Source organism: Salvelinus fontinalis, chromosome 23 (genome assembly GCF_029448725.1).
Source record: "Salvelinus fontinalis isolate EN_2023a chromosome 23, ASM2944872v1, whole genome shotgun sequence".
NCBI classification, from domain to species: Eukaryota; Metazoa; Chordata; class Actinopteri; order Salmoniformes; family Salmonidae; genus Salvelinus; species Salvelinus fontinalis.
Genome location: NC_074687.1, coordinates 11,612,368 through 11,743,374, shown reverse-complemented (window position 1 = coordinate 11,743,374; position 131,007 = coordinate 11,612,368). Strand labels below are relative to the sequence as shown.

The following is a 131,007-nucleotide window of genomic DNA, read 5'->3' as shown; positions in this document are numbered from 1 at the left end:
CCTAGTTGCTGTGGATAAGAGTGTCTGTTTAAATGTCACAGAAATCCTGGTTAATATACTCCAGGAATACGCAGGAAATCTGGAATACTCCAACCAGGATGTTTGGGAAAGTTACTGGAATTTTGCAACCCTAGCTTGGACCATAACCAAAAAATGTCTAACAATCAATTCAAATTTACATTCTACAGTAATACCCCAAAAATATATTTAAGTGATCAAACATGTTTGACATTTAAAAGTGGCAGTCACCAGAAGTTATTTTGCATCCAAATGCATTTTATATCGAGCTATGTCTAGCGATAAGAGGAATACATGTATTTCAGTTTATTTGTTGACAACGATAGGGGAGAGTGGGGTAAGTTGAGCCAAATGGGTAAGTTGAGCCACCCTTGTTTGTAGGAAACAATACACAAAGTGAATCATTTGACCAAATATTTAGGAAGAGGTCATCATTTCATGGAGTCTCTGAAGGAAGAAACCACATTGGAAAAAGTGGTGAACAACAATAAACCTAGCATGAAAGTGCATACTTGTAGCTGTGATTGTTAATATAGTGAAAATGTTTGCCTTGGGGTAAGTTGAGCCAATGGCCATGGGGTAAGTTGAGCCAATGGCAAGTTGAGCAAATTAAAGTGTTTTCTTCCTAGGCATAATGCAAGAAATTATCGCTGGGATATGAAGTAACAACAGGGGCTGCACAATGTTAAAAGTGTTTTAACAAGTACAAAGTGATTTTTAGGTGTTAAGCCTGTGTTAAAAGAAAATTAAATGAATTAAAAGACAAAAAGCGATTGTGATTGTGTTGAATTGTGTTTGGGAAATTAAGACAGACATGGCTTTAAAAAGGTGGTGGCAATATTTAATTCAGTAGGCGGCTTATTTATCCTGTCCCGTGGCTCAACTTACCCCATACATGGGGTAAGTTTTGCTAAAACACTTTTTCTGAACAAGCTATGCTTTCAAAACTGTAATGTTTACATGAATTTTGATTATTTCCAGGGATACACAACATCCTGAAATATATATAGGTATTTTTGTTAGAAATAATACTATATATTCCTTGATGGAGTGATGCTGAATGTAAAAAATGGCTTAACTTACCCCACTGGGACCTCAACTTACCCCACTGTCCCCTCAACTTACCCCAATGTCAACTCAACTTACCCCAATGCCAACTCAACTTACCCCACTCTCCCCCACCGTGAATACTTATTTCATCACTCTAAAGGATATGAAAATAGGGAAATTGAGGATTGAGGATTCCAAACTGGAAAAATAAGTGTCTATATGCAGGTATAATACCAAATGTCTTATAACTTTTTCACAATGCAGTAGTTACATATCTGCAATAATTTAACATATTTAACATACGGCCATGGTTATTTACATAGTCTATGCAATATATATATATATAAGAAAGTGACATCATATTCGTTGACCTGTTCCTGTCAATCAGTGCAAAGTCATAAAAACAAAAACAGAAGAAGAATTACATCCTCAAATACTTGTATAAAAATAGACAATTATTGAAAATTATAAACTGTACCACCCCAAATATCTCTTACGAAGTATAGATTATGCATTTATCTTTTAAAAACATGGTTTAGCCATATAGCTGATGATGATGCAAACAGAAGCCAGTTGAGCATCTCACTTTTAAAATTGCAACAAGCATACATAAACTGCATATTTACATAGTTGTTGGCACAGAGATTGGATAACTTTAAAAAAAAAAAAAACGTTTCTCAAAGCGAGACTGTAATTGATCCAGAATAAACAAGCTAACGGAATACCTATTGCTTTTACGCTGTTAAGGGAAGCCTTTGCATGTCTGTATAGTTTCAAAAGATAGATCCACACATTTTTTTCCAATATGAGCACAGCTTGCCCCAATGCGACAAGCAATTACTCAACCAGTCAAGGAAGAAAATCAAGTCATTCAAAACTGGGTGAACGTTGTACGTTTCTCAAGAACTTCAAGGTAGTCGGGATCACTATGAAGCTTGGCTTTCAGTTCCCAGTACTCACTTATGTTCGGTTCAACATAAACAGCACTCGGTGCTGTGCAATACAATATTGTCTGCTGTATGCTTTCTGGGTGCGTGTATTGATGTCTGACATTAAAGTCTGAGTTATACTGATTTGATGAATGGGCAGTATGCCTGCATGGTAAAGTATTGCTGTAGGGTGACGGCTTGTCTGGGTCTAGGACATCGTCTTGTAAAGGGGAGTGTTTGTTGAGTGGAGTACTAACGCCGTACTCAGAGCTTATTGCGTTACTACCCACCTCTTCTTCCGAGGGATTATTCAGAAACGCCACATTCAACTGATCAAAGTCTCTGTACCCATCCACTGATTTGTTCTCCATTGGCCTATACACCGTGGGGCTATAGACTGTGTTTCTGCACGTTTGTTCAGTGGGAGAGGGGATGTACTCATACACATGCCCTGCAGACGTCCTGACTTTTGGAATAGATCCCTTTTTGTAAAGCCCGTACTCCATGTTCAGGGAACTAATGCACGCATTCATGGAGTTATTCTGCTCATTTAGAGTCTTTTGACGTCTCTTCTTCACAGCCGCAAACAGTCCTGCAGCGACAAACACCGAAACGATGAACATCAGGAGCAAGGCAAGGATCGTAACAGACAGAGGAACACTGTTGATCTGTGTGTCGTAATCTAATGATGTTTCTATGGTGATGGTGCTGCCGGGAACAGATTCTTCTGAAGGTGGGATCATGGACGCAAGGATATCAGAGTTGTTAAGGCAGAAATGAGTTGTCTTAATGTATCGCATATCCTCCCCGAACAGCCTCTTAGGGGAGCCACAGATGACGTTGTCCACAACCGTGCCGCTGCTGAGCTGTTCCAGCCACATCTTCATCTTCACGACGGAGCAGCCGCAATCCCAGGGGTTCTCGAACAAGTCTACCTGCACCAGTGATGTCAGTTGACCCAACACGCCACTGACAGGCAGACTGCGCAGGTGATTATTACGAAGATTTAGTCTGGCCAATGTCAACCCATTAAAGATTCCCTGGGGTAAGGTCTTCAGGAGGTTATTATTCAGGAAGAGCAGCTGAATGTTGGGGACGTGCTGAAAGGTGTCTGAAACAATTTCTCTAATGACATTGTATTCTAAATATAGGAACTGCAGACTCTCTAATCCAAAGAACATATCGACTGTGAGACGGTCTATCAAATTCCCATTCAAGTACAGCCTGCGTAAGTGTGTTAAATCCCCAAAGGCTCTGTCATGGATGTGAGCGATCCGATTGTTGCCAAGGTGAAGCAAATCTAATCCAATCAATTCAACGAAATCTGATCTCCGCACCACGGGGATAAAATTCCCTGTGAGATACATCTTTTTGGGATGGTAGGGTTTGGGATTTAAGTCAGAGATGTGCTCAATCTTTCTCTCTTGGCAGTTAACGTTCAGACCGAGGTCTGAAATTTGGAGATTGCAAGTACAGGCAGTAGGACAGTCCAAAGGCATTGGGGATTTGGTTTGATATGAAACGATTTGACCGTAGTTTTGCGGTTTATTGGAGGGAATGCGAGATGTGGGTTTTGACTTTAACTTGCCTGACTGGCGAGGTCCCTTGGTGGGCTTTGACCGGGATGTGAACGAGGCTGTGACTGAGGCTGGTGTGGTCCTAAAGTACGCATCAGTGGTCTGATGTGCCCGGGGACGCATCTCATACTCTGCAATAGCTCTCCTGGGGCACAGTTCCTGTTTAGAGACTTCATCAAGATCTCTCCCATGAAGCCGGAATGGAAACTCACAGACCACATCACCCACTAAAGCGGTGTAGGATATGCTCTCGAGCCAGGCCTTCAGCGCAATCAACTCACAAGAGCAGTTCCATGGGTTCTCCTCTAGTTGTAATTCCATAATGCTGTCCATGTTCTCCAAAAGACCCGAATAAGGGAACAGTTTCAGTTGATTCCCCCTCAGGTCAAGGTGAGTCAAAGGAACGTGTTGGAAAATGTCAGTGGGAAGAGTAGAAATGATGTTGTCGTTTAAAATCAGGACCTCCAGACGACGCAGTTTGCTGAAGGCTTTTCGCTCGACATGGGCGATGGAATTGTAGTCTAGCTGAAGATATTCCAGACTTTCAAGGCCAATGAAAAGATCTTCCGTCAAGGCATTAATTTTGTTATTGTTGAGATGTAATCTTTTTAATCCCTGAAGTCCATTAAAAGCTCCTGATTCAACTGTGGATATGTCATTGTTGCCCAGATGCAATATTGTAAGCCCATTGTATTCAACAAAGTCATTGGTGGAGAGCCTCTTCAAAAGGTTCCCTGTGAGCAGTAAATGATACGTTGTGAAGTACACAGGGCTAACTTCAGAGAGATCGACTATTCCTCTACTTTCACAGCCCACAGTCAGTATCCCCTCTTTCTCCTCACAGGCACACAATCTTCGACATATCTCTCCATAATTGTCAAACATCTCAACGATGCCGACTGATGTAGTCACCAACAATAGGATTACAATCCAGTGATGCATTATCTCTGTGTTGATGGCTAAACTCACACTGTTGTGCTGCCGAAGTAATCTAGAAGAAGAAGACAAAGAGGTCATCTGACTAAACATGCTTTAACTTCATACTCATGAGTCCTCAAACAGCCTGTAATTAGGAAGAGCACCTGCCCAAAGGTGACTTCTGGTTGCCACAGAATGACCCAAACTAACTGAAGGAGAAAAAGAATAGGACTCTTAATGAAAAACCTTGACATTAATTAAACTCCACTAACACCAGTCAGTACCATATCATGTCAATGAATAGTGAACAAGGGCCCACCAATAGTTCATACTCCAGCCCAGTGTAAAAACATTAACTATTCAATTATTATCATATTATTATTATTATCAAAATAAGGAAAACATGTCATAGGCAACCAAATAGCATTGATGTTCAAAACCAACAATCAAAACAATGTATACACTTATTTGGAAAAAGATGCCACATGAACGTAGCATCAGCATACAATGCAAACAGTCCCATGTCACATCTACATAGTATAATCATATTTAGAAATTCTTACCTCACTCACTGGTAAATATGAACGTTCCTTGTTCGGTATGACAACGTATGCTCCATTGTACGACTTACTAATGTTATACGACGCCTGTTTATTATGGACACGTTTGCCTCCTCTAATGCACCAAAGAGGATGAAAAGAAATGCTGATCAACCAGAACTGCCAAATGCCTTTCTCTTTTCATTACGCGTTGCGCCGGGGAGGACAAAGATATGCCTGGTAACAAAGTTGCTTATTCGGTCTCCCTGGATGAATTGCTCTGTCTCTCTCTCTCTCTCTCTCTCTCTCTTCCCCCCCCCCTCTCTCTCTCTCTCTCTCCCCCCCTCTCTCTCTCTCTCTCTCTCCCCCCTCTCTCTCTCTCTCTCTCTCTCTCTCTCTCTCTCTCTCTCTCTCTCTCTCTCTCTCCCTCTCTCTCTTTCTCTCTCTCTCTCTCTCTCTCTCTCTCTCTCTCTCTCTCTCTCCCTCTCTCTCTCTCTCTCTCTCCCTCTCTCTCTCCCTCTCACTCACCATCTTTCTCTCTGTCTTTCACATACAAACAAGAATCCTGTAAAAATCATTGATCGCACCTGCAATGACTGCCGTTTGTAGGGTGTTACCCTGACTACTAAATGTTTCATGAACATAAAAAGGAATCATCGGTTGACCTGTCACTACGCTCAACTTTTATACTGCACACAGATCCACCTCCCTGGCATTTCTTAGCAAATAGCCTGCAATTTGCTGCCTTCAACCAATGAGCTACTATCAAGGAGCGTAGGATACGACCATATGACGATAAACTGTGAAATGAAATGTCACGTAATTTACGTAATGCAATACAGACGCAAAGATACACAATTAAATGGACGTCTTAACCAGTTACACCTCCAAAAGGCGTTACACTGCATGGGTACGGATACTGTCCAAACGTGGTCAGTAATTCATTAGTGTTACCATGTGAACGCGTTACCATGTTTCACACCCTGAGCGGTTAAAACTGAGGACCGTCATTCGTTTATTCAATGAGACTAGCAGGGAAACCGTGATTTACTGTTCCTCCGTTTTGTTGGAGAAGCAGCTGTAACGACATAATGCCACCAGCACACTGAAAAATGTGGCTCCATTTAACTTTTCACATGAAAATAATCACATAGTGTACATTCCTCTGAGGTACCTACCCCTCTTCTCCACACCCAAATACCAAAACGTGAGAAAGAATAAGCCCCGTCAGGCTCCACTACTATACAAATGGTATGACGTGCACTGCAATGTATTCACATTTCACAAATGCTATTTTGGGCATCTCACCTTGAACAAGTGTTGACCATGTGATATAGTGATTCACAACTCAGCATTATTAGGCCCTTTGCTTTGTGTTAATGTAGCCTAATATTACAAGGACAGTGTTTAAATAGCTTAGTTAATACAGTCCAAAGCATACAACTGTGTCCCTCCCTGCTGTTGACAACCAGCCCTGAAATGTCACTATTTCCTTTCCTCACTATATTCATCCAGTTTGAGCAGTGAACTAGATTATGCAGTCTTTCCTTCACGTTCATATTACCATCCTGTGCATGAAATATACAATTTCCCCCATGTCATGCATGGGATATATACTGAGAGATGAGAATTGAGGTCTACAAACTCAACTGTTGTAGCATCCAGCCAAATAACTGATAGAAATGGCTCGGAATGAAATGGGGGATGTTTTGATAGTCTGCCTTTACAGCTTTGTCTGTTTATTAGTTTGTACCCCCACACATTAGATGTGCCTAGTCATCTTCCCTGGGGCAGCATACTGTTTACATATTAAACATTATTGATAAAGATATCAAAGCCAACAACTATTTTTGTACAAAAATGGCACCGGAGAGGATGGCTGACGTCTTACGTTTGTTTTGTTACATTGTTTGTAACTTATTTTTTAAAACTTATTTTGTACATAATGTTGCTGCTACCATCTCTTATGACCGAAAATTACTTCTGGACATCACAACAGCGATTGCTCACCTCGAAACTGGAAGAAGCTTTTTCCTTTAACAAGTCCGACGAGTCTGACGCGAAGGATATACTGCTTTCCCGGGAACAGACCCAAATCCCTGTCATTTGCTGAAGAAAAGATGGAGAAAAAGGAGTTGGAGGTCGGGCTGCCTTCTGAGAATTTGTAGGCGAGCGAGTACTCTCACTGTCATCCGTTCTATTGGCCAACATGCAATCATTGGAAAATAATTATCCATAAAAAACCTGCCATTTCCAGATACAATAGTCATTTACAACATTACACAACATGTCTACACTGTATTTCGGATCAATTTGATGTTGTTTAAATGGACCGAAAATTTGCTTTTCTTTCAAAAACCAGGACATTACTAAGTGACCCCAAACTTTTGAATGGTCGTGTACAGCCTGGAAGAACTATTGGATATCAGAGAGACGTCAACTTACCAGCACAACCAGCACTACGACCAGGAATACGACTTTCCCAAAGCGGATCCTTTGTCTGCACCTCCCAGGGCATTTGAACAGATTCCAGAGGCCGACCCAAAACAACACCGTCTGAAGAGAGGGTGCCGGAGCGGTCTTCTAGTGAGGCTTCGGAAGCACTGACACCACCCACCGCTTCCGAGTGTATTACTCGCTAATGTCCAGTCACTAGTTAACAAAGTTGACGAAATTAGGGCAAGAGTTGCTTTCCAAAGAGATATCCGGGATTGTAACATGCTCTGTTTCACAGCGACATGGCCAGCTGTGGACATGCTGTCGGAGTCCGTACAGCCAACGGGATTTTCAGTGCATTTCGCCGACAGGAACAAACTTCTCTCTGGTAAGAAGAAGGGGCGGGGTGTATGTTTCATGATTAATGACTCAAGGTGTAATTGTAACAACATTCAAGACCTCAAGTCCTTTTGTTCACCTGACCTAGAATTCATCACAATCAAATGTATTATCTCCCAAGGGAAGTCTCCTCGGTTATTGTCACAGCCGTGTGTATCCCCCCGCAAGCGGATTGCCAGCAGCATACCACCCTGCATCCCACCACTGGCTTGCTTCTGAAGCTAAGCAGGGTTGGTCCTGGTCAGTTCCTGGATGGGAGACCAGATGCTGCTGGAAGTGGTGTTGGAGGGCCAGTAGGAGGCACTCTTTCCTCTGGTCTAAAATAAATATCCCAATGCCCCAGGGCAGTGATTGGGGACACTGCCCTGTGTAGGGTGCTGTCTTTCGGATGGGACGTTAAACGGGTGTCCTGACTCTCTGAGGTCATTAAAAATCCCATGGCACTTATCGTAAGAGTAGGGGTGTTAACCCCGGTGTCCTGGCTAAATTCCCAATCTGGCCCTCAAACCATCATGGTCACCTAATAATCCCCAGTTTACAATTGGCTAATTCATCCCCCTCCTCTCCCCTGTAACTATTCCCCAGGTCGTTGCTGCAAATGAGAACGTGTTCTCAGTCAACTTACCTGGTAAAATAGCGGTAAAATAAAATAAATAAATAAATAAATAAAAAATACCAAGACGGCCGTCAAGGAACTTCACTGGATGTTATGCAAACTGGAAACCATATATCCTGAGCCTGCATTTATTGTAGCTGGGGATTTTAACAAAGCTAATCTGAGAAAAAGGCTACCTAAATACTATCAGCATATCGATTGCAGTACACGAGCGAGTAACACACTCGACCACTGCTACTATAACTTCCGCGATGCATACAAGGCCCTCCCCCACCCTCCCTTTGGCAAATCTTACCATGACTCCATCTTGTTGCTCCCCTCCTATAGGCAGAAACTAAAACAGGAAGCGCCCGTGCAATACTAGTCTGATCAATCGGATTCCACGCTTCAAAATTGCTTCGATCACGTGGACTAGGAAATATGTTACGGGTAGCCTCAGACAGTAACATTGACATATACGCTGACTCGGAGAGCGAGTTTATATGGAAGTGTATAGGAGTTGTTGTACCCACTGTGACTATTAACACCTTCCCTAACCAGAAACCGTGGATTAATGGCAGTATTCGCGCTAAACTGAAAGCACGTACCGTTGCATTTAATCATGGCAAGGCGACTGGAAACATGACTGAATACAAACAGTGTAGTTATTCCCTTCGTAAGGCAATCAAACAAGCAAAGCGTCACTATAGAGACAAAGTGGAGTCGCAATTCAACGCCTCAAACACAAGACATATGTGGCAGGGTCTACAGACAATCACGGATTACAAAAAAGAAAACCAGCCCTGTCGCGGACATGGACGACTTCCTCCTAGACAAATTAAACAACTTCTTTGCTCGCTTTGAGGACATTACAGTGCCACTGACACGGCCCTCTACCAACGACTGTGGGCTCTCCTTCTCTGTGGCCGACGTGAGTAAAACATTTAAATGTTTTAACCCTCTTTTAACCCTCAGACTGCATCCCTAGCCGCATCCTCAGAGCATGCGCAGACCAGCTGGCTTGTGTGTTTACGGACATATTCAATCAATCCCTATCCCAGTCTGCTATCCCAACATGCTTCAAGAGGGCCACCATTATTCCTGTTCCCAAGAAAGCTAAGCTAACTGAACTAAATGACTATTACCCCATAGCACTCATTATGAAGTGCTTTGAGAGACTAGGATCATATCAAGGACCATATCACTTCCACCCTACCTGTTACCCTAGACCCACCCAATTTGCATACCGCCCCAATAGGTCCACAGACGATGCAATCGCCATCACACTGCACACTGCCCTATCCCATCTGGACAAGAGGAATACCTACAGTATGTAAGAATGCTGTTCATTGACTACACTTCAGCTCCCAGCTGTGCCCTGGACACCATATGTGAATTGATCGCTCCCATCTATCTTCAGAGTTCGTTCAGTTAGGTGACCTAAACTGGGATATGCTTAACACCCCGGCCGTCCTACAATCTAAACTAGATGCCATCAATCTCACACAAATTATCAAGGAACCCACCAGGTACAACCCTAAATCTGTAAACATGGGCACCCTCATAGATATTATCCTGACCAACTTGCCCGCCAAATACACCTCTGCTATTTTCAGTCAGGATCTCAGAGATCACTGCCTCATTGCCTGCATCCGTTATGGGTCCGTGGTCAAACGACCACCCCTCATCACTGTCAAACGCTCCCTAAAACACTTCTGCGAGCTGGCCTTTCTAATCAACCTGGCCCAGGTATCCTGGAAGGATACTGATCTCATCCCGTCAGTAGAGGATGCCTGGTTGTTCTTTAAAAGTAATTTCTTCACCATCTTAAATAAGCATTCCCCTTTAAAAAAAAATAGAACTAAGAACAGATATAGCCTTGGTTCACTCCAGACCTAACTGCCCTCAACCAGCACAAAAACATCCTGTGGCATACTGCACTAGCATCGAATTGTCCCCGCGATATGCAACTTTTCAGGGAAGTCAGGAACCAATACACACAGTCAGTTAGGAAAGCAAAGCTTAGCTTTTTCAAACAGAAATTTGCATCCTGTAGCTCTAACTCCAAAAAGTTCTGGGACACTGTAAAGTCCATGGAGAATAAGATTACCTCCTCTCAGTTGCCCAATGCACTGAGGCTAGGAAACACTGTCACCACTGATAAATCCACGATAATTGAGAATTTCAATAAGCATTTCTCTACGGCTGGCCATGCTTTCCACCTGGCTACCCCAACCCCAGTCAACAGCTCCGCACCCCCCGCAGTGATTTGCCTAAGCCTTCCCAGCTTCTCCTTCACCCAAATCCAGATAGCTGATGTTCTGAAAGAGCTGCAAAACCTGGACCCGTACAAATCAGCTGGGCTAGACAATCTGGACCCTCTCTTTCTAAAATGATCTGCCGCCATTGTTGCAACCCCTATTACTAGTCTGTTCAACCTCTCTTTCGTATCGTCTGAGATTCCTAAAGATTGGAAAGCTGCCGCGGTCATCCCCCTCTTCAAAGGGGGTGACACTAGACCCAAACTGTTACAGACCTATATCCATCCTGCCCTGCCTTTCTAAAGTTTTCAAAAGCCAAGTTAACAAACAGTTTCTGACCATTTCAAATCCAACCGTACCTTCTCCGCTGTGCACTCCGGTTTCTGAGCTGGTCACGGGTACACCTCAGCCACGTTCAAGGTACTAAACGATATCATAACCGCCATCGATAAAATACAGTACTGTGCAGCCGTCTTCATCGACCTGGCCAAGGATTTCGACTCTGTCAATCAACGTATTCTTATCGGCAGACTCAACAACCTTTGTTTCTCAAATGACTGTCTTGCCTGGTTCACCAACTACTTCTCAGACAAAGTTCAGTGTGTCAAATTGGAGGGCCTGTTGTCTGGACCTCTGGCAGTCTCTATGGGGATACCACAGGGTTCAATTCTCGGGCCGACTCTTTTCTCTGTATATATCAATGATGTCGCTCTTGCTGCAGGTGATTCCTTGATCCACCTCTACGCAGACGACACCATCCTGTATACATCTGGCCCTTCTTTGGACACTGTCTTAACAAACCTCCAAATGAGCTTCAATGCCATACAACACTCCTTCCGTGGCCTCCAACTGCTCTTAAACGCTAGTAAAACTAAATGCATGCTCTTCAACTGATCGCTGCCCCCACCCACCCGCCCAACTAGCATCACTACTCTGGACTGTTCTGACTTAGAATATGTGGAAAACTACAAATACCTTGGTGTCTGGCTAGACTGTAAACTCTCCTTCCAGACTCACATTAAACATCTCCAATCCAAAATTAAATCTAGAATCGGCTTCCTATTTTGCAACAAAGCCTCCTTCAATCACGTTGCCAAACATACCCTCGTAAAACTGACTATCCTACCGATCCTCGACTTCGGCGATGTCATTTACAAAATAGCCTCCAACACTCTACTCAGCAAACTGGATGCAGTCTATCACAGTGCCATCCGTTTTGTCACCAAAGCCCCATATAGCACCCACCACTGCGACCTGTATGCTCTCGTCGGCTGGCCCTCGCTATATATTCGTCATCAGACCCACTGGCTCCAGGTCATTTATAACTCTTTGCTAGGTAAAGCTCCGTCTTATCTCACCTCACTGGTCACCATAACAACACCCATCCGTAGCACGCGTTCCAGCAGGTATATCTCACTGGTCATCCCCAAAGCCAACACCTCCTTTGGCCGCCTCTCCTTCCAGTTCTCTTCTGCCAATGACTGCAACTAATTGCAACAATTGCTGAAGTTGGAGACTTATATCTCCCTCACTAACTTTAAGCATCAGCTATCTGAGCAGCTTACCGATCGCTGCAGCTGTACACAGCACATCTGTAGATAGTCCATCCAACTACTTCATCCCCATACTGTTTTTATTAACTTTTTTTCCTCTTTTGCACACCAGTATTTCTACATGCACTTCTATCATTCCAATGTTAATTTGCTAAATTGTAATTACTTCGCTACTATTGGCCTATTTATTGCCTTACCTCCTTACTCCATTTGCACACACTGTATATAGATGTTCCTGTTGTGTTATTGACTCTACTTTTGTTTATCCCATGTGTTACTCTGTGTTGTTGTTTTTTGTCGCACTACTTTGCTTTATTTTGGCCAGGTCGCAGTTGTAAATGAAAACTTGTTCTTAACTGGTCTACCTGGTTAAATAAAGGTTAAATAATAAAACATTCAACACCATAGTACCCTCCAAACTCATCATTAAGCTTGAGACCCTGGGTCTCGAACCCGTCCTGTGCAACTGTGTCCTGGACTTCCTGACGGGCCGCCCCCAGGTGGTGAAGTTGAAAACAACATCTCCACTCCGCTGATCCTCAACACTAGGGCCCCGCAAGGGTGCGTTCTCAGCCCTCTCCTGTACTCCCTGTTCACCCACGGTTGTTTGGCCATACACGCTTCTAACTCATTAATCAAGTTTTCAGACAACACTACACAGACAGTGTGGTGAAGAAGGCGCAACAGCGCCTCCTCAATTTCAGGAGGCTGCAAAAATTGGGTTTGTCACCGAAAACTCTCACTAACCTTTACAGATGCACAATTGAGAACATGCTGTCGGGCTGTTTCACCGCCTGGTACGGCAACTGCACCGCCCACAACCGCACGGCTCTCCAGAGGGTAGTGAGGTCTGCACAAATCATCACCGGGAGCGAACTACCTGCCCTCCAGGATACCTACAACACCCGATGTCACAGGAAGGCAAAAAAGATCATCAAGGACAATAACCACACGAGCCACTACCTGTTCACTCCACTTCAATCCAGAAGGCGAGGTCAGTACAGTTGCATTAGAGCTGGGACAGAGAGATTGAAAAACAGCTTCTATCTATCTCAAGGTCATCAGATTGTTAAACAGCCACTACTAGCACAGAGAGGCGGCTGCCTACCTACAGACTTGATATCATTGGCCACTTTAATAAATGGAACACTATTCACTTTAATAATTCCGCTTTCAGAATGTTTACATATCTCGCATTACTCATCTCATGTGTATATAATGTATACTGTGTCCTTCACTATCTATTCTTTACTATCTATTGCATCTTAGCCGCTCTGTTACTGCTCATCCATATATTTTATACTTATATATTCTTATCCCATTCCTTTACTAGATTGTGTGTATTGGGTTTTGTTGTGGAATTGTTAGATATTACCTGTTAGATACTGCTGCACTGACAGATCTAGAAGCATTTCACTACACTCACAATAACATCTGCTAACCATGTGTGTGTGGCCAATAAAATTTGATTTGATTTGTGAAGAGGGCACGACAACACCTTTTCCCCCTCAGGACAGTGAAAAGATTTGGCATGAGTCCCCAGATCCTCAAAAAGTTATACAGCTGCACCATCGAGAGCATCCTGACCAGTTGCATCACCGCCTGGTATGGCAACTGCTCGGCATCTGATCATAAGGCGCTACAGAGGGTAGTGCGTACGGCCCAGTACATCACTGGGGCCAAGCTTGCTGCCATCCAGGAAGCTTGGTTATTGTTATTTTATTGTGTTACATTCTATAATTTTTTAAACTTTTGTTTATTTGGTTAATATTTTCTTAACTCTTCTTGAACTGCACTGTTGGTTAAGGGCTTGTAAGTAAGCATTTCACATTAAGGTCTACACATGTTGTATTCGGCGCATGTGACAAATATGATTATTTGCATGTGATTCCATTTTTGGGGGGCTGGATTATTCATAATTGGTAGTTACTACTGGTGCGGTGAACCTGCCCCATCGTCTTCATTTCACCCTAAACCGTGTTCCAGGCAACTAGAATCATTATGTGTTATACCATGTGTTATACCATGTGTTATACCATGTGTTATACCATGTGTTATACCATGTGTTATATCATGTGTTATACTATGTGTTATACCATGTGTTATACCATGTGTTATACCATGTGTTATAACATGTGTTATACCATGTGTTATACCATGTGTTATACCATGTGTTATACCATGTGTTATATAATGTGTTATAACATGTGTTTTACCATGTGTTATAACATGTGTTATACCATGTGTTATACCATGTGTTATACCATGTGTTTTACCATGTGTTATATCATGTGTTATACCATGTGTTACACCATGTGTTATACCATGTGTTATACCATGCGTTATACCATGTGTTATACCTTGTGTTATACCATGTGTTATACCATGTGTTATACCATGTGTTATATCATGTGTTATACCATGTGTTATACCATGTGTTATACCATGTGTTATATCATGTGTTATACCATGTGTTATACCAAGTGTTATATCATGTGTTATCAATCAATTTTCAATCAATTTTATTTTATATAGCCCTTCGTACATCAGATAATATCTCGAAGTGCTGTACAGAAACCCAGCCTAAACCCCAAACAGCTAGAATGCAGGTGTAGAAGCACGGTGGCTAGGAAAAACTCCCTAGAAAGGCCAAAACCTAGGAAGAAACCTAGAGAGGAACCAGGCTATGAGGGGTGGCCAGTCCTCTTCTGGCTGTGCCGGGTGGAGATTATAACAGAACTATGCCAAGATGTTCAAAAATGTTCATAAGTGACAAGCATGGTCAAATAATAATCATGAATAATTTTCAGTTGGCTTTTCATAGCTGATCATTAAGAGTTGAAAAACAACAGGTCTGGGACAGGTGGCGGTTCCATAACCGCAGGCAGAACAGCTGAAACTGGAATAGCAGCAAGGCCAGGCGGACTGGGGACAGCAAGGAGTCACCACGGGCGGCAGTCCCGACGCATGGTCCTAGGGCCCAGGTCCTCCGAGAGAAAGAAAGAGAGAAGGAGAAAATTAGAGAGAGCCAAGATTTTCAAAATGTTCATAAATGACAAGCATGGTCAAATAATAATCAGGAATAAATCTCAGTTGGCTTTTCATAGCCGATCATTAAGAGTTGAAAACAGCAGGTCTGGGACAGGTAGGGGTTCCATAACCGCAGGCAGAAGAGTTGAAACTGGAATAGCAGCAAGGCCAGGCGGACTGGGGGCAGCAAGGAGTCACCACGGCCGGTAGTCCCGACGTATGGTCCTAGGGCTCAGGTCCTCCGAGAGAAAGAGAGAAGGAGAAAATTAGAGAGAGCCAAGATTTTCAAAATGTTCATAAATGACAAGCATGGTCAAATAATAATCAGTAATAAATCTGTTGGCTTTTCATAGCCGATCATTAAGAGTTGAAAACAGCAGGTCTGGGACAGGTAGGGGTTTCGTAACCGCAGGCAGTAACAGTTGAAACTGGAATAGCAGCAAGGCCGGGCGGACTGGGGACAGCAAGGTGTCAGCATGCACGGTAGACCTGACGTATGGTCCTAGGGCTCAGGTTCTCAGAGAGAAAGAGAGAACGAGAGAATTAGAGAGAGCATACTTAAATTCACACAGGACACTGGATAAGACAGGAGAAGTACTCCAGGTATAACCAACTGACCCTAGCCCCCCGACACATAAACTACTGCAGCATAAATACTGGCGGCTGAGACAGGAGCGGTCAGGAGACACTGTGGCCCCATCCGAAGAAACCCCCGGACAGGGCCAAACAGGAAGGATATAACCCCACCCACTCTGCCAAAGCACAGCCCCCACACCACTAGAGGGATATCCTCAACCACCAACTTACAATCCTGAGACAAGGCCGAGTATAGCCCACAAAGGTCTCCACCACAGCACAACCAAGGGGGGGCGCCAACCCAGACAGGAAGTTCACGTCAGTAACTCAACCCACTCAAGTGACGCACCCCTCCTAGGGACGGCATGAAAGAGCACCAGCAAGCCAGTGACTCAGCCCCAGTAACAGGGTTAGAGGCAGAGAATCCCAGTGGAGAGAGGGGAACCGGCCCTGGAGAGACAGCAAGGGCGGTTCGTTGCTCCAGAGCCTTTCCGTTCACCTTCACTCTCCTGGGCCAGACTACACTCAATCATATGACCTACTGAAGAGATAAGTCTTCAGTAAAGACTTATCTCTGTGATATAACACATGGTATAACACATGATATATACCACGTGTTATACCATGTGTTATATCATGTGTTATACCATGTGTTATATCATGTGTTATAACATGTGTTATACCATGTGTTATATCATGTGTTATACCATGTGTTATACCATGTGTTATACCATGTGTTATACCATGTGTTATATCATGTGTTATACCATGTGTTATACCATGTGTTATACCATGTGTTATACCATGTGTTATACCATGTGTTATACCATGTGTTATATCATGTGTTATACCATGTGTTATACCATGTGTTATATCATGTGTTATAACATGTGTTATACCATGTGTTATATCATGTGTTATACCATGTGTTATACCATGTGTTATACCATGTGTTATACCATGTGTTATATCATGTGTTATACCATGTGTTATACCATGTGTTATACCATGTGTTATACCATGTGTTATATCATGTGTTATACCATGTGTTATACCATGTGTTATACCATGTGTTATACCATGTGTTATATCATGTGTTATACCATGTGTTATACCATGTGTTATACCATTTGTTATATCTTGTGTTATACCATGTGTTATACCATGTGTTATACCATGTGTTATACCATGTGTTATAACATGTGTTTTACCATGTGTTATACCAGTGTTATATCATGTGTTATACCATGTGTTATACCATGTGTTATAACATGTGTTATACCATGTGTTATACCATGTGTTATACCATGTGTTATAACATGTGTTTTACCATGTGTTATAACATGTGTTTTACCATGTGTTATATAATGTGTTATACCATGTGTTATAACATGTGTTATACCATGTGTTATAACATGTGTTTTACCATGTGTTATAACATGTGTTATACCATGTGTTATAACATGTGTTTTACCATGTGTTATAACATGTGTTATACCATGTGTTATACCATGTGTTATAACATGTGTTTTACCATGTGTTATACCATGTGTTATACCATGTGTTATAACATGTGTTTTACCATGTGTTATAACATTTCATTTACCATGTGTTATATCATGTGTTGTACCATGTGTTATAACATGTGTTATACCATGTGTTATACCATGTGTTATAACATGTTTTTTACCATGTGTTATAACATGTGTTATACCATGTGTTATAACATGTGTTTTACCATGTGTTATAACATGTGTTTTACCATGTGTTATACCATGTGTTATAACATGTGTTTTACCATGTGTTATAACATTTCATTTACCATGTGTTATATCATGTGTTGTACCATGTGTTATAACATGTGTTATACCATGTGTTATACCATGTGTTATAACATGTGTTTTACCATGTGTTATAACATGTGTTATACCATGTGTTATAACATGTGTTTTACCATGTGTTATAACATGTGTTTTACCATGTGTTATACCATGTGTTATAACATGTGTTTTACCATGTCTTATACCATGTGTTATAACATGTGTTTTACCATGTCTTATACCATGTGTTATACCATATGTTGCTATATTCCTTCCTTGTTATTCAAGTATGTAACATTTTATAACTATAATTTTATTACTACCATGTGTATGTTTTTTATTAACAAATACATATCAACAAACAAAAAGGTGAAACTTTTTGCATTGTCAGGTCTCCTAAAAAAACGAATCATATTCATTAATAATACAACACGTTTTGATTGGATTTTTGTTTTTCATTTTAGTTAAAGTAGTGCCAAATTATTCAAATGAATTTATAAAGTGAAAAAATATAGGTTTTGGTAGCTATCCATCGTTATTCACACGAGAGGAAAGTAGCCAGGCAACAACACCCGTGGCAGATTTCATGCTGCATTTTAAAACCAGTATAAAAAATACATGTATTGTGGCGCATCATAATTTGGGTCTGATTTGTAATAACATTTGTGTTTCTGTGGGCTTCAGGGATTTTTACTCAGTGCATATTGAGGGCCCTTGTCATCCCTCTACAATCTGTGAATACATTACCATTGATGTTTGTTGCAACATCATAAGCAAACCATTAGCTTGATTTACAGCATGCATTAATGTAGTGTTTACACACCATTTTTAATGACTTTGATTGAATATTCATTATTACACGTGTGTGTGTGTGTGTGTGTGTGTGTGTCCGTGTCCTTGTGCACACCTGTGTGTGTGTGTGTGTTGTTTTGTTTTTCCTTTGAGGCAGATACTACACAGATAAATCACGTACGTCCGATGGGGAATGGGAGTACGTTGCACTACCCTACATGAGGCACCATGAGGCATGGCTTGAGACAGATTTCATATATTATCAAGTCTTCCATGACCCTGAGCGCACTCTGTACCTCCGCCTGGCAACACAGCGCTGTCCACCATAAAGCAGTCACAAACAAATTACTCGGAATGTGATTGATGACTCACAATCAGGAAGAGTAGCTGCGGCTTTTGCCAAATACCAATGAGGGCTCACGCGGTCTGAGATCCACAAACCCGAGCTTCCGCGTGTCTCTGTCGCTGAGGGCTATTCTGTTAAACAAATGTTATGTACTGTTACATATAGCAGAGAATCATATAGAGCCGTAAGAGGGTGCCCAGCACTGTGTGATAATGAACGCTGTACGCCAGTGATGAAGGCTCATCTGCCATAGACTGTTCTCCTAGTAGGGTTCCTATGAGAAACATTACCAAACAGAGACCACATAGAAACCTTGCAGTAATTATGAATTTGTTCCAAACAGATGTCTGATGTTTGCTTTTTATAACAATAACATATCAACTAAATTAATATGTAGTTCAAAGGAAAACTTTGATATGAATACCAAAGGCAAAGTGTTGTATTTCTTTTGGAGTCTTTGGCAACCTCATGGTCTGTTGAATAACTCTTTCACACGTACAGGTAGCCTAGTAGTTAAAGCGTTGGGCCTGTAACTGAAAGGTTGCTAGATCAAATCCCTGAGCTGACAAGGTAAAAATATGTTGTTCTGCCCCTGAACAAGGAACCCACTGTTCCTATACTGTCATTTGAAATAAGAATTTGGTCTTAACTGACTTGCCTGGTTAAATAAAAATACAAATGGCAGTGTAAGCTGATTATTGAAATCTCAGAGGGCATACATAAGAGGTTTATTTGATTGAGGACTGTAAGTTGTGTGCAGTTTGTTACCCAACAAAGTCAGAAAAGATAACTCAGCCCACGTAAAGGAACTCCAAAGTTTTTTGGCACTGGTTCCCCCACAGCAACTTTGTAAATCTCAACTCCAAGGTTTCATATCTCACTGTGGAACAGGAAGAGCTGCCAGGGGGGGGGGGGGGGGGGGGGGGGAATTGTGCTGGTGTAATGTGACAAATGAGACATATAGGCCTATCTCCTAGTGTCTAGCCCCATGGAACAAAACAGCACAGTGCACTCATGTAACCATCAACCATCCCTTAGGGGACCTACTGGATGGCAGGACTACAGCTCTCTACATGCAGGTAAGTACCTCTATGAGGACTATGTACAAGGACTATTTTAGTTTGTTAAATAAATGAACACTGCCATGTTAACCTGAGGATGGAGAAAGCCTGTTAAATACTGCCATGTTAACCTAGATGGAAAGAGCCTGTTAAACACTGCCAGGTTAACCTGATGATGGAGAGAGCATGTTAAACACTGCCAGGTTAACCCGAGGATGGAGAGAGCATGTTAAACACTGCCAGGTTAACCTGAGGATGGAGAGAGCATGTTAAACACTGCCAGGTTACCCGAGGATGGAGAGAGCCTGTCAAACACTGCCAGGTTAACCCGAGGATGGAGAGAGCATGTTAAACACTGCCAGGTTAACATGAGGATGGAGAGAGCATGTTAAACACTGCCAAGTTAACCTGAGGATGGAGAGAGCATGTTAAACACTGCCAGGTTAACCTGATGATGGAGAGAGCATGTTAAACACTGCCAGGTTAACCTGAGGATGGAGAGAGCATGTTAAACACTGCCAGGTTAACCTGAGGATGGAGAGAGCATGTTAAACACTGCCAGGTTAACCTGATGATGGAGAGAGCATGTTAAACACTGCCAGGTTAACCCGAGGATGGAGAGAGCCTGTTAAACACTGCCAGGTTAACCTGATGATGGAGAGAGCATGTTAAACACTGCCAGGTTAACCTGATGATGGAGAGAGCCTGTTAAACACTGCCAGGTTAACCTGATGATGGAGAGAGCATGTTAAACACTGCCAGGTTAACCCGAGGATGGAGAGAGCATGTTAAACACTGCCAGGTTAACCTAAGGATGGAGAGAGCATGTTAAACACTGCCAGGTTAACCTGAGGATGGAGAGAGCATGTTAAACACTGCCAGGTTAACCTGAGGATGGAGAGAGCATGTTAAACACTGCCAGGTTAACCTGAGGATGGAGAGAGCATGTTAAACACTGGTTAGGGTTAGGGTTACATCAGCTGTGGTAGAACTAGTTATGATATACAACAGCGCCCTCTGCTGATGTGTTATTTATTGATATATACAAAGACAGACAGACAGACAGACAGACAGACAGACAGACTCAGACAGACAGGAGACAGATGGACAGACAGGCATACAGACAGATGGCCAGACAAACAGGCAGGCAGGCAGGCAGGCAGGCAGACAGACAGACAGACAGACAGATGGCCAGACAATCAGAAAGGCATATAGATAGACAAGCAGGCAGGCAGGCAGGCAGGCAGGCATATCTATCTATATGCCTTTCTGATTGTCTGGCCATCTGTCTGCCTGTCTGTCCATCTGTCTCCTGTCTGTCTGTCTGTCTGTCTACCTACCAGGCAGATGGATAAACAGACAGACAGGCAGACAGGTGGGCAGACAGACAGACGGATAAACAGACAGACAGACAGACAGACAGACAGACAGGCAGACAGACAGACTCAGACAGACAGGAGACAGATGGACAGACAGGCAGACAGACAGATGGCCAGACAAACAGGCAGGCAGGCAGGCAGGCAGACAGACAGACAGATGGCCAGACAATCAGAAAGGCATATAGATAGACAAGCAGGCAGGCAGGCAGGCAGGCATATCTATCTATATGCCTTTCTGATTGTCTGGCCATCTGTCTGCCTGTTTGTCCATCTGTCTCCTGTCTGTCTGTCTGTCTGCCTGTCTGTCTACCAGGCAGATGGATAAACAGACAGACAGGCAGAAAGGTGGGCAGACAGACAGACGGATAAACAGACAGGCAGACAGACAGCCAGACATGCCTGTCTGTCTGTCTGTCTGCCTGTCTGCCTGTAGCTAACCAACAACTGTAACAATGTAATTGACAGACATCAAGTGCTCATTGTTCAAAATTATATATCTGTTTTCAATAACGTTGGAGACGAAATAGTTTACATGTTGTCAACAATCTAACGGAAGCCGTCTGTTTTGCTTTATAGTTGCGGAAAAATCTGTTTGTTGCTAAACAACCAACCTGTCTATACCACATCAAACCACTCCTCGTCCCCCATCTTATGAAAATCCTCCCAACGACAGAACCAGATAAATCATTTTACATTATTCTGCCAAAAGCTTGAAGATATTTGGGACAAATTGTTAAAGAGGACAGGATTTAGCATAAATGGAGACAATATTGTAGTCAGTACAAGTACGATTTGTGTACAAGAGGCAGATTTCATTGCTGTTGAAGCTGCATACAAACAGATTTCAATGTAGACGATCATGAAGGACAACAACCACCCGAGCCACTGCCTGTTCACCCCGCTATCATTCAGAAGGCGAGGTCAGTACAGGTGCTTCAAAGCTGGGACCGAGAGACTGAAAAACAGCTTCTATCTCAAGGCCATCAGACTGTTAAATAGCCATCACTAGCACCTTAGAGGCTGCTGCCCGATATACACAGACTTGAAATCACTGGCCACTTTAATAATGGAACACTAGTCACTTTAATAATGTTTACATATCTTGGATTACTCATCTCATATGTATAGACTGTATTCTATTCTACTGTATCTTAGTCTATGTATTACTCCTCTCATATGTATATACTGTATTCTATTCTATTCTACTGTATCTTAGTCTATGTATTACTCCTCTCATATGTATATACTGTATTCTATTCTATTCTACTGTATCTTAGTCTATGTATTACTCCTCTCATATGTATATACTGTATTCTATTCTATTCTACTGTATCTTAGTCTATGCATTACTCATCTCATATGTATAGACTGTATTCTATTCTACTGTATTTTAGTCTATGCCGCTCTGACATTGCTCGTCCTAATATGTATATATTCTTAATTCCATTATTTTACTTTAGATTTGTGTGTATTGTGTGTATTGTTGTGACATTCTTAGATATTACTTGTTAGATATTACTGCACTGTTGGAGCTAGAAACACAAGAGTTTCGCTACACCCTGTAATAACATCTGCTAAACACGTGTATGTGACCAATAACCTTTGATTTGATTTGACAAGGGCAGTCCTGATTACCCGTGGTTGCTTTTCTAACCTCAGGGTGGCAGTGTTAATCTAGAAAACATGTTTATTCTCATGTTGCTACATACTGTTTGGCACTTTACAGAAGAAAAATCAGTATTTGTGTCTTGAGAAGTCTGAGGATTACTTATTTGATATTTGTTGACAAAATCATGATACAAAACCCCTGTTCTTTTTTTTTCTCTCTCATAAAATAATACATAAACGCATTAAAAAAAGATATGTTTTGTCTTGAATTTCTGTTCTGTTCCCTTCTTACTCCGGGCTTGTTAGTGATGTGTGAGAGAGATACAGTCACGATGTTTGCTGAAGTAATTTGCTGTGTAGCGTCTGCATGTGCAGAGATAGCAGTAGACATTCCCTTTACCTTAATTGAGTATTACAGTCATATTATCGCTGTTCACGCTGACATGACTCTAATGCCCAATGAAGACATTTTGTCTCTGGTAGAGAGATCAAAAAACTACAAAAAATAAAATAAAAAATAAATACTTTCATACATAATTTAGTAGGAAACAGTTCAAAAGATCTCCAAAACCTTGAGACTGATGTAGAGTGATATTCATCTTTATGGTTTGGATTTGAGTGTAGCCTGACACACAATTATTTACAAAACACAATTGGAACATTGTGGTACATTTAAAGAAGTAGTGACATTGTTGTTAGTAAAATATTACCTCTGAATGGAGGGATTTCAAGGAAGGCTAAACATGTCTGGTCAGAGAACGTATTGGAAGCAGATTCAATGGCTATACTACAATAGCAACTATGACAATCTGTTGCTCCTGTAGAAAATCATCACCACTCATTGTGGTGGCACTATGTACTACAGTGATATAAATGACAACTGTTGATATGTGACTCGTGAAAGAGGAGTGAGTTGGCTAGACGATGGAAAAAACTGTTGTGACCACAGTGCGCTGTGAGACTAGTTTTATTTAGCAGTGGCCCTTTAATTTCCAGAAGAGCTCTGGATGGAAGCCTTAGGGACAGCACACAACAGGCCTGTGATTACAGCCCCGGCATTCAAACGCAGGTCGACGTTGCCACGGTAACAAACATCATGTCTTTTATGACAGCGTTTGCTCACCATCTGAACCTGTGGACCCCACAATACCTCTCTTAAACACCAGCACTAATAGGAAGCTCTCAGGGAAGTTTAGACTACACCAATGGGTTACATTTAGAATTCATTGATTGTGTTTAAAAGGTGTCTGTTTTTTGTCTGTTCTGGTTTCCTTACATCTTAGACAGATAACAATTTATCTTGTTGATTTTGGTTGTTTTCTTGGCTTACCCAGAAAAGTTTATCCAGTGTGTGTGTGTGTGTGTTTACACGTGTGTGTGTATTTGGTGCAGCTTGGTGTTATGTTGTCGTCGCTCTCCGGTGATACTCAGTCACGCTCCGGTGATACTCAGTCACGCTCCGGTGATACTCAGTCACGCTCCGGTGATACTCAGTCACGCTCCGGTGATACTCAGTCAACTGACCGTCTCCTTCACCTCCTCTTGTCTACTCCCACGTGGATGTTGTTATAAAACAGGAAAACAGCCTGAGCCCACGTAAACACCATAGATATTTATTTCACGTGTATCAGACCATGCACAATCCAAGATGTTAGGGAGTTACTTTCATTTTCACACCGCGTTCTTTTTTTTAATTGTACAGCGTTAGGCATTTACCCAGAGTAATATCTTATAGCATATTACGCAGAATAATATTTTATGGCAGATTACGCAGAATAATATTTTATGGCAGAGAACTCTCAGACAGCTGAACATCAGCAGAACTGGTTATGTTTGCTCTCTACATAAAAACCTAGGAACAAGGCTCTTTTTTTGGTGGGTAATTTCACTCACCTCATTAACATGAGTTCTGGCTGCCATGGCACATTCAATATTTCAATGAAATATGTATTTATGCATGAACGTTATATTCATGTGGACCTAGAGTTCTTCTTTAGTACGTAACAGCCAGGATGAAAAAAAAAAGGCGTCTGTATAATACCTATGTTTAATGTTTATGTTTAATTGTAAATTCAAACGATAAGGGGATAATTACATCAGAGTGTCTGTGTGAAAGAGGAGACAAAAGGTTGACGAAAATAGATGATGCGTTACATTCTAGTGGGGGAGAGAATGGGAATGAAAACAGTTTAACAGGACATTATTCACTGGCAAATCAACTCGGCCTAATGTATCAGCAACTCTCTGGCACTGCCTTGTCATGTTTATTTTAATTACATTTTTATTTCAACTTTATTTAACTAGGCAAGTCAGTTAAAGAACAAATTCTTGTTTACAATGACGGCCAAACCTGGAACACGCTGGGCAAATTGTGCGCCGCCCTACGGGACTCCCAATCACGGCTGGTTGTGATACAGCCTGGGGTAGATCAGCTTTAATACTGCAGATAGATTGTGGCTTCTATCAATGTAATTATCTGCATCATTTCCAGTCCCCCATTTATTTTTTTGGTAGATATACACTACTGGTCAAAAGTTTTAGAACACCTACTCATTCAAGTTTTTTTTTTTTTTTTTTTTTTTTACAATTTTCTACATTGTAGAATAATAGTGAAGACATCAAAACTGTGAAATAACACATATGGAATCATGGTGTAAACAAAAGAAAATGTCACGCCCTGACCATAGAGAGCCCTTGTTTCTCTATGGTGTAGTAGGTCAGGGCGTGACTAGAGGGTATTCTAGTTTATAATTTCTATGTTGTTTTCTAGTTTATATTTTCTATGTTGATGTTTTGTATGATTCCCAATTAGAGGCAGCTGGTAATCGTTGTCTCTAATTGGGGATCATATTTAAGTAGCTATTTTTCCCACCTGTGTTTGTGGGATATTGTTTTGTGTTTGTTCACCACGTAGTCACGTTTAGTTGTTTGTATATTGATATATTTTGTTTAAGTTTCTCTTTGAATTAAATATGTGGAAGTCAACATCCGCTGTGCCTTGGTCCTGTTCTTACGACAGCCGTGACAGAAAATGAAATATATTTTATGTTTGAGATTCTTCAAATAGCCATCCTTTGCCTTGATGACAGCTTTATACACGCTTGGCGTTCTCTCAACCAGCTTCATGAGGTAGTCACCTGGAATGCATTTCAATTAACAGGAGTGCCTTCTTAAAAGTGAATTTGTGGAATGTCTTTCCTTAATACATTTCAGCCAATCCGTTGTGTTGTGACAAGGTAGGGGGGTATACAGAAGATAGTCCTATTTGGTAAAAGACCACGTCCATATTATGGCAAGAACAGCTCAAATAAGCAACGAGAAATGACAGTCCATCATTACTTTAAGACATGAAGGTCAGTCAATACGGAAAATTGCAGTCGCAAAAAACCATCAAGCGCTATGATGAAACTGTCTCTCATGAGGACCGCCACAGAATGGAAGACCAAGAGTTACCTCTACTGCAGAGGATAAGTTCATTAGAGTTACCAGCCTCAGAAATTGCAGCCCAAATAAATGCTTCACAGAGATCAAGTAATAGACACATCTCAACATCAACTGTTCAGAGGAGACTGTGTAAATCAGGCCTTCATGGTCGAATTGCTGCAAAGAAACCACTACTAAAGGAAACTAATAATAAGAAGAGACTTGCTTGAGCCAAGAAACATGAGCAATAGACATTAGACCAGTGGAAATGTGTCCTTTGGTCTGGAGTCCAAATTGGAGATCTTTGGTTCCAACCGCTGTGTCTTAGTGAGACACGGTGGGGGTGAATGGATGGTCTCTGCATGTGTATATCCCACCATGAACCATGGAGGAGGAGGTGTTATGGTGTGGGGGTGCTTTGCTGGTGACACTGTTTGTGATTTATTTAAAATTCAAGGCACACTTCACCAGCATGGCTACCACAGAATTCTGCAGCAATACGCCATCCCATCTGGTTTGGGCTTAGTGGGACTATCATTTGTTTTTCAAGAGGACAATGACCCAACACACCTCCAGGCTGTGCAAGGGCTATTTTACCAAGAAGGAGAGTGATGGAGTGTTGCATCAGATGACCTGGCCTCCACAATCTCACAAACTCAACCCAATTGAGATGGTTTGGGATGAGTCTGACCGCAGAGTGAAGGAAAAGCAGCCAACAAGTGCTCAGCATGTGTGGGAACTCTTTCAAGATTGTTGTAAAAGCTTTCCAGGTGAAGCTGGTTGAGAGAATGCCAAGAGTGTGCAAAGCTGTCAACAAGGCAAAGGGTGGCTATTTGAATAATCTCAAATATATTTTGATCTCTTTAACACTTTTTTGGTTACTAAATGATTCTATATGTGTTATTTCATATTTTTGATATCTTCACTATTATTCTACAATGTAGAAAATTGTAAAAATAAAGAAAAACCCTTGAATGAGTAGGTGTTCTACAACTTTTGACCGGTAGTGTATATATTTATTTCCCACTAACTCTACCACCCCTTCCCTAATTGGAGTAAACTAATAGACAACACTTAGTGTTCTACTTCCAGTTTATGCATACTATATACATTTTACGGACACAGTATATTTTACGTTAGTTATGTTGTTTTTTGGTTCTTTTTAGTCCCACCCTTCAGCTCCACTCAACCCCTCCCATCTATCTCTGAACACCATCCAGTCCCATCCTTCAGCTCCACTCAACCCCTCCCATCTATCGCTGAACACCATCCAGTCCCATCCTTCAGCTCCACTCAACCCCTCCCATCTATCTCTGAACACCATCCAGTCCCATTCTTCAGCTCCCCTCAACCCCTCCCATCTATCTCTGAACACCACCCAGTCCCATCCTTCAGCTACCCTCAACCCCTCCCATCTATCTCTGAACACCATCCAGTCCCATTCTTCAGCTCCCCTCAACCCCTCCCATCTATCTCTGAACACCATCCAGTCCCATTCTTCAGCTCCCCTCAACCCCTCCCATCTATCTCTGAAGACCATCCAGTCCCATTCTTCAGCTCCCCTCAACCCCTCCCATCTATCTCTGAACACCATCCAGTCCCATCCTTCAGCTCCCCTCAACCCCTCCCATCTATCTCTGACCACCATCCAGTCCCATCCTTCAGCTCCCCTCAACCCCTCCCATCTATCTCTGAACACCATCCAGTCCCATTCTTCAGCTCCCCTCAACCCCTCCCATCTATCTCTGAACACCATCCAGTCCCATTCTTCAGCTCCCCTCAACCCCTCCCATCTATCTCTGAACACCATCCAGTCCCATCCTTCAGCTCCCCTCAACCCCTCCCATCTATCTCTGACCACCATCCAGTCCCACCCTTCAGCTCCCCTCAACCCCTCCCATCTATCTCTGAACACCATCCAGTCCCACCCTTCAGCTCCCCTCAACCCCTCCCATCTATCTCTGAACACCATCCAGTCCCATTCTTCAGCTCCCCTCAACCCCTCCCATCTATCTCTGAACACCATCCAGTCCCATTCTTCAGCTCCCCTCAACCCCTCCCATCTATCTCTGAACACCATCCAGTCCCATCCTTCAGCTCCTCTCAACCCCTCCCATCTATCTCTGAAGACCATCCAGTCCCAGCCTTCAGCTACCCTCAACCCCTCCCATCTATCTCTGAACACCATCCAGTCCCATCCTTCAGCTCCACTCAACCCCTCCCATCTATCTCTGAACACCATCCAGTCCCATCCTTCAGCTCCACTCAACCCCTCCCATCTATTTCTGAACACCATCCTGTTTTGTTTTCTATTTGCCATATATTTTTTAACTGTGTTGTGATGTTTCACAGAATATCTGAACCGTTCTATTCACATAGTTTCTACAGATTGTAAATAAAAGATACATTTTTTTTGCTAAGAGTATTATTATATTATTTATCGATTGACTATGACTTTTCAAATCACCCAGCAGTGCTATTTGCAGAGTTAGCCTCAGGTAAATGTTGCAATTCTTCAGCCCTTCCTGACCTTGCGATCAAAAATATGGGCAGTAACAAAACAAGTGATCTAATGATTCTGTCGATTTGCAGCAAAATCTGCACAGCTGGGATGGTTGTATCCCCCATATATATAACATTCTATTGGTTGCAAGAATTTTGTAAAATCATTTAAATTGAAAAACTCTACGTTTCGAATCCAACGTCGTTTTGTACATCAGTTCATAAAACATGTGCCATGTAATCGGTATATTGAAAATCGCTTCCCAACTATTTTGCAATCTATACGGCACATCTGTCAATTTGTTGGTCCTTAAATGAAACAGGTATACTTTTTTATATATCATACTTTTCCTTAACCAGTTTTGGTCTTTAATGCAGGGCCAACAAGTTCCTTACCTTCTCCATCATTTTTTGCAGAAATGCTGCAATTAATTGGTTGTAATTTTGGATAGAGTAGACATTTCCATATATTTTTGTTATCTGCATATGTAACAACTCCACCAGTCCTATTTATGATATCATTTACATGGATTATACCGTTTAAATTTTTTTCTCTCCCTAAAATAATGATTTTTTATGAATTAGTATATTTGAGTTTAACAACAATATTTTTTCTATTTTTTCTGGTGGATTAAACTGAAATTGCAACCAACCTTTTATGACTTCTTTTAAAAATAGAATAATAATAAATGAATAATAAAATAAATATATTTTGGAGATTATTTCATTTTCAAATAACCGAAATTGAGAGGTTATCTGACTAAAGGGAAAAAGGCCATTCTTGAACATGGGGTGAGACATGCTTACTAATCTGCTAGAGAACCAGTTGGGATTTAATTATACCTTTTGTATGACTGAAGCCTTTAGTGAGAGGTCTAATGCTTTAATATTTAATCATTTCTTCCCTCTGAATTCAGGTTCATTATATAAATAGTCCCGTTTAATTTTGTCTGGTTTACCGTTCCAAATGAAATTGAATATTTTTTTGCTCATATAATTTACAAAACAAGTCGTTAGCTGTAGGCAGGGTCATAAGCAATAACTGTAGGTAAACTGGGGTATAACTAAAAAGTTCATTAGGGTGATTTTTTCCACAAATAGATAGTTATTTCCCTTTCCATGGTAGCATAATCTTATCTATTTCTGCTAACTTTCTATTAAAATCTCTTGTTGTGAGATCATTAGTTTCTTTTGGGATATGAAAAGAGTATGTTCACTTCACCCGTCACACCATTTTATTGGTAAACTACACAGTAATGTTAAAGTTGTATTTTTTAGTGATCCAATACATATTGTAGTACACTGATCATAATTTGGTTGTACTACAGAGAGGTTAGAACATGTTTCTAGATCCTCTATGAGGCTGTGGAGGGATTCAAATTGTGGATTTAAAAGAAACATGAACCATCATGTAACGCTCGTCAGATGGATGAGACCAAGGTGCAGCGTGGTACGTGTTCATGCTTCTTTATTAAAAAAAACAAACAAAAGAACAACGAACGTAACTTCGTGAAGGCTCACCAGAGCTAAAAAAAAACAAACAACATCCCACAACCTAAGGTGGCAAAGCAGGCTGCCTAAGTATGATTCCCAATCAGAGACAACGATAGACAGCTGTCCCTGATTGAGAACCATACCCGGCCAAAACATAGAAACACGAATCATAGGAATAAAGAACATAGAATGCCCACCCAAATCACACCCTGACCAAACCAAATAGAGACATAAAAAGGCTCTCTAAGGTCAGGGCGTGACACATCAGGGTAAAATGACACCTTTGTTTTTACTCTTCTTGACAGTTTAATAATGTCTGAGAAGTAACCATGACTTACTCATTTACACATAGGGTTACTATACATAACTTTAACCCATTTTAGAAGAGATTCTCCAAAATTAAAATATTCCAGGCATTTATATATAAATTCCAGTCGTACTTTATCAAAAGCCTTTTCAAAGTCAGCTATGACTACCAGGCCTGGTTTCCCAGGTTTTTCATAGTGTTCTATTGTTTCCAGTACTTGTGTTATATTATCTCCATTGTATCGTCCATGTAAAAAACCTGTCAGATTAGGATGAATAATATCCAACAATAGCTTTTTAATTCTATGCGCTATGCATTTTGCAAAATTTTTTGCATCACAACACTGAAGTAGTTCAAGGCGCCTCCAGTTTTGTTTAAATGGACTGGATCTTTATATTTACCACCTGGATCCTGTTTCAGTAATAATTGAAATCAGACCTTCTTGTTGAGTGTCTGATAATCTACCATTTAAATAGGAGTGGTTAAAACAAGCTAATCATGGTCTTCTGAGAACATCAAAAAAAGGTTTAATACACCTCAAGTGCCTTCTACTGTCAGTGCTGGTCTCTCTCTCCTGCCTTCTACTGTCAGTGCTAGTCTCTCCTGCCTTCTACTGTCATTGCTAGTCTCTCCTGCCTTCTACTGTCAGTGCTAGTCTCTCCTGCCTTCTACTGTCAGTGCTAGTCTCTCCTGCCTTCTACTGTCAGTGCTAGTCTCTCCTGCCTTCTACTGTCAGTGCTAGTCTCTCCTGCCTTCTACTGTCAGTGCTAGTCTCTCCTGCCTTCTACTGTCAGTGCTAGTCTATCCTGCCTTCTACTGTCAGCGCTGGTCTCTCCTGCCTTCTACTGTCAGTTCTGGTCTCTCTCTCCTGCCTTCTACTGTCAGTGCTAGTCTCTCCTGCCTTCTACTGTCAGTGCTAGTCTCTCCTGCCTTCTACTGTCAGTGCTAGTCTCTCCTGCCTTCTACTGTCAGTGCTAGTCTCTCCTGCCTTCTACTGTCAGCGCTGGTCTCTCCTGCCTTCTACTGTCAGTGCTAGTCCCTCTTGCCTTCTACTGTCAGTGCTAGTCTCTCCTGCCTTCTACTGTCAGTGCTAGTCTCTCCTGCCTTCTACTGTCAGTGCTAGTCTCTCTGTCCTGCTTAATGATGATTAGCCTGTGTAGTTACTTATAGCTTATAGGCCAGTATCAGGCGACAGATTTTTACAAAAGTGCTCAATTCTTTGTCCAGTTAACATGGAAACAGCTAGGGTACGCACGGCTGATAGCGCCTCCCTGAGTGATTCAATTGCAATCGATTTCTGACAAATGTCAGGAAAACCAAGAGTCTAGTGCCATTTAATCCATGTCAGATGAAAGCTGAAGGTAACAGGAGTCTGTTATCCTTCATGTGTCACCTCCGCTGCAGACTGACAAAGTGGCGCCATGTGTTTAATTGCCGTTAACACTTCTAGTGGGGAGCTACTGCCAGATTCTCAAAGTCACTGGCCAGTCAATGGGAGGGAAGCAGGAGGGAGGTTGGCGTTCAATGGGAGGGAAGCAGGAGGGAGGTTGGCGTTCAATGGGAGTGAAGAGGGAGGGAGAACTGTGTTCAATGTGAGGCAGGAGAGAGGGCAGCGCATGATTGGGGTTGAGGGAGATCAGCGTTTATTTGAGTTTGAGGGAGAGCAGCGTTTAATTGGGGTTGAGGGAAAGCAGCCATGTTTATTTGCCGGATTCAAGGAAATGAAGAGGTTTAAAGAAGTTTTAATTGTTTTACACATACCAAGGATAATTTAGCTTTTTGATTTTGAATTTTTAAGTATTCAAATATATATAAAAAAAAATGTAATACATGTTTCAATTTGGCCTTACTACTGTTAGCCCATACAAACACATGGAACAACAGATAGTCCCCCCCAAAAAATCTAAAGGACGTTTGTTCTGATGTGTCTGAGAGAAAAAAGAAAGCTCAGGATTGTTTTATTTTTTAAAACATTTATTTGACCCCTTATTTTTGGCACTAAACAATCTCCATATATATTGTACTTCCATCAAATGTTTCAAACTGGTACTGGGGACCTTCAGACGAGTCTTGTGAGGCTTGTGGGCGTCCTATAACAAAACAACCAACATGTAAACGTTCATGAGAGACTCGCCTTCCTACAGATATTAGTGTGTAGGAGTATAAGTAAAACTTCATAAGGTAAAGGGTAAAAGCTTTATAAAAGCACTTAAAAGTAGCAGTAATATGAAGTACTTCTCTAGGTGAATGAGTCATACCACGAGGGTGTATAAGGATGAGTACTACTCCATTAGAGTGATGAATGTCAAAAGGTTTTTAGTATTTAGACCAGTCATAGAGATGTGTGATTCACGTGCCATCTGTGAACACACTGCATCTACTCATTTCCCTCTTATGTTGCCACTGTCTGGTTTCATATGAATTAGATGATTGTTCTTCACGATTACCCAGATTACTTTTCAGTGAAAGACAGTCATTAAATCAAACATAGGCTTTTTCTAATTTGGGCAAAAGTCTGCCTCCCTCTTTCCTCCGCCCTCTCCCCTCCTCCATCTCCCCTCCGCCCTCTCCCCTCTGCCCTCTCCCCTCTCCATCTCCCCTCTGCCCTCTCCCCTCCGCCCTCTCCCATCCTCCATCTCCCCTCCTCCCTCTCCCCTCTCCATCTACCCTCTGCCCTCTCCCCTCTCCCCTCTCCCCTCCGCCCTCTCCCCTCCTCCCTCTCCCCTCCGCCCTCTCCCCTCCGCCCTCTCCCCTCTCCCCTCCTCCTCCCTCTCCCCTCCTCCTCCCTCTCCCCTCCGCCCTCTCCCCTCCGCCCTCTCCCCTCCGCCCTCTCCCCTCCTCCCTCTCACCTCCGCCCTCTCCCCTCCGCCCTCTCCCCTCTCCCCTCCTCCTCCCTCTCCCCTCCGCCCTCTCCCCTCCTCCGTCTCCTCTCTTCCCTTTCCCCTCCGCCCTCTCCCCTCCTCCCTCTCACCTCCGCCCTCTCCCCTCCGCCCTCTCCCCTCTCCCCTCCTCCTCCCTCTCCCCTCCGCCCTCTCCCCTCCTCCCTCTCCCCCCGCCCTCTCCCCTCCGCCCTCTTCCCTCCGCCCTCCGCCCTCTCCCCTCCTCCTCCCTCTCCCCTTCGCCCTCTCCCCTCCGCCCTCTCCCCTCCTCCCCCTCCGCCCTCTCACCTCCTCCCTTTCACCTCCGCCCTCTCCCCTCCGCCCTCTCCCCTCTCCCCTCCTCCTCCCTCTCCCCTCCGCCCTCTCCCCTCCGCCCTCTCCCCTCCTCCCTCTCCCCTCCGCCCTCTCCCCTCCTCCCTCTCCCCTCCTCCCTTTCCCCTCCGCCCTCTCCCCTCCGCCCTCCCCCCTCTCCCCTCCGCCCTCTCCCCTCTCCATCTCCCCTCTGCCCTCTCCCCTCTGCCCTCCGCCCTCTCCCCTCCTCCATCTCCTCTCCGCCCTCTCCCCTCCGCCCTCTCCCCTCCTCCACCCTCTCCCCTCTCCCCTCCTCCTCCCTCTCCCCTCCTCCTCCCTCTCCCCTCCGCCCTCTCCCCTCCTCCCTCTCCCCTCCTCCCTTTCCCCTCCGCCCTCTCCCCTCCGCCCTCTCACCTCCGCCCTCTCCCCTCCGCCCTCTCCCCTCCGCCCTCTCCCCTCCGCCCTCTCCCCTCTCCCCTCCTCCTCCCTCTCCCCTCCGCCCTCTCCCCTCCGCCCTCCCCCCTCTCCCCTTCGCCCTCTTCCCTTCGCCCTCTCCCCTCCGCCCTCTCCCCTCCTCCCCCTCCGCCCTCTCACCTCCTCCCTTTCACCTCCGCCCTCTCCCCTCCGCCCTCTCCCCTCTCCCCTCCTCCTCCCTCTCCCCTCCGCCCTCTCCCCTCCGCCCTCTCCCCTCCTCCCTCTCCCCTCCGCCCTCTCCCCTCCTCCCTCTCCCCTCCTCCCTCTCCCCTCCGCCCTCCCCCCTCTCCCCTTCGCCCTCTCCCCTTCGCCCTCTCCCCTCCCCCCTCTCCCCTCCTCCCTCTCCCCTCCGCCCTCTCCCCTCCGCCCTCTCCACTTTGCCCTCTCTCCTCCGCCTTCTCTCCTCTGCGACCCAGAAACTGATAAGTCACTGAGGAGATATAAATTCCTTAGTGGGGCGAAGCATGAAGAGTGTCCTCCTCTATCTGCCACATCCCCCTTGGAATCAGCTATTGTTTTGAGGGAGGAGAAAAAGCATTGAGACATTTAAAATAATATGCTACGTACCGTTTCATGTATATAAATATGCTAAACTAATTTGACTTGTTTTGGTCACTTTACGCCTTTATTTTGTGATCCACCCCTGTAAACGTAATTTACCTGATGACGCGCTGATGACCAAGTTCACTCTCCTCGCCGCTTCTCCTCGATTACCGTTTGACCTTTTCAAGAGGAGGCGAGAGACGATAGAGGAGAGAGGACGCAGGAATTGAACAAATCCAATTGAGAAAAGGCCTTACCCCCTAGTCAGAAAATGGCTTCACGGTAAATATCTACTTATAAGACCCTTTCATTTCAGAGCCGGAGATTTCCCGGCAATGCAATAATGCACTGACTGTCTCCACTTCAAAGTCTTTAATGATGTGTTGATTGAAATACATTCACAGAATAACATGGGACATCATGTCATATCAGGTTTTTTCAGAGAATATTGTTCTGACAGTCCAAGGTCACATGAATACGGACATGTCTTTTCGGCCCCCACCATTAAAGTGTAGTTAAAGGGTAGTTATTCACATCCCCTTTGTCAAAATGGGAGAGGAGACAAGTTCAGACTTGAAACAGAAGCAGTTTGATGGAGCACATCATTGAACTTTCCATTAAAGCGTGAACCTTCCGTCAACGTTAGAACAATGCAAAGGCGTACTGTCTGTCTTCATAATACGCCTCCTATCTTGTATCCTGTGAGAAAAGCACCTTTTATCTTACCAGGATATAGAACAATCCTAGCCCACGAAGCAGCACATCACAAGGTCCTTCTATTTAACCTGTGTCATTCTAGTCGGGCGGCCAAGCTTTGTGTTTCACTAAATAGTGTATTGATTCACTAAACTGCGTATTGATTCAAGGCTCCAGTCTTATTCTTCTAAAATACTCCAATGTATCTGTCATAGTCAAAGCAGACACGTGCACCAGAGGTGTGAGGCACCTTGGACAGAGTCTGTTGGACTACAGTACCGGTCAAAAGTTTGGACACACCTACTCATTCAAGAGTTTGTCTTTATTATTTTCACTATTTTCTACAGTGTAGAATAATAGTGAAGACATCAAAACTAGTAAATAACACATGGAATAATGTTGTAACCAAAAAAATGTTAAACAAATCAACAGATATTTTAATTTGAGATTCTTCAAATAGCCACCTTTTGCCTTGATGGCAGCTTTGCACACTCTTGGCATTCTCTCAACCAGCTTCATCTGGAAGGCTTTTCCTGTGGTCTTGAAGGAGTTCCCACATATGCTGAATACTTGTTGGCTGCTTTTCCTTCTCTTTGTGGTCCAACTCATCCCAAACCATCTCAATTGGGTTGAGGTCGGGTGATTGTGGAGGCCAGGTCATCTGATGCAACACTCCATCACTCTCCTTCTTGGTCAAATATATATCTTGGTCAAATGCCCCGTTAGAGCTCCCTTCAGACCGGTACTTTATATATTTAAGTTTGACTGTGACCTCTCCAGCTTGCTGACAATAACCCATGATTCATTTAATATTGACTTTGAGTGTCCCTTCTACTCTACTACTCTACTACTCTACTACTCTACTCTACTACTCTATTACTCTACTACTCTACTACTCTATTACTTTACTACTTTACTACTTTACTACTCTACTACTCTACTACTCTACTACTTTACTACTTTACTACTTTACTACTCTACTACTCTACTACTCTACTACTCTACTACTTTACTACTCTACTACTCTACTACTCTACTACTCTACTACTTTACTACTCTACTACTCTACTACTCTACTCTACTACTCTACTCTACTACTCTACTACTCTACTACTCTACTACTCTACTACTCTACTACTCTACTACTCTATTACTCTACTACTCTACTACTCTACTACTCTACTACTCTATTACTCTATTACTCTACTACTCTACTACTCTACTACTCTACTACTCTACTACTCTACTACTCTACTCTACTACTTTACTACTCTACTACTCTACTACTCTACTACTCTATTACTCTACTCCTCTATTACTCTACTCCTCTACTACTCTACTCCTCTACTACTCTACTCCTCTACTACTCTACTCCTCTACTACTCTACTCCTCTACTACTCTACTCCTCTACTACTCTATTACTCTACCACTCTATTACTCTACCACTCTATTACTCTACCACTCTATTACTCTACTCCTCTACTACTCTACTCTGCTACTCTACTACTCTACTACTCTACTACTCTACTACTCTACTACTCTATTACTCTACTCCTCTACTACTCTACTCTACTACTCTACTACTCTACTACTCTACTACTCTACTACTCTACTACTCTACTCTATTCCTCTACTACTCTACTACTCTATTACTCTATTACTCTACTACTCTACTACTCTACTACTCTACTACTCTACTACTCTACTCTACTACTCTACTACTCTACTACTCTACTACTCTACTACTCTATTACTCTATTACTCTATTACTCTACTACTCTACTACTCTATTACTCTATTACTCTACTACTCTACTCTACTACTCTACTACTCTACTCTACTACTCTACTACTCTACTCTACTACTCTACTACTCTATTACTCTACTACTCTATTACTCTACTACTCTACTACTCTACTACTCTATTACTCTATTACTCTATTACTCTACTACTCTACTCTACTACTCTACTCTACTACTCTACTACTCTACTCTACTACTCTACTCTACTACTCTACTACTCTACTACTCTACTACTCTACTACTCTATTACTCTACTACTCTACTACTCTACTACTCTACTCTACTACTCTTCTACTCTACTACTCTACTACTCTACTACTCTTCTACTCTACTACTCTACTACTCTACTACTCTACTCTACTACTCTACTACTCTATTACTCTACTACTCTACTACTCTACTACTCTACTCTACTACTCTACTACTCTACTACTCTACTACTCTACTACTCTACTACTCTACTACTCCACTACTCCACGTGACATCCGCAAACAATTGATGAACAGTAACTGCTTTCGGTAAGTCAATTTAAATGAATCTGTGTAAAAATGTAAAATAATTGATAACATTTTTTAATTAAGGTGAGCAACATAAAAAGGTACCCATAGTCTTATAGAGAGAAGGCTATTCAGTAGTTTTATGAAGACTAGAACGAGGGTGTAACGGTACCATGGAAAGCCTGACTGACAGCTGTCTGTAGGCATTTAGAAGAACTGTGTACGTGATCTGCAGCCACTGCAAATAACACAAGGTGTTTTTAAATACAAGGTGTTATTTATATGTATAGCAGTATACACATGGTGCATACCAAGTAACGACAATAATCATTGAAGATGCACGTGGGGTAATGGGGAGATTACCGAGTGTGTTTGGGAATAGTACTAAGTGAATGAGGATGTGAAAGTTGTGTGATTTTGAGATATGACATATTAAGCTGGAACACAAATGATAGAAATTTGGATATTAAATGCATTGAAAATAGTACTATTAAAATTGAAATTTACAGTTGAAGTCGGAAGTTTACATACACCTTAGCCAAATAAATTTCAACTCAGTTTTTCACAATTCCTGACATTTAATCCAAGTAAAAATTCTTTGTCTAAGGTCAGTTAGGATCACCACTTTATTTTAAGAATGTAAAATGTCAGAATAATAGTAGAGAGAAGGATTTATTTCAGCTTTTATTTCTTTCATCACATTCCCAGTGGGTCAGAAGTTTACTTACACTCAATTAGTATTTGGTAGCATTGCCTTTAAATTATTTAACTTGGGTCAAACATTTCGGGTAGCCTTCACAAGCTTCCCGCAATAAGTTGGGTAAATTTTGGCACATTCCTCCTGACAGAGCTGGTGTAAATGAGTCAGGTTTGTTGGCCTCCTTGCTCGCATATGCTTTTTCAGTTCTGCCCACAAATTTTCTATAGAATTGAGGTCAGGGCTTGTGATGGCCACTCCAAGACATTGACTTTGCTGTCCTTAAGCCATTTTGCCACAACTTTGGAAGTTTGCTTGCGGTCATTGTCCATTTGGAATTTTCCAAACTGTTTAACGGCACAGTCAACTTAGTGTATGTAAACTTCTGACCCACTGGACTTGTGGTACAGTGAATTTTAACTGAAATATTCTGTCTGTAAACAATTATTGGAAAAATTACTTGTGTCATGCACAAAGTAGATGTCCTAACCGACTCGCCAAAATTATAGTTTGTTAACAAGAAATTTGTGGAGTGGTTGAAAAACAAGTTTTAATGACTCCAACCTAAGTGTATGTAAACTTTCGACTTCAACTGTAGCTGAATTACTGAGTGAATGAGAGACGTCAGGGGACTAGTTCTGGTGTACAAGAGGATTACTGAGTGAATGAGAGATGTCAGGGGACTAGCTCTGGTGTACAAGAGGATTACTGAGTGAATGAGAGACGTCAGGGGACTAGTTCTGGTGTACAAGTGGATTACTGAGTGAATGAGAGATGTCAGGGGACTAGCTCTGGTGTACAAGAGGATTACTGAGTGAATGAGAGACGTCAGGGGACTAGCTCTGGTGTACAAGAGGATTACTGAGTCGAATACCACAAGCAGTTCTGTGAGCTGAGTTTTCAGATCTATAACATTATCTAGGAGGTTCTGCCCACCACCTCCCATCGATCTACAGGTAGTGAGCACTGACAGGAGAAGCCATTGAAAAGTTTGAGAGGGTAACAGTTGAGATGGGTAACGGCCGTAACAATGTATCAATAGTTTATCGATGCCCCCGGACACTGAGATTTCCTTGAGAACCCGATTTGTGTACCTCTCGGGCTGCTGCGCTGTGGTCGTTGCTGCCATGTGGACATGAATAACGATTTATAATGGGTTCTTATGATGATCTGATAAGGCAACAATAGAAAACTATAATAATGTCTAACTTGCACACCCACACGTAGACGTAGGAAAGTGGTGTAAAAACTATTCTGAGGAATGTTCAGAGTGGTCCCTTCATGCATTTGAGAAAGACAAGGTTGAGGCATTGTACGAGACTTGACTTTCCCCTAACCAATAAAACTATAAACACTTGAGATGTCTTCCACTCTGGTAATAGATTTCGAAATAAACCCCATACCCTGCTAAATAGAACCAACGATTTTCTGTATTCACCTACTCAACCGTTTAACTTGCTAGTTAGAGACTTTTCATGGACAGAGCATACCATCTACAGGGGACTGATAGACAGTGCCATCACAGTGAATACATAATGATCCCTACAAAGCATTACACATGAATCTTAAAATATAGACATTTAATAAATATTGAAGCAGAAAGTGAATATCCAACAGAGATTGGTAATAAAAAAATATAGAGTAACGTTCTGAAGATATACTAAAATGAAAACAATGCATTCCAATACGGAGAAATATATCATGTTTGTTTTGTTTTAAACCTTGCAATAGGGGGGGGGAAAGCAAAATGTTGTTTGAGAGTGATGCTCATAATGCAGTATTTTAGTAATTTGAAGATTGAGCATTGGGACTAATGTTAAATTAGAGGCCGCTCACCCTTCAAGGCCTGGTCCACTGCTCTTGTGTGTTAGTCATCTGTTGTTTGTGATAGATACGCTTCCTGTGGAACAATAGATAGCCGCCAGTACACACTGAACTCAAAAAGGCTGCAAGAGACACAGTGGGGAAATTTGGGACAGAGGTATGAATAATTGAGTAAGACACGTTTTTGACAATTTATTACAAAATTCTATAGTTTTTGGGTTGCACCAGGGATTCAAGTAAGAAGGTAATGTCATCTAAAACAGTAATCTGTTTCCATTACGTGGAACTGTGTCCAGAATTGAAGTAGATCCAAGTAAATGTTTTTAGTACAGAATATTAAGCTGATAACACATCACCAACTCTTTGAAGGTCCTAGCAAATTTGTTAAATAACAGGTTTTATATTTCAACTAAGTTCATGTCCCAGGAGACAGGTTGTACAGAATTGTATGTCAATGCTACAGGTCAAAATGACATTGATTACAAGAGAGGAGGAGCTCTGAGATTGTTTACTTTAGAAAGTGCCTAAATTCAGCTTTACGGGACACTGTATCATCTTAAAGGTACCCGGATCCAGCTGTTAAGGGAACTCCCAAATTTAGTAAGACCTGGCCATTTAGTTTGTTATTACCCTACTATTTCTACTATATACATGCCAGCACCCACACACAACCCACCTTTTAATTCATATTTGCTAGCGGTTAATACTCTGTTTGAGTTATTGTGTGGGGTCTTTTAATTTTGGTTTTAGGATGCTGTACCCAAATTACCTTTTCTGAAGTTTCTATTGTCAGAGTTTTGGGTGCACACATGTAAATTCTCTTGATTAGAAGAAATGTACTAAAAAAAACAAATGTAAACCTGATACACAAAATGTCTGAAATGTTTGAAATATCTTTAAATAATGTCTGAGGTACAGGTAAACAAACACTCACTTAATAGGGCTGACTGACCTCTGACCTCTGTTCTGACTTCCTGGTAAGGCCTCATGCCTCTCATGCCTCTCATGCCTTTTCTCTCAGGAGTGCGACATGAGTTCACGTGGTTTGAGCATGGAGAGAGAGATCCCCGTCCGAACTTGCTGGTGTACAGGTAGGAAAATGGACAAGACATAATGGACTGTAAATGTGGTGGTTCAGGTGAGAGACATTAGCAAGGGCCATCCACTTTGAACATGTGCTATTGGGAGGACAAACTGAAACACTATCTGAAGAAGAACATGAAGAAACGGCAGAAAGATGAGTGCCGGGATGGAGGGGGGTGGTTAACCATGCCCATAATTGATTTAGGCTTATCCAAAATGGTTCATTTGGGGTATCAGGTTGATTGTGGAGGTCTGCACACTGCAAAATGTATAGTAATTTAGACTAAGATTGAATTGAGATACCAATCTGTTAATACCACAAGTATTGAGAATAGTTAATACTAGAAATAATAGATGAATATACTGTATGTCAACGTAAATGTACATTCTGCCAGTGTAGGTGTGTGAGAAGTTGAGGGTCTTACATTAAAGTGATAGAACCAACGTGACGCACTAAGGACTGTCATTCTAAATCTGGGTTGGATAATTTATAAATAGTTCTAATTATGATATGAAAAGGTGAGGCTTCTAGAGAGAGAGCGATGCCGCTAAATTGTGAGGAGAGCCACTAGATTGTAGTTTGCGCTAACCTCGCCCCAATCTCATTCTTATCAAGGTTGGTGTGAAACTTTTATATCATGTGTTCTCGCTCTTCCCTGTGAAAGTCAATATGCATGTGCCCTAGAACAAATTCGGGAGATCTCTAGAGACGTAGAGAAAAAATTGGCAATGCAAAAATACTTGTGTAAATTGGCTCTGCAAAACAGAGAGGCTCTTGACTATCTTTTGGCAGGTCAAGAGTGCGATCATTGGCAAAAAAAATTTGTACTTTTGTCCCAGATCACTCATCTAATATGACTGATCTCACCGAATACATTGCCACTGTTGCTAAGAATAATTCCCCACAAACAGAGCGGACGCCTGCAACTTGGTTGGAATCCCTGTTTGCAAGATCCCAAGTTGCCAAATGGGCTGCAGCGTGTGTTATTTAATATGCTGTGTGTGTGTATTTTTAATAAATACACTCTCATTAATAGAAGTACAACCTTAATTAAGAGGATAGTACACCATACCAATTGGATAGTACAACCCAGAATGAAGGGCTTGAATTGATGAAGTGTTTGGTTTGTGTTGATTTCCCTTACTTCAATAGACAGATTGATATAGAAGTTAAACAATGCTTACCTTAAAATGTAATTACTATTATCACACAAGTCATAAAAGGATGGAATGTGAAGGACATTTTACTTAAATGTACTTACTTGACTTTAGTGTCATAAACAATCATTGGGTCCTGCCTGTGCCTGGTAAAGATATGAGGGGTCATGACCTCCTTAGACTATTTGGCAGAGGAGACGGTGCCAGATACATGCCGGAACCAACACTATGAACTATGCCTATGTAATGTGCCTGTAACCAGTATATAAGGGAATTAACGGGACTGCCCCGTTAGAGCTCCCTTCAGACCGGTACTTTATATATTTAAGTTTGACTGTGACCTCTCCAGCTTGCTGACAATAAACCATGATTCATTTAATATTGACTTTGAGTGTCCCTTCTACTCTACTACTCTACTACTCTACTACTCTAATACTCTACTCCTCTACTACTATATTACTCTATTACTCTACCACTCTATTACTCTACTACTCTACTACTCTACTCCTCTACTACTCTACTCCTCTACTACTCTACTCCTCTACTACTCTACTCTACTACTCTACTACTCTACTACTCTACTCTATTACTCTATTACTCTACTACTCTACCACCCTACTACTCTACTCCTCTACTCCTCTACTACTCTACTACTCTACTACTCTACTACTCTATTACTCTACTACTCTACTCTACTACTCTACTCCTCTACTACTCTACTCCTCTACTACTCTACTCTACTACTCTACTCCTCTACTACTCTACTCTACTCTACTACTCTACTACTCCTCTACTACTCTATTACTCTACTCCTCTACTACTCTACTCTACTACTCTACTACTCTACTACTCTACTCCTCTACTACTCTACTCCTCTACTCCTCTACTCCTCTACTACTCTACTCTACTCTACTCTACTACTCTACTCTACTCTACTACTCTACTACTCTATTACTCTACTACTCTACTACTCTACTCTACTACTCTACTACTCTACTATACTCCTCTACTCCTCTACTCCTCTACTCCTCTACTCCTCTACTCCTCTACTCCTCTACTCCTCTACTCCTCTACTCCTCTACTACTCTATTACTCTATTACTCTACTACTCTACTCCTCTACTACTCTACTCCTCTACTACTCTACTCCTCTACTACTCTACTCCTCTACTACTCTACTCTACTACTCTACTACTCTACTCCTCTACTCCTCTACTCCTCTACTCCTCTACTCTACTCTTCTCTACAGAGGACAGTAGTAAGAGAGACATTGATGTTTTGAACAATAAAGGAGCCCATCAGAAGTTCCGCTGAAACTTCCTTCTTATTCTCCATCCTGTCTTGATCTGTAACACTCACTGTTGACTGACAGGTTGGAGCTGCATTACAACCCTTCACTGTTGACTGACAGGTTGGAGCTGCATTACAACCCTTCACTGTTGATTGACAGGTTGGAGCTGCATTACAACCCTTCACTGTTGACTGACAGGTTGATTATTATTTGACCATGCTTGTCACTTATGAACATTTTTGAACATCTTGGCATAGTTCTGTTATAATCTCCACCCGGCACAGCCAGAAGAGGACTGGCCACCCCTCATAGCCTGGTTCCTCTCTAGGTTTCTTCCTAGGTTTTGGCCTTTCTAGGGAGTTTTTCCTAGCCACCGTGCTTCTTCACCTGCATTCTAGCTGTTTGGGGTTTTAGGCTGGGTCTCTGTACAGCACTTCGAGATATTAGCTGATGTACGAAGGGCTATATAAAATAAACTTGATTGATTGATTGATTGGAGCTGCATTACAACCCTTCACTGTTGATTGACAGGTTGGAGCTGCATTACAACCCTTCAATGTTGATTGACAGGTTGGAGCTGCATTACAACCCTTCACTGTTGATTGACAGGTTGGAGCTGCATTACAACCCTTCACTGTTGATTGACAGGTTGGAGCTGCATTACAACCCTTCACTGTTGATTGACAGGTTGGAGCTGCATTACAACCCTTCATTGTTGATTGACAGGTTGGAGCTCTATTACAACCCTTCACTGTTGATTGACAGGTTGGAGCTGCATTACAACCCTTCACTGTTGACTGACAGGTTGGAGCTGCATTACAACCCTTCGCTGTTGATTGACAGGTTGGAGCTCTATTACAACCCTTCACTGTTGATTGACAGGTTGGAGCTCTATTACAACCCTTCACTGTTGATTGACAGGTTGGAGCTGCATTACAACCCTTCACTGTTGATTGACAGGTTGGAGCTGCATTACAACCCTTCGCTGTTGATTGACAGGTTGGAGCTGCATTACAACCCTTCACTGTTGATTGACAGGTTGGAGCTGCATTACAACCCTTCACTGTTGACTGACAGGTTGGAGCTGCAATACAACCCTTCACTGTTGACTGACAGGTTGGAGCTGCATTACAACCCTTCACTGTTGATTGACAGGTTGGAGCTCTATTACAACCCTTCACTGTTGATTGACAGGTTGGAGCTGCATTACAACCCTTCACTGTTGATTGACAGGTTGGAGCTCTATTACAACCCTTCACTGTTGATTGACAGGTTGGAGCTGCATTACAACCCTTCACTGTTGATTGACAGGTTGGAGCTCTATTACAACTCTTCCCAGAGAGAAAAGCCATCAGTAACACAATTCTAACAAGCACTTAAAGAAAGGATGACTGTGGGCTCCAGTGTTTTTTCTCTCTCCATCTCTCTCTTGCGTTCGACAGGGTCTATAAAACGGGTGTGAATTCCCAGGGGTGAGGCTGAAAACTACATGCAGTCAACAGTGTCATGATCTTCTAAGAGAAAAAGACTGCACCACTGCTAGGTCTTTTTCTCTTGACTTTTAGAGTGCATAAAACACATCATGGATAAATACTCTCTCTCTCTCTCTGCCCTAGTGAAATTCTGAGGGTTTGCAAAAGTCTTGGAAACACTGTAAAAACACTATTTTTTAAAAGACAGTAAGTCTTTACAATACTGTTGTTTTTCTTGTCCTGTTATAGAAGCTGAAAGTTTCCTTACAACACTTTGAGATTCTTATTACAAAATTATTATATTTACACATCGTCGTCAGCAAATAAAGTATACACGTCGAAAGGAGGATTGGGAAAAAAAGCCCTTTGGGCTGACTAATGTGGACTGGTGTTTTTAACTAGATAAAGAAAGGCTCTTTGGGCTGACTAATGTTGACTGGTGTTTTTAACTAGATAAAGAAAGGCTCAATGGGCTGACTAATGTTGACTGGTGTTTTTAACTAGAAAAAGAAAAGCCCTTTGGGCTGACTAATGCTGACTGGTGTTTTTAACTAGAAAAAGAAAAGCCCTTTGGCCTGACTAATGTTGACTGGTGTTTTTAACTAGAAAAAGAAAAGCCCTTTGGCCTGACTAATGTTGACTGGTGTTTTTAACTAGAAAAAGAAAAGCCCTTTGGCCTGACTAATGTTGACTGGTGTTTTTAACTAGAAAAAGAAAAGCCCTTTGGCCTGACTAATGTTGACTGGTGTTTTTAACTTGAAGGGAAGGTGCTCTCTCAATGTTGTTTATGACACGCTCTCAGGGTTTTTCCCCACCAACAGCTTTCAACCAAGTGGAAGCATTTCCCACAGCATTTGGTGGAGGTAAAGACAAACTCTTATCGCCTATGTGTTATTGAATTAAAAGCGTATGTGCTCAGGGTAAGCATGTCAACTGAATGGTCCTATTTCATCGGAATAAATAATTGGTGTAAAATGGTGAAGAATGTGGGGGGGGGGGGTAGTACATTGATCGCTGTCATTGTCTGTAATTCCTATTCATTCTGACTGTAATCATTGTGAGAGACAAGTCATGTTCATCCATCCCACAGTGTGTGCTATGCCTGTCCATAATCTGCATTCAGCGGTCCTCAACACCACTTAGTTTTTTTTATGTCAAGTCATTGTCACACCATGTTAATTAAAGGAGTGTTTTCTTCAAAGAACATATTTTGCATAATTTGCCGCTGACTTGGGAGTTTAACCTGTAGCCATTTGTTGAGAGTAAGGGATATCTTAAAGGATCTCAGGGGTAAATGTGATGAAATTGCCTGAGTACTTTCAGATTGACATTCAGCTGTCACCTGTTTTTGCTTTGAAGTGGTTTAACATTCTGGGGAATAAAGTAGAGGACGAGAGATGTGATGTTAGTTCCTGGCATTTCAACGGGAATTTGTTGCGGTGACCAACGCAATTTCCCCCTCAAAAGAATATTTAAATTTATGCAGATGAGCTCATCAGAGCTGCCTGCTGAGCGGCAACATCTCGGTCTGGAATTGTGTCAATACTCGCAACGGAAACAAATACCAATCGAAATCAAAATGAATATGTTTTCCCCCTGAGGAGGTAACATGACAGGATCCTGTTAACCAGGAAACCAGCACTGTGCCGTTCTCGGTGAGATGACACACAGAAGTCACGCGTCTACAGATAAGAGACAGCGGAAAATAGAAACACCAATTCGTGGGGATCATTTGGCTATTGTGAAACACAGCCTTTTTTAGAGGCTGCTGACGCGTACGGTGATCTAACTAGATATCAATGCGTCATAATAATAAAAGGAGCAGTAGAGTAGCCTACCGTATAAGAGCCAGATGAGCTGCAAGGGATTCAAGTTTTTCTATGAGTATTCTGACCTGAAATGAAAATAGCTTGCTATTCACTCGCTATTAGTTTGAGATCGATTAAATTAAGGTGGAGGAGGTGTGTCTACAGATCGAATAAATTAAGGTGTAGCGGAGGTGTGTCTACAGATTGAATAAATTAAGGTGTAGCGGAGGTGTGTCTACAGATCAAATAAATTAAGGTGTAGCGGAGGTGTGTCTACAGATCAAATAAATTAAGGTGTAGCGGAGGTGTGTCTACAGATTGAATAAATTAAGGTGGAGGAGGTGTGTCTAACGATCAAATAAATTAAGGTGTAGCGGAGGTGTGTCTACAGATCAAATAAATTAAGGTGTAGCGAAGGTGTGTCTACAGATCAAATAAATTAAGGTGTAGCGGAGTTGTGTCTACAGATCGATTAAATTAAGGTGTAGCGGAGGTGTGTCTACAGATTGAATAAATTAAGGTGTAGCGGAGGTGTGTCTACAGATTGAATAAATTAAGGTGGAGGAAGTGTGTCTACAGATTTAATGAATTAAGGTGTAGGAAGTGTGTCTACAGATCGAATAAATTAAGGTGGAGGAAGTGTGTCTACAGATTTAATAAATTAAGGTGGAGGAAGTGTGTCTACAGATTTAATAAATTAAGGTGGAGGAAGTGTGTCTACAGATTTAATAAATTAAGGTGGAGGAAGTGTGTCTACAGATTTAATAAATTAAGGTGGAGGAAGTGTGTCTACAGATTTAATAAATTAAGGTGGAGGAAGTGTGTCTACAGATACACCGTATTCTGACTTTGACTTAATTCCCTAATAATTCCCTAATAATTCCCTATTAATTTCACCAACTGTACATGAGAAAAAAACATGAATAAGGTCCAGCGAACCTCATTTGCTTCCTCTGTAAAACGCTGTCAAGGCCATGTGGTTGTTGCTGAGGATCATTATATACAGTTGATAATATACACTGCTCAAAAAAATAAAGGGAACACTTAAACAACACAATGTAACTCCAAGTCAATCACACTTCTGTGAAATCAAACTGTCCACTTAGGAAGCACCACTGATTGACAATACATTTCACATGCTGTTGTGCAAATGGAATAGACAAAAGGTGGAAATTATAGGCAATTAGTAAGACACCCCCAAAAAAGGAATGGTTCTGCAGGTGGTGACCACACAGCACTTTTCAGTTCCTATGCTTCCTGGCTGATGTTTTGGTCACTTTTGAATGATGGCGGTGCTCTCACTCTAGTGGTAGCATGAGACGGAGTCTACAACCCACACAAGTGGCTCAGGTAGTACAGCTCATCCAGGATGGCACATCAATGCGAGCTGTGGCAAAAATGTTTGTTGTGTCTGTCAGCGTAGTGTCCAGAGCATGGAGGCGCTACCAGGAGACAGGCCAGTACATCAGGAGACGTGGAGGAGGCCGTAGGAGGGCAACAACCCAGCAGCAGGACCGCTACCTCCGCCTTTGTGCAAGGAGGTGCACTGCCAGAGACCTGCAAAATGACCTTCAGCAGGCCACAAATGTGCATGTGTCAGCATATGGTCTCACAAGAGGTCTGAGGATCTCATCTCGGTACCTAATTGCAGTCAGGCTACCTCTGGCGAGCAAATGGAGGGCTGTGCGGCCCCACAAAGAAATGCCACCCCACACCATGACTGACCCACCGCCAAACCGGTCATGCTGGAGGATGTTGCAGGCAGCAGAACGTTCTCCACGGCGTCTCCAGACTCTGTCACGTCTGTCACATGTGCTCATGTGCTCAGTGTGAACCTGCTTTCATCTGGGAAGAGCACAGGGCGCCAGTGGTGAATTTGCCAATCTTGGTGTTCTCTGGCAAATGCCAAACGTCCTGCACGGTGTTGGGCTGTAAGCACAACCCCCACCTGTGGACGTTGGGCCATCATACCACCCTCATGGAGTCTGTTTCTGACCATTTGAGCAGACACATGCACATTTGTGGCCTGCTGAAGGTCATTTTGCAGGGCTCTGGCAGTGCACCTCCTTGCACAAAGGCGGAAGTAGCGATCCTGCTGCTGGGTTGTTGCCCTCCTACGGCCTCCTCCACGTCTCCTGATGTACTGGTCTGTCTCCTGGTAGCGCCTCCATGCTCTGGACACTACGCTGACAGACACAACAAACCTTTTTGCCACAGCTCGCATTGATGTGCCATCCTGGATGAGCTGCACTACCTGAGCCACTTGTGTGGGTTGTAGACTCCGTCTCATGCTACCACTAGAGTGAAAGCACCGCCAGCATTCAACAGTGACCAAAACATCAGCCAGGAAGCATAGGAACTGAAAAGTGGTCTGTGGTCACCACCTGCAGAACCATTTCTTTTTTGGGGGTGTCTTACTAATTGCCTATAATTTCCACCTTTTGTCTATTCCATTTGCACAAGAGCATGTGAAATTTATTGCCAATCAGTGTTGCTTCCTAAGTGGACAGTTTGATTTCACAGAAGTGTGATTGACTTGGAGTTACATGGTGTTGTTTAAGTGTTCCCTTTATTTTTTTGAGCAGTGTATATATATATATATATATAGGCTAATTAAATCATTATGGAGCGGAGCGCATACCAAGCCATAACCGTTTGAACCCAATGCATGGCGCAATACTTGGCCGTGTCATCACACAGTTCCATGGTTAGAGTGCAGGCCAATTGAGGCTGTTCTGAGGGCAAAAGTGGGGAGTGCAACTCAATATTAGGAAGGTGTTCCAAATGTTTTGGGCTGCCATATCATTGCTGTTGTCCATCAATTTTACCTGAAGTACTTACCACTGCTGCAGATTGTAGTACACTGAGGCATTTTTCTTGTGTCTCTTGAGATTCTCTTGACAAACTGTTTCTATACTTCTCAGGGTGGTTCTTCTCAGGGTGGTTCTTCTCAGGGTGGTTCTTCTCAGGGTGGTTCTTCTCAGGGTGGTTTCTTCTCAGGGTGGTTCTTCTCAGGGTGGTTCTTCTCAGGGTGGTTTCTTCTCAGGGTGGTTCTTCTCAGGGTGGTTCTTCTCAGGTTGGTTCTTCTCAAGGTGGTTCTCCTCAGGGTGGTTCTTCTCAGGGTGATTCTCCTCAGGGTGATTTCTCCTCAGGGTGATTCTCCTCAGGGTGGTTCTCCTCAGGGTGATTTCTCCTCAGGGTGATTTCTCCTCAGGGTGGTTTCTCCTCAGGGCGGTTCTCCTCAGGGTGGGTCTCCTCAGGGTGGTTCTCCTCAGGGTGATTTCTCCTCAGGGTGATTTCTCCTCAGGGTGATTTCTTCTCAGGGTGATTTCTCCTCAGGGTGGTTCTTCTCAGGGTGGTTCTTCTCAGGGTGGTTCTCAGGGTGGTTCTTCTCAAGGTGGTTCTCCTCAGGGTGTTGCAGAGGTAGAGGAACATTGATTCAGCTGGCCTTAAATTCAGGCACACTAGTGCTACTACATCAACAAATGTCCTTGTACCATACATACATTGGAGTCTTGTTTAAAGTAACTGACCATTGTTTCAAGATTTATATGGAATATAACCTATAATTACTTACAGTACAATATGAGTGAAATAGTTTTCCTTCAAAAAAATAAGGTAATTAGGTATGCTAAAAAGCAGCTTTTCTGTGTTGGAATGATGTGGGCGTATCCCAACAACAGAATGTTGTGGGTGTATACTCATTACAAATATTCACGCAAGTAGACTGCTGATTGGCCAGCTTATCCTCCTCAGGGAGATGACATCATGTTCTATGAGAAAATAGCAAGCATTTTTTAAACGTTCTGTTTGAAATACAACTTTAAGCTTTAAGTGTTTTTTTCTCCAATTTATGCTTTTGCCACAAATTCGTGTATAGGAGGAGTCAACAACATTATTTGGAGTTAACAGAATATGAACTTTTTAAAGTGAGATTTTCATTTGGCAGTTACTTTAATGCTTGAGCAGCATAGAAGCAGCATAGACTTGGCTGATTTGCTGTGTAATGAGGTACACTAGCTGAGGTCGACACACCTTGAATAAACTAAACCACTTCACATGGTCTGATTTAATTTATGTGCTGTTAAAGATAATTAGTTGGTGTTAAAGATAATTAGTTGCTGTTAAAGATAATTAGTTGGTGTTAAAAAGAAAGGTGACTGTGGTAAGAGTCATGATCGCATAATGAGTATGATAATATCAAGTTAACTAGAGTGGGGTCGCGACCGCTATTGTAAATAGTCACGGCTCGTTTTGGTGTGTTTGTGGGGTTGCAGCCTTTTCTGACAGTTGATTAAGCAAGATAAATCATGTCGGCCCTTGAACCACACCTTGGAGAGATAATTATGATCCTCAGGCAGAATAAAGCTTGATAGCTTTAGAGGCACCATTTGTCAAAAAATAATTACATTCTGTGTTCCGCTGTAACACGTGTGTATACAAATTTAATACAATACACAAGTACAGTAGCTCATATTCACTTGAAAGCTCAGCTTTTTTTTGCACATAAACCGACAATAAAATTACAAATACATTTGTAAAAAAACGGCTTGATTTTTCAGCAACCTCAAATGGTTTTATGAAAAGGGACATTCCCTGGTTTACCAGAGCAGAGTCGCATCTAAACGTTCATAAGACACTTCACGTTGTATTTCCAAGCGGATGTTTTTCATACACTACAGTAAGTGAAGACGAAAGCAAAATCACTTAACAAAAGCAGACAGGACTCAATACCTTAACAGCAGCAATTCGTTCAACAGCCTCACAAAATTGGAGCTTGAATTGTGTAAAACACGGACATCTAAATTGAACAGTACAGCATGAAAACACATAATAGCATGAAAGCAATGATTTTCTTCCCCTTCTGCTCACAGCAGTCAGAACCATGGACATATATGTTTTTCTTTACTTTTAACAACAAACCACAGAATAAAAAAAGACAGTTAATGTCTGATGGTTTTTGGTTATACAGTACAATGTCTGGAACCTTCCTGGGTGAACATAAATTACCCTTCAGTCATTCATCTGTGACCTCATCACACGGCACCCAGATGAGAGCAAGGCCCAGACCCTGACCTTTCAGTCCCCAGAGTCCTGCTGGTTTGGACGGACACACTCCAACCCCCCACACTCCTGGCTGATGATCCCAGATCTGATCTCAGAGCTGTGGATAAGGCTGTTCGACAGGGACTTGGGCCTGAGGTCGCAAGCCATGTATGACGGCTCCTCCAATTCCGTATGGGGCGGTGAACATTGGCCGTCTGGGGGTCCATAGGCACTGCTGTCTGAGCCCCCCTCCCCGTCCCTCCCCACCTCCTCCCTAGGCCCTTTGGTGTGGGAGTCCAGGGGTGTGTTCCCTTTGGTGGGGCTGCTGGACGCAGAGGAGCACTCCTGCAACTGGGGACTGCGGGCACGCTGCGACTTGAAGTAGGGTTTGATGTTGGCCACTAGGATGGTGCTGTCCCGCTGCTCCTTGCCGAACGTGCTGAGGGTTTTTCTGGCTGCGCTGCGGTTGAGGCTGCCATAAATCTCTGTCTCCACCATGGCCTCCATTCCCACTGGGATGAAAAGGTCGGTGCGATTATCGCTGCTGTCTGCTTGGCCTCCTACCCGTAACTTTGGCATCCAGCATCTGTCAGAATGGCCCAGCGCACGACATTCATCTGTGCAGTGAACAGATCTGCCTTGTCCTAAGGAAAGAGTTAAAAAAGTTGCTATTAAATTACAACCACTTTACAAAGGGATGGGTGCATTTGAGGTATTATCAAATATTCAAGTTAAATAATAAAATGTAATTCAGAGCCAGCTCAATCTCAGCACTAGAGACCTATATGTCCGCCCAAACCAACTCAAATAAAAACTATAGAAGAATGAATAAATGATTTCTAGGGAATTAGTACAACCACTCCAATTTCCAGTCTGTCAGGACTACGATCAAGAGAAAATGTGAATTCAAAATGCATATTAAATCAAAAGAAACAGTTCGATTTGGCAAAACTGCAACATGGATCCCACACATTACAATCCCTGTGCTTTTGAAGGCATATCCAGCAAGGCAGACTAACCACAGATTACAGTCAATCTAGCTAGCGCATAAAAAAATTCTGAGAACCATCCTAGCTAGCACATAGTGTTCTGAGAACCATCCCAGCTAGCACATAGTGTTCTGAGAACCATCCTAGCTAGCACATAGTGTTCTGAGAACCATCCTAGCTAGCACATAGTGTTCTGAGAACCATCCTAGCTAGCACATAGTGTTCTGAGAACCATCCTAGCTAGCACATAGTGTTCTGAGAACCATCCCAGCTAGCACATAGTGTTCTGAGACCCATCCTAGCTAGCACATAGTGTTCTGAGAACCATCCTAGCTAGCACATAGTGTTCTGAGAACCATCCTAGCTAGCACGTAGTGTTCTAAAAACCATCCTAGCTAGCACATAGTGTTCTAAAAACCATCCTAGCTAGCACATAGTGTTCTGAGAACCATCCTAGCTAGCACGTAGTGTTCTAAAAACCATCCTAGCTAGCACATAGTGTTCTGAGAACCATCCTAGCTAGCACATAGTGTTCTGAGAACCATCCTAGCTAGCACGTAGTGTTCTAAAAACCATCCTAGCTAGCACATAGTGTTCTAAAAACCATCCTAGCTAGCACATAGTGTTCTGAGAACCATCCTAGCTAGCACGTAGTGTTCTAAAAACCATCCTAGCTAGCACATAGTGTTCTGAGAACCATCCTAGCTAGCACATAGTGTTCTGAGAACCATCCTAGCTAGCACATAGTGTTCTGAGAACCATCCTAGCTAGCACATAGTGTTCTGACAAGCATCCCAGCTAGCGCATCACGTTCTGAGAACCATATGTTTCTTAGAGCTTGGTGAGAGCGTGGTTGTACTATGGTTATTTAGCAAACAACCTTCCCGCAACTTTCTGGGAATGTTGCAGGATAGTTGCTTGGCTTTGGAATAATCTCAGCACATTTAAGGAACTTGACAAAAAAACTTTTATTCTTGGTATTTCATTTCTTTAACAGAACATTTTCCTAAAACTTCAAACATGGTTAGATTTCATTTAAATGTTGGCAATGTTCTAGGAATGTTCTCTAACTGGTTTGACATTGGGAATGTTATCAAATAGTTCAGAGAATGTTAAGAAACAACAATCTTCTGTGGGAATTTCCGTACTTCAGCATAACGTTTCCTTCAGGTGTCCTCATGGTTCTATTCATGGTTATTTAAAAACATATACATTCCATTCTCAGCATCAACAAAACTCTCTCTAACCTCTATCTTGTTAAGTGTGTTTAGGTGTGTTGGCCTCGCCCACTAATTGGTCACACCGGATCTTAATGAGTGTTTGTTTCTTTGAAATGAGGTCTGTTAGAATAGACTAAAATGAACAGCTTTGTAAGGTTAAAAAACATGTCATCCTAGCTCCATCCAGGTGGCACAGTGAACTAATTCCATGGACAGGGAACCCAAGATTATAGGTTTGAATCTCACAGATGTTTTTGGATGATTAATGCCTAAGGAAATGAATTTCCATCTGTGCTTGGAGCTCAAAAGAGTTAACCCCAAAAATAATCTAGCATTGTTATTAAAAGTCTTCATTCTGTGAATGTTTTAAGAAAGTTATAAAAAAAACTCCAAATGGCCTCCTGATTGGTGCAGCGGTCTAAGGCACTGCATTGCAGTGCTGAGGCGCCACTACAACCTTGGGTTTGATCCAAGGCTGTGTCACAGCTGGACGTGACCGAGAGCCCCATAGGGGGACGCACAATTGGCCCAACATTAGGGGAGGGTTTGGCTCATTGTGCTCTAGTGACTCCTTGTGGCAGGCCGGAGGCATGCAAGCTGACCTCCGGTTGACAGTTGGATGGTGTTTCCTCCAACAAATTGGTGCGACTGGCTTCTGAGTAAAGCGAGCAGTGTGTTAAGAAACAGTGCGGCTTGGCATGTCATGTTTTGGAGGACGCATGACTCTCAACCTTCGCCTCTCCCAAGTCCGTTGGGGAGTTGCAGTGATGAGACAAGATCGTAACTAGCAATTGGATATCATGAAAAAGGGTGAGTAAAACTTCAAACCTCAAAACAACCAATATTTCTAATCTCAAGAGTATTAATAAAACTTTCAACGGACCAGAGTAAAACGTTCTCAGAACCTCCCTGCAACCTAAAATAAACGTTCCCAGAACAGGCAAGTTTCACTTCCGTTCACAGAATGTAAAAAAAAAAAGTACAGTTTTACTGGTCAGGAAATATATGGCTTCGTTACCAGAACCAATAGGAAACTAAAAACTTCTAAGGAACCAAATATGCTGCCTGGGAAGTGCATTTGTTTTTGTCTGTTTTTCATCTCCAGTCAGAGGAAAACCCCCAGCAGTTTTACATATCTATACATACAGTGCATTCGGAAAGTATTCAGACCCCTTGACTTTTTAAAAACATTTTGTTACGCTATAGCCTTATTCTAAAATGGATGAAATAAATAAATATCCTCATCAATCTACACACAATACCCCATAATGACAAAGAAAAAATGTTTTTTAGAAATATTGGCAAATTTATAAAATAAAAAAAACTGAAATACCCTATTTACATAAGTATTCAGAACCTTTGCTATGAGACTCGAAATTCAGCTCAGGTGCATCCTGTTTCCATGAAATCATCGTTGAGATGTTTCTACAACTTGATTGGAGTCCACCTGTGGTCAATTCAACTGATTGGACGTGATTTGGAAAGGCACACACCTGTTATATAAGGTCCCCCAGTTGACAGTGCATGTCAGAGCAAAAACCAAGCCATGAGGTCGAATTGTCCGTAGAGCTCTGGGACAGGATTGTGTCGAGGCATAGATCTGGGGAAGGGTACCAAAACATTTCCGCAGCATTGAAGGTCCCCAAAAACACAGTGGCCTCCATCATTCTTAAATGGAAGAAATTTGGAAGCACCAAGACTCTTCCTAGAGCTGGCTGCCCAGCCAAACTGAGCAAATGGGGAAGAAGGATCTTAGTCTGGGAGGTGACCAAGAACCCGATGGTCACTCTGACATAGCTCTAGAGTTCCTCTGTGAAGATGGGAGAACCATCCAGGAGGACAATCATCTATGCAGCACTCCACCAATCAGGCCTTTATGGTAGAGTGACCAGACGGAAGCCAGCGGCAGGGACTGGGAGACTAGTCAGGATCGAGGAAAAGATGAATGGAGCAAAGTACAGAGAGATCCTTGATGAAAACCTGCTCCAGAGGGCTCAGGACCTCAGACTGGGGCGAAGGTTCACCTTCCAACAGGACAACGACACTAAGCACACATTAAAGACAATGCAGGAATGGCTTCAGGACAAGTCTCTGAATGTCCTTGAGTGGCCCAGCCAGAGCCCGGACTTGAACCCAATCGAACATCTCTGGAGAGACCTGAAAAAAAAATCTGACACAGCTTGAGAGAATCTCCAGAGAAAAATGGGAGAAACTCCCAAAATACAAGTGCCAAGCTTGTAGCGTCATACCCATAAAGACTAGAGGCTGTAAAGCTTCAACAAAGTACTGAGTAAAGGGTCGGAAAACTTATGTAAATTTTAAAAAATACATAAATTAGCAAAACATTCTAAAAACTGTTTTTGCTTTGTCATTATGGGGTATTGTGATGTCATTATGGGGTATTGTGATGTCATTATGGGGTATTGTGATGTCATTATGGGGTATTGTGTGCAGATTGATGAGGGAAAACAACTATTTAATACATTTTTTAATAAGGCTGTAACGTAACAAAATTTGGAAAAAGTAAAGAGGTCTGAATACCTTCCAAAGGCACTGTATAACAACCACAACATAGGCAGTACGACCAGGAAAGAGACTAATTTAAATGTATTTTTAAAGGTAGCTATCCCCACTGTAAAGAAACTAGCCGTTGACAATGAAGTAGAGAGAGAGGTCTGTATATTGAAAAGGTTCATGGAAGCATTTGCACAGTTGATATTTTGGACTACAGTTTTTATGACTGTGGTAACTAAAAATCCAGTGTTACATTGCCTTCTCACTATGTGCGTTGAATTCAAATGAGTTCAGACAATTAAGAATTGATATATGGGTTGAGCACCTGTTGAGAGAGGTGCCAACAAGGCATTTTATGTTTATTTTGCAATGCATATGGAAAGTGGTTAAATATAGGAAACTATCATACATTGACTCACAGTGATAGTTTATTTTCACAGCTTACAGGCAAAGACTCATTTAGCCCAAAACAATAGTTCTTCGTTATCAAAGTTAGTGTGTTTGTGTTAAACGAGTTGCACACCCCGTGCCAAGATACATCTCTCAGTGGTGGATGGTCTGCGGATTTGCCATGTCTCACACAACACAGACCAACCACACGTTAGGAACTTCCCTTTGTACATACAGATGTAGGATCTTCATTTGACCAGTTTCTCACAGCAGGAAAAGAATCCTGCAGTAACAGGAAATGTTCATTATTATGTGGATTATAATTAATGGACATTTTTTTAGGGGTTGATACATTTTTCGTTAGTGCAAATTAAGTCTGAAATTGTGGAAATTCAAAACTTTAGAAGCATTTTTATAACTCAAATACACGTTAGCATTTCCTGTGACGCAGGATTTATTTTAGCGACAACAGAGTGGTCAAATTAAGAGAGAACAGCTGTACTGTAGCTATTTCTAAAGACATTGTGGGGGATCTTACAAAACATAGCCAGAGTAGACATCTGGCTGTGTCTTGCCATGTACCTGCCAGAGTCAGTGTAATTAAAATCTCTTAAAGTACCATAGAGTTCCAAGACTAATCATCTTTAATGGGTCTACAATTGCAGGCGTGTGCCTTGTGGACGCTTGTTAAAAGCCAGGGACACAAAGAAGCCATTTAAAAGGGATCACACGGGTGGTATTACGGCTAAGCTGGGGGGGGGGGGGGTTCAAAGACAAAGAACCTGCCTGGTCGTGGTAAATAGAAAAAGCCTAGTAACAGAGACGCCCGGTACGTACGCAGCTAGAGGCTCCTGGAGACATTTCGAGGGGGACAGCTATTGGTGCATTCAAAGCTGAGAGGAGTCTATGATAAAGGTGAAAATACAACGAAACACAACACTCAATCTATCCTATTGTTAGGGCTTGTGGTGACTTTGTACTAAGTCTAAACTATTATTCCAGGCCATATGATCCTGTCCAGGTAAAGAACACATCCACCTACACCTCACTACGTGGGCAATTTGGGCCTATAGAGCAAATACATCATACCACAAACCGCTTGCCCCAGAGGATCAACTGTCTGCAAACTGCATGTCAATTCAATATAAAACTGACCAACCCTTACAGTAACCATTGTAACAATTAGTTTAGATTTAAAACAACATTTTGTCCAACCAAAGACACAACTCTGAGTACATCAGAAAAAAATCCATAACACAAGCTATTCATATTAAATGAATTGCCCCTGTTCTTTGCACTTATCTTATCTCACAAAATGCAGGTCTAAAAAATGTATTGACATTACAGTCAAGTAAGCATCTGTGCTGTGTGTCAATTCCGTTTGAATATATGAAACATTTCTTTCAATATCTTTCCATTTGATTGGTCTTTGGACAGGGTCTGGAGAATAACATTCAGAAATATGTGCTCCAGAAAGGTGGGATTGAATTTACACATCCCACAGAGTCTGGCCCTGCCGTTTCCCCTGACAACACACACACACACACACACACACACACACACACACACACACACACACACACACACACACACACACACACACACACACACACACACACACACACACACACACACACACACACACACACACACACACACACACACACACACACAGTCCCACACATCCCCCTGGCAACCATTTTTGTCCTCCAGAACATACCACAAACACACAGCTCATAGCAATGGAGTGGAAAGCAGCCCACCTGATGACAACAGTACTGTCCAGGGACATGATGACAACAGTACTGTCCAGGGACATGATGACAACAGTACTGTCCACCTGATGACAACAGTACTGTCCAGGGACATGATGACAACAGTACTGTCCACCTGATGACAACAGTACTGTCCAGGGACATGATGACAACAGTACTGTCCACCTGATGACAACAGTACTGTCCACCTGATGACAACAGTAATGTCCAGGGACATGATGACAACAGTACTGTCCAGGGACATGATGACAACAGTACTGTCCAGGGACATGATGACAACAGTACTGTCCAGGGACATGATGACAACAGTACTGTCCACCTGATGACAACAGTACTGTCCAGGGACATGATGACAACAGTACTGTCCAGGGACATGATGACAACAGTACTGTCCAGGGACATGATGACAATAGTACTGTCCACCTGATGACAACAGTACTGTCCAGGGACATGATGACAACAGTACTGTCCAGGGACATGATGACAACAGTATTGTCCAGGGACATGATGACAACAGTATTGTCCAGGGACATGATGACAACAGTACTGTCCACCTGATGACAACAGTACTGTCCAGGGACATGATGACAACAGTACTGTCCACCTGATGACAACAGTACTGTCCAGGGACATGATGACAACAGTACTGTCCACCTGATGACAACAGTACTGTCCACCTGATGACAACAGTAATGTCCAGGGACATGATGACAACAGTACTGTCCAGGGACATGATGACAACAGTACTGTCCAGGGACATGATGACAACAGTACTGTCCAGGGACATGATGACAACAGTACTGTCCACCTGATGACAACAGTACTGTCCAGGGACATGATGACAACAGTACTGTCCAGGGACATGATGACAACAGTACTGTCCAGGGACATGATGACAACAGTACTGTCCACCTGATGACAACAGTACTGTCCAGGGACATGATGACAACAGTACTGTCCAGGGACATGATGACAACAGTACTGTCCACCTGATGACAACAGTACTGTCCAGGGACATGATGACAACAGTATTGTCCAGGGACATGATGACAACAGTACTGTCCACCTGATGACAACAGTACTGTCCACCTGATGACAACAGTACTGTCCAGGGACAGAATGACCACAGTACTGTCCAGGGACATGATGACAACAGTATTGTCCAGGGACATGATGACAACAGTACTGTCCAGAGACATGATGACAACAGTACTGTCCAGAGACATGATGACAACAGTACTGTCCAGTGACAAGATGACAACAGTACTGTCCAGAGACATGATGACAACAGTACTGTCCAGGGACATGATGACAACAGTATTGTCCAGGGACATGATGACAACAGTACTGTCCAGAGACATGATGACAACAGTACTGTCCAGAGACATGATGACAACAGTACTGTCCAGAGACATGATGACAACAGTATTGTCCAGGGACATGATGACAACAGTACTGTCCAGAGACATGATGACAACAGTACTGTCCAGAGACATGATGACAACAGTACTGTCCAGAGACATGATGACAACAGTACTGTCCAGGGACATGATGACAACAGTATTGTCCAGGGACATGATGACAACAGTACTGTCCAGGGACATGATGACAACAGTATTGTCCAGGGACATGATGACAACAGTACTGTCCAGAGACATGATGACAACAGTATTGTCCAGAGACATGATGACAACAGTACTGTCCAGAGACATGATGACAACAGTACTGTCCAGAGACATGATGACAACAGTACTGTCCAGGGACATGATGACAACAGTACTGTCCAGAGACATGATGACAACAGTACTGTCCAGGGACATGATGACAACAGTATTGTCCAGGGACATGATGACAACAGTACTGTCCAGAGACATGATGACAACAGTATTGTCCAGAGACATGATGACAACAGTACTGTCCAGAGACATGATGACAACAGTACTGTCCAGAGACATGATGACAACAGTACTGTCCAGAGACATGATGACAACAGTACTGTCCAGGGACATGATGACAACAGTATTGTCCAGGGACATGATGACAACAGTACTGTCCAGGGACATGATGACAACAGTATTGTCCAGGGACATGATGACAACAGTACTGTCCAGAGACATGATGACAACAGTACTGTCCAGAGACATGATGACAACAGTACTGTCCACCTGATGACAACATTACTGTCCAGGGACAAGATGACAACAGTACTGTCCAGAGACATAATGACAACAGTACTGTCCAGGGACATGATGACAACAGTACTGTCCACCTGATGACAACAGTACTGTCCAGGGACAAGATGACAACAGTACTGTCCAGGGACATGATGACAACAGTACTGTCCACATGATGACAACAGTACTGTTCAGGGACAAGATGACAACAGTACTGTCCAGAGACATAATGACAACAGTACTGTCCAGGGACATGATGACAACAGTACTGTCCAGGGACATGATGACAACAGTACTGTCCAGGGACATGATGACAACAGTACTGTCCAGGGACATGATGACAACAGTACTGTCCAGGGACATGATGACAACAGTACTGTCCAGGGACATGATGACAACAGTACTGTCCAGGGACATGATGACAACAGTATTGTCGACATGATGATAACAGTATTGTCCAGGGACATGATGGCAACAGTACTGTCCACCTGATGACAACAGACCTGTCCACCTGATGACAACAGCACTGTCCAGGGACATGATGACAACAGTACTGTCCACATGATGACAACAGCACTGTCCAGGGACATGATGACAACAGACCTGTCCACCTGATGACAACAGCACTGTCCAGGGACATGATGACAACAGACCTGTCCACCTGATGACAACAGCACTGTCCAGGGACATGATGACAACAGTACTGTCCACCTGATGGCAACAGTACTGTCCACCTGATGACAACAGTACTGTCCACCTGATGACAACAGTACTGTCCACCTGATGACAACAGTACTGTAAACATGATGGCAACAGTACTGTCCAGGGACATGATGACAACAGTACTGTCCAGAGACATGATGACAACAGTACTGTCCAGAGACATGATGACAACAGTACTGTCCACCTGATGACAACAGTACTGTCCATCTGATGACCAAAATACTGTCCAGGGACATGATGACAACAGTACTGTCCACATGATGACAACAGTATTGTCCAGGGACATGATGACAACATTACTGTCCACATGATGACAACAGTACTGTCCACATGATGACAACAGTACTGTCCACATGATGACAACAGTACTGTCCACATGATGACATCAGTACTGTCCACATGATGACAACAGTACTGTCCACATGATGACAACAGTACTGTCCACATGATGACAACATTACTGTCCAGGGACATGATGACAACAGTATTGTCCAGGGACATGATGACAACAGTACTGTCCACCTGATGACAACAGTACTGTCCAGGGACCTGATGACAACAGTACTGTCAACCTGATGACAACAGTACTGTCCACCTGATGACAACAGTACTGTCCACCTGATGACAACAGTACTGTAAACCTGATGACAACAGTACTGTCCAGGGACATGATGACAACACTACTGTCCAGAGACATGATGGCAACAGTACTGTCCACCTGATGACCACAGTACTGTCCATCTGATGACCAAAATACTGTCCAGGGACATGATGACAACAGTACTGTCCACATGATGACAACAGTATTGTCCAGGGACATGATGACCACAGTACTGTCCAGGGACATAATGACAACATTACTGTCCAGGGACATGATGACAATAGTACTGTCCAGGGACATGATGACAAAAGTACTGTCCACCTGATGACAACAGTACTGTCCACCTGATGGCAACAGTACTGTCCAGGGACCTGATGACAACAGTACTGTCAACCTGTTGACAACAGTACTGTCCACCTGATGACAACAGTACTGTCCACCTGATGACAACAGTACTGTCCAGAGACCTGATGACAACAGTACTGTCCAGGGACCTGATGACAACAGTACTGTCAACCCGATGACAACAGTACTGTCCAGAGACCTGATGACAACAGTACTGTCCAGGGACATGATGACAACAGTACTGTCCAACTGATGATAACTGTACTGTCCAGGGACCTGATGACAACAGTACTGTCCACCTGATGACAACAGTACTGTCCAGGGACCTGATGACAACAGTACTGTCCACCTGATGACAACAGTACTGTCCAGGGACCTGATGACAACAGTACTGTCCAGGGACAAGATGACAACAGTACTGTCCAGTGACAAGATGACAACAGTACTGTCCACCTGATGACAACAGTACTGTCCAGGGACTTGATGACAACAGTACTGTCCACCTGATGACAACAGTACTGTCCAGGGACCTGATGACAACAGTACTGTCCACCTGATGACAACAGTACTGTCCAGGGACATAATGACAACAGTACTGTCCAGGGACATGATGACAACAGTACTGTCCAGGGACATGATGACAACAGTACTGTCCACCTGATGACAACAGTACTGTCCAGGGACCTGATGACAACAGTACTGTCCAGTGACAAGATGACAACAGTACTGTCCACCTGATGACAACAGTACTGTCCAGGGACCTGATGACAACAGTACTGTCCAGTGACAAGATGACAACAGTACTGTCCAGGGACAAGATGACAACAGTACTGTCCACCTTATGACAACAGTACTGTCCACCTGATGACAACAGTACTGTCCACCTGATGACAACAGTACTGTCCAGGGACATGATGACAACAGTACTGTCCACCTGATGACAACAGTACTGTCCACCTGATAACAACAGTACTGTCCACCTGATGACAACAGTCCTGTCCAGGGACATGATGACAACAGTACTGTCCACCTGATGACAACAGTACTGTCCACCTGATGACAACGGTCCTGTCCAGGTACATGATGACAACAGTACTGTAAACCTGATGACAACAGTACTGTCCAGGGACAAGATGACAACAGTACGGTCCACCTGATGGCACAGTACTGTCCACCTGATGACAACAGTACTGTCCAGGGACAAGATGACAACAGTACTGTCCACTTGATGACAACAGTACTGTCCAGGGACATGATGACCACAGTACTGTCCAACTGATGACAACAGTACTGTCCAGGGACATGATGACCACAGTACTGTCCAACTGATGACAACAGTACTGTCCAGGGACATGATGACAACAGTACTGTCCAGGGACAAGATGACAACAGTACTGTCCAGGGACATGATGACAACAGTACTGTCCAGGGACAAGATGACAACAGTACTGTCCAGGGACATGATGACAACAGTATTGTCCAGGGACATGATGACAACAGTACTGTCCACCTGATGACAACAGTACTGTCCACCTGATGACAACAGTACTGTCCAGGGACATGATGACCACAGTACTGTCCACCTGATGACAACAGTACTGTCCAGGGACAAGATGACAACAGTACTGTCCAGGGACATGATGACCACAGTACTGTCCACCTGCTGACTACAATACTGTCCACATGATGACTACAGTACTGTCCAGGGACATGATGACAACAGTACTGTCCACCTGCTGACTACAGTACTGTCCAGGGACATGATGACAACAGTACTGTCCACCTGATGACTACAGTACTGTCCAGAGACATGATGACAACAGTTCTGTCCACATGATGACAACAGTACTGTCCAACTGATGACAACAGTACTGTCCACCTGATGACTACAGTACTGTCCAGGGACATGATGACAACAGTTCTGTCCACATGATGACAACAGTACTGTCCAACTGATGACAACAGTACTGTCCACCTGATGACATCAGTACTGTCCACCTGATGACAACAGTATTGTCCACCTGATGACAACAGTACTGTCCACCTGATGACAACAGTACTGTCCAGGGACAAGATGACAACAGTACTGTCCACCTGATGACAACAGTACTGTCCACCTGATGACAACAGTACTGTCCAGGGACAAGATGACAACAGTTCTGTCCACCAGAGGACAACAGTACTGTCCACCTGATGACAACAGTACTGTCCAGGGACATGATGACAACAGTACTGTCCACCTGATGACAACAGTACTGTCCACCTGATGACAACAGTACTGTCCAGGGACATGATGACAACAGTACTGTCCAGGGACAAGATGACAACAGTACTGTCCAGGAACATGATGACAACAGTACTGTCCAGGGACAAGATGACAACAGTACTGTCCAGGGACCTGATGACAACAGTACTGTCCACCTGAGGACAACAGTACTGTCCAGGGACAAGATGACAATAGCACTGTCCAGGGACATGATGACCACAGTACTGTCCACCTGATGACAACAGTACTGTCCAGGGACATGATGACAACAGTACTGTCCACATGATGATAACAGCATTGTCCAGGGACATGATGGCAACAGTACTGTCCACCTGATGACAACAGACCTGTCCACCTGATGACAACAGTACTGTCCACCTGATGACAACAGTACTGTAAACCTGATGACAACAGTACTGTCCAGGGACATGATGACAACACTACTGTCCAGAGACATGATGGCAACAGTACTGTCCACCTGATGACCACAGTACTGTCCATCTGATGACCAAAATACTGTCCAGGGACATGATGACAACAGTACTGTCCACATGATGACAACAGTATTGTCCAGGGACATGATGACCACAGTACTGTCCAGGGACATAATGACAACATTACTGTCCAGGGACATGATGACAATAGTACTGTCCAGGGACATGATGACAAAAGTACTGTCCACCTGATGACAACAGTACTGTCCACCTGATGGCAACAGTACTGTCCAGGGACCTGATGACAACAGTACTGTCAACCTGATGACAACAGTACTGTCCACCTGATGACAACAGTACTGTCCACCTGATGACAACAGTACTGTCCAGAGACCTGATGACAACAGTACTGTCCAGGGACCTGATGACAACAGTACTGTCAACCCGATGACCACAGTACTGTCCAGAGACCTGATGACAACAGTACTGTCCAGGGACATGATGACAACAGTACTGTCCAACTGATGATAACTGTACTGTCCAGGGACCTGATGACAACAGTACTGTCCACCTGATGACAACAGTACTGTCCAGGGACCTGATGACAACAGTACTGTCCACCTGATGACAACAGTACTGTCCAGGGACCTGATGACAACAGTACTGTCCAGGGACAAGATGACAACAGTACTGTCCAGTGACAAGATGACAACAGTACTGTCCACCTGATGACAACAGTACTGTCCAGGGACCTGATGACAACAGTACTGTCCACCTGATGACAACAGTACTGTCCAGGGACATAATGACAACAGTACTGTCCAGGGACATGATGACAACAGTACTGTCCAGGGACATGATGACAACAGTACTGTCCACCTGATGACAACAGTACTGTCCACCTGATGACAACAGTACTGTCCAGGGACATGATGACCACAGTACTGTCCACCTGATGACAACAGTACTGTCCAGGGACAAGATGACAACAGTACTGTCCAGGGACATGATGACCACAGTACTGTCCACCTGCTGACTACAATACTGTCCACATGATGACTACAGTACTGTCCAGGGACATGATGACAACAGTACTGTCCACCTGCTGACTACAGTACTGTCCAGGGACATGATGACAACAGTACTGTCCACCTGATGACTACAGTACTGTCCAGGGACATGATGACAACAGTTCTGTCCACATGATGACAACAGTACTGTCCAACTGATGACAACAGTACTGTCCACCTGATGACTACAGTACTGTCCAGGGACATGATGACAACAGTTCTGTCCACATGATGACAACAGTACTGTCCAACTGATGACAACAGTACTGTCCACCTGATGACAACAGTATTGTCCACCTGATGACAACAGTAATGTCCACCTGATGACAACAGTACTGTCCAGGGACAAGATGACAACAGTACTGTCCACCTGATGACAACAGTACTGTCCACCTGATGACAACAGTACTGTCCAGGGACAAGATGACAACAGTTCTGTCCACCAGAGGACAACAGTACTGTCCACCTGATGACAACAGTACTGTCCAGGGACATGATGACAACAGTACTGTCCACCTGATGACAACAGTACTGTCCACCTGATGACAACAGTACTGTCCAGGGACATGATGACAACAGTACTGTCCAGGGACAAGATGACAACAGTACTGTCCAGGAACATGATGACAACAGTACTGTCCAGGGACAAGATGACAACAGTACTGTCCAGGGACCTGATGACAACAGTACTGTCCACCTGAGGACAACAGTACTGTCCAGGGACAAGATGACAATAGCACTGTCCAGGGACATGATGACCACAGTACTGTCCACCTGATGACAACAGTACTGTCCAGGGACATGATGACAACAGTACTGTCCACATGATGATAACAGTATTGTCCAGGGACATGATGGCAACAGTACTGTCCACCTGATGACAACAGACCTGTCCACCTGATGACAACAGTACTGTCCACCTGATGACAACAGTACTGTAAACCTGATGACAACAGTACTGTCCAGGGACATGATGACAACACTACTGTCCAGAGACATGATGGCAACAGTACTGTCCACCTGATGACCACAGTACTGTCCATCTGATGACCAAAATACTGTCCAGGGACATGATGACAACAGTACTGTCCACATGATGACAACAGTATTGTCCAGGGACATGATGACCACAGTACTGTCCAGGGACATAATGACAACATTACTGTCCAGGGACATGATGAATATAGTACTGTCCAGGGGCATGATGACAAAAGTACTGTCCACCTGATGACAACAGTACTGTCCACCTGATGGCAACAGTACTGTCCAGGGACCTGATGACAACAGTACTGTCAACCTGATGACAACAGTACTGTCCACCTGATGACAACAGTACTGTCCAGAGACCTGATGACAACAGTACTGTCCAGGGACCTGATGACAACAGTACTGTCAACCCGATGACAACAGTACTGTCCAGAGACCTGATGACAACAGTACTGTCCAGGGACATGATGACAACAGTACTGTCCAACTGATGATAACTGTACTGTCCAGGGACCTGATGACAACAGTACTGTCCACCTGATGACAACAGTACTGTCCAGGGACCTGATGACAACAGTACTGTCCACCTGATGACAACAGTACTGTCCAGGGACCTGATGACAACAGTACTGTCCAGGGACAAGATGACAACAGTACTGTCCAGTGACAAGATGACAACAGTACTGTCCACCTGATGACAACAGTACTGTCCAGGGACCTGATGACAACAGTACTGTCCACCTGATGACAACAGTACTGTCCAGGGACCTGATGACAACAGTACTGTCCACCTGATGACAACAGTACTGTCCAGGGACATAATGACAACAGTACTGTCCAGGGACATGATGACAACAGTACTGTCCAGGGACATGATGACAACAGTACTGTCCACCTGATGACAACAGTACTGTCCAGGGACCTGATGACAACAGTACTGTCCACCTGATGACAACAGTACTGTCCAGGGACCTGATGACAACAGTACTGTCCACCTGATGACAACAGTACTGTCCAGGGACATAATGACAACAGTACTGTCCAGGGACATGATGACAACAGTACTGTCCAGAGACATGATGGCAACAGTACTGTCCACCTGATGACAACAGTACTGTCCACCTGATGACAACAGTACTGTCCAGGGACATAATGACAACAGTACTGTCCAGGGACATGATGACAACAGTACTGTCCAGAGACATGATGGCAACAGTACTGTCCACCTGATGACCACAGTACTGTCCATCTGATGACCAAAATACTGTCCAGGGACATGATGACAACAGTACTGTCCACATGATGACAACAGTATTGTCCAGGGACATGATGACCACAGTACTGTCCAGGGACATGATGACAATAGTACTGTCCAGGGGCATGATGACAAAAGTACTGTCCACCTGATGACAACAGTACTGTCCACCTGATGGCAACAGTACTGTCCAGGGACCTGATGACAACAGTACTGTCAACCTGATGACAACAGTACTGTCCACCTGATGACAACAGTACTGTCCAGAGACCTGATGACAACAGTACTGTCCAGGGACCTGATGACAACAGTACTGTCAACCCGATGACAACAGTACTGTCCAGAGACCTGATGACAACAGTACTGTCCAGGGACATGATGACAACAGTACTGTCCAACTGATGATAACTGTACTGTCCAGGGACCTGATGACAACAGTACTGTCCACCTGATGACAACAGTACTGTCCAGGGACCTGATGACAACAGTACTGTCCACCTGATGACAACAGTACTGTCCAGGGACCTGATGACAACAGTACTGTCCAGGGACAAGATGACAACAGTACTGTCCAGTGACAAGATGACAACAGTACTGTCCACCTGATGACAACAGTACTGTCCAGGGACCTGATGACAACAGTACTGTCCACCTGATGACAACAGTACTGTCCAGGGACCTGATGACAACAGTAGTGTCCACCTGATGACAACAGTACTGTCCAGGGACATAATGACAACAGTACTGTCCAGGGACATGATGACAACAGTACTGTCCAGGGACATGATGACAACAGTACTGTCCACCTGATGACAACAGTACTGTCCAGGGACCTGATGACAACAGTACTGTCCACCTGATGACAACAGTACTGTCCAGGGACCTGATGACAACAGTACTGTCCACCTGATGACAACAGTACTGTCCAGGGACATAATGACAACAGTACTGTCCAGGGACATGATGACAACAGTACTGTCCAGAGACATGATGGCAACAGTACTGTCCACCTGATGACAACAGTACTGTCCACCTGATGACAACAGTACTGTCCAGGGACATAATGACAACAGTACTGTCCAGGGACATGATGACAACAGTACTGTCCAGAGACATGATGGCAACAGTACTGTCCACCTGATGACCACAGTACTGTCCATCTGATGACCAAAATACTGTCCAGGGACATGATGACAACAGTACTGTCCACATGATGACAACAGTATTGTCCAGGGACATGATGACCACAGTACTGTCCAGGGACATAATGACAACATTACTGTCCAGGGACATGATAACAATAGTACTGTCCAGGGACATGATGACAAAAGTACTGTCCACCTGATGACAACAGTACTGTCCACCTGATGGCAACAGTACTGTCCAGGGACCTGATGACAACAGTACTGTCAACCTGATGACAACAGTACTGTCCACCTGATGACAACAGTACTGTCCACCTGATGACAACAGTACTGTCCAGAGACCTGATGACAACAGTACTGTCCAGGGACCTGATGACAACAGTACTGTCAACCCGATGACAACAGTACTGTCCAGAGACCTGATGACAACAGTACTGTCCAGGGACATGATGACAACAGTACTGTCCAACTGATGATAACTGTACTGTCCAGGGACCTGATGACAACAGTACTGTCCACCTGATGACAACAGTACTGTCCAGGGACCTGATGACAACAGTACTGTCCACCTGATGACAACAGTACTGTCCAGGGACCTGATGACAACAGTACTGTCCAGGGACAAGATGACAACAGTACTGTCCAGTGACAAGATGACAACAGTACTGTCCACCTGATGACAACAGTACTGTCCAGGGACCTGATGACAACAGTACTGTCCACCTGATGACAACAGTACTGTCCAGGGACCTGATGACAACAGTACTGTCCACCTGATGACAACAGTACTGTCCAGGGACATAATGACAACAGTACTGTCCAGGGACATGATGACAACAGTACTGTCCAGGGACATGATGACAACAGTACTGTCCACCTGATGACAACAGTACTGTCCAGGGACCTGATGACAACAGTACTGTCCAGTGACAAGATGACAACAGTACTGTCCACCTGATGACAACAGTACTGTCCAGGCACCTGATGACAACAGTACTGTCCAGTGACAAGATGACAACAGTACTGTCCAGGGACAAGATGACAACAGTACTGTCCACCTGATAACAACAGTACTGTCCACCTGATGACAACAGTCCTGTCCAGGGACATGATGACAACAGTACTGTCCACCTGATGACAACAGTACTGTCCACCTGATGACAACGGTCCTGTCCAGGTACATGATGACAACAGTACTGTAAACCTGATGACAACAGTACTGTCCAGGGACAAGATGACAACAGTACGGTCCACCTGATGGCACAGTACTGTCCACCTGATGACAACAGTACTGTCCAGGGACAAGATGACAACAGTACTGTCCACTTGATGACAACAGTACTGTCCAGGGACATGATGACCACAGTACTGTCCAACTGATGACAACAGTACTGTCCAGGGACATGATGACCACAGTACTGTCCAACTGATGACAACAGTACTGTCCAGGGACATGATGACAACAGTACTGTCCAGGGACAAGATGACAACAGTACTGTCCAGGGACATGATGACAACAGTACTGTCCAGGGACAAGATGACAACAGTACTGTCCAGGGACATGATGACAACAGTATTGTCCAGGGACATGATGACAACAGTACTGTCCACCTGATGACAACAGTACTGTCCACCTGATGACAACAGTACTGTCCAGGGACATGATGACCACAGTACTGTCCACCTGATGACAACAGTACTGTCCAGGGACAAGATGACAACAGTACTGTCCAGGGACATGATGACCACAGTACTGTCCAGGGACATGATGACAACAGTACTGTCCACATGATGACAACAGTACTGTCCACCTGATGACAACAGTACTGTCCAGGGACATGATGACAACAGTACTGTCCACCATATGACAACAGTACTGTCCAGGGACATGATGACAACAGTACTGTCCACCTGAGGACAACAGTACTGTCCACCATATGACAACAGTACTGTCCAGGGACATGATGACAACAGTACTGTCCACCTGATGACTACAGTACTGTCCAGAGACATGATGACAACCCTACTGTCCAGGGACAAGATGACAACAGTACTGTCCACCTGATGACAACAGTACTGTCCAGGGACCTGATGACAACTGTACTGTCCAGGGACAGAATGACCACACTACTGTCCACCTGATGACAATAGTACTGTCCAGGGACAAGATGACAACAGTACTGTCCACATGATGACAACAGTACTGTCAAGGGACATGATGACCACAGGTCTGTCCACCTGATGACAACAGTACTGTCCAGGGACATGATGACCACAGTACTGTCCACCTGATGACAACAGTATTGTCCAGGGACATGATGACAATAGTACTGTCCACATGATGACAACAGTATTGTCCAGGGACATGATGACAACATTACTGTCCAGGGACAAGATGACAACAGTACTGTCCAGGGACATGATGACAACAGTACTGTCCAGGGACATGATGACAACAGTACTGTCCACCTGATGACAACAGTACTGTCCACCTGATGACAACAGTACTGTCCAGGGACATGATGACCACAGTACTGTCCACCTGATGACAACAGTACTGTCCAGGGACAAGATGACAACAGTACTGTCCAGGGACATGATGACCACAGTACTGTCCACCTGCTGACTACAATACTGTCCACATGATGACTACAGTACTGTCCAGGGACATGATGACAACAGTACTGTCCACCTGCTGACTACAGTACTGTCCAGGGACATGATGACAACAGTACTGTCCACCTGATGACTACAGTACTGTCCAGGGACATGATGACAACAGTTCTGTCCACATGATGACAACAGTACTGTCCAACTGATGACAACAGTACTGTCCACCTGATGACTACAGTACTGTCCAGGGACATGATGACAACAGTTCTGTCCACATGATGACAACAGTACTGTCCAACTGATGACAACAGTACTGTCCACCTGATGACATCAGTACTGTCCACCTGATGACAACAGTATTGTCCACCTGATGACAACAGTACTGTCCACCTGATGACAACAGTACTGTCCAGGGACAAGATGACAACAGTACTGTCCACCTGATGACAACAGTACTGTCCACCTGATGACAACAGTACTGTCCAGGGACAAGATGACAACAGTTCTGTCCACCAGAGGACAACAGTACTGTCCACCTGATGACAACAGTACTGTCCAGGGACATGATGACAACAGTACTGTCCACCTGATGACAACAGTACTGTCCACCTGATGACAACAGTACTGTCCAGGGACATGATGACAACAGTACTGTCCAGGGACAAGATGACAACAGTACTGTCCAGGAACATGATGACAACAGTACTGTCCAGGGACAAGATGACAACAGTACTGTCCAGGGACCTGATGACAACAGTACTGTCCACCTGAGGACAACAGTACTGTCCAGGGACAAGATGACAATAGCACTGTCCAGGGACATGATGACCACAGTACTGTCCACCTGATGACAACAGTACTGTCCAGGGACATGATGACAACAGTACTGTCCACATGATGATAACAGTATTGTCCAGGGACATGATGGCAACAGTACTGTCCACCTGATGACAACAGACCTGTCCACCTGATGACAACAGTACTGTCCACCTGATGACAACAGTACTGTAAACCTGATGACAACAGTACTGTCCAGGGACATGATGACAACACTACTGTCCAGAGACATGATGGCAACAGTACTGTCCACCTGATGACCACAGTACTGTCCATCTGATGACCAAAATACTGTCCAGGGACATGATGACAACAGTACTGTCCACATGATGACAACAGTATTGTCCAGGGACATGATGACCACAGTACTGTCCAGGGACATAATGACAACATTACTGTCCAGGGACATGATGACAATAGTACTGTCCAGGGACATGATGACAAAAGTACTGTCCACCTGATGACAACAGTACTGTCCACCTGATGGCAACAGTACTGTCCAGGGACCTGATGACAACAGTACTGTCAACCTGATGACAACAGTACTGTCCACCTGATGACAACAGTACTGTCCACCTGATGACAACAGTACTGTCCAGAGACCTGATGACAACAGTACTGTCCAGGGACCTGATGACAACAGTACTGTCAACCCGATGACAACAGTACTGTCCAGAGACCTGATGACAACAGTACTGTCCAGGGACATGATGACAACAGTACTGTCCAACTGATGATAACTGTACTGTCCAGGGACATGATGACAACAGTACTGTCCACCTGATGACAACAGTACTGTCCAGGGACCTGATGACAACAGTACTGTCCACCTGATGACAACAGTACTGTCCAGGGACCTGATGACAACAGTACTGTCCAGGGACAAGATGACAACAGTACTGTCCAGTGACAAGATGACAACAGTACTGTCCACCTGATGACAACAGTACTGTCCAGGGACCTGATGACAACAGTACTGTCCACCTGATGACAACAGTACTGTCCAGGGACCTGATGACAACAGTACTGTCCACCTGATGACAACAGTACTGTCCAGGGACATAATGACAACAGTACTGTCCAGGGACATGATGACAACAGTACTGTCCAGGGACATGATGACAACAGTACTGTCCACCTGATGACAACAGTACTGTCCACCTGATGACAACAGTACTGTCCAGGGACATGATGACCACAGTACTGTCCACCTGATGACAACAGTACTGTCCAGGGACAAGATGACAACAGTACTGTCCAGGGACATGATGACCACAGTACTGTCCACCTGCTGACTACAATACTGTCCACATGATGACTACAGTACTGTCCAGGGACATGATGACAACAGTACTGTCCACCTGCTGACTACAGTACTGTCCAGGGACATGATGACAACAGTACTGTCCACCTGATGACTACAGTACTGTCCAGGGACATGATGACAACAGTTCTGTCCACATGATGACAACAGTACTGTCCAACTGATGACAACAGTACTGTCCACCTGATGACTACAGTACTGTCCAGGGACATGATGACAACAGTTCTGTCCACATGATGACAACAGTACTGTCCAACTGATGACAACAGTACTGTCCACCTGATGACAACAGTATTGTCCACCTGATGACAACAGTACTGTCCACCTGATGACAACAGTACTGTCCAGGGACAAGATGACAACAGTACTGTCCACCTGATGACAACAGTACTGTCCACCTGATGACAACAGTACTGTCCAGGGACAAGATGACAACAGTTCTGTCCACCAGAGGACAACAGTACTGTCCACCTGATGACAACAGTACTGTCCAGGGACATGATGACAACAGTACTGTCCACCTGATGACAACAGTACTGTCCACCTGATGACAACAGTACTGTCCAGGGACATGATGACAACAGTACTGTCCAGGGACAAGATGACAACAGTACTGTCCAGGAACATGATGACAACAGTACTGTCCAGGGACAAGATGACAAAAGTACTGTCCAGGGACCTGATGACAACAGTACTGTCCACCTGAGGACAACAGTACTGTCCAGGGACAAGATGACAATAGCACTGTCCAGGGACATGATGACCACAGTACTGTCCACCTGATGACAACAGTACTGTCCAGGGACATGATGACAACAGTACTGTCCACATGATGATAACAGTATTGTCCAGGGACATGATGGCAACAGTACTGTCCACCTGATGACAACAGACCTGTCCACCTGATGACAACAGTACTGTCCACCTGATGACAACAGTACTGTAAACCTGATGACAACAGTACTGTCCAGGGACATGATGACAACACTACTGTCCAGAGACATGATGGCAACAGTACTGTCCACCTGATGACCACAGTACTGTCCATCTGATGACCAAAATACTGTCCAGGGACATGATGACAACAGTACTGTCCACATGATGACAACAGTATTGTCCAGGGACAAGATGACCACAGTACTGTCCAGGGACATAATGACAACATTACTGTCCAGGGACATGATGACAATAGTACTGTCCAGGGGCATGATGACAAAAGTACTGTCCACCTGATGGCAACAGTACTGTCCAGGGACCTGATGACAACAGTACTGTCAACCTGATGACAACAGTACTGTCCACCTGATGACAACAGTACTGTCCAGAGACCTGATGACAACAGTACTGTCCAGGGACCTGATGACAACAGTACTGTCAACCCGATGACAACAGTACTGTCCAGAGACCTGATGACAACAGTACTGTCCAGGGACATGATGACAACAGTACTGTCCAACTGATGATAACTGTACTGTCCAGGGACCTGATGACAACAGTACTGTCCACCTGATGACAACAGTACTGTCCAGGGACCTGATGACAACAGTACTGTCCACCTGATGACAACAGTACTGTCCAGGGACCTGATGACAACAGTACTGTCCAGGGACAAGATGACAACAGTACTGTCCAGTGACAAGATGACAACAGTACTGTCCACCTGATGACAACAGTACTGTCCAGGGACCTGATGACAACAGTACTGTCCACCTGATGACAACAGTACTGTCCAGGGACCTGATGACAACAGTACTGTCCACCTGATGACAACAGTACTGTCCAGGGACAAAATGACAACAGTACTGTCCAGGGACATGATGACAACAGTACTGTCCAGGGACATGATGACAACAGTACTGTCCACCTGATGACAACAGTACTGTCCAGGGACCTGATGACAACAGTACTGTCCACCTGATGACAACAGTACTGTCCAGGGACCTGATGACAACAGTACTGTCCACCTGATGACAACAGTACTGTCCAGGGACATAATGACAACAGTACTGTCCAGGGACATGATGACAACAGTACTGTCCAGAGACATGATGGCAACAGTACTGTCCACCTGATGACAACAGTACTGTCCACCTGATGACAACAGTACTGTCCAGGGACATAATGACAACAGTACTGTCCAGGGACATGATGACAACAGTACTGTCCAGAGACATGATGGCAACAGTACTGTCCACCTGATGACCACAGTACTGTCCATCTGATGACCAAAATACTGTCCAGGGACATGATGACAACAGTACTGTCCACATGATGACAACAGTATTGTCCAGGGACATGATGACCACAGTACTGTCCAGGGACATAATGACAACATTACTGTCCAGGGACATGATAACAATAGTACTGTCCAGGGACATGATGACAAAAGTACTGTCCACCTGATGACAACAGTACTGTCCACCTGATGGCAACAGTACTGTCCAGGGACCTGATGACAACAGTACTGTCAACCTGATGACAACAGTACTGTCCACCTGATGACAACAGTACTGTCCACCTGATGACAACAGTACTGTCCAGAGACCTGATGACAACAGTACTGTCCAGGGACCTGATGACAACAGTACTGTCAACCCGATGACAACAGTACTGTCCAGAGACCTGATGACAACAGTACTGTCCAGGGACATGATGACAACAGTACTGTCCAACTGATGATAACTGTACTGTCCAGGGACCTGATGACAACAGTACTGTCCACCTGATGACAACAGTACTGTCCAGGGACCTGATGACAACAGTACTGTCCACCTGATGACAACAGTACTGTCCAGGGACCTGATGACAACAGTACTGTCCAGGGACAAGATGACAACAGTACTGTCCAGTGACAAGATGACAACAGTACTGTCCACCTGATGACAACAGTACTGTCCAGGGACCTGATGACAACAGTACTGTCCACCTGATGACAACAGTACTGTCCAGGGACCTGATGACAACAGTACTGTCCACCTGATGACAACAGTACTGTCCAGGGACATAATGACAACAGTACTGTCCAGGGACATGATGACAACAGTACTGTCCAGGGACATGATGACAACAGTACTGTCCACCTGATGACAACAGTACTGTCCAGGGACCTGATGACAACAGTACTGTCCAGTGACAAGATGACAACAGTACTGTCCACCTGATGACAACAGTACTGTCCAGGCACCTGATGACAACAGTACTGTCCAGTGACAAGATGACAACAGTACTGTCCAGGGACAAGATGACAACAGTACTGTCCACCTTATGACAACAGTACTGTCCACCTGATGACAACAGTACTGTCCACCTGATGACAACAGTACTGTCCAGGGACATGATGACAACAGTACTGTCCACCTGATGACAACAATACTGTCCAGTGACAAGATGACAACAGTACTGTCCACCTGATGACAACAGTACTGTCCACCTGATAACAACAGTACTGTCCACCTGATGACAACAGTCCTGTCCAGGGACATGATGACAACAGTACTGTCCACCTGATGACAACAGTACTGTCCACCTGATGACAACGGTCCTGTCCAGGTACATGATGACAACAGTACTGTAAACCTGATGACAACAGTACTGTCGAGGGACAAGATGACAACAGTACGGTCCACCTGATGGCACAGTACTGTCCACCTGATGACAACAGTACTGTCCAGGGACAAGATGACAACAGTACTGTCCACTTGATGACAACAGTACTGTCCAGGGACATGATGACCACAGTACTGTCCAACTGATGACAACAGTACTGTCCAGGGACATGATGACCACAGTACTGTCCAACTGATGACAACAGTACTGTCCAGGGACATGATGACAACAGTACTGTCCAGGGACAAGATGACAACAGTACTGTCCAGGGACATGATGACAACAGTACTGTCCAGGGACAAGATGACAACAGTACTGTCCAGGGACATGATGACAACAGTATTGTCCAGGGACATGATGACAACAGTACTGTCCACCTGATGACAACAGTACTGTCCACCTGATGACAACAGTACTGTCCAGGGACATGATGACCACAGTACTGTCCACCTGATGACAACAGTACTGTCCAGGGACAAGATGACAACAGTACTGTCCAGGGACATGATGACCACAGTACTGTCCAGGGACATGATGACAACAGTACTGTCCACATGATGACAACAGTACTGTCCACCTGATGACAACAGTACTGTCCAGGGACATGATGACAACAGTACTGTCCACCATATGACAACAGTACTGTCCAGGGACATGATGACAACAGTACTGTCCACCTGAGGACAACAGTACTGTCCACCATATGACAACAGTACTGTCCAGGGACATGATGACAACAGTACTGTCCACCTGATGACTACAGTACTGTCCAGAGACATGATGACAACCCTACTGTCCAGGGACAAGATGACAACAGTACTGTCCACCTGATGACAACAGTACTGTCCAGGGACCTGATGACAACTGTACTGTCCAGGGACAGAATGACCACACTACTGTCCACCTGATGACAATAGTACTGTCCAGGGACAAGATGACAACAGTACTGTCCACCTGATGACCACAGTACTGTCCACCTGATGACAACAGTACGGTCCAGGGACATGATGACAACAGTACTGTCAAGGGACATGATGACCACAGGTCTGTCCACCTGATGACAACAGTACTGTCCAGGGACATGATGACCACAGTACTGTCCACCTGATGACAACAGTATTGTCCAGGGACATGATGACAATAGTACTGTCCACATGATGACAACAGTATTGTCCAGGGACATGATGACAACATTACTGTCCAGGGACAAGATGACAACAGTACTGTCCAGGGACATGATGACAACAGTACTGTCCAGGGACATGATGACAACAGTACTGTCCAGGGACATGATGACAACAGTAATGTCCACCTGATGACAACAGTACTGTCCACCTGATGACAACAGTACTGTCCAGGGACATGATGACCACAGTACTGTCCACCTGATGACAACAGTACTGTCCAGGGACATGATGACCACAGTACTGTCCACCTGTTGACAACAGTACTGTCCAGGGACCTGATGACCACAGTACTGTCCACCTGATGACAACAGTACTGTCCAGGGACCTGATGACCACAGTACTGTCCACCTGATGACAACAGTACTGTCCAGGGACCTGATGACAACAGTACTGTCCACCTGATGACAACAGTACTGTCCAGGGACATGATGACAACTGTACTGTCCAGGGACAAGATGACAACAGTACTGTCCAGGGACATGATGACAACAGTACTGTCCACCTGATGACAACAGTGCTGTCCACCTGATGACAACAGTACTGTCCACCTGATGACAACAGTACTGTCCAGGGACAAGATGACAACAGTACTGTCCAGGGACATGATGACAACAGTACTGTCCACCTGATGACAACAGTACTGTCCAGGGACAAGATGACAACAGTACTGTCCAGGGACATGATGACCACAGTACTGTCCACCTGATGACAACAGTACTGTCCAGGGACATGATGACAACAGTACTGTCCACCTGATGACAACAGTACTGTCCACCTGATGACCACAGTACTGTCCACCTGATGACAACAGTACTGTCCAGGGACAAGATGACAAAAGTACTGTCCAGGGACATGATGACCACAGTACTGTCCACCTGATGACAACAGTACTGTCCAGGGACCTGATGACAACAGTACTGTCCACCTGATGACAACAGTACTGTCCAGGGACATGATGACAACAGTACTGTCCAGGGACAAGATGACAACAGTACTGTCCAGGGACATGATGACAACAGTACTGTCCACCTGATGACAACAGTGCTGTCCACCTGATGACAACAGTACTGTCCACCTGATGACAACAGTACTGTCCAGGGACAAGATGACAACAGTACTGTCCAGGGACATGATGACAACAGTACTGTCCAGGGACATGATGACAACAGTACTGTCCACCTGATGACAACAGTACTGTCCACCTGATGACCACAGTACTGTCCAGAGACATGATGACAACAGTACTGTTCACCTGATGACCACAGTACTGTCCAGGGACATGATGACCACAGTACTGTCCAGAGACATCATGACAACAGTACTGTCCAGGGACATGATGACAACAGTACTGTCCAGGGACATGATGACAACAGTACTGTCCACCTGATGACAACAGTACTGTCCACCTGATGACAACAGTACTGTCCAGAGACATGATGACAACAGTACTGTCCACCTGATGACCACAGTACTGTCCAGGGACATGATGACCACAGTACTGTCCAGGGACATGATGACAACAGTACTGTCCACCTGATGACCACAGTACTGTCCAGAGACATGATGACAACAGTACTGTCCACCTGATGACCACAGTACTGTCCAGAGACATGATGACAACAGTACTGTCCACCTGATGACCACAGTACTGTCCAGGGACATGATGACCACAGTACTGTCCAGAGACATCATGACAACAGTACAGAGACATGATGACAACAGTACTGTCCACCTGATGACCACAGTACTGTCCAGGGACATGATGACCACAGTACTGTCCAGGGACATGATGACAACAGTACTGTCCACCTGATGACAACAGTACTGCCCAGGGACAAGATGACAACAGTACTGTCCAGGGACATGATGACCACAGTACTGTCCAGGGACATGATGACAACAGTACTGTCCACCTGATGACAACAGTACTGCCCAGGGACAAGATGACAACAGTACTGTCCAGGGACATGATGACAACAGTACTGTCCACCTGATGACAACAGTACTGTCCAGGGACATGATGACCACAGTACTGTCCACCTGATGACAACAGTACTGTCCAGGGACAAGATGACAACAGTACTGTCCAGGGACATGATGACAACAGTACTGTCCAGGGACATGATGACAACAGTACTGTCCAGGGACATGATGACCACAGTACTGTCCACCTGATGACAACAGCACTGTCCACATGATGACAACAGTACTGTCCACCTGATGACAACAGTGCTGTCCACCTGATGACAACAGTACTGTCCACCTGATGACAACATTACTGTCCACCTGATGACAACAGTACTGTCCAGGGACATGATGACAACAGTACTGTCCAGGGACATGATGACAACAGTATTGTCCAGGGACATGATGACCACAGTACTGTCCAGGGACATGATGACAACAGTACTGTAGTACTGTCCACCTGATGACAAAAGTACTGTCCAGGGACATGATGACAACAGTACTGTCCACCTGATGACAACAGTACTGTCCACCTGATGACAACAGTACTGTCCACCTGATGACAACAGTACTGTCCACCTGATGACAACAGTACTGTCCACCTGATGACAACAGTACTGTCCAGGGACATGATGACAACAGTACTGTCCACCTGATGACAACAGTACTGTCCACCTGATGACAACAGTACTGTCCACCTGATGACAACAGTACTGTCCACCTGATGACAACAGTACTGTCCAGGGACATGATGACAACAGTACTGTCCACCTGATGACAACAGTACTGTCCACCTGATGACAACAGTACTGTCCACCTGATGACAACAGTACTGTCCACCTGATGACAACAGTACTGTCCACCTGATGACAACAGTACTGTCCACCTGATGACAACAGTACTGTCCACCTGATGACCAAAGTACTGTCCACCCGATGACAACAATACTGTCCACCTGATGACAACAGTACTGTCCACCTAATGAAAACAGTACTGTCCACCTGATGACCACAGTACTGTCCACCTAATGACAACAGTACTGTCCACCTGATGACCACAGTACTGTCCACCTGATGACAACAGTACTGTCCAGGGACATGATGACAACAGTACTGTCCAGGGACATGATGACAACAGTACTGTCCACCCGATGACAACAGTACTGTCCAGGGACATGATGACAACAGTACTGTCCAGGGACATGATGACAACAGTACTGTCCACCCGATGACAACAGTACTGTCCAGGGACATGATGACAACAGTACTGTCCAGGGACATGATGACAACAGTACTGTCCAGGGACATGATGACAACAGTAATGTCCACCTGATGACAACAGTACTGTCCACCTGATGACAACAGTACTGTCCAGGGACATGATGACCACAGTACTGTCCACCTGATGACAACAGTACTGTCCAGGGACATGATGACCACAGTACTGTCCACCTGATGACAACAGTACTGTCCAGGGACCTGATGACCAAAGTACTGTCCACCTGATGACAACTGTACTGTCCAGGGACCTGATGACCACAGTACTGTCCACCTGATGACAACAGTACTGTCCAGGGACCTGATGACAACAGTACTGTCCACCTGATGACAACAGTACTGTCCAGGGACATGATGACAACAGTACTGTCCAGGGACAAGATGACAACAGTACTGTCCAGGGACATGATGACAACAGTACTGTCCACCTGATGACAACAGTGCTGTCCACCTGATGACAACAGTACTGTCCACCTGATGACAACAGTACTGTCCAGGGACAAGATGACAACAGTACTGTCCAGGGACATGATGACAACAGTACTGTCCAGGGACATGATGACAACAGTACAGTCCACCTGATGACCACAGTACTGTCCAGAGACATGATGACAACAGTACTGTCCACCTGATGAACACAGTACTGTCCAGGGACATGATGACCACAGTACTGTCCAGAGACATCATGACAACAGTACTGTCCAGGGACATGATGACAACAGTACTGTCCAGGGACATGATGACAACAGTACTGTCCACCTGATGACAACAGTACTGTCCAGAGACATGATGACAACAGTACTGTCCACCTGATGACAACAGTACTGCCCAGGGACAAGATGACAACAGTACTGTCCAGGGACATGATGACCACAGTACTGTCCAGGGACATGATGACAACAGTACTGTCCACCTGATGACAACAGTACTGCCCAGGGACAAGATGACAACAGTACTGTCCAGGGACATGATGACCACAGTACTGTCCAGGGACATGATGACAACAGTACTGTCCACCTGATGACAACAGTACTGCCCAGGGACAAGATGACAACAGTACTGTCCAGGGACATGATGACAACAGTACTGTCCACCTGATGACAACAGTACTGTCCAGGGACATGATGACCACAGTACTGTCCACCTGATGACAACAGTACTGTCCAGGGACAAGATGACAACAGTACTGTCCAGGGACATGATGACAACAGTACTGTCCAGGGACATGATGACAACAGTACTGTCCAGGGACATGATGACAACAGTACTGTCCACCTGATGACAACAGTACTGTCCACCTGATGACAACAGTACTGTCCACATGATGACAACAGTACTGTCCACCTGATGACAACAGTGCTGTCCACCTGATGACAACAGTACTGTCCACCTGATGACAACATTACTGTCCACCTGATGACAACAGTACTGTCCAGGGACATGATGACAACATTACTGTCCAGGGACATGATGACAACAGTACTGTCCAGGGACATGATGACAACAGTACTGTCCAGGGACATGATGACAACAGTACTGTCCAGGGACATGATGACCACAGTACTGTCCACCTGATGACAACAGCACTGTCCACATGATGACAACAGTACTGTCCACCTGATGACAACAGTGCTGTCCACCTGATGACAACAGTACTGTCCACCTGATGACAACATTACTGTCCACCTGATGACAACAGTACTGTCCAGGGACATGATGACAACAGTATTGTCCAGGGACATGATGACAACAGTATTGTCCAGGGACATGATGACCACAGTACTGTCCAGGGACATGATGACAACAGTACTGTAGTACTGTCCACCTGATGACAACAGTACTGTCCAGGGACATGATGACAACAGTACTGTCCACCTGATGACAACAGTACTGTCCACCTGATGACAACAGTACTGTCCACCTGATGACAACAGTACTGTCCACCTGATGACAACAGTACTGTCCACCTGATGACAACAGTACTGTCCACCTGATGACAACAGTACTGTCCAGGGACATGATGACAACAGTACTGTCCACCTGATGACAACAGTACTGTCCACCTGATGACAACAGTACTGTCCACCTGATGACAACAGTACTGTCCACCTGATGACAACAGTACTGTCCAGGGACATGATGACAACAGTACTGTCCACCTGATGACAACAGTACTGTACACCTGATGACAACAGTACTGTCCACCTGATGACAACAGTACTGTCCACCTGATGACAACAGTACTGTCCACCTGATGACAACAGTACTGTCCACCTGATGACCACAGTACTGTCCACCCGATGACAACAATACTGTCCACCTGATGACAACAGTACTGTCCACCTAATGACAACAGTACTGTCCACCTGATGACCACAGTACTGTCCACCTAATGACAACAGTACTGTCCACCTGATGACCACAGTACTGTCCACCTGATGACAACAGTACTGTCCACCTGATGACAACAGTACTGTCTACCTGATGACAACAGTACTGTCCAGGGACATGATGACAACAGTACTGTCCACCTGATGACAACAGTACTGTCCACCTGATGACAACAGTACTGTCTACCTGATGACAACAGTACTGTCCAGGGACATGATGACAACAGTACTGTCCACCCGATGACAACAGTACTGTCCACCTAATGACAACAGTACTGTCCAGGGACCTGATGACAACAGTACTGTCCACCTGATGACAACAGTACTGTCCAGGGACATGATGACAACAGTACTGTCCAGGGACATGATGACAATAGTACTGTCCACCTCATGACAACAGTACTGTCCAGGGACATGATGACAACAGTACTGTCCACCTGATGACAACAGTACTGTCCACATGATGACAACAGTACTGTCCAGGGACATGATGACAACAGTATTGTCCAGGGACATGATGACAACAGTACTGTCCAGGGACATGATGACAACAGTACTGTCCACCTGATGACAACAGTACTGTCCAGAGACATGATGACAACAGTACTGTCCAGAGACCTGATGACAACAGTACTGTCCAGGGACATGATGACAACAGTACTGTCCACCTGATGACAACAGTACTGTCCAGGGACCTGATGACAACAGTACTGTCCAGGGACATGATGACAACAGTACTGTCCACCTGATGCCAACAGTACTGTCCAGAGACATGATGACAACAGTACTGTCCAGAGACATGATGACAACAGTACTGTCCAGGGACATGATGACAACAGTACTGTCCACCTGATGACAACAGTATTGTCCAGGGACATGATGACAACAGTACTGTCCACCCGATGACAACAGTACTGTCCAGGGACATGATGACAACAGTAATGTCCACCTGATGACCACAGTACTGTCCAGGGACATGATGACAACAGTAATGTCCACCTGATGACCACAGTACTGTCCAGAGACATGATGACAACAGTACTGTCCAGAGACCTGATGACCACAGTACTCTCCAGGGACATGATGACAACAGTACTGTCCAGGGACATGATGACAACAGTACTGTCCAGGGACAAGATGACAACAGTACTGTCCACCTGATGACCACAGTACTGTCCAGAGACATGATGACCACAGTACTGTCCACCTGATGACAACAGTACTGTCCACCTCATGACAACAGTACTGTCCACCTGATGACAACAGTACTGTCCACCTCATGACAACAGTACTGTCCACCTGATGACAACAGTACTGTCCACCTGATGACCACAGTACTGTCCAGAGACATGATGACAACAGTACTGTCCACCTCATGACAACAGTACTGTCCACCTGATGACAACAGTACTGTCCAGGGACATGATGACAACAGTACTGTCCACCTGATGACCACAGTACTGTCCACCTGATGACCACAGTACTGTCCAGGGACAAGATGACAACAGTACTGTCCACCTGATGACAACAGTACTGTACACCTGATGACAACAGTACTGTCCACCTGATGACCACAGTACTGTCCAGGGACATGATGACAACAGTACTGTCCAGGGACATGATGACAACAGTACTGTCCAGGGACATGATGACAACAGTACTGTCCAGGGACATGATGACAACAGCCATTCCATTCCAAGACACTTCTGTCTCTGACTAAGGGAAATGAGAGCCAGCCCCACTTCAGTCAAATCCTTCACTATGTTTCTAACTGCAGACAAACTGTGAGTATTACCTCAGACAGACTATTGTATGTTGCCTATAAAACATTTCTGGCAATAGTCTTTAGAGCCTAATTAATACAGTCCCACTTTCTTCCTGGGATCAGCCTATTATATCTCCCGTGCACATGGCGGCTGGTTCAAGAGTGGGAGTACATATGGGCCGATGTGGATGGACGTCTATTTTAATACATCCATTGAATTTACACCATCACAAAAAAATCCATTATTCATTTGTTTTAGGCAGGTCCTGGAAGTAATGTACAGTATATATGGAGATAAACTATATACATTTGAAGTCGGAAGTTTACAAACACCTTAGCCAAATACATTTATACTGTTTTCACAATTCCTGACATTTAATCATTTAAACATTTAAACATTCCCTGTCTTAGGTCAGTTAGGATCAACACGTCATTTTAGGAATTTGAAATGTCAGAATAATAGTGGAGAGAATTATTTATTTCAGATTTTATTTCTTTCATCACATTCCCAGTGGGTCAGAAGTTTACATACACTCAACTAGTATTTGGTAGTGTTGCCTTTAAATTGCTTAACTTGGGTGAAAAGTTTTGGGTAGCCTTTCACAAGCTCCCACAATAAGTTTGGTGAATATTGGCCCATTCCTCCTGACAGCTGGTGTAACTGAGACAGGTTTGTAGGCCTCCTTGCTTGCACACGCCTTTTTAGTTCTGCCCACAAATGGTTCTATTGGATTGAGGTCAGGTCTTTGTGATGGCCACTCTAATATCTTGACTTTCTTGTCCTTAAGCCATTTTGCCACAACTTTGGAAGTATGCTTGGGTTCATTGTCCATTTGGAAGACCCATTTGTGACCAAGCTTTAACTTCCTGACTGATATCTTGAGATGTTGCTTAAATATATCCACATCATTTTCCCCCCTCATGATGCCATCTATTTTGTGAAGTGCACCAGTCCCTCCTGAGCAAAGCACCTCCACAACATGATGCTGCCATCCCGTGCTCCATGGTTGGGATGGTGTTCTTGGGCTTGCAAGCCTCCCCCTTTTTCCTCCAAACATAACGATGGTCATTATGGCCAAACAGTTCTTTCATCAGACCTGAGGACATTTCTTAAAAAAGTACGATCTTTGTCCCCATGTGCAGTTTCAAACCTTAGTCTGGCTTTTTTATGGCGGTTTTAGAGCAGTGGCTTCTTCCTTGCTGAGCGGCCTTTCAGGTTATGTCGATATAGGACTCGTTTTACTGTGGATACAGATACTTTTGTACCTGTTTCCTCCGGCATCTTCACAAGGTCCTTTGCTGTTATTCTGGGATTGATTTGCACTTTTCGCACCAAAGTATGTTCATCTCTAGGAGACAGAACGCGTCTCCTTCCTGAGTGGTATGACGGCTGCGTGGTTCCATGGTGTTTATACTTGTGTACTATTGTTTGTACAGATGAACGTGGTACCTTCAGGCGTTTGGAAATTGCTCCCAAGGATGAACCAGACTTGTGGAGATCTACAATTTTTTCTCTGAGGTCTTGGCTGATTTCTTTTGATTTTCCCATGATGTCAAACAGAGGCACTGAGTTTGAAGGTAGGCCTTGAAATACATCCACAGGTACACCTCCAATTGTCTCAAAAGATTTCAATTAGCCTATCAGAAGCTTCTAAAGCCATGACATCATTTTCTGGAATTTTCCAAGCTGTTTAAAGGCACAGTCAACTTAGTGTATGTAAACTTCTGACCCACTGGAATTGTGATACAGAGAATTATAAGTGAAGTAATCTGTCTGTAAACAATTGTTGGAAAAATGACTTGTGTCATGAACAAAGTAGATGTTCTAACCGACTTGCCAAAACTATAGTTTGTTAACAAGAAATTGTGGAGTGGTTGAAAAACAAATGTTAATGATTCCAACCTAAGTGTATGTAAATTTCCGACTTCAACTGTATACTAAAGTATGTGGACACCACTTCAAATGGGTGGATTTGGCGATTTCAGCCACCCCCTTTGCTGATATGTGTATACAATTGAGCATACAGCCATGCAATCGCTATAGACAAACATTGGCATTAGAATGGCCTTACTGAAGAGCTCAGTGACTTTCAACGTGACACTGTCATAGGATGCCACCTTTCCGACAAATCAGTTTGTCAAATGTCTACCCTGATAGAGCTGCCCTGGTCAACTGTACGTGCTGTGGAAATGTCAAGGAGCAACATCGGCTCAGTCGCGAAGTGGTAGGCCATACAAGCTCATAGAACGGGACCTCAGAGTGCTGAAGCACGTAGCGCGTACAAATCATCTGTCCTCGATTGCAACACTCACTACCGTGTTCCAAACTACCTCTGGAAGCAATGTCAGCACAAGAACCGTTCGTCGGGGGAAATGTGTTTCCATGGCCGAGCAGCCGTACACAAACCTAAGATCACCATGTGCAATGCCAAGCGTCGGCTGGAGTGCTGAAAAGCTAGAGCAGTGGAAACATATTCTCTGGAGTGATGAATCACGCTTCACCATCTGGCAGTGAGACGGAGGAATCTGGGTTTGGCAGATGCCAGGAGAACGCTACCTGCCTTAATGCATAGTGCCAACTGTAAAGTTTGGTGGAGAAGGAATAATAGTCTGGGGTTGTGTTTCATGGTTCAGGCCCCTTAGTTCCAGAAAAGGTACATCTTAATGCTACAGCATACAATGACATTTTAGACTATTCTGGGATTCCAACTTTGTGGCAACAGTTTGGGGAAGGCCCTTTCCTGTTTCAGCATGACAATGCCCCCGTGCACAAAGCGAGGTCCATACAAAAATGATTTGTCGAGATCGGTGCACAAAGCGAGGTCCATACAAAAATGATTTGTCGAGATCGGTGTGGAAGAACTTGCACAGAGCCCTGACCTCAACCCCATCAAATACCTTTGGAATGAATTGTAAAGCCAACTGCGAGCCAGGCCTAATCGCCCGACATCAGTGCCCGACATCACTAATGCTCGTGGTTGAAAAGAAGCAAGTTTCCGCAGCAATGTTCCAACATCTGGTGGAAAGCCTTCCCAGAAGAGTGGGGGCTGTTAAAGCAAAGGGGGGACCAACTCCATATTAACGCCCATGATTTTGGAATGAGATGTTCAACACGCAGGGGAATAAATACAATGCATTCAGAAAGTATCCAGACTTTTTGTTACGTTACAGCCTTATTCTAAAATGGATTATCATTTTTTCCCCCCTCATCAATCTACACACAATACCCCACAATGAGGAAGCAAAAACAGGTTTTTAGAAATGTTGGCAGATGTATATAAAATAAAATAAAACAGAAATACCTTACTTACATAAGTATTCAGACCTTTTGATGTGAGACTCGAAATGTAGCTTAGGTGCATCCTGTTTCCATTGATCATCCTTGAGATGTTTCTACAACTTGGGAGTCCACCTGTGGTAAATTCAATTGATTGGACATGATTTGAAAAGGCACACACCTGCCTATATAAGATCCCACAGTTGACAGTGCATGTCAGAGCAAAAACCAAGCCATGAGGTCAAAGGAATTGACCCTAGAGCTCCGAGAGAGGATTGTGTCGAGGCAAAGATCTGGGGAAGGTCCTCAAGAACACAGTGGCCTCCATCATTCTTAAATGGAAAAAGTTTGGAACGACCAAGGCTCTTCCTAGAGCTCGCCAGCCGGCCAAACTGATCAATCGGGGGAGAAGGGCCTTGGTCATGGAGGTGACCAAGAACCTGATGGTTACTCTGACAGAGCTCCAGAGTTCCTCTGTGGATATGGGAGAACCTTCCAGAAGAACAACCATCTCTGCAGCACTCCACCAATCAGGCCTTTATGGTAGAGTGGCCAGACGGAAGCCACTCCTCAGTAAAAAGCACATGACATCCCACTTGGAGTTTGCCAAAAGGCAAAGGGTCTGAATACTTATGTAAATTATATTTCAGTTTTTTTTGTTAAATTTGCAATTTGAAACAATTTCTAAAACCCTGTTTTTTGCTTTGTTTATTGTGTGTAGATTGATGATGGAAAAAAACAATTGAATCCATTTTAGAATAAGGCTGTAACGTAACAAAATGTGGAAAAAATCAAGGGTCGGAATATTTTACGAATGCACTGTACATGTAAAATATACATATATATATATATATATATATATATACATATATATATATATACAGTTTACTGATCATTCTTATAACTCTCAGATAAAGGACAAACACACTTCAGAACAAACTTCATTTTGAGACTGTTGTTGTTCCATGTAGGGAATCTTGTATTCGATGCGTTTCTATTGGCTTATAGCAGTAATGCATCCAATAGTTTCATCCAATAATATTTTCATATATATTTTTAATACCTGAAGGGGTCTTAAAATTCTAAATCAAATAGCTAAATGATCCTTGGTATGACCATCTTAAAACAATTCCATATGTTATAACCCCCCCCCGGCTATCACAGAGCTTGGACTCTAGAGGGTTATTAAGACAAGTCACAGGCTTCTGGTCTGGAGTAGGCCTTGGCTACTAAGCGACTGCAAGTGAAGAGAAAAATAATCCACTTGTTAAAGCAGTTAAAACAATAACAAAGTGTACTCCCCATCACTGTTTGGGTAAAAAGTGGGGTGATGGGGCTGGAGAAATGTAACCACTCTCAAATTCAAAGACATAGTTATGGTTGTAAGAACAGACCATCCATGTTATCAGAAGTATAGTTCTAAACATGTTTTGAGGCTATACAGTGTGTTTACATTTTCTTTGTTTACAAACATTGGAGTTAAACAAGCTTATATTTTGGGTTCTGATTGGGAAGGAATGTTGAACTACTGGGCTTCCTGAGTGGCGCAGCAGTCTAAGGCACTACAAGACTGTAACTACCAATTGGATATTACGAAATTGGGGAGAAAAATGGGTGAAATAAAATAGAGAAATGAATGTACTTCTGGTGTACCAAAATGCAATGTTGGTGTGATCAAGTCGTAATAATGACTAGGTTGGTTATACATTTGATTTATATCAAAAAGTAGGCAAAAAGTTGACGGATGCTCAAGTTGACGAGATGCTAAAGTTGACAGAAAAACGTCTTGGTTTGAAAGGTGTATATGAGAGATGTGCCTCATTGTATCACACAGAAAAAGAGCTACATAAACCAATCATAAACCGACAAGTGGTGAAAAGCACTTGACTGGTGGAAAATGTTCCAAACTCATCAACGCTTGTATGTATTGAGAACATCAACAAGACTTTTGACATAACTGGCACGAAATAGTCCTACTTATCATTCCCTATCGTATGCACCTCTTTACCATTCTAACAGTCCATTAAAGGCACGTGAGAGAGAAAGCTCTGTCAGCAGTCACCAAAAGCTACATGTCTGTTTGTACTGAACGTGTCTGTCATGCTCTTTTGTCCCTGTCTTGTGAGTCAAGCAAGACTTGCAGAAAGTTCATAATCAAATAATGAAATGTTCCAATGAGACAGCCGTAGAGGTACACTTTACAATGCATATGAGCTCGTTTGATTGCTAAAGCTGGCAGAGGATGTTTGAACATCATTTCCTTCAGTCAATGGACCCTTTTATCCGCTTAACTATCATCTATTTTCCACCATGGCGCCTTCATGTCATCTTGGCAGTGTAGTTCAACATTTCTGCACCAGCATTGAGCTACAATATGAAGCTGTCTCACAGAGCTAAGATTTCATTACTGCTGCAAAGAATTCAAACTGCTACAATCTCTTTAAAGTATTATGATTTCAGTAATCTCTTTGAGGTGTACACTGTGTAATCGTCATTTACTTTAGCTTTACACTGAGGGCGGTTCTGTAGGATTAGGGATAGACAGACTGTCAACACACGTGTTTGTAGTGCATGTTGGCTTGGTGCAGGGGTCTGATACAAGGGTCTGTTAAGCATCTTCACGGTGTCAGAGAAAGACAGAGAGCTTCCACTCACCCTGGTCAAGAGGCTGGCCATTAACTGCTGTGGCTTTCATCTTGAGGGCCTCCCTGGCAGACGTGTTGCAGGCGCAGCCTTTATTAGTATCCTGGTCACTATCAGCCAGGTCACTGTCACCATGGCCACTGTCTCGGAGGCTCGCGCGCTCTGCATCCTTAAAAGTTGAGCTGCTGCAGGATGGGGAGAGAAACATGACATAAAAAAATAACTCACTGCTGGTAGTGTCTATCTATCTTTCTTGTGATCGCCTCTGGGCCCTATTTTGACATGCTTGGCCTGATGCCTTGATATTGACTACGATGCAAATTGAAGTGGTTAGGTAGTTATCATTTAGCGACCTTACCTTTGAGCAAATGGTTGCCTGTTGGCCACGTTATTCGGCTCCGAAGGAAAATTATCCGTCTGAGAATAAAATCAGAGAGAAATTATTAGTTTATTGTGCTCCAGACATTTTTTTTTTCATTTTTATGTGTGCAACATGAGATATTCAAAGGACATGCCCATAGCTGTGGCTTGGCCTACATTCTGATCTGTACATTTGAATCATTTAGGAATATATGAAACATGGTAATAAAACATATTCCAAAGTGGCAACCTGAAAAGAACAAATGTCCTTCGTGTCCATACTATACGTGCCTGTTTGGCGAGGCTGAGCGGTAATGCAGCGGCCACTGCCATCTGCATCCACGTTTCTACTTATCATGAGAATTATTGTGTTTGTGTTGATCACACCCACATGCCCTAGCAACATGGCCTAGCAACAGACCTTGTCATCGGTGTTATCATCTCGGAGACTGTCCTAGATATTTACATCATTAACAACTGAAAAACACTGCCGTGCTAAATACAATTACATGCATTCCCTGTCAATTGAATATGCTGGCTTGCATAAGAAACCCTGTCAATTGAATATGCTGGCTTGCATAAGAAACCCTGTCATTTTGTACAAGGTAGAGCTGGACCCTGGTAAAGGCCTTATCGTGCCAACATAGGATTTGGATTTGTGGAACTGGCCCATGTTTGTGGAGGGCAAGAAGTGGGATTGTAAGGTTATGCTGTATGCATCTAGCTGTCTGGCACATAATATTTTACTAATGTGATCAGACAAGCTGCTGTCCAATCCCACATTTCGGGCAGGGTTTTGTTTTCACAGACGGATCTGGCAGTGGCAGCACAGCAGCGCAGTCCAAGACTCACATGGTTTGCATATCTAACAGAAATGGGTTTCTGATTATTCAGACCACCTGTAAGGTGCTGCTAGAAGCGACTCATAATGGGCCAATTTCAGAATGGTTAGGATCTCTGTGGAGGAGAAGTAGATTGCAAACAGTCTATTCAAGCACGCTAACAACCGGTGCCAACATATATTTTAATATATTTCTTCAATATGGCGTATTATCCTGTATCGGCTGCATTTTTCGAGTCCTTCAAATGGCAATATTGTAGGGCGCCAGACAGGGAATAAAAATGATAATAAGGATGTGTGATTGCATGGTGCCTGAGAGTATTGATTTGAAGAATTACCTCTCTTGTGGCAGATTTAGAATCCATGAATGGAGAATAAAAGGCTGACAATGATTCTGTTTCTTACCTGTATCACTGACATTCTATTCATAGGAGTCTCTGTGGTAAGCCCCGCAAAGCTTGAGTGACAGCCAGCCCGAGGTACCGTCAGGCTGTTAAAAGTGGTTTTCAGATACATGACCTCTGACCTGGGCAGCGTGAGAGGCAGGGGGCTGGTCGCCTGGTAGTCGAAACAGATAGGCGAGGTGATGAGAGACGGGCTGCTCACCACGTTCATCCTGCTCACAGAGTCCCTCTCCTCCACCTCGCTCTGCACCAGCATGATGTCGCTCTTGTTGATCCTCTTCTTCTTGCCGTTTCCAACCGGGGGATTGGAGTTGGAGTACTCGGTCATACGGCAGTTATAATTCCCAGCCTCCTTATCTTGATGCTTGGACTTAACGGCGATGGTAGTCATGACAGCCAGGAGCATGAGGGAGATGATGCAGAGGGTGATGATGAGGGGCAGGGACATGTCCCAGTGCTGCTGCTCCCCGCTGGCGCTGGACTCCCCTGCTGCCATGGCTCCTGTGTTGGCCTTAATGATCAGCTTAGCCACGGCAGACAGTGGGGGCTTGCCGTGATCGGTTACCTTCACTACCAGCTCCACAGCTGGGGCCACGTCCTCCCACACAGCATGGGCAGTCCTCACCTCGCCGGCCACAGGGTCCATCTCAAACAGGTGTTCCTCGTTACCCTCCCAGATCTCGTAGGTCAGACGACCGCTCTCCCCGTGGTCCTGATCGACTGCTCTCACTGTGGTCACTATGTACCCCAGGCCTACATTTCTAGGGACCATGATTTCCGCAGTATCATTTAGCATTAGGGGTAATACAATAACTGGTAGATTGTCATTGACGTCAAGCACACTGACCCTGACTGTGGCACTGCCCTCCATATGAGGAGATCCTGCGTCTTTAGCTTGAACTTTGAACTCAAAGAACTTAGTTTGTTCGTAGTTGAAAGACCTTGAGGCGTAAATGGCTCCGTTGGTAGGATTGACAGACACGTAGGTGTAAACTGACACGTCTCCGATGTGCGACGGTAAAATGGAGTAAGACACAGTTCCATTCTGACCTATATCTGGATCATGAGCCAGAACTGAGCCTAAGTACTCCCCTGGGATGTTGTTCTCAGGCACCTGGAGCACGTACACTGTCTTGGTGAAACGAGGCGCATTGTCATTCTCATCTAAGATTTTCACTGTAAATGATTTGGTGTAATTCAAGGAGGGTATTCCATTGTCTCTGGCCACTATGGTCACATTATATTCGTCTTTCAGTTCCCTGTCTAGAGGTCTGTCTGTGAGCAGAGTGTAAAAATTATCATTGTTTTCCTGCAGCCTGAAAGGTACATTGCCAAGCACCCTGCACTGGAGCTGGCCATTTCTCCCAGAATCCTTATCAGTGACTCTCACCAGGGCTATGACAGATTCTGGAGGCGCTGCCTCACTGATAGCTCCCTGGCGGACGGAGACAAAACTTATCACGGGCCAGTTATCATTCTTGTCAAGCACTTTGACTGAAATCTTACAATGGCCAGGGATGGGGTTAGGTCCCAGGTCCATGGCCTGCACGTCAAATTCAATGGTTGGATTATCCTCATAGTCAATTTCTCCATGAATCTTAATGACACCTGTTTTGGGATCAATAGAAAACAACTCCTGGACTCTGTCAGATGCATATCCACTGAAAGAATAGACTACCTGTCCATTGCTGCCCTCATCTTGGTCTGTTGCATTCACATCTATCAGTATTCTTCCAGGTGGCGAGTTTTCAGGAAGCTCCAGCATGTAGCCGGGTTTGTCAAATACTGGGCTATTATCGTTTGAATCAGTAACTCTCACATTGATTTGCATGGACCCTGATCTTGGATACTCCCCTCCATCAATGGCTGTCAAAAGGAGAGTGTGATGAGACTGATCTTCCCTATCTAGAGGGCGCTGAACCACCAATTCAGGATATATGGTTCCATCACCCCTCAATTTCAAGTCCAAAGAAAATGTATTATAATCATCTCTGGTGACCTGATAAGTCTTTATTCCGTTTTGTCCAGAATCTGAGTCGTGTGCAATTGTTAAAGGGAACCGTGTCCCAGCAGCTGCGTTCTCTGAAATATCAATATTGATGTGATCTGAGGGGAAACTGGGGGAGTTGTCGTTTATATCCACTACATCAATCTTGATCATGCATATTTCCTTGTCGTTGGCAAACACTTCCATGGAGAGCTGACACTTGGGGTTGCGTTTGCACAATGTCTCCCTGTCAATACGCTGTTTGGTAAAAAGCAGCCCACTCTCCGAATCCACATCAATGAGATGTGGAGCAGAATTCTCCAGAACTCGAAAGTTCGATTTTTTTCCTTTCTCCACCGGTCCAAATCCGGCATCCTTAGCAATGTTTCCGATAACAGTTCCAGGTCCCTGCTCCTCCGGAACAGAATAATTGAGATTTTTCAGTGTCCGGGCTTTAGCCCAGAAGAGAAGGAAAAATATGACAGGAAGACGCATATCCCTTTACCGTGTAGGATGCGCGTGCTTAAAAAATGTCCCTTTTAACTTCCAACCTGTTGATTTGTCCAGGTGCCACACTACGACTAAAATCACACGAGACAGGTAGTTTTGTATCCAACACGACAGCGGATATTTAATCGATTTATGAGCCAGCCTTTTCCCTCTTTTACGCGGTTATTCTAACCTCCTTCACATGCCATATACAGCTATAATGAACTCTTTCTGTAAACAAAGATGAACGCCCAAAGATATATCACGCATTAGCCTAACGCAATACACAATTGAACATGTGGCAGACGTGATTCACTTGTGAGATGAATAAAATATATTTAGTGATTTTAAAGCGTTCATGATTTCCCTTGTTGCTACAAGGTTACAACCGTTTGTTCAACAGTCTATGCTGAAGGTTAGGCAGTACAAATGCGCAAAGCCCATGCGGCATCTACACCTAGTTTACAGAAAAATACGGAGATATTCATTCATTTAACTACACATTTTCCAGCGTAGCCGGCTACCATCTACAGTATACTTTTTTGTGTGTGAGAGCTAGTCTACACACTGTTGCATACTGGTTATGAACATGTAGTCTACATGAACTAACCCATAAAGTATCCTATAGCAGATGCACCAATAAATATGCTCCTTCGGGACCACGTTTTACATCCTTTCATTCACGAACATCTGGAGAGCGATAAGGACTTTTGCCTGATAATTGTCCTATAATCAGTCCAGTAATCCGGTAATCCAGTCCAGTTGGACCTTGTGCTCTTGCATCCTGCATTGATTCGGGGGTAAGAGAATCAACACTGCCTCTTTAGAGGTTACACAAATCCCCAAAAATCAGGTGCACAACGTTGTAGATTTTCCGATATGCTCAAAATTGTTTTTTTTCTTCTTCCTGTGTTCAATTCTCCAGTCACGTCAACAGTTGAAAACAGCTCGTCTTGGCATTGAGATCTGGTTACCACTAGAATCCTCAATACGCCCTACACCGACTCCAGTTTATATCTTGGTGCATTTAACATGTTTCTGATCGTCTTCCAGCCAATGAGTGAAACAGTGACAGATCCTGCCTTGGGGGTTTTCTCCAATAGGTCTGGCAAGTTCGCATTGAAGGAGGGCTGTTCCGCTGGTACGTGACTCACTTACTGATGTGAGCGCGCTGAGCAGAGAGCTGGAGATGAAGACGTGCTTGTGGATGTTGTTCCGAATACATCTGGATGTGCAGTAGAGATAGTGTGTGTGGATCATAGAAAAATGTCAGAATAAGAATACATATAAAAAAACTGATAAAAACCTGTGAGGGTTTGGGTAGAGTGGTGACCCAGTGCTTGACTTGGACGGAAATTTTGGGTGCAAATTATTATATTTAGACGCACAATAGTTTTAAACTAATATTCTATAAGAGGAACCAACGTGGTCTCAGAGCATTTCTTATTATTCTGTACATAAATCCGAGATACTCCATTTAGAATGATATGTTACGTTTGGGATGGTATGTATTAATTTGTGGATGTCCATCATTCATTCCGTATGATATGTTACAAATTACAATTCGTATGATATGTTAGGAATTTGCTAAATGTATTATATATTGCGAATTCCAATTTGTTGTTGCTAATGTTACCTAGGCTAGGGGTTAGGGTTAGGGGAGGTTTAGCTAAGAAGGTTATGGTTGGGGTTAGGGGGGGGGGGGGGGGGGTAGATAACATGCTAAGTAGTTGTTGCAAAGTAGCTAAAAAGTAGTAAATAGTTGAAAAATTACTAATTAGCTAATATTCTAAAGTTGTCCGTGATGAGATTCAAACACGCACATTTTGGGTTGCTAGACATTTGCGTTATACGTCCCCACCCCAACCAACCAATCACCATATTTTCGTTTTTGCCTCAAGAAACCTTCTGTAACCATACCAAACACAACATGACATATCATACTAATTTGAGTGTCCCGGATTTACTTTTAATATGTTACGTCTAGTCTATGAGACCAAGCTGGAGGAACAGGAGCTCAAGCAGTAGAACGTTTGAGTTACTGGTACTCAGGAGAGCTCCTGCCCAAGTCAAGCACTGGTCATACCAGAAAGAGTTCATTAAAGGTGGTCAGTCCTGTTGTGCCAGAAAGGTGGGTCATGCCAGGCTACTTGGTGTGGCAGGTAGCCGTGGTTAGAGCGTTGGGCCAGTAACCAAAAGGTAGCTGGATCAAATCCCAGAGCTGACAAGGTAAAAAATCTGTCGTTCTCCCCCTGAACAAGGCAGTTCCCCGGTAGACTGTCCTTGTAAATAAGAATTTGTTTCTTTAACTGACTTGCCTAGTTAAATAAAGGTTAAAAAATTCAAAACGACAGCCCTGTTTTTTTCTGACTGTGGAAATGCTTGCGGACATGATCACCCAAAATAACTTTGTACAGCATGTATCCAATACTCCCATTCCACCCAATTATACTTTTCATATTACTGTAATGACACATTTTGATTTGGTCTTGTCTCCTTTCACTGCAGGGTCTTGATAATGACTGTGGTTCGTGATTCAAGAATACAGGCTGTAAGTGAGTCGCTATAGATAGAAGTCTCACAAGAGGATAAAACTAAAGAAAAAGCACTATCACAGTGGTGACATAACAAGTCGTCAGTTCCTATAAGGGATTATTGGTCTACGTGGGGATATGCTCTATATACAGAGAATGTCACGTCCTGACCATAGTGCTTATGTGTTTTGCTTGTTTTAGTGTTGGTCAGGACGTGAGCTGGGTGGGCATTCTATGTTGTGTGTCTAGTTTGTCTGTTTCTGTGTTCAGCCTAATATGGTTCTCAATCAGAGGCAGCTGTCAATCGTTGTCCCTGATTGAGAATCATATATAGGTGGCTTGTTTTGTGTTGGGATTTTGTGGGTGGTTGTTTTCTGTGTCAGTGTTTGTGCCACACGGGACTGTGGCGGTTAGTTTGTATAGTGTCTTGTTTTCATGTTCATTAAATCATGGAAACTTACCACACTGCACATTGGTCTTCCGATCCTTATCGCCTCTCCTCGTCTGAGGAGGAGGACGACTTAGACTGCCGTTACAGAGAATGTTTCCTATTTCATATCGTTTCACCTTTTCTATGCATTAGCCATAGTTATTATCACCGACAGATCCTGGGAAGATCGACTGACATTTAATCCATTCTTCTTTCCAATCAGGTGACATTTGCATTTCAATTCTCACCTGACCAGAGCAGTGCAATAGCGGTCTCCTAGGTAATACACAGGTATGCGCCGACATATTCTTCCTTAGAGGGAATAATGTCAGTCTAAGAGCAAGATCAGTGTGGTAGCAGGTTCATCATTAAATTGCTTGTTGCTCCTCGCTCTAAATCAACCTTGAGTTGTCCCCAGGTTAGTTTATATTGTCTGGAACACGCTACCATCTTCCTCTTGGGAGCATCAACTTTGCCAGCCCAGGGTGCAGCCTGCATAAATTGGACATTTCTGCAGGTGAGAGATAAGAGCAACAAAGGCAAGCTGTAATTATCATTCCGTCTGTTAAAACCCCCTCTGGAAAGGATGGCTATTGACAATACTGTTTGCATTGACACACTCATCCATTTTTCTTACTATTATCATAGCTCCCTTTGAATGAATGTGAAATTCAGATCCATAATTCATGCCTCTATCCTCCACGTGTGCCTCTCCATTTCCGAACAGTTTTTTGTTGTTGTGGAGATTGAAGAGCCTGTGACATGGCGAGAATCCCCCCCCCCCCCCCCCCCCCCCCGAGCATATTGCTTTTCTTTCAGTGATCAACTTTCATCTGCAGCTGTTTGTGGCATGAACACGTGTGTGAATTGATTGTTTCACTGTGAATTGAGCCGCAGTCAAATGTGCATCACAATGCCAATGCACATTTTGAGCTGCTGTAATACTGGTGAAGCCGGAATGACAAGTAGTAAACAGTAGTTACACAGCTTCGAGCATGAATACAATATGTAGCCTATCTCCTTTATGAAATTGACTTTCCACCTTGTAACGGTGTGATTAGAGGGTGAGATTAAACTGTTTATCACCTCATATCTGAGTCACAGCCTGCCTGGACAGTATATCACCTCATATCTGAGTCACATCCTGCCTGGACAGTATATCACCTCATATCTGAGTCACAGCCTGCCTGGACAGTATATCACCTCATATCTGAGTCACATCCTGCCTGGACAGTATATCACCTCATATCTGAGTCACAGCCTGCCTGGACAGTATATCACCTCATATCTGAGTCACATCCTGCCTGGACAGTATATCACCTCATATCTGAGTCACAGCCTGCCTGGACAGTATATCACCTCATATCTGAGTCACATCCTGCCTATACAGTATATCACCTCATATCTGAGTCACAGCCTGCCTGTACAGTATATCACCTCATATCTGAGTCACAGCCTGCCTGTACAGTATATCACCTCATATCCGAGTCACAGCCTGCCTATTTATAACCTCATATCTGAGTCACAGCCTGCCTGTACAGTATATAACCTCATATCTGAGTCACAGCCTGCCTGTACAGTATATAACCTCATATCTGAGTCACAGCCTGCCTGTACAGTATATAACCTCATATCTGAGTCACAGCCTGCCTGTACAGTATATCACCTCATATCTGAGCCACAGCCTGCCTGTACAGTATATCACCTCATATCCGAGTCACAGCCTGCCTGTACAGTATATCACCTCATATCCGAGTCACAGCCTGCCTATTTATAACCTCATATCTGAGTCACAGCCTGCCTGTACAGTATATAACCTCATATCTGAGTCACAGCCTGCCTGTACAGTATATAACCTCATATCTGAGTCACAGCCTGCCTGTACAGTATATCACCTCATATCTGAGCCACAGCCTGCCTGGACAGTATATCACCTCATATCTGAGTCACAGCCTGCCTGTACAGTATATCACCTCATATCTGAGTCACAGCCTGCCTGTACAGTATATCACCTCATATCTGAGCCACAGCCCGCCTGTTTATAACCTCATATCTGAGTCACAGCCTGCCTGTACAGTATATCACCTCATATCTGAGTCACAGCCTGCCTGTACAGTATATCACCTCATATCTGAGCCACAGCCTTGCCTGGACAGTATATCACCTCATATCTGAGTCACAGCCTGACTGGACAGTATATCACCTCATATCTGAGTCACAGCCTGCCTGTACAGTATATAACCTCATATCTGAGTCACAGCCTGCCTGTACAGTATATAACCTCATATCTGAGTCACAGCCTGCCTGTACAGTATATCACCTCATATCTGAGCCACAGCCTGCCTGGACAGTATATCACCTCATATCTGAGTCACAGCCTGCCTGTACAGTATATCACCTCATATCTGAGTCACAGCCTGCCTGTACAGTATATCACCTCATATCTGAGCCACAGCCCGCCTGTTTATAACCTCATATCTGAGTCACAGCCTGCCTGTACAGTATATCACCTCATATCTGAGTCACAGCCTGCCTGTACAGTATATCACCTCATATCTGAGCCACAGCCTTGCCTGGACAGTATATCACCTCATATCTGAGTCACAGCCTGACTGGACAGTATATCACCTCATATCTGAGTCACAGCCTGCCTGTACAGTATATCACCTCATATCCGAGTCACAGCCTGCCTGTACAGTATATCACCTCATATCTGAGCCACAGCCTGCCTGTACAGTATATCGCCTCATATCCGAGTCACAGCCTGCCTGTACAGTATATCACCTCATATCTGAGCCACAGCCTTGCCTGGACAGTATATCACCTCATATCTGAGTCACAGCCTGACTGGACAGTATATCACCTCATATCTGAGTCACAGCCTGCCTGTACAGTATATAACCTCATATCTGAGTCACAGCCTGCCTGTACAGTATATAACCTCATATCTGAGTCACAGCCTGCCTGTACAGTATATCACCTCATATCTGAGCCACAGCCTGCCTGTACAGTATATCACCTCATATCCGAGTCACAGCCTGCCTATTTATAACCTCATATCTGAGTCACAGCCTGCCTGTACAGTATATAACCTCATATCTGAGTCACAGCCTGCCTGTACAGTATATAACCTCATATCTGAGTCACAGCCTGCCTGTACAGTATATAACCTCATATCTGAGTCACAGCCTGCCTGTACAGTATATCACCTCATATCTGAGCCACAGCCTGCCTGTACAGTATATCACCTCATATCCGAGTCACAGCCTGCCTGTACAGTATATCACCTCATATCCGAGTCACAGCCTGCCTATTTATAACCTCATATCTGAGTCACAGCCTGCCTGTACAGTATATAACCTCATATCTGAGTCACAGCCTGCCTGTACAGTATATAACCTCATATCTGAGTCACAGCCTGCCTGTACAGTATATCACCTCATATCTGAGCCACAGCCTGCCTGGACAGTATATCACCTCATATCTGAGTCACAGCCTGCCTGTACAGTATATCACCTCATATCTGAGTCACAGCCTGCCTGTACAGTATATCACCTCATATCTGAGCCACAGCCCGCCTGTTTATAACCTCATATCTGAGTCACAGCCTGCCTGTACAGTATATCACCTCATATCTGAGTCACAGCCTGCCTGTACAGTATATCACCTCATATCTGAGCCACAGCCTTGCCTGGACAGTATATCACCTCATATCTGAGTCACAGCCTGACTGGACAGTATATCACCTCATATCTGAGTCACAGCCTGCCTGTACAGTATATAACCTCATATCTGAGTCACAGCCTGCCTGTACAGTATATAACCTCATATCTGAGTCACAGCCTGCCTGTACAGTATATCACCTCATATCCGAGTCACAGCCTGCCTATTTATAACCTCATATCTGAGTCACAGCCTGCCTGTACAGTATATAACCTCATATCTGAGTCACAGCCTGCCTGTACAGTATATAACCTCATATCTGAGTCACAGCCTGCCTGTACAGTATATCACCTCATATCTGAGCCACAGCCTGCCTGGACAGTATATCACCTCATATCTGAGTCACAGCCTGCCTGTACAGTATATCACCTCATATCTGAGTCACAGCCTGCCTGTACAGTATATCACCTCATATCTGAGCCACAGCCCGCCTGTTTATAACCTCATATCTGAGTCACAGCCTGCCTGTACAGTATATCACCTCATATCTGAGTCACAGCCTGCCTGTACAGTATATCACCTCATATCTGAGCCACAGCCTTGCCTGGACAGTATATCACCTCATATCTGAGTCACAGCCTGACTGGACAGTATATCACCTCATATCTGAGTCACAGCCTGCCTGTACAGTATATAACCTCATATCTGAGTCACAGCCTGCCTGTACAGTATATAACCTCATATCTGAGTCACAGCCTGCCTGTACAGTATATCACCTCATATCTGAGCCACAGCCTGCCTGGACAGTATATCACCTCATATCTGAGTCACAGCCTGCCTGTACAGTATATCACCTCATATCTGAGTCACAGCCTGCCTGTACAGTATATCACCTCATATCTGAGCCACAGCCCGCCTGTTTATAACCTCATATCTGAGTCACAGCCTGCCTGTACAGTATATCACCTCATATCTGAGTCACAGCCTGCCTGTACAGTATATCACCTCATATCTGAGCCACAGCCTTGCCTGGACAGTATATCACCTCATATCTGAGTCACAGCCTGACTGGACAGTATATCACCTCATATCTGAGTCACAGCCTGCCTGTACAGTATATCACCTCATATCCGAGTCACAGCCTGCCTGTACAGTATATCACCTCATATCTGAGCCACAGCCTGCCTGTACAGTATATCGCCTCATATCCGAGTCACAGCCTGCCTGTACAGTATATCACCTCATATTTGAGTCACAGCCTGCCTGTATTTAAGCTCATCGCCTTCAAGAAATACCTCCAAAACACCAAGTTAATATATGTCTAGTAGGTGACACAAATGTGGTACAAGACATCACAGAAAGCATTTCACTCCTGAACCACAATAAGGTGTAGGAACACAGAATGTTGGTCCGTGTGTGATCTCCAGCCCTGTGGGCCGCCCTCCTGAGGTGGGTGGACATACGTGTCTCCACGCCCTACAGATGTCCCTCACCAGTCTGCCTGCTCAGGTTTAGCTAAACCATTCTGATAGCTGCCTTTGGTCAGGTAAGCCTATGGAGATCAGCTCTCTGTTTACCACGGACAATGTTCGAAAGACCTAATGTAATTATATCTTCTGAACAATACAACTGAACTGCTTATCAAACAATTATTTTCAAGGAACGTATTCTAAGTGGTTGTGTTGGTTAGCCCGTTCAGTACCCTCCGCTGGTGCTGTAGGATCGTACAGTAGTGAACTTGTTGTAGAACCGTCAACATTATAATGTCTCTTGAGCCATTGTGTAAATGTTATAATTCAAAGTATGAGAGCCTATACCCTACTGTACACCCCGTGAGCCAGACAACAGCTTGGTGCAGATTCTCTTATCTCTGTGTAGTGACGCTGTAATCACATTAGACTAACAACATTGTTCCTTAGGGTTAGGGAAAAATAATAAAGGAAAATATATTAAAAATATCTATATATAGTATATTGTATATTTACAAAAAAATATGGTGGATTGAAAATGATGCAGAATATTATATTGATGAAAGCCACAATCTATCTGCACAATCTATCTATCTGCATCTATCTGCACAATCTATCTATCTGCATCTATCTGCACAATCTATCTATCTGCATCTATCTGCACAATCTATCTATCTGCATCTATCTGCACAATCTATCTATCTGCATCTATCTGCACAATCTATCTATCTGCATATATCTGCACAATCTATCTATCTGCATCTATCTGCACAATCTATCTATCTGCATCTATCTGCACAATCTATCTATCTGCATCTATCTGCACAATCTTTTTATCTGCATCTATCTGCGCAATCTATCTATCTGCATCTATCTGCACAATCTATCTATCTGCATCTATCTGCACAATCTATCTATCTGCATCTATCTGCACAATCTATCTATCTGCATCTATCTGCACAATCTATCTATCTGCATCTATCTGCACAATCTATCTATCTGCATCTATCTGCACAATCTATCTATCTGCATCTATCTGCACAATCTATCTGCCCTGTTAAAGCTGTTCTAACCCTCCCCTTAAAAAAAAACACAAACTCCACTTTTGTTTTCTTTCAGTAGGAAATAACAACAGTACAATAGAAAACAGCAGGTCTACAAGCATTATGCTGTATAACAGGTTGTTCTGTTTGTGTTGAACTGGGAATAGAGCCCTTGGCTTGTAAATGGAGTGGTGGAGTGTAGTGATGTCATTCAGTCCACAAGACCCGTGTGTTATCAACAACAATATAACATGTGTGCTCCTTGACTTCTGGGCCTGTGCCTGCCTGTGTACCACCGAGACAGAATCTAGCACACTGATCCTCAGCCTCAGGAGGGTTGTGTCAGATGTCTAGTCTAACTCCTATCTCAAGGGCCCCACATGCAGCATGGGGAAGTGATATACAGTAGGTGGGATGGATGGCTGGATCAGCACTGAAGGATCAGGTTAAGAAAGGAATCACCCCTAGAGAAATAGTTGGAGCTACTGGAGAGAGCCTGAGCAGAGAATTAAAGTTTTCATTTCAAAGGGATTATAATGAGGGTCACTGCTTTTTGATGTCTCCGTTCTGATCATGAAAATAACTTGGGGACGATGAAATCAATTACTACACCCTAGGATGGAATATGAATGGAGACACATTTAGTTATGCAATATTTAATTAGACCCTAGGTTCAGATGTCATTTTTCTGCCTTGACAAAATGAAGTGCAGCTATCTGAAACAGTGCCATGGTGATATCTGCAATCTGAAGGCAATAATACTTGCTACGTGATGGATGGGTGATTTGGAGCTGTCTGCTCCTTGTGTTTTGTGTGATGAGTGAGCACAAGGTCCAAGTGAGTTGTATCGTCTGATATCACCTGCCAGTCCAATCAGGGGAGTAATGTGCATTCAAGGTTACATCACGTTGCTCTGTCCCTCCATAATATCAATTTCCCGGAAGCTCAGAATGTACAACTTCTCCCGTGACAGTAAAGGGGCATATTTGGACGACGTTGCAGTCCTCTGCCATATCCTCTGTTATGGATAAGGACAATTAAAGTCTGATAAGGAGTGTAGCATGGCAGGAAGTACCCCCACTCCAGCCCTTATAAAAGGCTGTTAATGATTGTACTTTAACTCAGAAAAAAATCCTTTTATAGGGTCGACTGCCTCTCCTTGTCAATTGAAGGGTGCCTCAAATGAGAACAGTGGATATCCCCTCCAACAAGTCAATGGCAACTCAGTGCCTGCCTAATTGGAGACTAGGCAGAAAAATCAACAGAAAAGACAATGCCTACTGGGTTGTAGCAGCAAATCAACAGAAAGGACAAGGTCTACTGGGTTGTAAGGGGGAGACATGTCTTATCTTCACATGTGTATGTTTTACATGGGGTCGTTGCTAACGTTACTTTGCTACCTGCCGACTTTACGGTTTTTACTTTCTAATTTTTAACTGTTTAATATATATATTTTTTATCTCTTTCATATTTTTTCATTAAACTTTTTGACCTCGGACGCTTTATCTGGAAATGGCTCTACAGGACCTCCACCAGCCGAAGCTAAGTAGTAACATAAACATTATGCCATTTAACTGCAGTCGTTATACTCATAATATACAGGAGAACTATCGCCTTATGGTGAAGATAGCTGTGCTGCAAGCCCAGCTTCAGACGCAATCGTTAGGCAAGGGTAATTTAAATGTCGGAAAGGATGAAACAGCGTCTGTGCCACCAGTAAGTACAGATTGTAGTATAAATCCCCTCGCACACAACAAGACGGAGTCAGAGGCCGAGCCTTCTCTAGGCTCTCCTCCACCCGTTACGGGTTCTGAGCTTCCGAAGCCTCCCACCATTAGCTCTGACAAATTGAAAACGCTAGTTATTGGCGACTCCATTACCCGCAGTATTTAAAAAAAGAATCATCCAGGGATCAGACACTGTTTACCAGGGGGCAGGGCCACCAACTTGAAGACTAATCTGAAGATGGTGCTGGCTAATACCCTGACTACACCGTTGCAAAATAAATGTTGAAATCTATGTTATTCAATTATTGCACCCACACTGCTCGCGCGCGTCAACGAGCATCTGCGTTGCCAAGGGCTAAAATAGAAGTCCTTTCTATTTCAGATGCAGATCGCACTGCATGTCCTGCCTCTCCCATCTCCTCATTGGTTTATAAAAGCAGGTACCCACGTGCCATCTCCTCATTGGTTATACACACGTGGGTGATTGAAAGACGAACTGTGTTGCCGGTCGTCGTGGTAATACAATGAAAGTTTAGATGCCAATCACCATATACTGTAAGTTCAAAGATGACAAAGCCTGGAAGGAGGAGAGATGACTAGAAATTATTCGGTTGACCATTTTATGTGTGGACTAATTGTCGGAGTAGAGGACCTTGTGCATTTCAGGTAAAATAACAACTCAATGTTTATATCCCAGGACAAATTAGCTAGCAACAGCAAGCTAGCTAAATAGGACAAATTAGCTAGCAAGAGCAAGCTAACTAGCTAAATTGCCATAAATGTTTAATGCTTTTCGACCTGTCCCCAAATTAATGTCATTGGTTCAGAGTTTGTTTTGATATTTTAACCTGCGTGTCGTGATTGCGTTTGGTGTAGGGGGTCAAAATAAATGTATGCACGAAGCTGCACCGCGCAGCTAATTTGGGTTCCGTGTTAGGCTACAACTGGCCAGTATAGAGAGTATAGGGATATTGTTATCCACGTCGGCACCAACGATGTTAGGATGAAACAGTCAGAGGTCACCAAGCGCAAAATAGATTCAGCGTGTAAATCAGCTATAAAGATGTGTCGGCATCGAGTAATTGTCTCTGGCCCCCTCCCAGTTAGGGGGAGGGATGAGCTCTACAGCAGTCTCACAACTCAATCGCTGGTTGAAAACTGTTTTCTGCCCCTCCCTAAAGATAGAATTTGTAGATAATTGGCCCTCTTTCTGGGACTCACCCACAAACAGGACCAAGCCTGGCCTGCTGAAGAGTGACAACTCCATCCTAGCTGGAGGGGTGCTCTCATCTTATCTACCAACATAGACAGGGCTCTAACTCCTCTAGCTCCACAATGAAATAGGGTGCAGGCCAGGCAGCAGGCTGTTAGCCAGCCTGCCAGCTTAGTAGAGTCTGCCACTAGCACAGTCAGTGTAGTCAGCTCAGCTATCCCCATTGAGACCGTGTCTGTGCCTCGATCTAGGTTGGGCAAAACTAAACATGGTGGTGTTCGCTTTAACAATCTCACTGGAATAATGACCTCCTCAAGTCTTGTAATTATTGAAAGAGATTGTGATATCACACATCTCAAAATAGGGCTAATTAATGTTAGATCCCTCACTTCCAAGGCAGTTATAGTCAATGAACTAATCACTGATCATAATGTTGATGTGATTGGCCTGACTGAAACATGGCTTAAGCCTGATGAATTTACTGTGTTAAATCAGGCCTCTCCTCCTGGTTACACTAGTGACCATATCCCCCGCGCATCCCTCAAAGGAAGAGGTGTTGCTAACATTTACGTTAACAAATAAAAATTGACAAAAAAATAAATTCTGCGTTTTCGTCCTTTGAGGTTCTAGTCATGAAATCTATGCAGCCTACTCAATCACTTTTTACGGTTTACAGGCCTCCTGGGCCGTATACAGCATTCCTCACTGAGTTCCCTGAATTCCTATCGGACCTTGTACTCATGGCAGATTATATTCACATTTTTGGTGATTTTAATATTCACATGGAAAAGTCCACAGACCCACTCCAAAAGGCGTTCGGAGCCATCATCGACTCAGTGGGTTTTGTCCAACATGTCTCTGGACCTACTCACTGTCACAGTCATACTCTGGACCTAGTTTTGTCCCATGGAATAAATGTTGTAGATCTTAATGTTTTTCCTCATAATCCTGGACTATCGGACCACCATTTTATTACGTTTGCAGTCGCAACAAATAATCTGCTCAGACCCCAACCAAGGAGCATCAAAGTCGTGCTATAAATTCTCAGACAACACAAAGATTCCTTGATGCCCTTCCAGACTCCCTCTGCCTACCCAAGGACGTCAGAGGACAAAAATCAGTTAACCACCTAACTGAGGAACTCAATTTAACCTTGCGCAATACCGTAGATGCAGTTGCACCCCTAAAAACTAAAAACATTTGTCATAAGAAACTAGCTCCCTGGTATACAGAAAATACCCGAGCTCTGAAGCAAGCTTCCAGAAAATTGGAACGGAAATGGCGCCACACCAAACTGGAAGTCTTCCGACTAGCTTGGAAAGACAGTACCGTGCAGTATCGAAGAGCCCTCACTGCTGCTCGATCATCCTATTTTTCCAACTTAATTGAGGAAAATAAGAACAATCCTAAATTTATTTTTAATAATGTCGCAAAGCTAACTAAAAAGCAGCATTGCCCAAGTGAGGATGGCTTTCACTTCAGCAGTAATATATTCATGAACTTCTTTGAGGAAAAGATCATGATCATTAGAAAGCAAATTACGGACTCCTCTTTTCAATCTGCGTATTCCTCCAAAGCTCAGCTGTACTGAGTCTGCACAACTCTGCCAGGACCTAGGACCAAGAGAGACACTCAAGTGTTTTAGTACTATATCGCTTGACACAATGATGAAAATAATCATGGCCTCTAAACCTTCAAGCTGCATACTGGACCCTATTAAAACTAAACACCTGAAAGAGCTGCTTCCTGTGCTTGGCCCTCCTATGTTGAACATAATAAACGGCTCTCTATCCACTCTATCCAGATGTGTACCAAACTCACTAAAAGTGGCAGTAATAAAGCCTCTCTTAAAAAAGCCAAACCTTGACCCAGAAAATATTTTAAAAACTATCGGCCTATATCGAATCTTCCATTCCTCTCAATTTTCTTTGAAAAAGCTGTTGCGTTGCAACTCACTGCCTTCCTGAAGACAAACTATGTATATGAAATGCTTCAGTCTGGTTTTATACCCCATCATAGCACTGAGACTGCACTTGTGAAGGTGGTAAATGACCTTTTAATGGCGTCAGACCGAGGCTCTGCATCTGTCCTTGTGCTCCTAGACCTTAGTGCTGCTTTTGATACCATCGATCACCACATTCTTTTGGAGAGATTGGAAACCCAAATTGGTCTACATGGACAAGTTCTGGCCTGGTTTAGATCTTATCTGTCGGAAAGATATCAGTTTGTCTCTGTGAATGGTTTGTCCTCTGACAAATCAACTGTACATTTCGGTGTTCCTCAAGGTTCCGTTTTAGGACCACTATTGTTTTCACTATATATTTTACCTCTTGGGGATGGCATTCGAAAACATAATGTTAACTTTCACTTCTATGCGGATGACACACAGCTGTACATTTCAATGAAACATGGTGAAGCCCCAAAATTGCCCTCGCTAGAAGCCTGTGTTTCAGACATAAGGAAGTGGATGGCTGCAAACGTTCTACTTTTAAACTCGGACAAAACAGAGATGCTTGTTCTAGGTCGCAAGAAACAAAGAGATCTTCTATTGAATCTGACAATTAATCTTGATGGTTGTAAAGTCGTCTCAAATAAAAGTGTGAAGGACCTCGGCGTTACTCTGGACCCTGATCTCTCTTTTGACGAACATATCAAGACTGTTTCAAGGACAGCTTTTTCCCATCTACGTAACATTGCAAAAATCAGAAACTTTCTGTCCAAAAATGATGCAGAAAAATGTATCCATGCTTTTGTTACTTCTAGGTTAGACTACTGCAATGCTCTACTTTCCGGCTACCCGGATAAAGCACTAAATAAACTTCAGTTAGTGCTAAATATGGCTGCTAGAATCCTGACTAGAACCAAAAGATTTGATCATATTACTCCAGTGCTAGCCTCCCTACACTGGCTTCCTGTTAAGGCAAGGGCTGATTTCAAGGTTTTACTGCTAACCTACAAAGCATTACATGGGCTTGCTCCTACCTATCTTTCCGATTTGGTCCTGCCGTACATACCTACACGTACGCTACGGTCACAAGACGCAGGCCTCCTAATTGCCCCTAGAATTTCTAAGCAAACAGCTGGAGGGAGGGCTTTCTCCTATAGAGCTCACTTTTTATGGAATGGTCTGCCTACCCATGTGAGAGACGCAGACTCGGTCTCAACTTTTAAGTCTTTACTGAAGACTCATCTCTTCAGTGGGTCATATGATTGAGTGTAGTCTGGCCCAGGAGTGTGAAGGTGAACGGAAAGGATCTGGAGCAACGAACCACCCTTGCTGTCTCTGCCTGGCCGGTTCCCCTCTATCCACTGGGATTCTCTGCCTCTAACCCTATTACAGGGGCTGAGTCACTGGCTTACTTGTGTTCTTTCATGCCGTCCCTAGGAGGGGTGCGCAACTTGAGTGGGTTGAGTCACTGACGTGGTCTTCCTGTCTGGGTTGGCGCCCCCCCTTGGGTTGTGTCGTGGCGGAGATCTTTGTGGGCTACACTCGGCCTTGTCTCAGGATGGTAAGTTGGTGGTTGAAGTTATCCCCCTAGTGGTGTGGGGCTGTGCTTTGGCAAAATGGGTGGGGTTATATCCTTCCTGTTTGGCCCTGTCCGGGGGTATCATCGGATGGGGCCACAGTGTTCCTGACCCCTCCTGTCTCAGCCTCCAGTATTTATGCTGCAGTAGTTTATGTGTCGGGGGGCTAGGGTCAGTCTGTTATATCTAGAGTATTTTTTCCTGTCTTATCCGGTATCCTGTGTGAATTTATTTATGCTGCCTCTAATTCTCTCTCTCTCCCTCCCCTCCCGGAGGACCTAAGCCCTGGGACCTTGCCTCAGGACTACCTGGCCTGATGACTCCTTGCCGTCCCCAGTCCACCTGGTTGTGCTGCTGCTCCAGTTTCTACTGTTCTTCCTGCGGCTATGGAACTTTGACCTTTTCACCGGACGTGCTACCTTGTCCCGGACCTGCTGTTTTTGACTCTCTCTCTCTACCGCACCTGCTGTCTCTAATTCTGAATGCTCGGCTATGAAAAGCCAACTGACTTTAACCTTTTACTCCTGAGGTGCTGCCCTGTTGCACCCTATACAACCACTGTGATTATTATTATGTGACCATGCTGGTCATCTATGAACGTTTGAACATCTTCGCCATGTACTGTTATAATCTCCACCCGGCACAGCCAGAAGAGGACTGGCCACCCCTCAGAGTCTGGTTCCTCTCTATGTTTCTTCCTAGGTTCTTGACTTTCTAGGGAGTTTTTCCTAGCCACCATGCTTCTACATCTGCATTGCTTGCTGTTTGGGGTTTTAGGCTGGGTTTCTGTATAGCACTTTTGACATCAGCTGATGTAAAAGGACTTTATAAATACATTTGTTTGAATTTGATTGATCTGTTGGCAAGGAAATTTCATTTTCAAAAATGGTGTCACAGTGTTTTTTGTTTCCAAATTTTACCACAAGTATTCATTGCTAATGATTGAAAGAGTAATGTATTCATTTTTAATGGTTGAAAGAGCAATGTATTCATTACTAATGGTTGAAACAGCAATGTATTAATTTAGAAGGTTAAATTAGTATTGTGTGCTAGTATAAAGTGACAATATAAAGTGTATCCCCACTGGATCACCAGATCACAGCCAGATTAAGATGTCTTTGTCATGACATCTTTTTAACGTCATGAAAAATATGTCTTATTTTGGTAGATATCTGTTTTTTGTTGAAATACGATTTAACTACTTACCAGTTATCTAAATGCTACTCAGTTAATATACTCCAATCTATATAAACATGTGCATAGTATAATATACGCAGCAATTGCATATAAGACACTAGAACCATTACAATTATAACAATTGGGAAAAATATATTTTTCTGCAGGGCATGATTCAACTAGCACACTTGGCAAACAACAGCTGGCAGAGTGTACCAAAGCGGGTTAGGGTCTCGTGGCATATTGTACCCAGGTAACACGCTGGGCTCAGGCCTATTCCATTTGAGACTCTGGGAACTCGGCATGGACTCAGACTCGGGGGACTTCATACGGGCAGAGCTTTTCCCGAGTCTGGCAGAATCATATTACTCTGGGCTCCGGCTAATGGTACTCGGGCCAAGTCCACTTCAGCTTATCCTGCCGATGTAACCTTTTCTGGAGTATGGCCATTTGAGGTTTTTATTCAGCAGGTGATGAAATACACATTTAAAACCTCTACCACTTCTCTCTCCCGGATCCGGGATCCTCCTCATCAAAAAAGCTGACTAGCATAGCCTAGCCTAACGGGACAAGGATATCATATAATATAATTTTCATGAAATCACAAGTCCAATACAGCAAATGAAAGATAAACATCTTGTGAATCCAGCCATCATTTCCGAGTTTTAAAATGTTTTACAGCGAAAACACAATATGTATTTCTATTAGCTAACCACAATAGCCAAAGACTCAAACGCATATTTTCACCATGTTTCTACCGCATAGGTAGCTATCACAAAACCGACCAAATATAGAGATATAATTAGTCACTAACCAAGAAACAACTTCATCAGATGACAGTCTTATAACATGTTATACAATACATTTATGTTTTGTTCGAAAAATGTGCATATTTGAGGTATAAATCATAGTTTTACATTGCAGCTACCATCACAAATAGCACCGAAGCAGCCAGAAGTTATGAAAAAGACATGGTGTACAGCAAATGAAAGATAAACATCTTGTGAATCCAGCCAATATTTCCGATTTTTTAAGTGTTTTACAGCGAAAACACAATATAGAATTATATTAGCTTACCACAATAGCCAAACACACAAATGCATTTATTCACCGCAAAAGGTAGCTATCGCAAAAACCAGCAAAAGATATAAAATGAATCACTAACCTTGAACAACTTCATCAGATGACAGTCTGTCACGCCCTGGCCTTAGTATTCTTTGTTTTCTTTATTATTTTAGTTAGGTCAGGGTGTGACATGGGGAATGTTTGTGTTTTGTCGGTTTTGGGTGGTTATATGGTAAAGGGGGTGTTGGGTGTAGTGTATGGGTTTGTGTTGAGTGTATGTGTCTAGCTGTGTCTATGTTGGGTGTAGTTGTCTAGGAAAGTCTATGGTTGCCTGAATGGGTTCCCAATTAGAGACAGCTGATTTCTGTTGTCTCTGATTGGGAGCCATATTTAAGGTAGCCATAGGCTTTAGTTTGTGGTGGGTAATTGTCTATGTCTGAACGTTTGTAGCCTGTGTATGTGCACAACGTTTATTAGCTTCACGGTCGTTTATTGTTTTGGTTAGTTTGTAAGTGTTTTTGTTTCGTTTTTTCCTTCTTCTCATTAAAAGGAAGATGGCTTATTTTCCAAATGCTGCGTTTTGGTCCGTCTCTCCCCCACACGATCGTGACAGAATTACCCACCAATGCATGACCAAGCGGCATGTAAAGCGGCAACAGGACCCACCTACACAGGATTCTTGGACATGGGAGGAGATACTGGATGGTAAGGGACCTTGGGCACAACCGGGAGAGCGGAAGGCAGCGAAAGCCGAGAGGAGGCGATATGAGGAGGCAGCACGGAAGCAAGGCTGGAGACCCGTGAGTAATAATAATATAATACCCCAAAATTTCTTGGGGAGGGGCTCATGGGGAGTGTGGCGAGTCCAGATGGGAGATCTGCGTCAACTTCCCGTGCTACCCGTGAGGACTCTAAGAGGGAACCTGAGCCAGTCGGGCTGATATTGGAGGTGAGCAATGGGAATGATACAGAGACTGTTAAGGATTTATTGGGGAGGTTGGAAGAGAGTGAAATGAGGGAGCTGCTGTGTTGGTGCGTGAGGCACAAGATCCACCCGACAGAGCGTGTGCGGGATGTGATGTTACCTGAGTCAGCTCTCCATGCTCGTCCTGATGTGCGTGCTAACCGTCTGGGAATGACAGTCCCACGAACCAGGCCTCCTGTACGCCTCCCTACTCCTGCACCTCCTGTATTAGCCCCACGTACTAACTCTCCTGTGACAGTCCCCAGCCCAGTACCACCAGTGCCTCCTCCACGCACTAGCCCTATGGTGCGTGTCTCCAGCCCTTTACCACCAGTGCCTAAACCACGCACCAAGCCTCCTGTGTGTCCCCAGAGTCCTGTGCGTCCTGTTGCTGCTCCCCGCACTAACCCTGAGATGCGTGTCCCCAGCCTGGGACCACCAGTTCCGGCACCACGCACTAGGCCTAATGTGCGTCCCCAGGGTCCAGTATGCCCTGTTGCTGCTCCCCGCACTAGCCCTGAGATGCGTGTCCCCAGTCCGGTACCACCAGTTCCGGCACCACGCACTAGGCCTAATGTGCGCTCCCAGGGTCCAGTATGCCCTGTTCCTTCTCCCCGCACTAGCCCTGAGATGCGTGTCCCCAGCCCGGTACCACCAGTTCCGGCACCACGCACCAGGCCTACAGTGCGCCTCAGCCGGCCAGAGTCTGCCGTCTGCACAGCGATGCCTGAACTGCCCGTCTGCCAAGCGCCATCTGAGCCATCCGTCTACCCAGCGCCATCTGAGCCATCCGTCTACCCAGCGCCATCTGAGCCATCCGTCTACCCAGCGCCATCTGAGCCATCCGTCTGCCCCGAGCCATTAGAGCCGCCCGTCTGTCCCGAGTCGTCAGAGCCGTTCGTCAGTCAGGAGCCGCTAGAGCCATTCGTCAGACAGGATCTGCCAGAGCCGCCAACCAGACAGGATCTGCCAGAGCCGCCAACCAGACAGGATCTGCCAGAGCCGCCAACCAGACAGGATCTGCCAGAGCCGCCAACCAGACAGGATCTGCCAGATCCGCCAGCCAGCCATGTGCAGCCAGATCCGCCAGCCAGCCATGTGCAGCCAGATCCGTCAGCCAGCCATGAGCAGCCAGATCCGTCAGCCAGCCATGAGCAGCCAGATCCGTCAGCCAGCCATGAGCAGCCAGATCCGTCAGCCAGCCATGAGCAGCCAGATCCGTCAGCCAGCCATGAGCAGTCAGATCCGTCAGCCAGTCATGAGCAGCCAGATCCGTCAGCCAGCCATGAGCAGCCAGATCCGTCAGCCAGCCATGAGCAGCCAGATCCGTCAGCCAGCCATGAGCAGCCAGATCCGTCAGCCAGCCATGGGCCGTCCCTCAATCCGGAGCTGCCGTCCCTCAGTCCGGAGCTGCCGTCCCTCAGTCCGGAGATGCCGTCCCTCAGTCCGGAGCTGCCGTTCCTCAGTCCGGAGCTGCCCCTTATCCTGGTGCTGCCCCTTATCCTGGTGCTCTCCCTTATCCTGGTGCTGCCCCTTATCCTGGTACTGCCCCTTAGTCCGGAGCTGCCCCTTAGTCCGGAGCTGCCCCTTAGTCCGGAGCTGCCCCTTAATTCAGTGGGGTTAATGTGGAGGGGGGTCATTTGGAGGAAGCTACGGAGGCGGTTAGTGACTGTGGTGGGGTGGGGACCACGACCAGTGCCGGAGCCGCCACCGTGGAAGGAAGCCCACCCAGACCCTCCCCTAGACTGTGTGCTGGTGCGCCCGGAGTTCGCACCTTAAAGGGGGGGGTTATGTCACGCCCTGGCCTTAGTATTCTTTGTTTTCTTTATTATTTTAGTTAGGTCAGGGTGTGACATGGGGAATGTTTGTGTTTTGTCGGTTTTGGGTGGTTATATGGTAAAGGGGGTGTTGGGTGTAGTGTATGGGTTTGTGTTGAGTGTATGTGTCTAGCTGTGTCTATGTTGGGTGTAGTTGTCTAGGAAAGTCTATGGTTGCCTGAATGGGTTCCCAATTAGAGACAGCTGATTTCTGTTGTCTCTGATTGGGAGCCATTTTTAAGGTAGCCATAGGCTTTAGTTTGTGGTGGGTAATTGTCTATGTCTGAACGTTTGTAGCCTGTGTATGTGCACGACGTTTATTAGCTTCACGGTCGTTTATTGTTTTGGTTAGTTTGTAAGTGTTTTTGTTTCGTTTTTTCCTTCTTCTCATTAAAAGGAAGATGGCTTATTTTACAAATGCTGCGTTTTGGTCCGTCTCTCCCCCACACGATCGTGACACAGTCTTATAACATCAGGTTATACAATACACTTATGTTTTGTTCGAAAATGTGCATATTTAGAGCTGCAAACCGTGGTTATACATTGTGAATATGTAGCAACATTTCCCCAGAATGTCCAGAGCTATTTTGGACACTCACCTAATCTGACCAAAGAACTCATCATAAACTTTACATAAAAATACTTGTTGTATGGCAATTGAAAGATACACTGGTTCTTAATGCAACCGCCATTTTAGATTTTTTTAAATAACTTTACCATAACAAACAGCTTGCGTTATTGCGAGACAGCGCTCGCCAAAACGGCGGAGAATAGGAATCAACATTTTCCACAGAAATACGAAATAACATCATAAATTGTTCTTACTTTTGCTGAGCTTCCATCAGAATCTTGTACAAGGAGTCCTTGGTCCAGAATAAATCGTTGTTTGGTTTTATAATGTCCTTTTCTTCTGTCGAATTAGCGCCACAATGCTAGCCAATGTTGATAACGTTCCCATTTTCTCTCGATGCAAAAAACGGAAAACTCCAAAAGTCCCAATAAACGTTGAATAATCTGATAAAACTCGGTTGAAAAAACCTACTTTACGATGTTATTATCACATGTATCAAATAAAATCTCTTCTTATCAGAAGACAATATCGAGGTACTTCGCGCGCCTTGGTAGACAAAGGAAATTCCTGACCTGCCACTCCAAAAGCTCTTGTTTGACCTCAGATCAAGCTAGACACCCCATTCCACCTTCCACTGCCTGTTGACATCTAGTGGAAGGCGTATGAAGTGCATGCATATCGATAAATATAAGGCAATTGAATAGGCAGGCCCTGAAACAGAGCCTCGTTTTCAGATTTTTCACTTCCTGCATGGAAGTTTGCTGCAAAATGAGTTCTGTTTTACTCACAGACATAATTCAAACAGTTTTAGAAACTTCTGAGTGTTTTTTATCCAGTAGTAATAATAATATGCATATTGTATGATCTAGAAAAGGGTACGAGGCCGTTTCATTTGGGCACGATTTTTTTCAAGTGAAAACAGCGCCCCCCTATTGACAAGAAGTTTTAAAACACTAAGAATTGTGATATTTCACCTCCAAGTCATCGGAACTGATAGGTCATTAATAGCTGAAATTTGTGACAGTCTCTGCGGTCCTATAGCTATTAGAAATGTTCTCCAATGCTTTTGCTTTTACTACAGGCTATTGCCGTGTTTTCCGTAGTTGCAGTCCACCCAATTGAAAAGTGCACATTCACTTCCATAACATTTGTTCTAGACTACCAGCATGTAAGATGAACATACACAATAATACAGGATACCCTTACAACAATGCACTTCTGTTAAAATGGAGTAAGTGCAATTAAATAATGGTTGTTTAATTAATGATATCTGGTAGCTTGCTGTGTGTGTGTGTTGGCTTCTAATGGTTGTCTTTTGATAATATTAATAGAACAGTTTATTGTGCTGGACATTCCTACTAAATGCTGTTTTGATGTTCATTATAACCAACACCATTTGTTTTCAGGATTTTAACAAATAACACTATATATTTTTTATTTCAATATCCTACCACAATCCACCAGGATTTACAAAAACCTTATTTTTTCCCCCCAATATATTTCCATCAACAATTAGTAAACAATTATTGCACCTAAATAAGAAGGCATATCAGTTCCAGCTAAAACTTGGATTGGAATCTGTGCCTCGTGCAGCAATAGATCTATGCATGCAGGCACTGCTTGTTCGAGTGTCAACATTCCATAAGGTACATTGGGACAAAGTGCCCGGTAAGCTACACAGCACATTGTTTGAGTGTCAACATTCCATAAGGTACATTGGGACAAAGTGACCGGTAAGCTACACAGCACATTGTTCGAGTGTCAACATTCCATAAGGTACATTGGGACAAAGTGCCAGCAGGCTACACAGCAACACAGATGGAAAACAGCTGACATAAAAACTGCTATGTGGTAGTCCCTGTTCTCTTAAATTCTTGTAAAATGTTTTGGCGAGAAGAATGCCAGGGAAAGTTTTGCTAGCTAGCTGGCTAATTTCAGCTAGCTAACGTTAGCTCTCCGCTAATCCTCCATGGACATGGCAAGTTTGAATTTTTACCTGTTATAGCTAGCTAGCTAACTTTTTGACATTTTGATATCTGTTTAGATAGTGTATGTGTAATGACAGTGTATGTGTGTGTCATGACGTTGGCCTGGGGGTAGGTTTATGACAGTCATAAATACCTCTTTCCCCCCTCCCCCGTTCCTCTCCCTACTCTACTGATGTGACATTAGAAAGCCCCTTTGGTTAACATAGAGATTCTGGGAACATCAGAAGTTGGGGGGAAATTAACTATATTCTGGTAATCCGACCAACTGAACATATGCGGTGGTACTTAAGGTATATTATGTCAGTTCGGTTGCCCTCTGACATATTCTCATCAATGATAGAATGACATAAGCTCTACTGTGGAAAGTCTAAACATCAGACGTATCGGATTCACATGGAATTGTTGTTTAATTCAAATGTTTGAATATGAAATTTTTTGTGAAGAGATTAAATGTAATTTTAGCTCCAAATGAGAGATTTGGGTTTTCATAAGTTTGGGCCTCTGCTCAACCAGTGGCCCGCCCCTGTGAAGAGACATGGGTAATAAACTTTTCAGACACACCCCTCTCCCTCCACTATATAAGCCATTGACAAAAATATAACTTCCTGTTCCGAGGATGACGATGACGGTCCTATGTCAGAATGGTTCAGATAATAACTACAGAACTAAGCCAACATCAGCATGAGCTTTGGTTGTGAATGGTATGAGCTTTGAACTCGTATTCACTACAGAACTGATACCTCCTAGCCGTTGAGTTAGCAACAGCTGCTACAAACGCAGGTTAGGAAGGACAGTCCGAGTGTCACGTTCCTGACCTATTTATGTTAGTTTTTGTGTGTTAGTTGGTCAGGACGTGAGGTTGGGTGGGCATTCTATGTTATCTGTTTCTATGTTGGTTTCGGTTTGCCTGGTATGGCTCTTGATTAGAGGCAGGTGGTTTGCGTTTGCCTCTAATTAAGAGTCATATTTAGGTAGGGCATTCTCACTGTTTGTTTGTGGGTGATTGTCTCCTGTGTCCGTATGTTATGTTCGTACCACATAGGACTGTAGCGTTTGTTTGTTTGTTTCGTTTTCGTTTCGATGTCGTCTGTTACCTGTACGTAAGTTTATGTTTAGTTATGTAAGTTTATGTTCAGGTCTCGTCAACGTCGTTTTGTTATTTTGTAGTTTTGCAAGTGTTTGTTTCGTTTCGTGTTGCCATCTTTATCGTTGTTTAATAAAGATGGCTTATTTCCCTGAAGCTGCGTTTTGGTCTGAGGATCCTTCTCTCCTCACCTCGTCCGAGGATGAGGAGAGCGTCACCCGTTACACCGAGTATCCCGTCTTCTACACAACGACGTTACTCCAACGTATACAGTGATCACCAGAGACATTCTTCAAAGGACAGAGGACTCGGTTTGGCAACACGGTCTTCCATCTACCACCAACCTACTGAAGCGCAGCTCAGAGTAAATATTTATTGCATTTTCCTTTTCCAAATGGGTGGTAATTTAGAATGCATAAGATACTGTATTTACGATAGCACAGCTTCGCCTCTGTTCCAGTCTCCCGCTCTTTCACTAAAACCCAGCCCCCTTTCCTTTGTGTAACAAGCTGTCATATCTGTTCCGCCCGCAAGGGACGTTTTCCTTTATGACGGCAATTTGTAATCAAGTTATGATTTAATTGTGTATGTGTGATTCTGTGTGATTAGTTAGGTATTTAGTAAATACATATTTAAACCCAATTTTGTATTGCTGATTCAACTTGTTAGCCAGGGTTCGTGAAGATAACCAAGGATTTACAACTTTCAGAGGAGACTGAATAAGATGACGATTAATATTGACTGCTATTGATGTAAAATATGATTAGGTCTATAAGAGTTTATTCGGAAGATAACAGCTCTATAAATATTATTTTGTGGTGTCCCTCCTCTCTAGTTAATTACATTTACATGATTAGTTCAATCAGGTAATATTAATTACGGAGAAAGTATTTTATAGAATAGCATGTCATAAAACTTAACCGGCATAGCCAAAGACACGGCATGTGTGTGTGTGTGTGTGTGTGTGTGTGTGTGAGAGAGAGAGAGAGGATGAACACAACTGTATAAAACATGTCAATGTTGTCATGCTAGCTGTGCGTGTGTGTGTGTGTGTGTGTGTGTCTGTGTGTGTGTGTGTGTGTGTGTGTGTGTGTGTGTGTGTGTGTGTGTGTGTGTGCATTTGCATGTTCTGTGTGAGAGAGAGATGATGGTGATCACAATAACTTATGGAAAAGATTGTCATCATTTCAACATTGCAGATAGAAACTTTAATTGGTGATTATGGAAACAGATGGAAATTGAAAACATTGTTCATTTCATTTCTAACATTTTCCTCAGCAATACTTACTTTACAGTATGCAATACGCTGTAGTCAGGTGGTCATTACCAGGTCTTAACTATGACCAGTAGGCTGCATAATATAGTGGTCACAATTGTGACCAGCTGGTCGTATGGTGGTCAGAAAAATTCATAATTCTAGTCAGTAAAAAGAAGTTTAAAAACTTCAGTTTTCAGCCAGTTTGCGACCAGAATGAGACGTCATAAAAATACTTCATACTGACGTCTTTTCAAGCTGATTTTGCCCACTGAGATGCCTTGTTCACACTGCAGGCCTTTAATGTTCAAAACAGTTTTGTTTTCAACTCTGTTTTGGAATAATGACTGTCCAAACAGCATGCAGCAATTGATCAAATCGGAAATTGTGTGTATTCAGACTGCAGTCATTTGCTGACATGGCTATGCTAGTTGTGCAGTGGTGTAGGCTGATTGGTGATGGTGCTCGGGGTTCCTATCACTCTCACGTTGTTGTGTATCAACCTAAGGTGACAACAATGTCTGCCATGGAATTCTCCCAGTGGCTTTGAATGTAAGACAGGATAGTATAAGAATACTGTTAACGCCTCAAAGGATAAGATGATCCAACTTTCAAAACAAGTCATTTTTTGGCTAACCACAACAGTCAACTAACTAGCTAGGTCAGTATGCATGTGAGCACATGTTTTGTGTGTGTGGGCGTGTGTGTGTGTGTGTGTGTGTGTGTGTGTGTGTGTGTTGGGGTGTCAGTGTAAGTATGTGTGTGTGTGTGTGTGGGTAGAGTCCAGTGTGTGTGCAGCGCAAGAAAATTAGCTGAAAAAAGGTTCAATTCAGGTAGACCGGGTATCGATTTGAAGAGCTATTTGGCAGTCTTGTTTAGCAGACTTATGGCTTGGGGGTAGAAGCTGTTAAAATCAAATTTTATTGGTCACATACACATATTGGTCACATACACATACACATACTGTCACGACTTCGACCGAGGCAGGCTCTCCTTCCCGTTCGGGTTGCGTTCGGCGGCCTATTAGCTGCCACTGATCCTTTTCTCCCCCTCCCTATGTGTTTATTGGGCGCACCTGTTTTGTATGAGGGTTAATTAGTTGGGCTTATTTAATCAGCCGGCATACACGTTTCTTTGTGCGGGATTGTTTGTATGTAAGTTGGTGTTGGTTTTGTGCTTCATGTTTCTGGACATTATTCATTCCCCACGTGTCTGGGGTAGCCGTTTTCCAATCCTTTGTAGACGATATTCTCAGGGACCTGCACGGGCAGGGAGTGGTTGTTTATATCGATGACATTCTGATCTACTCAGCCACTTACGCCGCGCATGTGTCTCTGGTACGCAAGGTGCTTGGTAGACTGCTGGAGCATGACCTATATGTCAAGGCTGAGAAGTGTGTGTTCTCCAAACGAGCCGTCTCTTTTCTGGGTTATCGCATTTCCACCTCGGGCGTGGTGGTAGGGAGTGACCGCATTAAGGCCATGCGTAATTGGCCGACTCCGACCACGGTAAAGGAGGTGCAGCGGTTTTTGGGTTTTGCCAACTACTACCGGAGGTTTGTCCGGGGTTTTGGCCAGGTGGCAGCTCCTATTACCTCACTGCTGAAGGGGGGTCCGGTGCGTTTGCAGTGGTCAGCAAAAGCGGACGGAGCTTTCAACAGGTTGAAGGCGCTGTTCACGGATGCGCCCGTGTTGGCACATCCGGATCCCTCTCTAGCATTCATAGTGGAGGTGGACGCGTCCGAGGCTGGGGTAGGTGCCGTGCTATCACAGCGCTCTGGTACGCCACCAAAACTCCACCCCTGTGCTTTCTTCTCGAAGAAACTCAGCCCAGCGGAGCGTAACTATGATGTGGGGGACCGGGAGTTGTTAGCAGTGGTCAGTGCCCTGAAGGTGTGGAGACACTGGCTTGAGGGGGCTAAGCACCCTTTTCTCATCTGGACCGACCACCAGAATCTGGAGTATATTCGGGCAGCAAGGAGACTGAATCCACGTCAAGCAAGGTGGGCCATGCTCTTTATCCAATTCCAGTTTACCTTAACGTATAGACCGGGCTCCCAGAACGTAAAGGCGGATGCACTGTCCCGTTTTTACGACTCGGACGATCGGCCCACCGAACCCACTCCCATCCTTCCCGCCTCTAGGCTGATAGCACCAGTGGTGTGGGAAGTGGATTCGGACATCAAGCGGGCGTTACGGGCGGAACCCGTTCCTCCTCAGTGTCCGGTGGAGCGGAAATACGTGCCGCTTGGTGTTCGGGACAAATTGATTCGGTGGGCTCACGTTCTACCCTCCTCGGGTCACCCTGGGGTGAAGAGGACAGTGGGGAGCCTTCGGGGGAGGTATTGGTGGCCTACCTTGGCGAGAGACGTTAGGGTTTATGTTTCCTCCTGTTCGGTATGCGCCCAGAGTAAGGCTCCTAGGCACATTCCTAGAGGGAAGTTACAACCCCTCCCCGTTCCACAACGGCCTTGGTCGCACCTGTCCGTAGATTTTCTGACCGATCTTCCCCCGTCTCAGGGGAACACTACGGTACTGGTGATTGTGGATCGGTTCTCGAAGTCCTGTCGTCTCCTCCCGTTGCCCGGTATGCCTACAGCCCTACAGACTGCGGAGGCATTATTCACCCACGTCTTCCGGCACTACGGGGTGCCGGAGGACATTGTTTCTGATCGGGGCCCCCAATTCACGTCCCGAGTATGGAGGGCGTTTATGGAGCGTTTGGGGGTCTCGGTCAGCCTTACATCCGGTTATCACCCTGAGGTGGGTAGGTTTCTGCGGTCGTATTGCCAGGACCGGCCAGGGGAGTGGGCGAGATACATTCCCTGGGCCGAAATGGCCCAGAACTCACTACGCCACTCCTCTACTAACGTGTCCCCCTTTCAGTGTGTATTGGGGTACCAGCCGGTCCTGGCACCATGGCATCCGAGCCAGACCGAGGCTCCTGCGGTGGAGGAATGGGTGCAGCGCTCCAAGGAGACATGGAGAGCCGTCCAGGAATCACTTCAACAAGCTAGTGGACGGCAGAAGAGGAGTGCTGACCGGCACCGCAGTGAGGCCCCCGTGTTTGTACCGGGGGACAGGGTCTGGCTCTCGACCCGAAACCTGCCCCTCCGCTTGCCCTGCCGGAAGCTGGGTCCGCAGTGTGTAGGGCCCTTCAAAGTCCTGAGGAGAATAAACGAGGTGTGTTATCGATTACAACTCCCTTCCTATTATCGTATTAACCCCTCGTTTCATGTGTCTCTCCTCAGGCCAGTGGTAGCTGGTCCCCTGCAGGACGGTGAGGTATCGGAGGTCCCCCCCCCCCCCCCCCCCCCCGCCCCCCCCCCCCCCGGCGTACAAGATACGGACCATTCTGGACTCGAGACGCCGGGTGAGGGGCCTGCAGTACCTCGTGGACTGGGAGGGGTATGGTCCGGAGGAGAGGTGCTGGGTACCGGTGGGGGACATTTTGGATCCGTCTATGCTGAGGGATTTCCATCGCCTCCATCCGGATCGCCCTGCACCTCGTCCTCCGGGTCGACCTCGAGGCCGGTGTCGGCGCGCTGCGGGAGCCGCGCGTCAGAGGGGTGGTACTGTCACGACTTCGACCGAGGCAGGCTCTCCTTCCCGTTCGGGTGGCGTTCGGCGGTCGTCGTCACCGGCCTATTAGCTGCCACTGATCCTTTTCTCCCCCTCCCTATGTGTTTATTGGGCGCACCTGTTTTGTATGAGGGTTAATTAGTTGGGCTTATTTAATCAGCCGGCATACACGTTTCTTTGTGTGGGATTGTTTGTATGTAAGTTGGTGTTGGTTTTGTGCTTCATGTTTCTGGACATTATTCACTCCCCACGTGTCTGGGGTAGTTTATTAGTGTACACCCAATGTGTTAGTAGGGTGGCCTAGTTTGTCCGTGTTTCATTAAAAAGCATTTGTTTTGCAATTGCTGCTCCTGCGCTTTTTCCTTCACACTCCGACACCCAGGCCTTACACATACATTGCAGTTGTAGCGAAATGCTTGTAAAGATTTTTGTATGCATTCCTAAAAGTTGAGTAGCAGTGGTCCAAAGTTTTCCCAGCGCGAGTACTACAGTCAATGTGTTGGTAGAACTTCGGTAGCGTTTTCCTCAAAGTTGCTTCGTTAAAATCCCCAGCTACAATAAATGTTGCCTCAAGATATGTGGTTTCCAGTTTGCATAAAGTACAGTGTAGTTCTTTGAGGGTGGTCGTGGTATCAGTTTGATGGGGAATATACACGGCTGTGACTATAACCGAAGATAATTCTCTTGGTCGGTATTTGATTGTGAGGTATTCTAGGTCGGGTGAACAAAAGGACTATGTTATCACAATCACACCATGAGTAGTTATTCAGGAAACATACACCACGCATTTCTTCTTCCCGGAGAGTTCTTTATTCCTGTCTGCGCGATGAACTGAGAACCCAGCTGGCTGTGTGGACGGGGAAAGTATATCCTGAGAGAGCCATGTTTCCATGAAACAGAGTATGTTACAATCCCTGATGTGTCTCTGGAAGGAGATCCTCGCCCTGGGCTCGTCTACTGTAATATCCAGAGACTGAACATTAGCGAGTAATATACTCGGAAGCGGTGGATGGTGTGCATGCCTCCTGAGTCGAGCCAGAAGTCCACTCCGAATACCTCTTCTCTGCCGAAGGTGTTTTGGCGCAGCCCCCGGAATAAGTTCAATTGCCCTGGAGGGTACGATCAAAGGATGCAATTTGGGAAAGTCGTATTCCTGGTCCTAATGCCGGTGAGTTACCGCCGCTCTGATATCCAAAAGTTATTTCCGGCTGTATGTAATAACACAAATATTTTTGTAGCAACATGAAAGAGGAGGGAAGTCGCCCACCGAGAAAATAAACTGTCACTCCTGCACAGATACAACAACACCAAGTGTTGTCTCTGAGGTGTTCCAATTACTTTAAGGCAAACTGGCAAACCACTAATAACTTCTGGGAACCTGAGAATATAGCACAGCAACTAATTACACAACCAAGTCAGTTAGACTGATTGTTGACACATAGGTCTCTCATTTCTTCATCCACATGGAATGGAAGACAATCGGCAACTAGACCAATGTTTAATTTGACTGCTGTCAACAGGGTGACCAGTATTGACAATATGAGACAATACGCTCTCACCAGTGTGCAGAAACAACTGTTGAGCAATTGGTACAGATTCATCCCTATCAACAGCCTCATCATCCCGGGACTAGGGATTTCTCTAGCAGAGTGTTGACACAGTCTGCAGAAATGGGACTGCAGACAATGACATGTGCTGAGTAAGACACAGGTTTAAATCAATTCTCTCTGCACATCCCATGCCGTGTGTGGGATTACAGTAAAGGCTGCATGTAATGAAGTCTGTCTATAAGGGGGGTAAGACGTAACAGATTACAGTAAAAGCTGGATGTAATGAAGTCTGTCTATAAGAGAGGTAAAACGTAACAGATTACAGTAAAAGCTGGATGAAATGAAGTCTGTCTATAAGAGAAGTACGACGTAACAGATAACAGTAAAAGCTGGATGTACTGAAGTCTGTCTATAAGAGAGGTAAGACGTAACAGATTACAGTAAAATCTGGATGTAATGAAGTCTGAGAGGTAAAATGTAACAGATTACAGTAAAATGGATGTAATGCTTTTTAAAAATATAACTTTAATTTATACAGGTTTTTCTCATTGAGATAAAATACATTTTTCAAGAGAGACCTAGTCCAACAGCAGCAGGTGGAACAAAGTTAAAGACAAAACATCTTACATACACTAACACAACATTAAACAAAACTATAGACACACATACAGTACAACAATTACATATTACGTAAAGAAACACAAATGTCATAACTAAAAAACAGCTGTACTAAAGACAATTACACTCTTATATGATATTTACATCGACCAAGTGTTTAAACTCCACCAACCTGACTAGATCATCACATTTTAAAATGTCCTGGAATTCTCTCCTGAACCCGGGGCTGAGTAACTAAACTATTTCTACCATGACCTGTTCTAACTCTTGGTACTGTTAAAAGCAAATGAGAATGGGACCGTAATTTATATTAATTTACTTATCTGATTAAAAGAAACAGAGATAAAATGGCATTATACCCAATATGGCTTTTTAACTCAGTGTATACCAGTGGCTAAGCTTACGCAAGGTCATTGAAGACCAGCCAACGGTGCAGTAGAAATCACAATGATATGTTAGACGTTTTTGATTGGTAATGAACCTGAGGGTCGCATGATATACTGAATCAAGTGCTCTCAGGGCAGTGGTTGGGGCCTGCATATAAACTTAGCAAAAAAAGAAACGGCCCTTTTTCAGGACCCTGTCTTTCAAAGATAAGGTCGTTAAGACACTATCAGCTTACAGACGGTAGGCAATTAAGGTCACAGTTATGAAAACTTAGGACACTAAAGAGGCCTTTCTACTGACTCTGAAAAACACCAAAAGAAAGATGCCCAGGGTCCCTGCTCATCTGCGTGAACGTGCCTTAGGACAGCGCTACAGGGAGACAGGACATACAGCTGATCGTCCTCGCAGTGGCAGACCGCGTGTAACAACACCTGCACAGGATCGGTACATCCGAACATCACACCTGCGGGACAGGTACAGGATGGCAACAACAACTGCCCGAGTTACACCAGGAACGCACAATCCCTCCATCAGTGCTCAGACTGTCAGCAATAGGCTGAGAGAGGCTGGACTGAGGGCTTGTAGGCCTGTTGTAAGGCAGGTCCTCACCAGACATCATCGGCACCAACGTTGCCTATGGGCACAAACCCACCGTCACTGGACCAGACAGGACTGGCAAAAAGTGCTCTTCTCTGACGAGTCACGTTTTTTTCTCACCAGGGGTGATCGTCGGATTCACGTTTATCGTCGAAGGAATGACTGTTACACCGAGGCCTGTACTTTAGAGCGGGATCGATTTGGAGGTGGAGGGTCCGTCATGGTCTGGGGCGGTGTGTCACAGCATCATCGGACTGAGCTTATTGTCATTGCAGGCAATCTCAACGCTGTGCGTTACAGGGAAGACATCCTCCTCATTTCATTTGGTACCCTCCTGCTCATTCTGACATGACCCTCCATCATGACAATGCCACCAGCCATACTGCTCGTTCTGTGCATGATTTCCTGCAAGACAGGAATGTCAGTGTTCTGTCATGGCCAGCGAAGAGCCCGGCACTCAACCCCATTGAGCACGTCTGGGACCTGTTGGATCGGAGGGTGAGGGCTAGGGCCGTTCTCCCCAGAAATGTCCATTACCTTGCAGGTGCCTTGGCGGAAGAGTGGGGTAACATCTCACAGCAAGAACTGGCAAGTCCAGTGTATGCAGTCCATGAGGAGGAGATGCACTGCAGTACTTAGTCAGTATCTGGTGTGGCCACCAGCTGCATTGTTACTTTTGATTTTGATTTTGTTCTAGGATACATTATTCAATTTCTGTGGAACTTGTTCAGTTTATGTCTTAGTTGTTGAATCTTATGTTCATATAAATATTTACACATGTTAAGTTTGCTTCAAATAAACGCAGCTGACAGTGATAGGACGTTTCTTTTTTGCTGAGTTTATTTAATATCACTAAAATCTAAAACCGGCAGTAATGTACATCGTACCAGCTCCCTCCTGGCCTCCAGAGAAAAACAAGCCTTATGCCGGTAATAAAAACCTATTCTCAGCTTGAGCTTCCTTATCAAGTTCTCCACATGAACAGTGAAGCTCAGCTTGTCATCCACCCACACTCCCAAATACTTGTACACTTTGACTTGCTATATAGTATGTCCATCCAATGTAGCAATGATATGATTAGTAAAATGCCTGGCATTTGAAAATACCACGCTTTTTGTTTTACCCCAATTCAGAACCAGCTTCAAATCATACAGATTCTGTTGTATGGTGTTAAATGCTTTTTGGGCATTTTCTAAAGCTAAAGATAAACTACCACCACTTGAATAAAGAACATAATCATCAACATAAAAATGAACATCTGCCGTTTCAATATGATCCCCATTGTTGTTGATATACAAAATGAGTAACAGTGGGCCCAAAATAGAACCTTGCGGAACACCTGAGTACTCCATGGACTCTATGGATTTACAAGCATCCGCCATTACACATTGTGTACGATTTGATAGGTCATTTATAAACCAATCTAGTGCATGACCAGTAATTCCACAACATTTTAACCTTTGCACTAACACAACATGGTCCACTGTGTCAAATGCCTTTGAGAAATCAATAAAAACAAACACAATGTAACTTCTTGTCAAGAGAACATTGGATGTCTTTTAAAACCTTCAATGTCGCTGAAACAGTGATGTGGCCAGGCCAAAAACCTGATTGCATTCCATTTAAATATATTTTTTTGGAGGTAGGCCTTCAGCTGCCTACTAACTAAGGACTCCAGTACCTTACATGCTGACCAGACCGGACACGTCACATGCGCGAACG

General features: G+C 44.2%; 2 protein-coding genes across 4 annotated transcripts in view; both read right to left on the bottom strand.

The window, feature by feature from the left end:
• LOC129820852 (SLIT and NTRK-like protein 5) overlaps positions 1–5,335 on the bottom strand; it is a 12,536-nt gene extending 7,201 nt beyond the window's left edge. The window contains exons 1-2 of one of the 2 annotated variants that reach the window (XM_055877890.1): positions 5,056–5,335; positions 1–4,565 (exon numbers count right to left, since the gene is read on the bottom strand). The exon at positions 1–4,565 is cut by the window's left edge and continues 7,201 nt beyond it. In XM_055877890.1, the coding sequence (XP_055733865.1) occupies positions 1,940–4,516 (2,577 nt within the window). In that variant the 5' untranslated portion in view covers positions 4,517–4,565; positions 5,056–5,335 and the 3' untranslated portion in view covers positions 1–1,939. The remainder of the gene's footprint in view (positions 4,566–5,055) is intronic. The other variant, XM_055877889.1, reaches the window with a different exon arrangement.
• Positions 5,336–51,554: 46,219 nt separating this feature from the next.
• LOC129820851 (protocadherin-17-like) lies at positions 51,555–98,258 on the bottom strand. 2 transcript variants are annotated; one of them, XM_055877887.1, is made up of 4 exons: positions 94,554–98,258; positions 93,306–93,364; positions 92,960–93,132; positions 51,555–52,819 (listed from the first exon to the last, which is right to left on the bottom strand). In XM_055877887.1, the coding sequence occupies exons 1-4, from the start codon at positions 97,032–97,034 to the stop codon at positions 52,209–52,211; spliced, it is 3,324 nt and encodes a 1,107-aa protein (XP_055733862.1). In that variant the 5' UTR covers positions 97,035–98,258; the 3' UTR covers positions 51,555–52,208. The 2 variants fall into 2 exon arrangements, with proteins under 2 accessions (XP_055733862.1, XP_055733863.1); XM_055877888.1 differs by having other exon boundaries at positions 94,755–98,258.
• Positions 98,259–131,007: the final 32,749 nt, after the last annotated feature.

What these genes read in the sequence shown, in the direction of transcription:
- LOC129820851 (XM_055877887.1), bottom strand. Translation starts at nt 97,034, where the DNA reads ATGCGTCTTCCTGTCATATTTTTCCTTCTCTTCTGGGCTAAAGCCCGG. An exon ending in ATAGAATGTCAGTGATACAG is followed by an intron (nt 93,365 to 94,553) that starts GTAAGAAACAGA and finishes TTTTATTCTCAG; the next exon opens with ACGGATAATTTTCCTTCGGA. An exon ending in AGGCAACCATTTGCTCAAAG is followed by an intron (nt 93,133 to 93,305) that starts GTAAGGTCGCTA and finishes CCCATCCTGCAG; the next exon opens with CAGCTCAACTTTTAAGGATG.